Raw genomic sequence first — 127,347 nt, 5'->3', positions numbered from 1 at the left:
AGCAATTTGATGCGAAATAAAACTCTCGCTTTCTGCAACTTTTGTCTCGCCTCACCTCGTCTTCATTTTAACGAGCAGCCTAGCGCCATAAAAACTGCAGAGCGCTCCACGTTGCAGGCAGCGGCCATAAAATCTACACATAAACTAGAGCGATTGTCAGCTTGTCAGTAGCTGCCTTGGAGAAAAAAAAAACACAGATACTAATAAAAAAAGCTACAAAAATCCTTGTTGACAAGAGCGCTGGCTAGAGCTTATAGTAGGTCATTAAATATGCAAATTTACACATTTTTTTTGTTTAGCATTTTCAATTAGCAGCAAGCGCATGTTGAGGAAACTACTTAAGTGCAATTTTATGTGTTTTTAATATACACTTGAGTTTTGGGTGGTCGATAGCCAACGATAGGTGCGATTGCCTCAATGCGTTCAGCAATCAATTTGCATTTTTATGAGGCTTGATAAGCAGCAGCAGCAGCAGCAGAGAGAGAGGGCACTGAAGCAATAAAATTTTAAACGTTGCTTTGTGGCATTTCGCATTTGGTTTTGCATGTGCTTTAAGCGCTTTTTAAGTATTTATGGGCCCATTTGTGGCAACGCTGTGAGCCTGCGACTGCCACAAAAAGATGATTTTATGTTGCAAATAAATTTAAATGTTTTGCGCAGCTTAAGCGCCTGTTAGGCGTTGACTAGCAAAAATTGGGCAACAAGTTGGCAAAAAGAAGAAGAAAAAACACTTGGCACACATATAGCAAAAGACAAAGCCAAGTTAACAAACGATAAATGCGACTGCCGCTCCCAGAGAGCTGTAACGTCAAAGAGAAAGCACAAAGGGCTGTGTGTGTGCGAGTGGGCGTGGGGTAAGTTCAAAGCAAAAGGCGGCAACGCCTGCGGGCTGCATCTAAATTGAAAATATATGCCAAAAAGAAAAGCGGAAACGGAAACGTTGCAGCGTATTTGATTTGCCAGCCAAAAGAAAGTGGAGTGCGTATGCTCAAGTGCACTTTGGCCTTGGCCACACCAAAAAAAATATATATATATACATACAGTATATATATATTTGTATTTGTATTTGTCTGTCTTTTCTTGAAGTAGCCGGACAGCCCGTAGTCGATGCTTGGCTTTGATATGCCGCTTGCTTTATTAAAATTTCATTGTTGGCCTGTACAGAAGTCCCTTTGGGGACATTGTTATAAATTTCTATTGCCTTTGCACAGTGAAAAATGTGAAAAATGCGCCATGTAAATTATTTCTGCGTGCTGAACTGAACTGAACTGAAGTGAGCCGAGGCCGGAGACGAAGCTGAGCTCAGCTGAACGCTTTTTTCGTTTCGTTTTCTTTTTTATTGTGCATGATAAATTTTTATTGTAATTGGCTGTTGATTTATGGCCCAAAGAAGAAACGACTTTTGATAACTAGCCTTAGATAAGTGTAGCGCAGCTACATCGCCATCGCCAGTAGCTGCTATACATAGATACCGCTTTCAATTTGCCATTAGAGGCGTGGCACAATGTTGGCCTGGCTTCGCTAATTAGACTGTAACTGTATGCGGAATCTGTGGCAGAATCTGTTTCAAGCGTCGTTAGGCCAAAGAATCAAATGCTGGGGCATAAAAACTAATCGCCATATTACTGAAAATCATCTGTGCATTGGTGCGTAACCAGCTGCCACGCCCACACCGCCTCAAAGCCACCCAAGCATTTTAGCTCGCACTCTCTCTCTCTTGAGTTTTTTCTATGCTCGTTTCATGGCTCTAACATGGCAAAACCAACGCGCATTTGCTGTTAGAGATGCCCAACAGCAGTACAAACACCATAAAAGTTTATGTGGCAACCAGCTGAGGCGGCAGGCAGCACTCGAACTCAAGATGCGTCAAGTGGCAGATATTGTAATGCTTTTGTGAAAGATTTCATGGTAATTTCACCGAGTTATAACAATTTACAAATTATGCAATCCCAATTTATTGCCTAGCATAGTTCTAAAGCGACGTCTCCTGGCAGGCGTTGCTAACAAAGCAAAATCACGGCACGCTTTCAACTCGCACCATGCCACACACACACAACACACACACACACTCAGGTGGCTTTGACGTGCATAACATTTGACTTCAGGCCAGGCAACGTCCATGTTCGTAGCTGCGTTCCCAGCGATCAGCTCTGGATAAAGCTCAAAGTACTCCAGGCTGAGATGCTTGTCTTGGTTAGTAAAGAGCATAAAATTTCTATAAACTCAGTGTGTGGCAGCAAAATGTGCAACATTAACTAATTGTAAGATATGCAAATTTTTTATTGCGCTATTTTTATGAAAATCCATTGATTTAGATTTGATTCCAAATATGCTGTATTTTTATATTTAGGGAAATTGGAAATCAAACGACTGGAAATCAAAAAATTCAAATTTAAATAAATCATTTCAAATCAATACTTATGACTCCCCTGTTAAATAATATAACATCCATTTAACTAATGATGCCAAAAAATAACTTAAAAACAATAACAATAATAATGTGCCGCATGCTAATTATCAAAAGTATTGCCAAGCGACACAAAGTGTTGTGCAATAAAATAAAACAAAGCTCTGTAATTAGAGCGACGCGGTTTAACTCTCAATTATTAGTAACGAAAAATATTCACTAGGCATAGCTTAAATAATTTTAAACTATTCGTATAACTTGCGTTCTCCATCTGCTACTACAGTATGCAAAAAATATTTAATTTTTAAAATGTCAAAGTGTATAAAAACAACAACAATCTGCTCCAAAGTAATTTCCAACTGACTCTAAAATTTTAGCCTATTTATATTGTATGCAAATTAAAAGTGAATCATTGCTTAAACGCTCTGCCAAGTACACAAATAATTTGGCCAATCGTTGCTTAAGTTTGCCTCAATTCAGGCTGACAAGTTTTCCAAGTGCATGCAGGCATATCCCATTTGTTACGCTACTCTTGTAAAACTCCAATAATACAGCCATAAAATGGCCAACTAAAACAAGTCAGAGGAGTCCCAACTTCAACTTCAACTCCAACTCCAAGTACTTTAGTTTGGCATAAATCTCAAGCGCAGCGCAAAACTTTTGGAGCTGCCCACAAATCTGCGCGCGTCGGCAAATTGGCAACGAAAACAAGTGTATGAGTGGCTTATATTATAGCTTTAATTAAGGCCAACTTGTGATTGCCTGACCACCCACAAATATACGCCGGTTAACAGGTGCAAATACGCCAGAAACTTTTGACCAGCCAACAAGCCCCAAAAACCAAACCAAACCAAACTAACAAACCAAGCCAACTCCCAATGGCCAGAGAGCGAACAAGCAGCAGCAGCAGCGCATTTTTATTTAATTTAGACTCAGTGGCATGAGCCAGGTTGCGACTTTCATGTTGTAATTTCCACAAATTTACGAGTTTGCTTAGCACGCAGCACCCCAAGGGGGCGTGGTGGGGGGTGGTGGGAGTGGGTGGATAGAGCAAAGGGCAGTGTGGTTTGGCTAGTAAAAGCGGCACAGCTGTAGGATTTACGGCCTGGTTAGCTTTAGGGTTTCAGGTCGTGTTTTCTGTTCTGTTGTCAGCGCCTCGTTTTATTGGCAACATCCTTTGCGCCTGCTGTAAATGAGCCACGCCCCACATATTTAGACTAGGTACAACAACTATGCGGCAATTTCGCTTGCAGTTTATGACCAGGCCAACAATAACAGCCCAAAACCGTCTACAACTCGTGCAGCTGTTAGCTAATGCAAGCCAGTCTATAATTTCAAATGTGGGTGCGCACCCAAACTAACGCTTAGAAAAGTTGATCAAAATTATAACTGCTACCGACAAACATTTTGGTATTGGGGCAGACCCGCCACTGCCACTCGCACTCGCTCTCGCACTCGCAGTCGCACTTTTGCTACAATTAGAGCATACTCATGGCCATAAAGTTGTAGAACTCATGGGCGCAACGGCACGCAGTTGAAGTTTACTGCCAGTTGCTATCTGCCAGGACCAACTTTCGTAGCTCGCTCGTTTCATTAGCTGGGATTTGTGAGCATAGCAGACTTTATGGCGCACACACTCACATGGACATAAAAGCTAAGTGAAGGCAATTGCTCCACAGACCCACACCCAGATCGAGTGGGGAAAAAATTGCGTCCAGCTTGCGTATGCATAAATGAAACTTAAGTGACTCATTTAATACGCATTCAAGTCTTCATATTATTACAAAGTCATCTCGTTACCACAATTATCATGTGGCAGGCTGCTGCTGTTCCGCATCGAGCGCGCAGTTGCACAAACAATTGTAATTGCCAGGCTTGTTGCATTATTGAATTCGGTGGGGCGATTTGGCGAGCCAGGCGCAAATGAGCTTCCGTTTTTTTTTTTTTAAATTACCAACTTTTTGTACGGTGAGAAGCTGTAGCTGCATGGCAAGTGGGCGTGCCTAACAAGCGCGCCAAAAGCAACTTGTTAATAATTAAATGCACGTAAGCATGGACGGACGGGCGGACGGACGGACGGATGGACGGACAGCATGCAAATGGGAGGCTGCGGCGGCCACATGAAATGCAATCGACACTCGCTCTAATGAGCTAACAGTCGAAACAATGAGCCCGCACCACATGCCACATGCTGCTGTTGCTACTGTTGCTTCTGTTGCTGCCACAAAACGGTGCACTGAACCTAGCGCCAGCGCTGCTCCAGCTCCATATAAAAGCCATCAAGCTGCCAGCCCGCCTCAGCAGTACAAAAAGTGAACGCGTTTTGAAACGGTGCAGCTTATAACGCTTTGCAGAGCTTTAACAGTTCAGCGGCAACAACAAATGAAACAAGTGAGTGCGAATCAAGTATTAAGTGTAATTGTTCTGAAGTGCTGTATAAAGAGAAAAGTCTTTAGAGAAAGATAAGAATGAACATCAGCTCATAAAACAATCAATATGCAATCTAGAATTGAAATTAAAAATCAAATCACATTTAAAATATAAAGTTCCCCCAAACAAATTACAATTGAAATGAACTCACTAATCAGATAAGAACGAATCAACGAATCTTCAAAATAATTGCCAGATTTATATCTTTCATCACTTTTGCACCAGCTCAGCACCAGTTCGAAAACAACTACTTGAACTTGAGCTTGAAGCTTACAACAATTTAAATTCTAACTAAGGAATCTTACACCTGAAACTTAAACCTTTGCTATTAAGTAAACCCATCTGCAGCTTTTACAAGTCTAACTAAACTTTGAACTTTCCCATACTCCATCTTTCTTTCTCTTTTTCGCTTTTATTGCTGCTCAAGTTACACACGCCAAGTTTGAGCATCAGCAATTTGCTGGCGCTGCTTCTATTGACGGCCAGTGTGCTGCAGGCGCGTCGCACCAACAGCCGGCGGCTCGTCATACATGTGCCCGTCAAGGTGAAGACGCATCATCACACGCACACCGTCTACAAGGTGCTCCATGGCTCTCCCGCTGGTGGCGTCAAGCAGACGATATACAAGCTGATTGGATTTAGCGGCGAGGGCGGCGGCCACATGAGCGGGCATGGCACTGGTCATGGCCATAGCAGTCACTATGGAATGGGAATGGGCATGGGGCATGGCGAGCTTAAATATGAGGACCGGCATGATTGCGAGAGCGGCAAGCTGATGCCGCCGCCGCCGAGGGACTTGTTCTACAATCACTATGCGCGCCACGACCAGACGCAGGCGGAGGAGCTGGGCGTGACAGGTGACTCCTATGCAGAGGAGCAAGATGATTTCATTGATGTGCGGGATGCTTGGTTGTGAATAAAGAGCAAGAGCGAGAGCGAGTCGTGTGAAAGAGAAATCGTTGTCGATTAATTATAAAATTCCAGCAAAAGTCGCTGCATTTGCATGCGGCTCAAAGTAATTACAAAATTGTTGAAGCCATGTTGTCTACAGCCAAAATGCCAGGCATACAAAAGAAGCAAACACAGATATACACACACACACACACAGATAAAAACTTTGGCAGCCATGAGGTTGTCTTGTAGTGAAACAGCAGCAACATTTCTGCTTTGCTTTGTTTGCCAGCTGCCGAATTCGCATTTTACATTTGTATAATGAGTGAGACGTGGGTCGGGGGGAGGAAACTGCGGTCAATCGCGCACTTGAAAAATATTTGCATTGCACTTGAAGTTGCAACTTTGAAGTTGGCAGCTCTCAGCTCGCAGACAATTAAAAGTAACAAGGCAGCATTTGGATTTGCATGCGCTTCAGTTTAAGCCAAAGTTGTTTAAGCCACTAATTATGTAATCCATCTTCATTTGTTAAAGTGCCGCCGCAGTGGCAGTCATAAGTTAGATGGATGGCAGTTGCATTGGCTACTGTATGCCCCAAAACCACGGGTGTCCACTGGCGCCAGCTGCAACAAGCAGGCATGTGGCAGTGGCATGCGCGCTAAGCCGCCTAAGCTGTGCGGCACGTGGCAGAGACCACAGCGACTGCTTGTTGTCCATCAAGTGCGCATTGTTATTAAAATTCGTTAAGCTGGGGCACACACATATTTGCCTGCCGTCTGGTTTGCCTCACTGCGCCCCATGCCACAAATTTGCAAGCTGCATGGTTTGCATTGAGTTGAGTTGGAGTTAGCTAAAACCCAATTTGTGTCGCTGTTGTATTGAATATCCTGCCTGTTGTTTGCCCTTTGACTTCAGCGAACAGAGCAGAGCAGAGCAGCCTGCGGTCTAAATAAATCTATTGATTTTGGAACCAAATAGCTTTTGTGTGCAAATGCCTGGTCTAGGCAAATTTGCTTTTGTATGTAGGAGAGGAGGGGAGCACAGGTTGAATGCCTGCAACTGCTGCACATAAGACGCTTAAAATACAGATTAGAGCTTCAATTTGATTGCCCAAACTTTGGTTTTTGCTTTAAAAATTTAAATTGCTTGTCTTCATACCGTTTTTACTTGAGCCAGCGCGTAGTAAGCCAAAAAAGCGACGAGAGCCAGTGGACGCTGCTGCTGCAAGAGAGATACAAACACAGCAAGAGTGAGAGAGCAAGTTGAGCAAAAAATATACTTATAAGTAGAAACTTTTATGTTGGCAAACTTTGCTGTAAAGGTGCGAGCCACTTACAGCCGCAATTTACACGTGTCGTATACGCAACCTGCTGGCTGTAGCAGCAAGGCATAATTTCGACTAAGTGACAACCAAATCAACTAGAGGGAAAACCAAGGCAAAGTTTTCTACAGCAGTCCGACAGGCAGGCTCTCTGGCTTTGCTGGCTCTAATTTGAACACCATTAATTTGCTGGGCAAAAGTGGCAAGCAAAGCGACTAAGCGTAAGTGAGAGAGAGTGAGTGAGAGAGAGAGGGAATTTTAAATTAAATGGACGCAAGGCTTCTATTGAATTGAGTGGATCGAGTGCGTTCTGGGCACAGAAAAAAGCCAAAGCAAACGGAAACGGAAGCATATTACTCTGCTTGCTGCTCATGCTCGTGTTCATGTTGTTGCCAGTACGTGTAGCCATAACAATTTTTGCCACCCAAAAAAATGCTTGCAACCAGACGTGGGTGTGTGTGTGTGTGTATATGCCTGCAATCAAAGAGAGCACGCGCTGTCAAAGAGCCTGGCTGCTAAAGTTGTGGCAAAGTTTTTGATTTCATGATAAATTTATGGGCTTCTTCCGTAGCTCCTTTGGGTAATAAACTTTTTGCACACAAAACGTCAGAAAAAAAACAGTAAAAAATAATATACAAGTTGTAGAAGGCCGTAGCCTAAAACTTGCTTAAGCCTTTAACATGGCTGTGATTGCTTTAAGCATTGCGTATACGCAACGTCGTTGTGGTCAATCAATAAGTCTTGAGAAAAATTGCTTGTGCATCAAATCAATTAAATATTAAATCAACGTTATAGCAAATAGCAATTTCCCTTACCCTTACAACATGAAGTGGAATGCAAACAACTTTATGAGCTGCAGCTACCGTAATCCGGGCAATTATGAAGCTGCCGACAGAGTCATTGGGTTGCAAGCATTATTTCAATATTGTTCGAAGAGTGCATGAAATGAACCAATAAGCGAGCTGGACCCAGATAAAATAAGCACACAGCGTTGCAGATTGTGTGTGTGTGTGTGCGGCAGGCAGAGAGATAGAAAACGTGCTGTGGCATGCACATGAAAATTTATATGTGTTTAAGGATTTCAGCAGGTGCACAAGAGACCTGCATGTGTGTGTGTGTGTGTGTATGTGTGTGTTTGAGTATGGTTGGCTGGCTAGCAAAAAGACTAATTATGTATTCATTAAAATGGCAAATGCCAACATGAATTATCCACCCCCGTGTGGGTGAAAGTGCCCGAGGGCGCAAAAAGAAAACATAAATTCAGCTTCAAATGCAAAAGCAAATAGGTAACGCAGCTAACATGGGATCTGCTGCTGCTGCCTGCCTGCCCCATTCATTTGGACATCATAAATGCAAACATGCTATAAGTTCATTTATGCGCAGAGTTTGTGTATAAGCTACTGCAGCATTTAGCATAATTGAAATATAAAACAAGCGGCAAAGTTTTAGATTTTGGCCACTGATTAACAGACATTCACAGACTGTGACTCCAAATTCTGCTTAAAGTAACAAAAATAAATACGAAGAGAGGAAAAATAGAGGAGATCAATGTTTTTAAATCCTTTTACTAAATCTAATAAAGCTGCACTTTAAAGAACTAAGGCCTGAGACATGAAAAATTGTAAGCTAGTCAAATCGAAATCGAATTGTGTCGAAAGCAGAACCCTGAATTAAATTGTTTTAATAAAATAGTTTGCTTTGCTCTGTTATTATTGTAAGTAAAGCTCTTTGCAAAGTCTTGCTTCATAATTAAAATAGACCTTCAGATACCCAAGATAATAGCTTAGCTCTTTGTACATGCAAAAAAAATTCTTGGGTGGAACTGGCTGAGAAAACTAAATAAAAAGAGCTGACTAAAGAATCCTCGCCTAAATCAATTCTGTTGTTAAAATATATGTAATTATTTGATTTACAAAATAATAAAATAAATTAGTTCTAGGAATAATTATTATTTATTAAAAGTACAACTCGTCTAGTTGCTAAGAAGGCTACATAGACCCAGTTTAAATATCAATTAATACAAATATTCATTGATATGCATAACTATTGTGTTATATATAGGAGTTCCTATATATTCCTGTAAATTGTCAAAACTAATGTCTTGTTTTTCAGTCAACTATATGATCAATAAACAATGTTGCACAAATTTATTCGTTAGCAATTAGTGTGATCGATTGAGAATAAAAAAAAATTGTCAAAGCCTTAAAAAGTCGTCAACTTAGTTTGCTCTGGATATGGAAAAGCTCAAAAAATCATAGAAGTTGTCTTTAAAAGAGAAACCGCAACAATTTCATATGTGAAAACATGATTTTTAATATTTGCAGCTTAAAATTAAATTGAATTGATGAAACTTTCAATTAGCGAATGCGCCAAAGACGGACTTAAAGAAGCGATAGATGGGCTTGGGTATTTCCACAGCAAAGAGCACGTTGCTGTCTTCATCCGATTGCGAGGAGCGTTGAGTCTGCTGCTGAACTGAGGGATGCACAAAGTGCAGACTTCTGTAAATGGCATCGAAGGGTATGCGCGGCTTCTGGCCATTTGCTTGCTGTGGATAGATAATTGGTTGCAACAGCAGCTGAGAGTTTTCCAAAGACTCGCTGATGCGAGGACCATCCTTATGCACGTGGTCAGTGCTAGCAGAGCCGCTGCCCTCCGCTTGGATTTCAGTGTCTGGAGCTGGCGTTTTGATATGCAGATAAATGTGACCAACGAGTATAAGCGATTGAGGCTTCTGCTCCTGCTGAGCCGCTGCACTGCGCTGCTCGGGAACATAGAACTCATAGTTGGAGTCATATTTCTGGCCAGAGCCATCATATTTCTGGCTACTGCCGCCGCCGCTACTATAACTGGGCTTGCCATGGTATTGAGCAGTAGGATCCGAGCTATGCCAGCTTACGGGCTTGAAGAACGGAAAATGCGCATGAGCGGGCTTGGCATAATAGTTGGCCGAGTCGCTGCTGTTATAGCCAGAATAGCTGAATGGCTTGAAGAGGAAGGGATGCGGCTGCTTGAAGAACTGCTCAAAGTCCGACTGATTGTAGCCAGGATAGGAGCCATAGTAGTCATGGGAGCCATGCTTGTGATCATGATAGGGCGCAGAAGCATTGACGGGCGCATAGTCAGTGCTCACGGGCTTCCAGAAGGGTATGGGCAGCAGCGGAAAGGGAAAGTAGCCCTGCTCGGCGCCCCAGCCGCTGTCATTGCCGGATGGAAAGCCAAAGAAAGGCGGCAGCGGCAGAAACGGCTTCATAGATTCATAGTGATGCTCATGGGTATGGACAACTTGGTCGCTGTCGTTTTTTGGCAGTTTGATCTCATTTTCACTGACGTAGAACTCCCCAGGATGTTGCTGCTGCTGCTGTGAGTATTTATCATGCACCCGGGGCTCGGCCTCGACTGGCTTCACTTTGTTATCGCTGCCCTCTGGCTTGGCGATAGGCTGCTTGAACTGCACAGCGTGTGGCAGCTCCACAGGTTGCTTCGGCACTTGCAGTGGCGCCTTGGCTACTTTGGACAGCTCCTGAGTAGACTCTACCTTGACTACTGCTGGCACAACGTTGGGCAACTCATAAGGCGACGCTACTTTGACTACTGCTGGCACAACTTTGGGTAGATTCTGAGGAGACTCTACTTTGTCTACTGTTGGTACAACTTTGACTACTTTTGGCGACTCTACCTTGACTACTGCTGGCACAACTTTGGGCAGATCCTGAGGCGACGCTACTTTCACTACTGCTGGCACAACTTTGGGCAACTCCTGGGGTACAAATTTGGGCGGCTCCTGAGGTGTCTCAACGGATGCAACTTGTGGCTTTACATCGACTAGCGCTGGCACAACATTGGGAAACACCTGGGGTACAAATTTGGGCGGCTCTTGAGGCGTCTCCACGGATGCAACTTGTGGCTTTACATCAACTCGCGCTGGCACAACTTTGAGCTGCTCTTGCTTGGTAGCTGTAGCAATCTGTGGCTTCTGCTTGACTAGCTCTGGCACAACCTTAGGCAGCTCTGACTGCTCATTGGACACCACATTGTTAGCAGCGACGTCTTCAGGCGGCTTCTGCTCCACATCCTTTATCACAGCCGCCTGACTGCTCAAAGCGAACAGCAAAAGCAACACAATACCTTGATAATGCTAAGGACACGACCGTTAGTAAGCGACTTGGAGCCAATCTGCAGCTGCTACTCACCATCTTGAGCAACCCAATTGCACTGTGTGCCAATGCAGCAGTTGCCCAACTATTTATACTGCAGCTTATCGGAACAAAATGCCAGGCCATTAGATCCACTATGCCAACTGATAAGCAGGCTACATCAATGTCATTGTGTTCCTTTATTTTGTGTTTAGTCTCATAATTCTTGTTTGGTTTTGTTGTGCACTTAAAAGGGCGCCAATGGCAGCCATATCGGAAAAAATAAAATTGCACTTAAGTTAGTAACGTGCGAGTGCCTTCTGGGCTACAATTGTAGTTGCTGTTGTTGTTTTTAACGTGCAACATGAAAATGCCATTGTTTGTAAGTGCAGCAAACGGAAAACGGAAATCTATGAATCGCACAACTGGAGGCAAGTGCAAAAGATTGTCAACGGCAATGCAGAACCAGAACAGAGCAGAACAGAACAGTTGCAATATTCATGGCAGCTTAATCTGTGGCAGCTCTATCGTTGCACACACACATACACAGATATGCACTTGACATGTCGTCAGGTGAGCGATGAGCAATGGCTGGTCATTGACTTGGGCTTGCAGCTCAGTAATTGAATGCCACATGGCTCTGCCTTCTGCAACTGACAGCAACATTTTTGAATAAATCTCAGTTGAAGCTTATAAACTTAAAGTAACTTCTAGCAGTTGAGGTTAGAGAAAATTGTTGAGCTGTTGAAATTGCAAGTGCCAGGCACTTGCTCAATTTTTCATGAGCCGCCCACACAATAACAACAAAATTAAGTAAAATATAGACACACCGCTCGCCGCATACACTCACCACAAAAATAAACAGCGAACAGTGAAAAGTCTAAAAAAATTGTTACAACGCTTTAAATTTATTAATTAAGCTTGGCAATTTGTAGCGCAGTGTAAACAATATGCAAGCTGCAACCCACACAAGCCAAACTGAGTTCAAATTAGCAACGTTCTCCTTGTCGTGGTCTTCTTTTTATACACTTTGATATTAAGCATGCAAAAGGGTATCATAGAGTTGAGCAGACATTTCTTGAATCGATTTAGAAATGTTCGTCTGCCAGTATGAGCAACAAGAACTCAAACACTTTAAGAGCAGATCGAGTTTATTTTGCAACTAACGATTTCGATCTGAATTGCCTGCGATCCTCAAGTAAAAGTGTATCAAAAAGTTGGCTACGTCGAACTTCAATGCCTGCTTATTTTCTTTGCGCTCTCATACACATCGTGGCCAGACAATAAGGCGAGCTGCGCGGCTCTTGACTCGCAACGAACGAATGTAAATAAATGTGGCTGCTGCCAAAGCGGGCAAAGAGCTCTGGCAGCTGCCAAGGCCCAAGGCCAAGGCAGCATCAGCATCTGCTGCAGCAGCCACGAAGAGATAAGCACAAAGCCCAGACTCAGACTCAGACTCAGAGCCAGTTTCAGGCGTACGTAGCACGGCAGTCGAGCTTCTTTTATTTGCTTGTATTTATTTTGTTTTTGGTTTTTTTTTTTTGGCTCTGGCTTTGGCTTTGGTTTTGGGCCGCACTCTTTCATTTTGGGTGTGTGCGCACAGCAGCGATAAGATCAATGTGCGAGCTGAGCTTGCAACATGCAGAATGTGGCATCTGCAGCAGGTGTTTTGCTTCACAGGCTGCGCAACACACAATATGGGTAACGAGCTGGCCCCGGCAACCTGACCAAGTTTATCGACGCATAATTCACACGGGCTACACCGCCACTGGCTGGAGATGATGATGCTGGTGCGGGTGGTTCAAGTCTGTTACAGCTGCCAGCAATTTGATTGACTCACTTGCCACTCAGCGAGCACAAATGGCACTCGCTACACACACACACCCACCCACCCACTCACACACACATGTATATATAGATATGAATGCCTGATGCAGTGCATGCAAATGCTGGCCAAATAGCCTGCAGTTGGGCATTTAAGCTAGTGCGCCATTCATGCCACAGGGCAAACATGCCCCGCACACAAAGCATCAGCATCGCATCACATCCGCATGCATATAGTATATAGTAGACAACCCTGTGGAGTTTTTGAAAGCATCAGCATCAAGATCCTGCCCCACACGTTTATGCTCATGTCATCATCGCTTTGAATTCAAAACATTTCAGACAAATTGGCGTCGCTTTCAGCAACGTGTGACAAAATGCAATGCAAACATAAAGCGACCTACCAACCATCCAACCAGTATCCCCCTCCCTACCCCTGGACACCCCCTTCAACTGCACAGACGGACAATGCAAGCGGACCATACACGTACTATGCCCTTGTTTAATTTATGCCAAAACGTTGCCCAGGCGACGTTGACGACGTCATTCGTTTAATGGCTGTGCAGCTTGGTTCGAGGTGTCACTTTATATGCAATAAATAAGATGCAGTCGCCAGCCAAAGAATCACACAAGCAGCAACCACAATAAGGAGAAGCGAAGAACCAGCGACAGCAGCAGCAGCAGTAGAAGAAGCAGGTTCATTGCTGTCAGCCTGTGGGAAAAATGTTAACGAGCCGAGTAGCCTCATATGGTTAGCTTTAGCTTAAATTTTGCTTACCATGGGCACAATACTTGGAATTTTCAATAAACTTGTAGTAAAGTTTATAAATTAGCGTATAGTTTATCTCTGAAAATATTTATAGAAATATTTACAGAAAACGCTTGCAATTCTGCTTGGAAAAATATTTGCTTTTATATTATTAACAACTTACAGATTATGCATAATTAACTAAACATAGTTAGACAGCATAGAATAATATTTAATAGTTGTTGTTGTTGTTGTTTGAAATAAAAACGTGAGCTTAGCGAAAGTTCAAGTTATTAATCTTTTAATTTACTTAGAAAGCTTAATAAGTAATAAAAATATTTAAGTGCAGCAAAATGTTCAACAATTGATCATATCGATAGCAATATTAACTCAAGTGTTATTAACTAAATAATGATTAAATAATCTTATCTTATCTTACTCATTTTCTTATTTTATGCGTCGAGTGTTGCTAGTCGATTATAAATTAAATAAATAAACAATTTACTACACAAGTTTTATTCTTAAAGGTATAAGAAGCAAAAGTTATTATTTAAAAAATACAAATAAAGACAAGAATATAGAAATTTCCTTTGAATGAGACACAAGCTCACATTTCATTTGCCACAAATTTTAGGCAGTTTGATATAAATTTAACTCGTTAGGAGAACCCACCGCAATGTCTAAGCTGTGGCTTGGTGACTTTTGATACGGAAAATTATTTGCAGCAATTGCACATTTTGTGGCCACAGTGCCACATCACAATGTGGGCATCATAAGAAGTAGAAGGTGGAAGATGTGCTTATGACACAGTCCCCAGCCCAGTAGCAGCCACTTTGGCTGGAGACGCCTCGCAGTTGAGGCGCCACAAACAGAACGCTATTCATGTGACAAGAATGTGACCCATTTTTGTTGTAATTTTTGCTTACAATTTTTTGCTGTTGTTATGTTGTTGCTGCTATTGCTGTTGTTGCTGCTGCTGTTGCTGTTGTGCACAGCTTCCAGCTGCAACTGCTGTTTGTTTGGTTAAATGTTTGCCTGTATAAGGCAGCGACAGCTATATAAATATGTGAGCAGCTTTTTAACACCTCGCACGCCTCATGCATGCCACATAGATGAATACGTGCAACGCTCTCAAGTGGCCCCAGAGCATTCAACGGCTCAGACAACGACAATGACACTAGTGCCCGGTCTCGCACTTAGTCCCGTGTCCGAGTTTCAGTGCCGCTCTCATTGTTGTTTCAGTCTCAACGGGGCACGTGTTTCACGTGCAGCATGCAGCATCAGCATCAGCATGGCAAATCATTTTTCAATAGGCCAGAGCCAGTGCTTTGTAAATATGAAATCTAGTTGAGCGTTGAGAGAACGCGGCCGCATTCATTTTTCAATAACTCGAACGCTCTTCAGCAGCTGCTGGCCACTCGCCACTCGCATTTTTTATAGGTAGCTATACCTATATAATATATATACTACTACTATATAAACCAGGCGCACCATTTTCAATTAAGCGAAATTAAAAATTTATTACGAGCCATGGCCAAACGAAAACAAAGCCAACTTGCGGTAGAGAGTGAGAGAGAGTGTGGGACTGGGTATGGGAGTTGGAGTGGGAGTGCGAGTGTGGCAGGCTGGCAGTAAAAAAAAAAAAAAGAAATTGCGAACAAATAGAGAACTTGGGGTAAAAGAGATGTTTATATTTTCATTAAAAATAAAAGTAAGAAACCAATGGTATGGGAGCAAGTGCGTCGGTGGATGATTGGGCTACGGCATTGGGTGGTCCGCTGGCTTTTCCTTCCAGCCCTTTCATTTTATTTACGTTGAAGTTTTAATCATTGAAGTGACATTGACAGTCTGACAGACGCGCGGCTAAAGCAAAAGCAACAGTATAAAATTGCCAAAGGGGCATGCCACATACAGTTTGAAGTTGCTTTGCAGCCGAAGAGGTTGAAGGTGGGAGTGACGTGCTTTTCATATTGTGCCACAGGCAAGTGAAAATATTTATGAGGCTTAAGTGATTATTGAATTTAATATGTGGCGCCCAAGCTGTAAACTTTTCGGCACATAATAAAACAAAACATTATTAATCATGCAAGCTTTTTATGAATGATGTGGCTTGAATAAGATTTTAAATATTTATGAGTGCATAATTTAGTTCAAAAGTGAAATGGGGCTTATGTTTGCTAAGCTCAGCTTTTGTAGATTATTATCAGCTGATTAATTATTTAATTTTACGAGTGTTAAGTTACTGGCACTAGGTCTTAATTGAAGCCATCATTAATCATCTCTAAGCACACACACAGCAAAAATATTTGTGTGCTGTGAAATTTCACTGGAACTAGTTTAAGTAATTAAATGAAATTAAACCAACCTTTTCAGCAGCAGCTCAACACTTTGGAGTCTGCTTCAGTGGCTGTTACAGTTGCGCTTGTAATTCAATTAACATATGCACACGTACCAAAAATATATGCAAAGTTGCCGCGACTTTGTGTAAGTTTTGTTCAATTAAAACTTTTGACAACAAGCCGCGAACAAGCACAAAATGTAAAAAACAAGCTAAGCACACACACTCACACTCACAGTCACAGTCACACGTACACGTTTATTTTTGCCATAAATTTGAATTAATTTGATTTACTTGCAGGCGGCATAACTTCAGACTCTGGCTAAAATTTGGACGAGTATATTTTAAGTAAATACAATTTTCCGTCGCACTAATAACACATTTCCGTTTAGTGAGCTACAATGGCGGCTGCAATGACTTCCGACTTACACACACACCCACACTCACGCTCACACACACACACGTGTACAATAAAACGTTGTGTGTGTGTGTCTTTAACTCCACGCTGCTGCTGTTGTTATTGTTGTTGCTATTGTTGTTGCTGTGGCTGTTTCATTTCCAGCTTCAACTTTTGTATTTTATTTGATTTTATTTTGCTTTCGTTTTTTTATTATTATTATTATTTTATGCCTTTTGTGCTTATGGCAGAGTAAACAAAAGTCGCAGTTCAACGTACGCCGCAGGGGAAGCTACGCCGGAGATCAGCCGGCAAACTGACAATAGCAGCAGCTCTCGAATAACTCAAAGCGTAAAAAACTTTAGCTCATGTTTGGCTGGAGCAGGCGAACGAGCGATGCGAGCGCGCGTTGCGAACCTACGGCAAACGATAACAAACGCAGACTGAAGCAAGCAAATTTTTTTGCAAACTGTTGAAAAATCGCAAGGAAAATGTAATGAAAACACACCAGCAACAACGACAGCAACAGCCGCAACGGCAGCAACATAGCAAAAATGAATACAAGCACAAGCAACACACACGACGCCAGCAACACACGAAGTTGCTGTCGAGCCGAAGCTTCTCCAGCAGCAGCAGCATCCAAATGTTGCCAATGGGGAATGTTGCTGCATGCCAGAAACGTGCGCATGAGAAAATGTTGCTGAGTGTGCTGTTGCTGCTGTTGTTGTTGTTGTGGTCGCTGAGATGTTGTTATGTTTTTGTTGCAAGCACAATTGCTGCTTACTGCCTTGCTTGTTTCTCTTTTTTTGTTTCGTTTAGGCGGGAAAATATGTGTGCCGCTGTTGTTTGCTGTTGTTGTCGGTGTACGCTGGGATTGTTGCTTATTGTAAAGAGCGTGTCGCTACAAGCAAAGCTGCATGTAGCAGTGATTATTTTGTCAATTGCAGTGACACAAAGGCATCTATCTATCCATCTATCTATCTCTCTATACAATGCTTACAGCTGCTTTGGCTTCGGCTTTGACTCTGGCTTTGGCTTTGGCTTGGCGAGCGTGTACGCCCTGACTCTAATGCCATGGCCATTATTATGCTGTTCTGTCTTTGCTGTGTCTTTCGGCGCTTCAACTTGTTGGCTTTAGAGAGACAAAGCGAGGTTAAGTAGTTGCAAATGGCATGCAGCAACAAGAACGCAGTGTCTGTCTCTGTGTCTCTCGCTGTCTGCAATTAAATTGTAACAAAATATTGCAAATAATGTTGTTATTCAACTATTGTTTGTTTGCTTATCAGCTGCTGTTTATTCACGCTCAACTGATTAGCTGTTAAGCGGCTTTTTCTGGCCAACAGTTTGCAATTATAACGCACAAATTAAATTTACAGCCCACGCATTTTGCATTAAAGCAATTACACTTGCTTTAAATTGAATTGAATTGCGCAGGCAAATTAAATGTAACGCCCACCAATCAACCGCAGTTGCAAATTATACGTACTGCGGCAAACTAAAAATTCTTTTGTCAGCCATTCAATAAAATGTCATAAATATTTAAACCAGACCACAAAACGCGCTCCCAGCACGGACTAAAATTAGCGAAATTTATTTGAAGTGCGCTGCCAACTGCCAACTTGAACCCGCAGCAATGCTGGTAATTAGGCTCGCGAGCAACACAGCAGCGAAAAAAAACTACAAGAAAATGCCAGCGAGTACACAACAAATTAAAATGGCATTTCAAAACGTATAAAGTAAGTACATATATATATATATATACATTGCGTGGGCGTGGCAGGCAAAAGCAATGCGTTTAAGCAATAAGTGTTGCCAAGCGCAAGAGAAGACGTAAGAAGTTTAAGCGTAAAGTGGAAGCGGCTTTAAGCTGCTTGCGTCTAAAAAGCAGCTTGCGCTTGTTGTTGTTGTTGTCGTTGTGGCAGCAGTAGCAATGACACTGACTGCAAGTTGCAAAGTTAGGAGATTGCAACAGTTCTGAAGAGCCTCAAGCTAGCGAAAGTTTTCAAAACTCTTCAGGCGTAGATTTTATTTATTTATTTAGTGTCAACTTTGAGCAGTCGACGGTAAAATAAAAATGTTACATATATTTAAATTATTCAAGCAAACGTATTTTAAATTATTTTAATGAAATTATTACTTAGACCCAACGTACTTTGCAAGCATCAAGAGGTGAGGGCAAGAGAAAAAGGAAAATAAGCACAATGTGCTTAAAATTAATTTTCCTTATTGTTTTCCTGGCATTTTAAGCGAATGTCATTGGCGGCCCAAAAGTATGCAATAAAATTTTGCAGCTTTGCCACGCCCTATGTCTCCCAACTTCCCCACAACGCCACGCACCAAACAAAACACTGCGTAAAACGACAGCAACAACAACAACTTAAGGCTTACAGCAAGCACACAACAAATTTCTTTATAATTCACAAAGGAAATGCCAAGCTCAAGGAGTAAAGCAAACACACAGACGCTCGCACGCACTGGCTGCTGCTGCTGCTGCTGTAAATGTCTGTGTATATGTATATGTATATGTAGCCCAAGTATGACACAAACATGTGTACGTTCAGCTGGTGCTGGAAGGCTACAAAAGGATTACGAGCCAAGACGACAAGCCCGAAAGCAAAAGGCGCTGCCAGCAGTACGTGCGTTACTAATACGCAACGTTGTACACATACATCATGTGAAGCATGCAGCAGCGGCAGCCACATCAGCAAAAAGGCGGCGACAACAAACGCTCTAACTGCCGCTGAGCGACCTTGATTGCGTTTGCAGTCGACTGACTTGGCGAGAAACGCATAAAATGTATTTAACACACAATTTATGTCTGCACGAGGCGAAGAAGCGTTCAAAATTTCCAACAGGCCACAAGGCACCAGCAGCAGCAGCAGAACCAGCGCTAGACTGCCTGGGCACGTTTACACAGGTTTATTTTATTAGCAACAGCAGCAGCAGCAGCGTCAGCAGCAGGACTAGGGTCCTTTTGCTGACTGCCTTTGTCTGCTAGGGCCACCATTCGGCATTTGTTCTAGACAGGAAATTGGCCCGCGGGGCCATCAAGCAAAAATCATATGTTTTATACATGCCAAAACTTTTGCCCCCAGCCAAACTAAGCGAAGCAGCGCGCACAACTTTGTATGAGAAAGTTTAATAGACTTGACTTTAATATGCTTCGCTTTTTTGTCTGTGTGCAAAAGTTTTTATTTTGATTTTATGTGCAAGCATTATGCATCAATATAATATTATTTTTTATTGTTACAAATGCTTTAAAGCGAACTTAAACTGTTTTATGGCTCTGGCTCTCTGAGGCTGTGAAGCTGCTAAAATATTTAAAGCAAACAAAAGCCAAACTCATTTAAAAGTTGACAGCAACTACAGCTCAAATGCTGTGCTGCTTCACATGTGACATTTTCCCAGCAGCTAAAAAGAAATGTATATAATAGCATAGAAAACTTTTAATTTTCCGCAAATGCTAGCCAGAGACCCTTTTCTTAACAAGAACTTTTCATTTTTAATTAAATGGCAACCACAAGCGCGCACTCACTCACTCTCTCGCTCGTCTCACTCTGTTAGTGTGCAAGAAACAGGAAACTTGTCTGTGTGGCAAGACACTCACAATGAAGCTCAATTAGTTAAAGCTCAGCCAGCGCTTTGGCTCAATCAAAGCAGCCCAAAAATTGTTTGCCTTTTTTTTTTTGGGAATTTCGAACTGAAATCGTGCATTATTATTTGTTGTTTGTTGCTGTTGCTTATCAGCTGCGCCTGTTTGCCCCAAAGTCAGTTGCACAGCAGTCAGAGCGGTTTGTATTGAATGCTGCCCAGGCAGCTTGCAGCCTATGCCACACTGTTGCACTGGGAAGCGGCGTAGGGGGCAATTGCAGTCACGCATCTCACGATTGCGCTATTATATTCTCACCTTATGATGACTGACTGCGCGAGGCTTGAACTTGCAGCAGCGCAGGCAATTGAAAAGCCGCAAACAATAATTGCAGCACCAGAAACAAAACAAAAACCACAACAATGCAAGCTCATCCTGTTTTGCATGCTTTTCTTTTCTTTTTTTTGTTTTTTGTTTAAGAATTTTTGTCTGCTGCATGCATTAGGCAAATTGAAGGCAATTCTGGGCAAGCTCATCGATTGATTGACTCGGGCTTTTAAATATGCGCAGTCGCGCTTAACTGTAACTATGTTAAGTTTGCTAGCTCTTCATAACTGTAGCCCACGCGAGTTCACGGGTTCAGCTGGCAGCACTTGTGTGTCATCCGACCGAACGTCCTCCCGCCCGTCATGTTGCAATGTTGCTTACTTGTGCCCCTTAGGTATATTTTACTTCTCTTTTTTTTTTGTAGCAACAGGACTACAACACCCACACTCTGCTGCTGCTGCTGCTGCAACGTTTCGTTGAGTGAAGCACCTTCATTAACATACCAGGCAGCAAAGGGGGCGGGGGGGCAACAACAAGCTGCCCTGTGGGTAAGAAATTTCAGCTGCGCTGGCTTTGGAATTTGCTGTAATCCGATACAATTTAGCGGCTTAAAGCTTCTGCCTGCTTGACGCTCAAGTTTCTCATCAGCATTTTGCGCTAGCTGCTGCTGCTACTCCAACCCAAGCAGATGCGCAGATCCGCAGCCAGGCACGCGCTTCTTTCTTTTCATACGCCTTCGCCTTTGTTTCGCCTTTCCACAGGGAGTGACTCGAAACAGACGAGCAGACACCCTGAAAACTGTAAGTATTGGTGATTAAACGCCACTTCAAAGGCATTTACATAAATAAACGCGCACAGTTTTGCCAAACAAGGTCAAAGTTCTAATGCCGACAGCAATCAGCATGCCACATAGAGAACTTTATTCAACTAATTGCGTAGCAAAATCAAAGAGTTTTCCATAAAATATTACAAATGCTTGGTATCTCTGTAAGCTTTGCTACAAACAGCAAGAGCGCAATTCAAATTGGGCACGGCCAACTACAAGATACTCTTTAACTAGCGCCCTACAACTGCCTATGTAAAATAATTAAGTTTCCGATCCGCATCGGTGCAGAGCACAGCTTCAGTGCTGAGTTAAAAAAAAGTATTGATTAATTAAATATTGTGGGAGTGAATGGGTTTTTTTCGATTTGCAGTCGAGGGGGCAGCATATTACATTTTTTTTAGAATACAGCAATCTATTTTAAGAAGTAGGAGTATCTACATACCAAATTTTGGAGTCATAGGCTCTTCAAGCCTTTAAGTTCTTGTTGCTCATACATACTGACGGACGCACGGACAGTATTCAATCGACTCTAGATGATCAATTATCTATATTATTTAAATGAGGTTCTGCACACCTCCGGCTACCTGTTACATACATCTTTCACAACTTCAGCATGCCCCCTTCAATTTTTTTATAAAAATGTCAAAGTGTATAGTATGAAAAGGAAAACACAACTGGGGATGAAGTTAGACATGCATATTGCCAACGTTGGCATCTAAACAATTTTTGCTTACAACTCAAGCGCTGGAAAGGATTATGTAATATGCATGCAATCTACGTTTGCATGTCTGTGTGTGTGTGTGTGTGTGTGTTTGTGAGTGTGGCAGGACTTTCATTGCTGTTGTGCGCGCGTTGTTTGGTAATTGTTTTTGCATTCTGCTCAACACGTATTGCTGCTAGTTTGAAGCAGCCAAGCCAGTTGGCCATTTAGCTGCAAATGTTACAGGTTGCATAAGCTCGTAAGTGCATGCATAATTATGTTGCAACTGCGCTGGGGCAAGGTCGCTGATGCGTTATGCCATACAGGCACACACACACCGGCTTGTTAGCCAAATTGACTTCAGCCAGCTTCGCACTTGCCCGCATTTATTTTCCACTTTTTCCACTCGACGATCCATTAAATTGTTGCAGTCAGAATTTAGCAAACATTTTATGGCATTTAAACTGTCGTTCACTCTCTCTCTCTCTCTTTTTTTCGCTAAGGCAACTAACTCTCGCTCTGTCTGTCCTGCACTTTGCTTTTGCTACTTTGTGTTTGCTGCTGCTGCTGCCGGACATCAAAATCTGCAATATAAATAATTTATCTAAATGTCCCAACCAATCTACAAAGGGCTAACAATGCCTTTCAACTTGAGTTCGTATGTCAAATGTGCAAACAATTTGCTCGAAAATTATTTACAAACGACTTTGCAACAAGCTCAAGTTGAAATATTCATGTAAACATGTAAAATATGCCAAGTATTTACTGTACTTTCATGGCCTATTTCAATAATCATTTGCATTTGGCCTATAAAATGTTGGTCTAAGAGTTCAAAGTTGTCTTCTCTGTTTGCTAAACAATAAATACTGAAATGTATGCAATAATAAGTAAATATAGAAGAAAATATAACAATCTTTTCATAGTTTTAAAAAATCGATATTTTCGGTATATTTTTTCACTTTGAAATGAAGTTTACTTCTAGTTCGACCTTGATGACATTATAGCCTTGAAGTTATAGCCTCAAATATATATTAATTAATATAATAGACAAATATTTTCTCCTACATATTAAGCTCTTAGCTGTATGAAGCGCTTTGATTCGAATTTTATTAAGATTGGTATAAAATTTGCATATGGGACCGCTGAGATAAGCATGAATATATTACTGCATATAATTGACTGCATGTTTCAGAACTTTCTAAAATATTTTAACAAATTCTAGTTGCTTTTGAGCTTTTGACAAACTCATGGAAATCAATTCAAAACAGTTCAAAATTAAGCTATTAAGCTTTAAACTCGAGCACACAACTTAATTTTATAAAATACACTCAAGCGTCTACTTTGATTTCATATATTTAGCTTAGCTCTTCAAGTAATTCTATACTTCGCTTACATAACTTTGTTCCAAGCCTTGGGCACGTATTATTTTTCATAATTTCCGCAGTATTTAAGCGGAGTCCTTGCTGCCGACAACACCTGCCACAATCAGAGTTCATTGTCAGCCAAAACACTCAACTGAAGTACGAACGCTTTGTTACTTCCTCATATTGTTCAAGTAAATAAAATCAATACATCAGAAATTGCCAGGCGCTTATCGTATAGGGCTTCCTATGTTAAACTCAAAGTAACGCTGTCATTTTTGCAATTCAATTACAAAGAAGAAAAGAATTTTAGCAAAGCAGGAAAGCAGCAGAGGAGCACAACAGCTTTAGCTGTAGCACGTGCTGTGCGGCATTGGGGGAGACGCTGGTCTGGAGCTGACGCTGAAGCTGAAGCTCGTGCTAAGCAGCCTGCTTGACGGACGGGCCTTGTTACCTTCACCTTGGCTGCAATTAATTCTGGTAACATAATCTACACTTTACAGGTTTATATGACACTAAATCAGTGTGGCGGCACCAGCAGCAGCAGCAGCTTGACACATGAGGCAGGCAGCCGCTTGTTGGCCTAAATTGCGGCAGGTATGCGCATGTGTGTGTGGGGTTGGTTGTTGGGGCGTGTTTTGCTGATTTGCAAGCAGCCAAATTATGGGTGGGCTGACTGACAAAGAAATTGCGCTGGATTTAATTAGCACAGTTTAAAGTTGAAGCTAAAAATGTTGCTGCAGCAGAAATATCAGAGAATGGAATGTTCCGCGCATATTTGCACGCCAGCTGATAATTATCGCCGCAAAATTCGGTCAGAGGTTGAACGAGGCAAAGGTTCCCAGCCATATCTGCATGCCGGCGTTTGTTTTTGTGCAGCCCTAAGCACCTGATATGCAACAGAAAAAAGAGAGAAAGAGATTGCGCTTAGCTCGGGGGCACGCGCAGGTGGAGCCTTGCTGCAAGATCAATTTTTTTTTCTTATGTATGCTTCTTTTTTTTCGTTTTGTGCACATTGCACGCACATTCATTGGCCATTTCATTTTCACTTGTGAAACGCATTGAAACGTGCCCAGCAGGTATGCCAGACGCATTACTTGGGCGGTGATTTTTCACAGTGATTTGTTGATTACGTGACTTTATTTGCGAATGCTTAAATAGTTTACAGTGGTTAACGCTTAACAAGGTGACTGCAAAATTTTACAAAATTTATTTGAATAAGTTTAATATTTTACTAATTTTATATCTAAATAAATTTACTATATTTTTTAAAATATTTTGTTTTTATTTTATCTAAAATTATTTACATAGTTATATTTTAATTGATATTATAGAGAGTAAGCAATGTTTTGCTTTGATCTACTTTTCACACGTTTTCGGCCCACTGTGCCTGCTTATATTTTTTGGCTTTTATTGCAAGTGCAACAATTCGCTTAACTTTTCGACATGTTGCGCTTGTGATGAAGATTAAGTAGAAAATAATTACAACGCTTGAGTTTGGGCCTGGGTTTGGGTACGGAGCGATCGCTTTGTGATACGCTTGGCACCGATCCCGCTACGGGTCGTGTATAATTACATAAATGGCTATGTCAGTGCGGTGACAGGTCAGCGTCAACGGCACTGGACTCTGACTCGGGCTATGCGGCGACTCGCCCGACTGGCCCCTCGCTACTCCCTCGCGCATTGCCGGCGCAGCGATCAAGTCGATCATCAATCGTGCGAACTTTCCAGAGCCAATGCTGGGTCACGCCCACTTGCCGTCGAGGCGGTCCCCCTCCCAGGAAACCAAAAACAAAACCAAAAACGAAACACGTTATTTCTGTGTATATCACTGAGACAGAGGCATAAGGCACAGAGCCGCCTCGCTTAAGCTTAAGCATAAGCCTGTTCTCAGGCTGCAACATAAATCGCAAAAATAAAAGGGCTAAATCAGCGAGCGTAAACACATATACCAAACTACGTAGCCCCATAAGGGGGGCTGGCTGGGTATATGGCTTATATAGCTGCTCGAACTGCAGAGAGATATGCCAATATGCCCCTTTACGAAACGCCATAAATTTTAAAGCAATTTTCTCTTGGCCGTGCATAATTTATGGGAAAATATTAAGCCTGCCCCAAATAGCTGCCGCTGCCACTGCCACTGCCGCTGCAGCCAAAGCACTCAACTACTCAACTGCAACTAGTTGCATAGATTGAAAAGAATAGCGCCCAAAACTATGCCAAATAGAGTAATTAAATTAAAGTGTCATGATATACGTGAAAACTCTCCCAGCCGAAGCCGAAGCACAACAATTTCAACTGAGCCTGAATTATTACGCTCCAGACTCCAAATGCTGCACTGCGTCGTCTGCCCGTGTCTCTGTCCCCGTCCCTGTCTGTGTGTATTTGTGTGTGTTGCAACAGGTCACGATTATCTGCATACGCAGGGCCGCCAATAATTTCTGAAATTGGCGCACTTAAGCTAAATCCAGACACAGGTTTGGGGGGCATAATTTGAAAGTTATTTTGTTGCCTTGGCCAATATGTAGAGGTACGTAAAAATTATTGAGCAATATGCTGATCTGTAAAATCATAAATAAAAATATTTGTACTTAGCCTCAACTAACTGCGGGGCCATCCCATTGGACCGACCCGGACCTCTCCTCTTTTGGCATTTCGATAACTTTTATGTTATTAGGTGAGAGAGTTGGTTCCAGGCCAAATCGCACACGGCTGCAAACTGCTGGTTGTTGTTGTTGCCAAGATCTTTATGGATTGAACAAAAGCGCTTGTTGCCCGGGGCCAGGCGATTGATAAAGTCTTTTTATTTACAAGCTGATAATGATGGTGTAGGCGCAACGTTTTGGCATTGCGACGGTTTTCATGTTATTTATGCGCAATTTGTGGCCAAGTTTAGAGGCTGCATGCCAGTCCAGAGTCTTTATTCAAATAGCTGAACACACACTAAAACTAAATATTTTGTAACGCTGATAGGCAAAAGCCGAAAAATCAAAATGGTAAAGGTCATAAAAATGTCACAACAAAACGCTGAACTCATTATTAAAACGCATATCGAAGGGAGCGCACAGTGCGGCTGCAACAAGTTGCAGCATAAAACATGCAACTTGATGACGATCCAGCGCATAGCGCATAGCAAAGACTCAAGACACGAACTAATAACAAGCCAGGCAGGCACAAATGGAACGTAAAGTGTCAACGGCAAGACAAGCCCAAAATAACCCAAACAAATGATGAGCACAAGAGAAAGAGTGAGAGACCAGGTCTAAGACGCTCTCATAGCTAAGCCGATTATATGACGATGACTGCTCGGCGTGGTTGGGGTAGACTATAAAAATGTCTACGGCAGGCGATCTGCTAGAATCGTGTTAAGTGTGCTCGCTGCTGGCTCAAAAGGCTGCGGGAGGGGGGGCCTAGGTAGGCAAGGGGTTAAAACGGTGTCGATGTCACGGCTGCCGTTGCCATTGCCAGTGCTGCCGCTGCTGTTGTTGTTGCCGCTGCTGATGAGTGTCATTAACATCAAATTACCACAAGTCCGAGGCATGCTGACCAAAATGAAGAATACCCAGCGTAGCGTAAGAGTAAGAGAAGCGTATTTAAAAGAAAAGGAATCGCGACAGTTAGTTGAAAAGTTATGGCAGAGAAATGAAACGAAAACCACAACAAGCGAAGCGCGCTTGCCACAGCTTGTGGCATGCCACGCAGTGTGGTCTCACTTGCAGCAATTGAGTTAAACTGAAAATGACATGTGTTTCTTATAAATTCCTCTACAAAAGAAGCAGCAACATATTTATGCTTTCGCTTACAGTAATTCCTCTAAATCTCTGGCACGTTTCAACAGCTTGATCTTGAGATTTTTGGAACGATTAAACGATCAGATATGCATAGTTATGTTAAACACGTCAATCTGATTCATAAATCTTTTAGCAAAGCAGCGCCCATAACAAAGCGAACTGGAACTCAAATACTTATAAACAATATTTACATAAGGAACATTATTCATTATGCTCGTTGAACGGCCGCTTCACTCATTTGTCTGCTCAGCCAATAGGTGATAAAATTTGATAGTAATTTATTGCACACGCCAGGGACCCAGCAGTGAGCTTAGGCACGTTTATGGAGCAAAAGTACGACCTGGCATATGTCGTATGCCTGGCCTGGAATGGCATCACAAAATGAAATCAATAAACCAGTCAATAAAAACAGAAACAGAAACCGAAACCGAAACAATTTTAAGATGCAAATTATGCAAATGAGCGAACAGCTTTAAAAATAAAAAACAAAAACAAAAATCGAGAAAATAAATGAATTTTTTGTTTCTTAAACCAAAAAGCATTTTTCAAGTCTTTCACAATTATCAAGTTTTTTTTTTGTCATGCATAGTTTATAAATAACTTAGCGCCGCGTGGGCGTCCACAAAAAAGGGGCGTGTTGATCAAAAACTTACGTCTGCGCTGGCTCAAAGTTGATGCGGCTGAGGATGCTGTAGCGGCAACAGCGGCATCCGCCGCTGGCGTCTCAAGGCCTTTGCTCCGCCGCAGACGCTTCCAAAATAACATTTTACACCGGCGTTGATTGATAAGACAAGCGAACAAAAACAAACAACAGCACTGATTGGTTTAGTATTTATGTTTGAATGCGGGTGTTGTTGCAAAATCTTGTCAACAATTGGACACACAGACAGACAGACAGACAGACACCCACATACACAAAGGCATTAATTAAAACTCGCGATTTGCATAAAGTAACAATTAGTCAAAAGTTTTGAATCTTGACAGCCTCTGGGCAGGCAGAGCAGAGCGACGCATGCGCTACAGTGCGGCACGTGCCACGCGCACTTGCAACTGACTGACAGCCGCTGCAGTTGGCAAGCGAAACTTTTGCGTTCACTTAGATTTAGTTTCCGCTATAAGCTCGGCAGACTTCCGTTAAGCGGTTTTGAAGCGGCCCGGGCACTTCTGCGCCTCACGACGGTTAATTAACGAATAAAAGTCGCTTTTTTGTGAGCAGGGCTTAAACGCGCGACGACGGCGGCGGCGGCGGCGGTGGCGCTGCTACAAATATGCTGGACAAAAATAAAAACTGAGTAAGAAAAAAAAAGAAAATATGTTACACCGTACGTTAACGACGACGACGACGCTGCTGCTGGCGTTGGCGTTGGCAGCGACCCAGCAGCAGGCCCAACGCACATTGGGGCCAGTGGAAGCATAAAACAGGTGTGTAAAAGGTAATATGAATGAACGTAAAACGCTTGAAAGACAACACTAATATATATGTATGTACATACCTATGCATGTATGTTGTTTTGTTTGGGTGTGTGTGAACATGCTCGAGTTATGCTAGTAGCAGTTAAACTTTACGATATTTGAAGGTGTGGACAATTAGATGATCATAAAATGCGCACAATTAAATAAATAGTGCTTTTAGCATAGATTGAACAGCGATAAAATTTTTAGTGCAGCTGCAGAATATTACGCTTTCTTTGCATACAAATAACATTAAACATTTCAAGTTAATAGCTTAAGCATTGAGCACTGCCAATCAAATTCAAAGGCTTGGCTGTTTAAGCTCTCTCTCTCGCTCTCTTTTGCTCAATTGCAGTTTTAAGCGCTGTGCGCAGCGGCGCTGCTGACGTTGACGCTTGCTGCCCTCAAGTCTGCCATATATTATAGCTGCTGCTGTTGTTGTTGTAGTCCGAAAAAAAAAACTGTAACAAGTGTTCGCATTTCTCTCTGGCATGCTCTTTCGCCCGTGTAAAAGTTCATCATATTGCACGCAAAGCAACTTGCAAGCCATTTATTTCTTTTCTTCTTCTTGCTGCTTGCTTGTTTTTGTTAATTTTGTTTTTTGTTGTTATTTTTTGCTTGCACATTTATTGCTTTACGCTTGATGCGTTTATATCGCTTTGCAAAACTTTTATGTTTCGCTGCTGCTGGCAGCTGACCAACATGCAATGTGCTTTTGGCCCCTTGTCTGTCTATTTGACATATTGCACTAGGCTCTGCTTGCTGCTGCTGCTGACGCTGACGCTAACGTCGCGCGTCGCCGCAGCAGTTGTTCATTAAGCGAATCAGCGTAGCGAAGCATAAAAGCAAATTAACATAAGACAACTTCTTTTTCAACTTCTATTTTCTATACGTTTTGGCGGAATTAAAGACCCTTTCTATTGCCTTCCATGCATGTGCCACAACTAAATTACATTGGTGTATGTGTGTGTGTGTGTGAATCTAATTGGTGTACAAATTTTAAAATTCAACTACATACAAGTAACTTCTTTTGACAGGTCAAAGCACCGACTTTGTTACTGCATACAGCCGACGGAAGTTTTTTTTCCATTTACAATGGAAAACTTAAACTTAAATTTATTCAATTTTATGCAATTCGCGTAGTGTATGTTTATATTTTCTAATCAACAAATTTGAAGCTTGTGCTATATAAATTTATATTTATAAATATAAATATATAAGCAATAAATATTATTATAATATTATGCAATAGTAAAAGTGTTAATTTATTCATTTAATTTGGGCTATGGACATATGTACATATATATAATATTAAATATTATGCAATAGTAAAAGTGTTAATTTATTTATTTAATAGGGGCTAGGGATATTCGGCCGTAAGAGAAATGTTTACAAAAAAAATATATTTAAAAAATTATTAAGCTACAAGTTCCTGAAAAAATGTATTTAAGCTAAACATCATTACACTAAGTTACGCAATATTATACCATAGAATCATTTATAAATTATGCTAGAAATAATTTTTTGATTTCAAATTTTATTTTAAATCTAATTTCCCAATTTTTGGCTATTAAGAGTATTCAGGGTTCGACTGGATGGAATCTCGCTGCAGCCGTTGCGCTTGCGTGGTTTATAGCTGCTATGATTATGAATATTTATGTGTGCAGTAGCGCAACAATAACAATGGCAACAATAACAATAACAATAACAATGTGGTATACTGCCGTATGGCAACAGAGCTGTGGTGATTATGGCAACCAGCAAACGCACACGTTGCCATGCCTGTCAGCAATTCCATAATTTGATTGCATTTTTGCAGCAATTAAGAGTCAAGCATGAGCCGGCCAATGATTAAGGATTATCGTGCAGCGGACTTCGAGAAGCTTAGCCAGCGGATCCGCCAGCATCCGCTGATGAGGACAACCACAGCGGAGGAGCTGCAAACGCTGCGCACGGCGGAGTATCGCAATAAGTGTGTGATGCGAGCCTCGCTAGATGACATTGCATTGGGTGTGCGTAGACACTTGGCTAGCAGCCTATGAGCTGGCTTGGCTTAACTGCTTTTGTCTTTGCAGATAAATCTCTACAAGCTGCAGCTGGGAGTTGAGCAGCAGTTGCCCAAGCCAAAGGCAGAGCCCGTTGTGAGTTTTGGCAGCGCTAAGCGCAAGTCTGCCAAGCACATGGCCACGCCTTTCATTAAGGTGTTGCTACGCAAAACGCCCATTGAAGTGCTGCTGGAGCGGCACAGCATGACAGTGCTGGCGGATACGGAGGAGGGCAAACAGGTGCTGGCGGATAATGAGCGCTACGAGCTGCTGCTGGCGGGCACGGATAAGTCACGACGCACTGTGGAGTCGGAAACCCAAACACAGACTGCCTTGAAGAAGTCACGCTTGGTCAACACCGAGCGCCTGTCCATAGACCACGTAGGCTGCTATGTGTCCAATTTCGAAATGTTTGACACGTACCAGGACCTAGAGGCATCCACCAAGAGCGTGCAGGTGCAGGGCGAGCGCAAAATGGAGGTTACCACCTACAAAGTGGGCGGCGTGGATCAGTTCATAGCCATCAATAGCCTGCCCAGCTTCAAGCTAGCCCTAATGCTAACCATGCGCATACTGGCCAGCAATGTCTATGAGCCGCAGCAGCGACGCTATCGCAACATGTCGCCGCCCGATCCATTGGCGGAGGATGTTAAATTCAAGTACCGCTTGCGTTTGCTTTGGCGTCTAAGTGCGCCCTCAGCGCTGCCCACGGCTCATCAGGCTGTAACCGCCGTAAGCTTCTGTCCCTGCAATGGCGACATTATGGCCGTGTCCTATGGCGTTTATACTTATAGGCAGTTAGCCAGTCTCCCACGCGCTGGCCACGTCTATGTATGGAACATCAAGAATCCTGTTAATCCGGAACGCTGCTATGACTATACGGTGCCCGTGGTTACGGTGCAATTCTCGCCAACTGCGCCCCAGCTGTTGGCCATTGGTCTGCACAACGGCAACATTGAGATACGCGACATCTCACAGCCAGAGCAGCCGCCCTTGGCCATTTCTCAGCGCAACAGTTCGCCGCACTTTGAGCCTGTGACCGCTATCAAGTGGTTGCAACGCAGCCATGGCAGTGAAGCCTTCTTGGCCAGCTCACAGGCGGGCGCCATTACCAAGTACAGACTGATTAATAGTCCCTATCTGCTGGGCTTTGAGCATCAGCGTCTGCAGCGCGCCGAGGCCGAGCTGGAGGGCATTGAGCTGCAGCGATCTGCACAGCCGACGCCACTGCTGGCCAATCGTCATCCACAGTGCTTGGAGCTGCTGCTGGATCCGTTGCAGGCGGATATGTATTATGTGCTCACGGACGAAGGCACGCTCTACAAATGCTCCACCAACTATCCGCAGCATCATCTAGAGTTGCGTCAGGTGCATGAGACAGCCGCTGTCTGCATGGAATTCTCGCCTTGGTCACCCAAGCTATATCTGACCTGTGGCAGCGATTGGTAAGTAAAACGAGACCTTAACTACACGCTCTGTACTTAACTCCATCTGGCCAGGTGCATTCACATCTGGATGACGGGCCTGTCGCTGCCACTCATCACGCTTCGTCATCATCTGGCGCCCGTGCACTGCGCCCGCTGGAGTCGCACGCACTCTACTATTTTGGTCTCCCTTACCCACAGCACTGTGGACATTTGGGATTTGCGAAACAGCACGCTCAAGCCTGTCTCCTCGACCACCATTGATGCTAAGATTAGCTACACCACCTTTCGGTATGATGAATGGTAATTAAATTCAAAAGTTTTTCACTTTGTTTCTTGCAGTTTTACGCATTGTGGCCGTTGCCTGGCTGTGGGCAATGAGGCGGGTCATTTGCTCATGTTATCCTTTGAGGACATGCCTTTCTCCCCACACTTTCAATACAGACAGCTGAAACGTGCGCTCTTTAAGGCTCTGGCACTCTATCCAGAGCTGAGTGAACAGGTAAAGAGTGTGGGGTATTTTGGTTATCCGGGTGGTGACAATAAAATAACACCACAATAAAATTTTGAAAATTTGGTAAATGCAACCAACTGGATACCAAGTTTCTTTGCACTTTAACTTTTGTTAATCTTTTTCTTTTGGTAATCCTAACAATATGGAAACGAAAACAATATAATTTTATAAAATATAAAAATAAATGTTGCTCGGATTAACGGTAAGTTCCCATGAGTAATGTGCATCTTGTGCATCTTTAAGACTAAACTTTTAATTATCATAATATTTGTTTAGAAAACTAAACATGAGCACTATTATTATTAAAAAAATCTTATTAATTAATATAATAAACAGGCAATTTCCACTAAGCATTAAACTGCTTGGAATGAAAAACATCTTGTTCCCACATGTTAGTGTAATACATTAAGAATTAATACCAGATATATTAATATATAAAGAGTCATAATTTTAATATTTATTTTTTATTTTATTTTAATCAAATGTATTATTGACTTACCTTATAGCATTTGATATGTCGTATATAATAACTATGTAATCTGAATAAAAAAAATTACAATAATGTATTCAATAAGAGAAAAATGATAAATATTTTATTAAGCTTCATACTCATTCTAATGTTAAACTTCTACTTCCTTTAGCGCTACTTCTGCAAAGAAACTTAAGTACTTAAATGGAAAATTCCAGCTTAGTAGCTTATAAAACGGTTTTATTTATTTAGGTCGCCTTTATCATTTAATGAATTTGCATTTTACCTACCTCACCTTGAGTATATCAGACCCACCAAGTTCAAGCCGTTACCACCAGACGAGGCCTGTGGTTTTGGCTGGCGACAATTCCGTCGCATTTGTTGGTTGAGCTGTTAGTTACAATTGCAACGTTAAACATGCCTCAGCTACTGCGTCAGCAATTGCTTTTGCCTGCCTCGCCAACAGTTACGCTGCATGATCCACGCACACACCTGCGTCGCCTGCCGCCCGCATATAGTACTGCCCAGACGCCTTACAATCGGGACAAGGATTTTGCACCTCAGCTGCGGTATCAGCTGGAGCTGCCACTGCCCAGCAAACTGAAGCTGCGGCCCTGCAAGGTCATCTTTGTGGGGGACTGCGCTGTGGGCAAGACGGCCATTGTGAATCGGTGAGCAAATTCTGACTCCAAAGATGTTTAGCTTACTAACTACGCGTTTTGTTTACTAAGCTTTTGTTATGACAAATTTCAAAATAATTACAAGGCCACCATAGGCGTAGATTTTGAGTTAGAGAACTTTAATATATTGGGACATCACTTTGGCTTGGAAATGTAAGTTGCACTTCATTATAAAATGTTAAGGGTAAATACAAAAATACATACTAAGACTATATGAACTGCAGGTGGGACACAGCTGGCCAGGAGCGCTTCAAGTGCATAGCGGGCGCCTATTATCGCAACGCCAGCGGTATGTTACCAAACATATGAATATGTGGACTATCAATATTGTATTTCATCTATTGTTGTAGTAATTGTAGTTACATATGACATGTCGAAGCGTGATACTCTTGAATCAGCTAAAAAATGGTTAATAAGTGCACTCAACTATAATACAACAAATGCACCAGTTATTTTTCTAGTGGGCACAAAAGCAGATCTCTTGGTAAGTACAAGTTCGCATTATCAACATATATTAATTATAAACATTCTAGACCAAAGAAGAATTTATGCGCATGGAGCGTTTAGCAGGCGTTACAGCCGCCGAATTACAGGCTGAATATTGGTCGGTATCAGCACGTTCCGGATATAAAATAAACGAGTTTTTTCAACGTTTAGCTGCATTGGCTTTCGAAGCCGCCGTGCAACAGCAATTGGACGTAATTAAAAGTAGATCTACAGATCAAGCACAGACCGCACAAAAATCTGAAAAGTCGCAAACCTTTGGTAAATACAAAACGCTAATTTTAACTTAACTTACAATTAACATGGCTGCATCTCTTTAACAGATTTACGTAATTATCTGAGCAGTCATTTTGGCCGACAAAAAAGTGGTTGTAGCTGTTAATTAGCGCTTCACATGTTAATTTAATTTTGTTATAAATAAACGCTACTTATTTTATAATTCAAATAAAACAGAGTTTCGAAGTATCTTAAAATACCGTAGCGCTGCCACACTTATAGAAAATTTTAGTTTTTTGTGGCGGCACGTTCGCTAGCGTTGCCACTTGTCAAGAGGTCTGGCCGCACTCTTGTCACAATCGACTTCCGCTGAATTGTCAAATGCCCCTTGGTTTTCCTTTTCATTTCTTTTTCTCGTAGAAATGCCACCTAAAAAGCCAACCGAGAAATCCGGTAAGGATTTTTCATATAAAAATGCATTAAATAATTGTGATTTTGTCGCCAAAAGCAAGACTAAACCAAGCGCCATGCAGAAATATACGATTAATTGTGAAATGACAAGTTTTTAATGAAAAAATAACTAAAATGTTGTCGCCATGTTTGCGCCACGTGCGGTGTGGGCTGCTTATCGCTACTAAAAACAATGGAAACTATTTTTCTAAGTTGTTTGCCTAAATATTCAATGTTTTTCATGCGTGAAACAATTAAAATTGAACTTTATATTCAAAAAGCTACTGTGTTGACTGTTTGGTGCTGTAGTTTTGCTTATTCGTGCTTAACCCAACTTTTATGTACCAATGTGTGTTTACATGTATTGATGGTGTGGTGTTTTATGATTTACAGCAAAGCCTGGCGACAAGAAGCCAGAGGCGAAGAAGCCTGCCGCAGCCGCCCCAGCTGCTGCTGCTGCCAAGAAGGAGGCTCCAGCTGCTGCCAAGCCAGCCGCTGCTGCACCCAAGAAGGCAGCTGCTGCTCCCGCTAAGAAGCCTGCTGCCGCTGCTGCTGCTAAGAAGCCAGCTGCTGCTGCTGCCAAGAAGCCCGCAGCTGTGAAGAAGACCGCAACCAAGGCTAAGCCAAAGGCCAAGGATGCCAAGAAGAAGGTTGCCGCTGGCAAGAAGCCCCAGTCCGTGCTCTCCAAGCTGTCGGCTAAGGCTCGCGCTGCTGCCAAGGGCAAGAAGCCTGTCCTGAAGACTGGTGCCAAGCTTACCAAGGGTACCGCTAAGGCCAAGGCTGTTGCCTTGTTGAACGCCAAGAAAGTTCAAACCAAGGTACGCATGTGCCAAATCTTTTGCACGTTGAAAACCACTAAAGTCAAATTTATTTTGTATATCTAAACAGATCATCAAGGGCGCTTTCGGTACACGCACCCGCAAGATCCGCACCAACGTGCACTTCCGTCGTCCCACGACACTGAAGCTGCCACGTAATCCTAAATTCCCAAGGAAGTCGGTGCCCACCAGGAACCGCATGGATGCGTATAACATCATCAAATACCCGCTCACCACGGAAGCAGCCATGAAGAAGATCGAGGACAACAACACCCTGGTCTTCCTCACACACCTGCGCGCCAACAAGAACCATGTGCGTGCCGCGGTGCGTAAGCTCTACGACATCAAGGTGGCCAAGGTGAACATTCTGATCAGACCCGATGGTCAGAAGAAGGCTTATGTGCGCCTGGCGCGTGACTACGATGCTCTAGATATCGCCAACAAGATCGGCATCATATAAACATGCATAGTGGAAACGAACATCGCGTTTTACATTTAAACAATAGAATTTTTCTATAAATATTAACTAAGCTGACACGATAGAGCGAGGATGAACGTTTCAATGTTGTCTGGGTATAATAAAAAAAACCACACAAAATCAAAAAAGTAGTTTTGTTGTGGGTTTGGTATTTCTTTCTTTTCAGATTCTCAATGCAGCTGAGAAAATTCGCATTTTTTAAAAAGGTAAGCATAATCGATAAAACACTAAGCCACTTTCTAATAAATATTTTATTTCTTTACAGCAGGATAATCATGATAAAATCTATTGACTTGCCCTATTAAGGTGTGTATATATTTATATTTACAATCTAATATATAATCTGATGATATATTGAGTAGGAATCTCATTGAGCTTCAGTCATGCGTTGCTATGAAATTATTTTTGTCTCTAACTGAATTTTAAAGTTTTAATAATTGGATTTAAATATTTTCTTAAACAAAACTAATGGGAAACTTTTTCTACTTTAGTTCCAGCTTGCAGACAAGAATGCTATGGTGTCTATAAGGTGTGTATAACTATATTTTAAATTGTGAGCTCTATTTTGATGATGATATTATCGAGTAGGAATCTCATTGAGCTTCAGTCATGCGTTGCTTTGAAATTAACTTAAACTCTCCTGATTTGCAAATTTATTCCAAGCTTAATTGTAATTTAGTAACTTAAAAAACAATGCTAATTCTATAATTCTTTTTATTTCAGAAGCTGCATTCGCTTGGATTCATACTTGTAAATTAAAGTTGTTGAAGCTCATCTTATAAATAAAAAATAACTATTTTTACAATAAACGTATTTTGACTTTTTATTTGCTAGGTATTTAGTATCTGCGAAATTGTTTTCTAAATTTATCATAATGATAATCATCTGTTGCACGTTTGACTCCATTCGGATTTGTGTGAGCATGTGCAGCTTTGTTGTTGCTCTCTTGCTCCTCACGTCTTTTTCTCCGCTTGTCGCTGTTATCTTCAATGTTAACTGCAAGATTAAGACATTTGAATAATCACTTTGAAATATTTGGTTTGTAAGATTACATCGATTATGCTGCATAAAATTGACAGCCATGTTTGTAGGCACAAACTGCGAGGGTCCATCCTTTTTGTTCTTGGCGTCTTGCAATAACTTTTGCTTGGCATCTTCTGTTGCCTCAATGTTTCGTATTTTGGCATGTATGCCTAGATCCACTTCGGGTATTCCGTTCAGCATTTGGTTCGACAACATTTCCTCGGATCTGTGCGATGACGATTGTCGCAAGTGATCGGGCAGTGCGTAGAGCGCCGCATCTTCGGGTGTTAGATACTTGTGTGCGTCACCTTCGTCATTGTCTGTCGTCTTATCATCAGCGCCGCATCCTTTCCGCTTCTGCAGCTCTTGCTCAATGTACTTCATCATTTCCTCATCTTCATCTCGTTTGTTGGTCTCAGCTGAAAACTGTGTGCCAATGCCCACGTCGTAGGCATCTTCGACCTCTTTAATTTTTCCAGATTTCAATGATTGCATATTAACCAAGCCGCCTGATTTCACATTGAATGGATCTTTAATGGCCAGCTCCTCTTCTGGTCCTACTTTCTTGCCAAGAGCAAGTCCCACAAGACTCACGCCATTGGGACGCTGTCGCAAACGTTGACGCTCCTTTATCTCTTCCAGAGTGGGCCTGTCGAAAGCATTAACTTATTATTAATACAAAATATTTACGAATATGTACTTACTGTTCTTCCTTGTCCTCGTCGTCGGAATTCTTACGCTGTCGTAGGTTTTTACGAGAGGATTTTTTAAAAACTACTTTTGCAGGTGCATCTGTAATAGAGCTTGCGTCCTTAGATGACATTTTTCTTATATTTTATTTAGTTTGTTTACAACGTTTATAAAAAAAACATCGATGTTGATAATGTGTTGAAAAACGATGATTATTCGTTATTGAAAATTTGGCAACACTGAAAATTAAATTAACATTTGAGTCGAACTCCAACCATTGAGACATCGGATCTCTCGCTCTAACTGGTATTGCCGCACTGTTCGAAATATACTGGATAATATGTGCTAAGAGATAAGAAATATGGCGAATATGGCAGCACTGAAAATTGCACAAATTTACCAACGCTGATTCGGAATGCATACAAATTTTGTGTAAACGTTTAAGTACGGTAAATATAGCAATTTGGTGACAAGGAGGTGCTGAGTATGTATAACGGGATTGGTCTGACGACCCCTCGCGGGTCGGGTACCAACGGACACGTGCAGCGGAATTGGGCATTTGTTAGGCCGGGCAAAAAAGACAAGGACTATCGTGCCGAAGATGACACCAAAAAACTGGACGCTCAGCTTAATCGGCCGCCCAACAAGGAGATTTTAGACCACGACCGCAAGCGCAAGATTGAAGTAAAGTGCATTGAATTTGAGGAAATATTGGAAAAACAGGGGTAAGCATAAACTAACCACGTTAACAAAAAACTAGAAGCAATTTGAAACAAAAAATTTGGCACCCCATGGGGCATATCCAGCTGCCGTGACCTCTGCATGTAATGCAATATTGATGTTATATAAGAGTAGACGGCAAATTTGGCCAATGCATTGCACTCCAGTGTGTCACTATTTATGAGGCCCTTATGGTGCTCTTTCTCTGTTTACGTTTGGCGCCTGGTAACTGAGAGCGAACGCACGCACACGCGCTCAGTAGCTCAAGCAGTAGCAACAACCACCAACCCTGCAAACACTACTACTGTTACACCACCCCCTGGTAGTGTCACCCCCACACGCAAAGCTTGCTGCTCATATGAGCTCTCTTCCGGTGCCCATGGACAGTAGCAGCTCAGAGCAGCCTGTGCCTGGCCTGCCTGCGATTGGTGGTGAAAAACTGCATTTCAGTTGTAGAGATTATTTCAGTAGAACACATCCGTGTGTAATAACAAGACGCATACTTTTTTTTAAAGCAACCACAGCTTATAAAACAAATATATATATTATAAATTATTATAAAAATAGTTTAATTAATTGTGTACAACGCTAAATCGTGGGGCTATGAAGTTTTGAATAAAAATTCAAGCTAAAGTGTTTATATACAAGGTACTACATTTAGCAGCTATTGCTATAAATAAATACTCTATCATATAATTACCAAAGAACAACTAAATGTTTAATAAATTATTGCTTTACTATTCTACAACAGACGGACCCCGGAGGAGATCAAAGCGCAAGTAGACTCGTATCGTCAAAAATTGATGGGCCAGGGTAAAACTGATGTGGCAAAGGATGAATTTGGACGAGTAGCGTGAGTAACAACAATAAATGTAATGTTAGTTAACAGTCTAGTGGATTTAACTTATGTAATATAAACAAAAACTGTGTATGGCACACTTGACAAATCAATAAACACTTGAACCAAGCGCTCTGGCGGCCCAGTCTGTGTGTCAAATCTCAGCCAGCTGTCAACGGCTCTGGCACAGCAGCCCAGAGCCAACATGCGCCGCTCGACTGCGCACACCATCGAACCACCGCCTCCACTGCACCAATCAAAACCGTCGAGTTGTAGAGAAAAGGCTGCTGCAGAGATTGTTTTTCAGTCACAACGAGTCTTCCAAAGTCGACGCTTGGTAAAACGCGCTCAGAAAGCATAGCAAAAAGCATAAAGATATTAAATTATAAATAAACAACAATTTAAAGTAAACAATTAAATTGATACTTCAACAAAAGCTGCTGGCAATGAGAAGATGAAAAGGAGGAAAGCATAAAGTGCTACAGAAACCACAATGGGTAGCCACAGCCCCCCTCGGGCACCTGGAAAAATCGATAAATGACACATATGAAAAACAGTGGAAGATGCATGCAGGAAAATGCAATCAATACGCTAAGAAGCCGCTCAAGTGTTTAAGGCTAACAGAAAAATGAAAAACATAAAGTGCCGCTAGCTATGGGGAGGCTTAAGGCCATTGTTGCCGCTGGTGATGGTGGGTGGTGGCTAACAAACCGGCCACCCCTAAGCGGATCTCATTGCATGGATTAACGGTTGCTATTGTGTGTGTTTTATACAACAAAGTGGAAATAATGTAGCATTAAGCTCTAATTGAAAGAAAAAATGCAAGAGACAAAGTAACTTGAACTACAATAACTGTGAGCAACAAATCACTAAATAAGTCTTCCAAACTTAGCAAGTAATTAGTCATTAGTTTTAGTCGGTAATCGAAGTCGGTACGCGCGTGTTTATATATTGCAAACAACGGAGTGTCTACTAAGTAATGTCATAAGCTAATAAAAACAAAAATAAAAATCCAACGTCTTCCAAATAAAGTTCGTTAACAAATATATAAACATTAATCAAATAAGGAATATATATTTACATACAAAATACTTCGAATATTTATATAACTTACAAAACGTTCATACATAAAATCAACTGTCTTCCTGCTAAAAAAAAAATTGAAAATAAAATAGATTTTATAAAAATAAATCCACTGTCTTCCTGTGCAAATTGTGGTAACATAAAAAAACAATTAATTTATAAAAAACAAAACATTTTTAAAGCATATATACAAAGTAAAATCCACTGTCTTCCCTTAAATAACTGTGGAGTTAATAATAAGCTATAATTTATAAATAATATATGTAACATAAACATAAATAAGTGACAGTTGTTCCACACTTGGCCAAGCAATTCAACCCCAACAAACTCTCCAAACGCACCAGCCATGCTCTCTTCAGAAATCTACACAAACACAACCACAGCGACAGCCACAGCAATGGCAACGGCAACAGCCACCTCCACCACCACCACGCTACATGTGGTTAAGGCAAAGAAGCGGCGTAAGCGCCGCAAACGCGCAGGACACGCAAACATATGCCCCGCCTATGGCAAGGACCTTGTCGGCAATAGCTCCAATTGTATGGCTGCCACAGCTGCTGCTGTTGCCGCAACTGCTGCCACTACAATAAGCGGCAGTGGTAGGAAATGCAAGTCCCAGTACTTTCAGCACGACAATCGTAATTATATAGCCAACTACGAGAGCTTCCATTTTACGGCACAAACGTCAACGGCTGCGGCACTTAACTATGCGGCTGTGGCCAAGAAGTTTAAACCATTGCGGCCGGTGTTGGCAAGCGGCGCCAAGAAAACCAGGCGCACAGCATTAATGCGTAAGACGAATAACGAATGCGCCTGCGTGTGCCAGGAAGCGACTATGACGCAATGCCCGCAGGAGGCAGCGCCCAGGCAGCAAACAGCTGATGCCAGCCAAAGGGAGCTGACAGCTATGACGGCTGACAAGCGAAAAAGGAAAATCAATATAAACGACAAGGCACTGCCGGCACTATTAGAGCTACTCAAGCAATCATCAAGCACGTGGCTGGAAAAGCTGCTGCTTGGCGCTGGCAGTGCGGCTATGGCGAGGTAGCCTTTAGCTTAAGTTTTTAAATTTAAATTATTATATTATATATTCTGATTATATTTACTTATATATTATCTTTTTGCTTGCAGTGCGCGCGATACACATCAAAAAGCCGAAGCTCAACTGCAGAAGAACGCAAAGTTGCGAGAAGCTTTCAACATATCGGAGTTCTTTGTGGAGGGCAGCAGTTTCGATAGCGATCGCAAGGCCAAGGAGGATTTGCTCAAAAGCGTCGCTTTACAAAAGGAACTGGACGCTCAGCGTGAAAGCCTGGCAGCAGCCGCTGCAGGCAAGGACAAGGAGACAGGCAAACGTTATGCGCTATTGCGCACACCCTCGCGAGAGCGAGATGTGGCCAAAGGTGCTGACAAGCCGGATGCTGTGGCTCATAGCGATGAAGAGCGCAAGTCCGATAAAAAGAAGAAAAAGAAGCGCACCAGGGAAAGGTAAAAAAGAAAATAAATAAATTCAAAGTTGTCATTAATTAAAGTTGCTCTCTTTGCAGTTCCGCCAGTCCTGAACGCAAAAAGGACAAGAAGAAAAAATCAAAGAAACACAAGAAAGATAGGTAAGCTCATCATATCTACTCAAAGATACTGCGTATTGTCTTAAAAAAAATCTTTAGCTCTGTGTTTACTAGTTTCTTATTAACTCTTTGAAATTTTTTATTTCTGGCTTAAAAAATCATTAAATTTTTATTTCTTGTGTAGTAAACTTTACTTTTGTTTGGTGTAGTCAATGTGAATGCCAAAGAATAAAAAAAAGAACAAAACAAAAAATCAATTTTGTATTTAACAAACAAACTGCTTAATATTACTTTTGTGTTTTTCGTCTCTACTCCTTCTTTTTAACATTGCATTTTGAAACTGAAACCACAACAGGGACTCATATGAGAAAAGAAAGTAAAAATATGCGAAAAGTTATGTACAAATGAACAACACTTAGTTTATAAATGAGCTTTAAATTATGAAACCAACAAAAAAGCAAAATAACAACAACTAATTATATACTAAACGAAAATGAATTGTTTCAAATACATTCTCAAAGCAAAAGTATTGTTGTAATATACTTGTACTTCTAACACACAATTGCCTAAAAAAGCATTGTTTTATTTTTCAAATTGAACCTAGAGTTCAGTGGGCTAACTGTTTTTTTGACACACACTACTCACATATCGTTTTATCCATTCACATTGCCCCTGTACTATTGCCAGCGGTAAGTAAAAATTCGATTATATTTATCATGATACAAAATTGTCGTCTTGTCTTCAATGTCCATTGACACTAGAACCAAAAAAACGTCAACAAAAACACACACGCATAACATAAACATACACACATACACACAAATAAACACACACACACGCAAACACATTAAGACAGTCTCTCTGTTAAGGTACCAACTGTGTTCGCAACAATTAAAAGCAAATTACTTTCTCATCTTTCTTTCTATTATTATTGTTACCTACTACTATTATTAAGACAATGCAATTTTGAGCAGTTTTCGATGAAGGTAAAGCACTAAACCACAAGTTAATCAACCTATTACTTAAACCATGCCTTATTGTTGCTGCCACGGAGACTCATACTACTACTACTACTACTACTACTGCAAAACATAAATTATCTAATGTTATAACATCAACACAATGCTGCATAGTTCGAATGCCCCATTTGATTTGGCCTTGTACAGTTATTAATGGTTATATTTATGCATTTTATGCATTCTACTTGCAGTAAATCGAAATCGAAGAAATCTCGCAAGCGCAAGTACAGCGGCAGCGACAGCGGCGATAGCGACAAGGACAGCGATGATGATGATGCCAGCAGCGATGCGGAGCGTGAAACGAAGAGTGCACGCAAGAAAGCCAAAAAGGATAAGGTAATGCACCTGCATAAGCCCTAGGCATTAGCTGAAGTAACCCGCGTCTAACCCGCGTTAAACCAAAACCAGAAACTTTGTTGAGTTCAAAAAGTGGCCCGAGCACAGTTGGCTCCAAAGTGTCATGGCCTCTTAATATGCATATGTATAACTCTTATATATACCTTTTAATGAACTCTAATCCACTTTTAACGCTGTCTCCAACTATTTCTTTATATCTATATGTATAATCGTACATTACTCTCAGCCCATACTGTGTAACTTCATCCGATGATTCTCTGTTTTAATTAACACTAATCTATATAACTGTCTCTATATGTATACAATATATATACCCGATATGATGATATAACTCGAAATTGAATTGTTGATTTTTTTGTTGTCACCAAATATTAAACATACGTCATTTCTTCTCTTGCTTATTTATTTCTTTTTTCCACCCAAATGAAAATATCTATAAAGAACAAAATACATTTACTAATAACTATCAACCAGTTCTGAATATACAAATTAATAAAAATATATAGTCATATATATTTATTGAAAAAAAAAAGCAAATACAAATTCACCCCACAAATATTGTAAAAGGTAAAAAGACTGCAAACGCATTCACAATGTAGTTTTAATAAATTAATTTTGATTTTGTTTTCATTTCTTTGTTTGTTATAGCTAACTATTAACTATTGTTGACAACAATCGAAGCGGGCTATGCACGAGGACTTTGACTTATGCATAGCCTTTAATCGTTGTCTTTTGTACATTGGATCTTTTAAGTTGACACGTAGTTTTGCTTTTCAAAATGAACATCACAATTAAAACTATTTTCAAACAATTTATAAGTAATTTGAAACGAAACGAAAAAGAAAATTTACAATTTTTGTTTATAAAAACCCTTGGCGCTTCATTGATATAGGATAGCTTTCAATGGCTCTCTTGTAGTTTTGTAAGTACTTTCATTTTGAACTGTTTCTTTAAGATAACACATAATTACATACTCAAAGTAACTAAAGTCACAATAAAACAACAACTACAACTATTGTTCTAAGTCTATGAACTCTCTCAACTAAGCCACGCTTGTTTACAGCAAAAGAGAACCAAGCTGAGAAACTTCATCAAAGTTACATATTGACATACATCATGCCAAAGTCTCAATGAATTATGTGTGTTTATAACGATAATAACAACTGAATATATTGCTAAATCTTAAATTGTAATTGTTCTCATTGCACATTTATTAATAATTATGTCATTTTTATTATACAGAAAAAACGCAATAAAAAGCTTAAGAAGAAGCTTCGCACACGCGCCAGCTCAACGGACTCGGCGCGTTCAAAGTAAGAATTATTAATAAACAATCGATATGGATCCACTCTTAACACCATACATTTTTTATAGCTCTCCTGCACGCAAGGACAAAAAGTCATCGAAGACTGACAAAGCGGCTGAGACCAATGATAAGCGAGGTCGTTCGCCAGAGCGACGCAAGGAGACCAAATCACATCGCAATGATTCTTCGACGGACAGTCGCAAGGAGAAGCGACAGCGCAGCGTCAGTGGCAGCCGACGCCGCAAATCAGCTCCCACACGTACACCACCGCGTCGTGAAACAGAGAAAACTAGAGAACGATCCAAAGAGCGCCAGCGTTCAAAGGAGCGACGCAGACAACGTTCACGCTCCAAGCAGCGGCAGCGTTCCAACGATAGGCAGCGTCCACAGTCCAAGGAACGCCAGAAACCCAAAGAACGTGCACGTGAAAGGCAGCGCTCTAAGGAAAGGCAACGCTCTAGAGACAAACAACGTTCCAAGGAACGACTGCGCTCCAAGGAAAGACTACGCTCAAAGGAAAGACTGCGCTCTAAGGACAAACAACGCTCGAAAGAACGCGTGCGTTCCAAGGAGCGACAACGTTCGCGCGATAGGCAGCGCTCTAAGGAGCGTCAGCAGCAAAGTCGTCGTCGCGATCAACGCTCAGCTTCGCGGGACAAACGCAAATCTGTGCGTTCTCGTTCACGCTCGCCGCACAAGCGTAAAGCTGCCTCGCCAGCCAACAGACGTAGTCGTTCCGTTGAGAAGAAGTCCGCAACTGCAGCGCCTGCTTTTAATCCTTTTAAGGCAGCCGAAGACACTGTCAATGACATACTGAGCACCAAGTCGGTTATTGTAGAGCTTGAGCAGACGAAACGCAAGCGTTCCGGCTCCAGCTCCAGTTCGTCCTCTGGCAGCAGCTCCAGTGGTGGCTCCAGCCAAAGCGAAGCAGGCACGCCAACGCCCAGAAAGGAGCGCCAACGCAGTCAAACACCCGAACAAGTCAAACGCGAACGTCGCAGTCCGCGCAAGAGCAGCGTAGTGATGCATGAACGCTCAGGGACGCCACCCAAGTCCAAAGTTAAGAAAGAAAAATATAATACACCGAGTCCGCGTGTCAGCGTGCGCCGCTCGGGCAGCTCCCATTCATCAGAGCTGCGCTATTCACCAGCTGAACGGCATCCGGAGCGCTACCAAGACATTGTAACAGACAAGAAGCGGCAGCAGTCCAAAGCGCGAGAGCAGATTGCGCAAAAGCCAACGCCTGTGGTGCGACTGCGTGCGCAGAGCGATGATTGCAGCGATGCTGAGCCTAGCGCTGCTGCTGCCTTGGACCAATTTCAGCAGAGCAACCGTGAGCAAGAAGAATTGCAGGAACTGCGCATGCTGGAACAGCTGAAGTCGGGCATTGCGGCTAAGGCAAAGCAGAAAATCAAAACTATGGAGAAGAATGGTGATGCCAAGGATGCCGAGGGTAGCGAAGTAAGTGGCGATACTCTGGTGCTGGCGACCAAACGTAATTCGCTAAATGATTTTCTTGTTGCTAACAATGTAACCGCTTTAATTAATAACCCACTGACAACGCCAACAACAAGTGCAATAACAACAACAGCAGCAGCAACAACAACACCGCCACCTGTGACGGCGCTTACGCAGGCTGCAGCTGAGGCAAACAAAAGGGACGCGCATACGCCACCCATTTGCAAGGTGCCCCAAGTGGCTGCAAATGGGGACGCCAAGAGTCCAACAGTGCCCCCGGCTGCAGCGACAGCTGTAGCACCAACAGTTACAGCAACTGCAACAAGCATAACAACAACAACAACAACAGCAACAACTAAATACCATCAGAGGCAACAACATATGCATATGCCACATACAAAGCGTGTCTTTCACAATCGCACGCTGAATAACAATCCCAACAGTAGACATCATACTAACAATATTAACAACAATCATAACAATCATAGCAATCATAACAATGCATGTGGTGCACCCGGTGGTGGTGGTGCTGGTGGTGGTGGTCCTCCTCATACAAATTCCAACGCGTTGCCCTTTCTTGCCGGCACGCCGGGCACATATAATCGCACGACAAATCGCCTCAATCATGGTCCGCTGCTGACGGCCACGCATTACAACATTTGCAAAAATCAGCAAAGCAACAACAGCGCGATTAATGGCTTGACGCCGTTGCTAAATCGAAGGGATCAGCAGCAGCATTTAGCGCGTAGTTTAAGCATGTACAATTCTAGTCTTTATGGTCATGGGCCACAGCATGCGCTGCTGTCCGCTGGCGGCGGCGGCGGTGGCGCTGCTGCCAGTAGCCATCATATGCATCATGCCCGCCAGGGGCTCTTGTCACTTGCTGGCACTAGTGGCTCCAATGCTGCAGCAGCAGCTGCTGCGGCGGGTCTGGCACTGCTGGGTCATCCGGCCGGTGGCATTAGTTTCAATGCAGCTGCAGCGGCGGCGGCCGTAGCGGCCAATAGTATTAGCTATCATCATCATCAGACACAGAAACCCAAAATTCTTATAAAACCGTTCAAAATTCACGATCCACAGCCTTTAGTTGCGGCACTAGCAGACAGCACGCTGGTGGATGCCATTGTCTCCAAGGTATCAACGGCCACGGTGGCAGCGGCTGAGAGCGCAGCACGACGTAGTCGCAGTCGTTCGCGACGCAGCAGTCACAGTCGTAGCAAGCGGCGCACGAGCAGCGGTCATCATCATCGTCGCTCCAGCAGCCGTTCCAGATCGTAGGTCACAATCATTAAAAGTGTCGAGTCAATCATATTAATTAATTCACATTTTCCAGACGCTACAGTTCTGGCAGCAGTCGCAGCGGTTCGGGCAGCTCTAGATCACGCTCTGGCTCACATTCATCACGCTCTAGCTGCTCATCGCGCAGCAGCTCCGCTAGCTCCTCGGGCAGTGGCTCGGCCTCATCACAATCTGGTTCACGTTCACCCTCCATACCGCGTCGACGTGGCTCGCCCAGCTTTTTGGACAGGCGTCGCATCACTAGGTAGTTGACGCTTCAACAAAACAACTTTATTTAAATAATTATTTTTTTATACCATTTTACTTAATTTTTAATATGTTTTGTAAATTTTTATTTATGCATATTTTTTGTAGCCGTCGCTCGCCAAGAAGCTCACGACGTTAGCTGGTCCTCCTCATTTCCACACCTGATTTTCTTTGCTTAACTTAAAAATAATTTTATATTTTTTACAGCCAACTCAGGAATTACATTTTATCCTTTGTAGCTTCATTGATTATAATTATTGTAAAATTTAGTCACAGCACAATTATTTATATTTGTGCGCAGAATAAACTATGCGAATTTCAATTTTTTATTATTATTTAAAGGATTTAGTTATTGATTTTGGTTGCTTAGACAATTTTCTTATTTTGGTAAGTTTTTCTTTATTTTTGTATTTAAAATCAAACGTTAATATTTTTACTAAATGAAACCTTTTTTGTATTTTTATAGCGCGCGCAAGCGTCCCATACCTTATCATCATAAGAGCGGCGACGGCGTTAATAATGGCGATGCTGATGACCTTGGTGACAATGACGTCTCCAGCTGCTGCTCCAGCTGCTTTAGTCGTGCCAGCTCTCCTGGCACGCCCACCGCAGGTACACCGTTGCACAGTAGCCCCTCGGCTATGGCTTTTTGAGTGTTAAGCGCGTCGCTGCGCAAAATGCGCGGCGAAATCTAGTCAGACATGCAAATAGTCCTATAAATATGAGCCATATGCTTTGCTTTAGTCTCAACTTTGGTACCAATGTTCTTCTCTAGGCCTTTCTCTTTGAATTTAGTAGCTAAATCACGACCACAATAATATATGTACTCCACTCAGTAATTAGTTTTTAAGCTGCGTTTTTAAATAAATATTATTTGTTGCCATTTCAAGTGCACTGTTCGTTTTATTGTTTGAACTTTATACATTACTATTGTACTTAAAACACTAGAACAAGTGGAACGTTTTTTGGAAACCTTTGAAACGTGGCGTAGATAAAGCGTAATCTTAGCTAAGTAGTTTGTGATAAGACAAAATAGCATACAATATACAAAGAATATTGTTAGGATTATGGAATGTCTATTTGGATTTTTCAGCTGCCATCTTTTCTTGCAAACGGCGACGCTTCTGTGCAATCTTAATTACCCAAATAAACGAAATAATGGCCGTGAATAAGGAACGGAACATGGGCGGCACATAAGCCATGTTCAGGTAGACAAACACGGACAGGTATTTCCAATTGGCTTTAAGCACAGGCCAATACAATTTTTCCACATTCTTGACAGCTGTTGCATGTGAATTGCCCTGCAATAAAAGTATATAAATAAGTTGACCTTCTAGTTAATGCAATTCTACAACAATACACACCTCAAACAGGGATAAGAAGTACAGAGATAACGCCTGGTATATAGGTGCATAAACTAAACGCTCTGATAAAAACAAAAAGAACTTTCTGAACTTCATATCCTGGCTGAACAGGCGCTCCACGGTCTGATAGAAATAATGTGGCACAGAGCCGCCAAAGATAAGTCCGAACAATCCGTATGCAAATACGCTTTGTTGATTCAGTCTCTTGGCACCTGCCATGCGTTGAGATGTAACATTTGCCGTAGTGGCCAGAAAACAGCTGTAATAGTAGCGCAAAGCCGGTAGAAAAATATTATGCTGGGTATGCTTTGGGCACTTACGCCGTAAGTGACTTTGTGCGCACAGGATGGTTGAATAGCTGCTCCAGATAGCTGCCGAAGAGCGAGTACAGTGGCTTGGAAAGAGACATGTTGTAGTTTCTGCAGGAAAAATTGAAAATTTCATACTGGTTTTTTAGTTCAAAGTACAAAGTACGAATGGTGCAACTGATAGCAACAATAGCTTTCCACTAACCTGCGAGTTAAATACAAACACAAAACAAAATTTGTTATCTATCTATCTATGCAAATATTTTAATCTTAGTATTGACCAGTTGGACACGCATCCACAGGTACCGACGCGATTGCTAAATAAAATAATTGTTTGTTTATTTACAAGTAGAGCGGAGCAACTTAACTATAGCGAGTATTTGAATGTAACGAGAAGCAATCCACTATCATCCATGTGTTGATTATAAAAAAAACGGCAACCCTAGCAGTTCTATTGTCAAATTAATTTCAGCTGGTCAATATTTGTGTGTTTCTGTGGAGTTTTACTAACTAAACAATTCAATTCATTGTTAATACGCAAAGATGGAGTTTCCACCTTGTCCGGCCTCTTTGAAATGTATTCAACACTTTTTAAAATTGGCACAAGAGCATGACAATCGCGATGTTGTTATCTCGTACTGGGCCAGACTCTAGTAAGTGTTTACAATATGGAAATAAACTGTTTTTATAAAATAAACAATTCATTTCCGGCATGTAGTGCACTGCAAGTTGGTCTCAAGGCATCCACACAGAGCGCCGAGGATACTAAACTCTTGTTGGGTAAGAAAAATACCTCACCTATATACTATAGATATGTAAATCTATGACTCATGCACCTAATTGTTTGTTTTTGCGATTTTCTCAGCTATAATGGACTGGCTGGAGCAAATGAAGAAAACACATGCCGATAATGAAGCATTAACAAACGATATCGCTGCTCAGGCTCATATTGAGAATTATGCTCTAAAGTTGTTTTTATATGCCGACAAGCAAGATCGTGAGGAGAACTTTGGCAAGTAAGTGCAAATCCTTTGTGACTTTTTTGACATATTGTACAACTGCGCCATTTTAGGAATGTGGTTAAGGCCTACTACTCCAGCGGTGTCTTGTATGATATATTGCTCACTTTTGGCGAGCTGAGTGAGGAGGCTTTGCACAATCGCAAGTACGCCAAATACAAGGCAGCATATATACACAATTGCTTAAAGAATGGCGAAACACCCATACCCGGTCCTTTTCCCGATGACGAAGAAGTTGAGGGCACTGATGACAATGAAGCCAGCGGAAGTAATGGATCTGCTGCCGCTCCTCCTACTCCACCATCTGTGGACTCGGCAGCTCCAAAAGAGCCAGAGGAAACGCAGCCAACTTTGCCGCCAACACCTTCGCCACCAGCTCCACATATTACACCGCCCACAGCCGAGGAAGTGCTGAACAATCCAAACAAACTACCAAGTCCACCAGTTGAGGAGGAAAAGCCAGGCGGCTTTGAGCCTTATGTGCCCAATGCGCAGCCAAATGCAGCCGCCTATCAGCCCATCATACCAGTTGCTGGCGTTCACATTACCCCAGATCAAATGATCACAGCCCAAAAGTATTGCAAATATGCTGGCAGCGCTCTCAACTATGATGATGTCAAGACGGCCATTGAAAATTTGCAAAAAGCCCTAAAGTTGCTCAGCACAGGCTCTGAATAAATATTATGATTACTATAACGCACCTATTTTGACCAGATATAATACTATATTTAATCTCAAATGTTGCTGGCCGCTAAACAATTGAAATTTCGCTTATTAAACCCACATTGATAAACCAAAACACGACTGACGTTGAGGCATTGCTTAAACAATTTATATGATTATGATTCAAATTTATTAAAATTGTTGCTAAAAAGTCATGGGCGTTTACAGCATAGTGCCGTGTGTGTGTGTATTTTGCAGGATTTATATTTAAATGTTGAATCAAAATGGTCATTGTGTTTTTAACTATATTTCTGTTCATTTTTTGTATGTAATATATAGTTTATTATGAAGTACGCACATATGTAGTCTGCTATTTGGCACCAAATTGAAAACATTAATTTCGATTTCGCTAATAGGTTTAAATTAGTTTATAATATTTGTATTCACTGCTAATTTCGAAATTTAACTAATTGTGCTAAAACAAAGCAGTTTACAAGTGCAACGAGTATGAGTTGGTTTGTTTAATGTAATTGTAATCAATGTCTAATCCTGTTTGAGTCCATTTGCTTGTGACGCATTGACAGCTGCCAAATCGGCAGCCTCCTTGCGGCTTGTTTGATACCAGACCACCAGACGGCCGCCCAGCATAAAGGTGAACACCAGCGCGGGTCCAGAGCGCTCAAAGGGATCACTAACCATCCAGTGTTGATAGATGCCCAACAGCATAAGAAGCAGCAGCGTTACGTTGGCCACATTTTTGACTTTGTCTGTGATTAAAATTGTAGTTGATTTAATTCTTACTAAATAAATACAAATTTATACTACTTACGATAGGGTATCAGAGCCATGGCCAATCCGCAAACAATCTCCAATATGCCCACAGTGCGTCGATACCATTTCGAAGGTATTTTCACCCCAAAAACAGCGGTCAAGGGAAATACCTTGGCATATTTAACGTACTCTGTGCGCTGCAATTGAAAATAGCTCAATCGGAATTAGTTTCCCATAGTATCTTTTATATCCCTTAAGACTAAACGCGCCCAGCGTAAGGCAATGCAAGTTTATTTATTTTTAAAGAAAAACTAATTTGTTTGTCATATACATATAGATATATTTATTTGTGTTTGTTTGGCATTCGCGTGTATCTCTTATACGAAGGTAATTATAAATGCTATGAAATTGCATCAGCGCGTGTGCATTTATTTATTTTAAATCCGAAATACCTTACCAAATAAAAAAAAATCAAAAACTGATTTTGCAATACATACTAATGGAGGGTAAACAATATATATGTATGCATTATATACTATATTTATTTATAAAACTGTTTATACGAACAAATTAGAAGTGAAAGCGAAATGTTTTGCCTTTTTTTTAGAATTTGTCGATCGCGTGGGGGGAACTCTTAACATTTTAAGCATTTTTGCAAAATTTTTGAAAGTAAAAGCGACAAATTACAACCTAACTTCCGTATTTTTGCTTTTATAAACATATTTATGTACATATGCACATATTTTTAATGTCTTAACGCAACCGCCAAGTGTTTAGATAATAACATTTTTCTGTACGATATTGCGTGTATATTTAAAAAAAATTCATTGCGTTTTGAAAATAAAACTTTTTGAATTTTCAAGGCCAGCGGCCTGGCACTGATGAGGTCGAGTTCAATGCGTGCAACCAAACGGAATGGTTAAATATAAATCATAATTACAAATTACTAATAATATACAAAGTAATTCCTTGCAACGCACACAGAAACGCAAAACCGCAAAATATGTAAGTAAGAATTTGTGGGTTTGTGCAAAGAATGATATTGAAAAAGTCTGAATCATAAATATTTATATTTATGCAAATTATAAAATTAAATGTTTATACGTGCATATGTACATATTGTGTTTTTATGCTCAAAGACAACAATGTCATATTATTAATGGACCATTCTGCTATAATATTCTGTTTATAATTAAATATTATACTGAATATATTATTCATCCTTAGGACATTTGACATAATTTAATTTACTTTTCAGGAAGTTCAACCCACCCTAGCAATAAAAACAAAACATAGTGGAGGGAGTAAAAACGAAAACGAGCTAGCGGTATAGCAAGGTAAACAATGCTCGAGCATGAGCATCGATTTTTCGCTTACCAGGTCCTTGTATAGATCCTTGCTAATGTGTGGCGTTAGTTTAAGTGTGCCCACAAATATAAAAAAGAGTCCCAGCAAAACGGACAAACTCTTCAGCACAATCGTATTGGAAGCTGGCATTTTGTTGAATCAGTCTACAAATCCTGAGGTTTTAACAACTTGTATATCGATTTTTTTTTTCACTTAGCACGCAAAGCTCTCAATTTTAAAAGGCTCTGGCTAACAATCTTTATTTCTTATATATTTATTGCAATGTGCACATCGTTTAAACAAATACTAATTCAAATATGTAAAATTCACAAATGGCAGCAATTTGGGACGCGAGCAGCACGCTCTTTCGTAGCTAGGCCGGCGGCTTGGGGGGCGTAGCCTCTTTGGGATTGGTACTCATACAGCACCCTACACAACACCGGTCGCTAATTTTAGCGCTCGTCGCAGCTCTTTTCTTGCCGCAATACGAAAAACAACAAATTATAGAATTTTTCTGAATGTTTGGCAAATCGCTTTGTAGAATGTATATTTTATGAATTTTTTTTTGTGCTTTTCGTTGTTATGCTTTTTATTTCCACGTCTAACGGGCCACAGCGCGCACTCGCGTTCGAAAGCAGACTGAGAGAATCGAGCCCGTCGACGAGTTGTAAAAGTTTTTTGGGCAGCATCCCAATGGTGAGTGCCAGAAAATCAATATGTTTTCCCATAAGCCCGAGTACTATCCAGCTCGTGAATGCCGAGATCAAGAGAGCAAGAGAGATGCGATGCGATTTTTCAATTAAGTGCTGAGCGGGCGGTAAAACTATGGGGTGGTGGTTGCAAGTTGACATAATTAAGGGCAAAGACCCCTACTAACAACCCTTGTGCAACAGGGCTACAAAACTAATAGTTTTCAATTCTTTTTTATTTTGCTATAAAAAAAATTACAAAAACTTAAAACTAGTTTCACCAAGCCATCGGTGCACCACCAAGTGGAGGCGCTCCTGGTCCGCCTCCACGTTGCATGCGCTGTTTATAGCTCTCGATTTGCTCGCACAGCTGTGCATCCTCCTGCAAGGCGCGTAATTCGTCATATTCCAAACAAGCTATGCCATCCAGCCGTTCCAAATCTAGCCAGCCACGAAAACGCACACAAACCCCATTCATTATGAAATTAGATCGCAAATGAACTTTGCCGCGCTCTTTCTCAAAATCACACTCCTGTTCCTGAGCGAATGGATTTAAATTTGCATTGAAATAAAGCTGCAAATTTGTGCCGGAAGCCACGAAGCAGATCTCTGCATATCCCTTGCGGCAGTCACCCACAAATCGCATGCGTCGTTCGTCTATACCTCTTTCCCTGTAGCCAGTGTAACGCACCTCGGTTTCCCGGCACAAGCGTCGAAACAGTTCATCACCGTCAAATTTAGACTTCTGATCGGGCACCACACGTGGCATTTTGAATATAAATCGCGGCTTAGGTTGTTCATACAGCGGCATATATTCGTAGGAAGCGGCGGCATCTCCTAAGTTTGGATGATGATGCATGTTCCAAGAATTGAAAAATAACCATACGGCTCGGCATGCAAAAATAAACTATTTAGTTTTGCAATCGATTGTCGCTATATATGCCTCAAATAAGGCTTATACCTGGGTTTTATGGCTGAAATATGAACAAAGGTACAAAGGCTTTCGTTGCAGTTATGGAAATTGCCTATGCTGACTACCTGTGACCAGGTGTTCAATTTTCAAAACATGTCGGATTTTCCAATACTCAGTATTTAAATAAGAACGTTAGCTATCGATTGACATGAATTTCGATAGGTTAATTGCAATACACTGCCATCCACAAGGTAATTTCAACACAAAACGTAAATAAGTAAACAATGTCTAAAATATTTACACCCACGAATCAAATAAGGCTTACAAATGTAGCAATTGTAAGACTCAAAAAGGCGGGCAAGCGTTTCGAGATTGCCTGTTATAAAAACAAGGTATTATCCTGGCGAAACAACAGGTGAGTCATAAGCACGTGTCCTAGCAACAAGAAGATAAAGTTGTGTACTTTAGCGAGAAGGATATTGATGAGGTGCTACAAACACATACGATTTTCACCAATGTGTCCAAGGGACAGGCAGCCAAGAAAGATGAACTCCAGAAAGCATTCGGTGCTAAAGACGAAACAGAGATCTGCAAGGAAATCCTTAGCAAAGGCGAACTGCAAGTTTCGGAGAAAGAGCGCCAAAGCGTACTGGACTCACAGCTAAATAGCATAGTGAACAGCGTAGCTGCACTCTGTGTAAATCCAGAAACTCGTCGCCCATACTCGGCATCCATAATAGAAAAATCTCTCAAGGATGCACATTTCAACGTAAAGATGAACAAGAATACAAAACAAAACACGTTGGAAGCAATTAAAATGCTGCGCGAACATATGCCCATAGAACGTTCCCGCATGAAACTGCGTGTAAGCTTTGCTGGCAAAGAAGGCGGTGGCAAGCTAAAGGAATCGGTCATCAAACTTGCAAACAGCGTTGAGCATGAGGAATGGGATGAAGCAACGCTGCATTTGACATTGCTCATAGATCCCGGACAGTATCGCGTCATAGATGAGCTGGTGCGCAATGAAACCAAGGGAAAGGGTCTGCTGGAGCTGCTCGAACTCAAGGAAGTTGTAGAAAGCGATGACATTTTTTAGATATGGATTAAATCCAATATAGTAAAACTTTTCTTTACATATATTATAACTGATTAAATAATTGAATAAAATTGTGTATACAGAGTGTTAACCCCATATGAAGTGCCTTCATTTGCGCTTCTTCAGATTCTCAAAGCGACGTGACAGCTCATCAAAGTCAATCTCATCGTCATTGGGTTTACCGCCGCCGGGCACATCTGGCAAATCGTTGGGAACATTGGGCAGTGCTGGCAAATCCATTGGGGGCGGTGCACTGGGCTGTTCTGCTGGACCAGCTGGTGGCAACTTTGAACGGGGTTGTGGTTTTGGTTTATTGGCATTCTGAAGAGATAGCAATATATTAGTTGAATTAGTTGAAACTTATAGTTAGCTGTTTGCGTCGTTGGTCAAGTGCACATGGCTGACCTGCAAGTTTACAGGATTAATCGAGGAGTAACGTGGCGGCGGATCATTGAGCGGTTTTGGGCGCTGTTAGGCAAAATAAAAATTCCAAATAAAATTGATAAAATAATAACATAAGTAAACAAAAAGCGGGAAGCGTAATGAAGGTGAAACGACGACTTTGACTTAAAGGCTTTTCTACACTTACACACACATTGTGACGTCACAAAAGAAACAAGAGGTGGCAGTGGGAGAGGGATAAACGAAAAGCAAGTTAGTTTTAAGCACACGCCAGACATACTACAGTAGACACGCGTTATTGAAAGAGTAACGAATATCTACTGTACTTGGACGTAAACCTACCAATATGTTCTCGTCCGGACTACCAGAGCCATCAGGTTGCTCAGAGTTTTCATTAGTCTCGTGCTGCAATTGCCCAATCATGCAAAGCTCATGCTTAAACCTTAACAAACAACAAATACAAACTTACATTTATAAAGTTGGTGTTCAAATCCTTTTCTTCGGCGCACTTGTTCTGTGGCGCAGCTGAATGCGGCTGATTGGGTGGTATATTGTAGGCGAAAGGTGGAGGGGCCTGTGCCGAGCATGATGCAGCTGCTCCGCCACCACCACCACCGCCAAATGGTGGATAATTAAATGGTTTGCTAATGGGTGGGGCTGGCATATCTGGCAACTGCGGCATGGCCGGATATCCAATAAAGCCCATTTGCGGCGGAGCTGACGCGCCGCCAGCGCTGAGATTATTCCGATCTGACAAATCAATCAGGTGTGGTTGCGGATCGGTCTTCGCCTCCTCCTGCATAACCTGTGGATCAGGCTCATACTCAATATTGTAGTTCTTGGCAATGGCAATCAAATAGTTTTCCACCAGCAACTTAGGTGGCGCTTGCAGTGTCAGCTTATGCATGAGCTTCTCCGAGACATAATGCTCGCCTGTGGCAGTGCGGGAGTGCTCCGCAAATTCTGGTCCATACTTATGAATAAAGATGTCTGAAATGACTTTGAGCTCAGCCACATCGCTCTGCAGACGTGGACACACCCACACTAGACTGGACACTGGCTCGGCTATGCCAGCGTCCAACTCCTTCATTTGCTGAATGAGACCAAAGCGTGCCAGCAAGAGATCGCAATACATTTCGACAATTTCCATGGCTTCCACCAGATAATCTTCGCTGTAAGTTGTTTAAATTTGTAATGAACATTTACAATTACTTCTTGCTCTGTCTTACCGTATGATGTGCTCCACTCTGATGCGTGCACGCTCTATTTTGCCTGTCGCCAGATAATCAGCAATCTCCTTCCGAGACTTTTGTGTTATCTCTGATTTCTTCTTTTCGAGCAACTTCAGACGATTTTGCGCCAGGCGCAAATTTGTCTTGAGCTTGTTATAGTTGGGGCCACTGGAGAACATCCTGTCAGCTGTCTGCTTATTATGGTGTGTGCTTTTTCTATGGACTTATCACTTTTGATGATTCACTTGTTGGAAAAACAAACTGCGTCTGACGTCACGATAGACAATTGGCATAGCCCTGCCAACTTGTTTAATTTGTCTGACACTAATTTTCACCGCGCCACTTTGCATTCTGCTGTGTCTTCCTCTTGCTCTTTAAAATAATTCGCAAGAGCTGCGCGCTCCTTTCGGGCAGCACAAAACATCATTCAAATTGTCGTTTAATTGCGGTTTTATTTATTAAATTACGTTTGCATTGCAACAAGTTAACTTCGTTGATCATGGGGTTTATGGAGGCAAATGTGTCGCCTACGCGAATTAATAGAAAAAATGTGAAAATTAACAAAACTCCAGTGATAAGTGGCTTGCATGCATTTAGTGGTACCACAAAATTAACTCAACGCACTACATGCCAAATAGAGGTACCACTCTATATTAGAAGGAAACGCGTAAGAGATAGACTGTCGATAAAAGTGAGCAACAAAACGCAGCGTTGAAAAATGTTTGTAAACAGCTGCTGGCTTAAACAGCCAACAGATGGCGTGTAGGAAAATGCAGGTCGCTCGCCGGCGTTGCCAGCTCAAATTAAACGCCATATTTGATTCTGCCTCGTCGCTGTAGTTTTTGGTGTTAAAGAAAGCGAATTTTCATGCTAACGCGAGCATAATTAAATGCTACTCAATGTTGCAAAGCTAAATTAATCTAGAAAATCCAATGATTTGATGTGATAGTGCCAATGTGTGTGTTTTGAAACGTAATAGCGCAAGGCGTGAGCAACAACAATTGGCCCTGGGGCCCAGGCCCAAGAAAGGTAAAACAAAACGACATGGAAAATTGCGCTGCTGCTTAACGGCGCATGTGACGTCACAGACAAACACACGCGTACAAAATGCGTAAAAAATAAACTAAAACGTGATTTATTTCCCTTGCAGTGTGCACAGAGCATGGCACAATATATAGTGCCAATAGAAGATATGGAAATGAAACCCGTCTACTCAGATCTGCAAGTAGTCCCGCAAGACGAAGTGGGAGTAAGTGCACATAACAACAATAATGCCAAGCGTTACAACAGTTTATTAACTAATGGTTTTAATTGTGTGGCGAAACAGGCGCTTGTATTGCAGGACGATCAACAGTTGGTGTTTAATGATCAGCAGCAAGTTGTCTATCAAACTGCCGCCCCCGCTCAGTATCAGCCGCAGCCGACGACGACAGCAAATCACTATATTATAGGCACTGAGCTGCAGCAACAGCAGGATGTCCAACAACAGCAGCAGCAGCAACAACAACAACAGCAGCAGCAGCAGCAGCAGCAAGTGGTAATGCATCATCAGCATCAACAAGTGCATTATCAGCAGCAGCAACAACAACAACAGCAGCAGCAGCAAGAAGTGCAACAACATCAGCAATTGCACTTAGAGCAGCAGCAGCCTCAATATGTGCAACAGCCACAGACTACCATACAGCATACTCAACAAATTTATTATACATCTGATCAGGTGCTGCAACCCAATACAATTGTGCAGCATGCTTCCATGCAACAATTGCAGCAACAGCAGCAACAAAAGAAGCAGCAAGTACTGCAACAGCAACAGTATCAGCAACAGCATACCACGTATCAGCAGCAAACAACATCCTTGGTGCAGGCGAGTCCACAGCAACAGCAACAACTGCTGCAAAGTCCACAGCATCAGCAACAAACACTACAAATTCAGACAACACCCGCACAACAGCAGCAACCACAACAGCATCAACAAATTATATATCGGATGGCAACCACACAACAGCAACAACAGCGACAAATAAGTGTAAGTACCGTTACTATATAACCTAACCTAGACTTGTACAAATTGTCCTACAGTCAACCAGTTTATTAAAGGACTGACACGTGTGAGTTCTGTATTTCAATATTTGGTTAAATAAGCCGTTGTACGCAACTTAAAATAAAAAGTATATTATAAAAGAATATATTATAAAAAGAAAACAATGAATTTACCGAGCTCAAATTATATTATCATAGCAAGCCTTGAAGAGAATTTTTTTTTTTAATAGGCTCACAGGCTCACAAAGTTCTGGCTCATGCTTAAACTCATTATGTGAACATTTATCCAATATATAATAATGAACGAACCATTTTGTTTATAGATGCTAAACAGCACACACGTGATAGTACAGCAACCTACTGGACAAGTGTTAATTCAAGCGCCCCAGCATCAGGAGCTGATTATGCGACAGGCGACTGCCATACCGCAGCAGAGCATTAATATATATAACAATCAAGTGGTATACACTACAGGCGCAAATCTCAACAGCAGGCAACAGCAACAACCTTCAGCACGTGCAGCAGACAGTGCACGTACAACAGCAGCAACAACAACAGCAGCAGCAACAGTTACAACTGCAAGCACAGACAGCTCACTTGGTTCAGACGCGTGTTGTTCCACAACAAACCGGCAACGTTGTGTACCAACAAGTGCAAATGCAAAAGGCGCCTCTGCAGCAGCAACAGCAGACACCGCCACAGCAACAATCACAAGTTCAGTTGCATCAGCCACAGATTGTAACCACAGCAGCAGGCACTCAGCTGGTTCGTGCTCCATTTCGTGGGAAGGCAACGCGTGGAGGTGCTGTCATTGCCAGACATCCAGGCACTGCAGTCATAACGCGTCCCGCATTAACACCCACCATTGTGCGTCAGGTGCGTCCTCGTGGCGGCTTGCAAACGGTAACGGGCGGTATTGTGCGCAGTGTACGTCCACACGGCGTTCGTCCGACGCGGTCGCAACTACTGGTGCAGACCAGCGGTGCCGGCGAAGGTCAAACAATGCAGATAGTGACACAACCACAAATGGCCAAGCAGATAACCATTACAAATCTTGGTCAGCCTGTAGCAGCAGCACCAGGTCAGCAGCTGCAGCAACGACAAGTCTTTCGTCATGTGATTAGCGATGCTACCGGCAATCCGCCACAGCAGCATCAGCAAATGATAGTAATGCGTCAACAGCCCATGCGTTTCCGCCAAGCGGTGCCCGTGCAGGCGCCTGCAGCAACAGCTGTAGTGACGCCCAGCGGTAGTGGTGCCATGGGTGATCTGGAGGATCGCATACAGGCAGCGGTAGTGAAAAAGGAGCAACAACAAAAGCCTGTCATCGGTCAAATACCGATGCAGTTGGCTACAGCTGGAGGAACTACACTGACCACATATTACCAAACGGGCGCAACAGCAAACAGCAGCAGCGAAGAGGAGCAACAACAACAACAGGCAGGAGTTCGCACTGCCAGCGGTCCCAGCATGACGCTAGCAGAGTACAAGAAACGTCAAACGCTAACAAGCTCACCAGCGCCTGGCACGCTTAGCGGTCTGCCCGTCATGCGACAAACTACAACTGGTACTATGGTGCGTCCTGTACCCAAACTAACGCATACAGTGGCCACCCAACAACAACAACCACAGCAGCAGCAGCAGCTGGAGCAATCCCCAGTGCAGCAGACTCCCCAAAATACTGGTACAACGCGCATTTTGCAACCGCAACAGCGTGTGCTGACAGCAGCTGCAGTGCCACCGGCACAGTCCGTGCGCCAGATCCTGCATAACAACTATGAGATACACTCGCAACAGGTGCTTAATAATCGCTCGGGCCAGCCCATTGCGGATCGTGATAAGAACAGCGCCAAGATGTTGGTTATACTAGCATCCGGCGAACAACGACTGATTACATTTACATTACCGCGGGAGTCCTGCACCGTACAGGATCTGCTGGAGCAGGTTAGCGTGCCGTTCGACAACTCAACACCCATACAGTGTGTGGAGCATCGTGGTGCCAATGTAGACTTTGTGGTAACCGTTGGCTTCTCTGTGAATGAATCTGCCAGCGAGCTCATCTCGCGTGCTGAGGAGAGTCTGCAAATAAATCGACAGCAGGAGAATGCGGCGGCCGCGGCAGCGGCGACCACAACAGCTGCTGCTGTTAGCACCACCAGCAATGCGCCCGCCTTTAACAATCAACAAGCAACAGATCAAGCCAAGCGAGATGCTGCTGCCACTACAGCTACATCCACCGATGGACCTAAGCTCATCGATGGCTTCTATGCTGTTTGTCAGCAATGTGGCTTTACAGGTATGGATCATGCCAAATGTGAGCGCTGTAAGCGCGTGTTCGTTGAGCCACCCAAGCGGAAATCCTACATAACCAAGCCACTGGCTGGCATCGTAAATGCTGCTGCTGGCACGGGAGACGCAATTACTGTAGCAGAAAAGAAGCGAGAAATAGCGCGTCTAAGCAAACCAGGCACTTCTAGTTTTGGTACAGGGGCTACCGTGCGAGGGCGTGGCATAGCCATTAGAGGCGCTCGCACCCGCACTGCACGACGCATGCCGGATGTAGATCCGGTTGTTCTACTGAGCAGCGAAGATGAAAACGAGCAGGATGATGCCAATTCCGATGCAGTAAGTGTCGTTAGTAGCTCAAATTTGCTTTGTTCTTTATTAACTGTGCCATTTTTTTTTTCAGGTGCCTGCAACTAATTCAAAAGGTAATTCTAATGGTAATGCCAACCAGTTGCCCGCCGCCTTTGCCTCAGATCCTACACTGCCAGAGATTGATGAGGAGGCACTTTACAAAGGTGAGTGTAATAAATTATAATTTTAATCGATTGTAATTGACGTTGTGCAACACTATGTGTGTATACATGCCGTGACACTAAAAAATTGGTGCTGGCAACGCTGTGTTTAAGTTTTGCGTCGCAAGAGGGCGTTTTAGCTTAGCACGCCATTTTTCGCAGAGGACAATTCTTAGTATAATAAACCTCTATTCTTGCGTGTGCATGCAATTAGGTTTTGTTTTTTAACTTGTTTAATGTTTTAATTGCACTGACATAACAATGGACGATGGTGGTAAGCTAAGTGCGACTCAACTATGCGTAGAGAAAAAAATGAGACTCAAGGCGACCAGCAAGTCCATACACACATGTGCTGGAGTTTGTGGCAACAAAAAAATGAAAAGTTCAAACTTTATGAATAATTTAATTAAATAATTGCAGACTTTGTACGTGGCGATGTGATGGATTTGTCCGATATACCCGATGGAGAATCATTTAACACGGAACTCAAATGCAAATGCATGCGGCTGATGCCATATCGTTTTCAAGTCATTGAGCCTGTAAGTTGAAAGTGTTAACATCTTTTGTTGCCATTTCTAATGTCCAACAATAAAATTATAGATAAACTTCACCACAAAGGGCATACGGATAACAGGCGTTTTGCAGGACAAGGATAAAAAGTTTGTGCTACACATTTACAAGCGCGAGGTGATCAAAATTATTGCGCATTTTGGCAGCGCTGAGCACGCGCAGCCGTTGGTAACACTCTATCTGCTGAAGAAATGCGCACAATATGTTAAATCGCGACTTGAGCTGCCCGACGATCCTCCTAATGAATGTAAGCACCTAGAACTTACTAATCATTACGCTTCTAAACTAATGCTCTTTATTTAATAGTGTGTGATTTTATTCGACAAGGCTTTCCAGAACGTCGCTTAATCTTGCTATTCGATACGCTCAACTTAAGCGCACGCGAGACTATCAAGTCCATGTTTGACTCTGTGGATGAAATCTCCGCACGGGACGCAGTTGAAATTATTGATCGCATAACGGAATTGGATCGCAAGGCACAGGTGTCATCACGACAGCTACGTGCCGATGAGCAAGTTAGCTTACTTATGTATCCGCCCAAAGGCACTGGAGGTCTATGCATTCGCATGGAGGATTATGTATGCCTCACCAAGGAATCATATCTGAATGACATTATTATCGACTTTTATTTGCTATGGCTGCGTAACACACTCATACCCGAGGCGCTACGCGAACGCACACATATATTTAGCACCTTCTTTTACAAGCGTTTAACAACGCTGACGCGACCAACAGACGTCAAACAGACGGCGGCACAGAAGCGACATGCGCGCGTTCAAAAGTGGACCAAACTTGTGGATATATTTGATAAGGATTTTATAATAGTGCCCATTAATGAGCAATCGCATTGGTTCCTAGCAATAATTTGTTTCCCAAGCCTGAAGGGTCCTGTTACTTTTGATACAAATCAGCCCGTGGAACCGCAACAGCTAAAACGGCCACGTGGTAAAAAGGTCTCGCTGCAAATTGGAAACACAACCATAACGCCGTTGTCCAAACGCGACTCGAATGCTTTGCCAAGCTTGCCCACCGAGGTTTGTCGCATTGGTGATGACGAGAGTGAGCGCGATGAGGCTGAAGGTGAAGAGAGTGACATGGCCTCAGAGGACAGTGAGAACTCGAACCCACCTATAATCAAAGAAGCAAACACAACAGCCTCCACACAGACGCCGGCGCCAGCGCCACCATCAACGCCGAGTGCTGGACCCGCACGCGTCTCGCATGATGATGTGCCGCCTGTTAAGCAACCGTTAATTTTAATCTTCGACTCACTAGCGGGTGCTTCGCGAAGCCGAGTGGTGGCTACGTTGCGGGATTATTTAACTTGTGAATACAGAGTCAAGAAACCGGATGCGCAGGCGCACGTTTTCAATAAGGATAATATGCCGGGTCATTGCGTCAAAGTACCGCAGCAGAATAATTTTACCGACTGTGGTCTCTACTTGCTGCAGTATGTGGAGCAGTTCTTCAAGGATCCCATCAAGGATTATAGGCTACCCATTAAGCAGCTTACCAATTGGTTTGATCTCTTAACGGTCACTAAGAAGCGTGAAGACATTGGCCAACTCATACAACAGCTGATGGATGAGGGCAATACACAACCGCCGCGCCTAATTTTACCTGTCATTGAGTTCCCGACGCTAAATGGCCAGTTAGTCGAGTATCCCGAGGAAACCGAAAGCGCTGAGTTTGAGGAAGAAGATGGACATGATGATGACCATACAAGTGATGCGGTAAGTTAGTCTGTTAACTGTTTCATATGACATATTTTTCAAAGTTTCCCGATTTTCTTTACAGCACGATGACAGTGTCAGCAATGAAATGGAAGTAGATCCATCGCCTGAGGATACACAACCAACGAGTACGAAGACATCTTCGCCGACTGTAACCACAACAACAGCTAGCACCACAGTGCTGAGCACACAGCGTAGATTTGTCCTAAAGCGTCGCCTGCAAAATGGATCCATCTCAAGTCCTAGCGCCATTAGCGCAAACGGTAGCGAAAGCAACAATAGCAATCAATTGGTGCCACAGATAACCAACAGCTGCCCATCGACTGCTTTAATAACAAGCCGTGTGGCCAGCGTTGGCAATAATAGTCTGAAAATACGCAAAATCGAGCCGTAGCATATGAGCCTAGTTTCGGTTCAAGAAATGCCTCCTTTGCGAATGCGAAAATTGTAAATATTTAATTAATCTTATATATATTGATAATTAAAACAATAAATTCTTAAATAATTAAAAGAAAACTTTTAATTAAAATAAAACAAGCTAGCTTGATATTTATGTGATGTGCTGTGGATGGAGCCAGCTTTCTATTTCTAATGCTTTTGCACCACCCTCATCAAAGAACCAGTTTGTTGCTGTCATGTAGGCTAGAACGGCCGCCATGTATACGCGCATACATGGTGAGACTTCCACAGCCATTGATGTCCAAATATCAAGGGAAGCCACTGAGTAACAAATTATATTTATAGCTACGATTTTAGCTGAGCTCGGCTTGAGAAAATAACTTGCATTCACTAAATGATTAATACATGAGCTGAAAAAGAAAGGCCTCTACATTGAAATATTTTGCCATGTATTTTTGGAATTACATGGAACGCTACATGGAAACACACACACACGTGTACATATACATATACACTCGTATGTACACGCATACGTCATGTATTGTTCGGCCTAAGAAGTAAGGTTATGTTTGCAGTAAAAAGTTGGAAGAGGGTGAGGGCAGGGACGCATTCACTATGTTACAATAACAGCGCTTGGTAGTTTAACAGCGAAACTATTACAAGAGAGAGAAAGAGAGAAAATGCAGCATACCAAAACCAAATGTGCGCATTAACGAATAAATAACGTAACATTTATTCTCTGCTAAAAAACCGAGACGCATCATATATTTCACTACCACGCTTGTTTATGTATCACAATATTAATAAATAAATATTTTGAAATAGTAAAACATGCTTACAGAATTGTTCCACAACCAACTAACTTTTTATAACCATCGAAATTTTGATAAGTACCACGAATTACGGTCCAATGTAATAGGGAGCATATAATTTTCGTGTAAATAACGTTGATCTTTCTTTTTGTAATTCCTAATTTTTAAATTAATTATAGTTTTATATCGAAAAACAATTCCAATTAATCGATAGGTGTATTTAACTATTATTGAAAGTCACAGCTGTGATGTGCTACCACCTCTAATACGAGCAATAACATTTTTACGAACGTTAACATCGCATAACATAAAATGTAATGTAATGTTAACAGTACTACAAAATATTTCTCCTCGGTCAGTATTTATTGAATAAATATTAGTTATGTGAACAAATGAAGAAAATTAAGTGAAAAACAAACCAATACAAGCAGCAACGGACAAGCTGCTAAAGGTTAAAATAATTATAAACTACGCATTTGTTGTATTCGCAAACGCAAACTTACGGCAAAGGAAAGCGAAAATGAAAAAAAATATATACACACAGGCAGCGCTGCTGCAGTGTTATTCGGTTAGGAAGTGGGGGAGACGGGGCATCTAGCAAAGAAATCAACACTGCTGTGAAAAAATGCTGCGCAACACTGGATGCATAAACAGTGAGCCAAAATACTGTTGGCGCACAACTTTTTTGTGTAATTAATAACAAAATAATTATTTTGAGTGCATATATACAAGTTTGTGATTGTGCTGTGGTGTAAAACAGAATGTATAGCAATGTATTGATGGAAATTTTAAACATATGGCAATTATTAGAATTGGTTTGCTTGCAAGATTTTTTTGACTCACTGTAGTTGCTTGTATGTATACTTGTGGGCCGTCTGTTTTGATTTTCTCTTCTTAAAATTAAGCGCGCGAAAAGGGGTGCTCGTACGCTTTCTTTCTCTCCCCCAGAGGTGTGTATCGCAATGTATTCCGCGCGCTCGCCAGTGATAAGCGATAAGCCTGCCTTGTTTGCGTATCCAAATTAATTCGTCAATAACAACATACTCATGTATGCGCGCAGACACACACAAATACACACATGTTGCACATGTTTTTCGTTGCCTTTTTGCTTGCGCGCCATTTAGATTGATTTTCGTTTTCTGTAATTTGAGACTAATTTGTGTGTGTGCTTGGTTTGTCTTTTATATACCTTCGTACACAGTTGGGAATGACCCTGTCAAGCAACTGCAAACAAAACAGTGAATAAAGTAACTAAAGAGCGTCCGAAACGCCAACGCCCAAAGGAATTGTTACTTAAAAAAAAATTGTAGAAAGCAGAGTTTCCAATACGCAAGCATACATAAATGGTTTCTACTTTCTTAGGTGAGTGCATGCATAACTGCCGGTCTAGTGTTATTTACTCAATCATCGCTCTCTTTATCCCTCTCTCTCTCTCTCTCTCTCTCTGCATTTGCGCCATATGGTACAGATATACAATCATGGTGGGAGATACCGTGTATTTCGCATTTCTGTTCATTGTTTAGTTCTGCATTAAATTTGCCCGATATTGACATAGAGGTAATTATTAATAAAAACTTGTTATGCCCATGTCCACTTAAAAAAATAATGTTGTTTTGCTCGGCAGGATCTTGAATCGGCGCTGCTATCCGATGGTACCAGCGAGGAGGATCAGGTTGCCTTAGTGCCCGAGTTAATTGTCCGACTGCTGACAGGCTGCGATGCGCTACAGTCAGTAGCCAAGGAGATCACACACAGTAACTATCAGATGTTCTTGCGTCGTTTTCTGCGACAACAGTGCCGGGAACATCATACAGAGAATCATTTTGATACAGACATAGACTTTCAATCATTGCCGGTGCGAAAGCGTCTGCAAATTCTGTACGATCTGTGCCATTTTCGTCTGGACTCTGTCGATGTACAGGTCATACTCAGCAATCTAGCAGCGGATAGTTTACGTGTCGAGCCACTGGGCTACGATTCTAAAAATTCCGGCTATTGGTACTTTTACGGTACACGTCTCTATCGCGAAGACACCATCACAGCAGCTGCTTCGGGTTCAGCCAAGGCAGCAGCGGCAGTGGCCAGTGGCCTAGGCGCCATTGGTAAAACAAATATTGGCAGTAACGGGACCATCTGGCAGGTGATTTGCTTTTCAGAAGAGGATTGGCAGCATCTAGCGGCTAAGTTTAAGAAGTCCACGGATGCTAAGGAACTCGCACTATTTAAAATACTTGATGACAACTTTCTGCCCAAGTTACCTCAGTTGTTTAGAGAGCGTGAGCGTCTAAGACGTAGAAAGTAAGCAAAGGCAAATTTCTAAACATAATAAAACTCTAATTAAATGTTTTTGTTGTTTTTTCAGGCTTATACAGGTGCGAAATTCTAGCCGCTTGCGTCATCTGACCGAATTGAAGGAATTGAAGGAACGGGAGCGCCAGAAGCGTGAGCGTGAGCTCGAACTCGACCGTGAGCGTGAACGTGAACTTGAGCGGGAACGCGAACGCGAAAAGCGCCGTGCGCGTCAATTCGCAAGGCACTTCCAATATCCACCAACATCAACCACATCATCATCACAACAACGTTTACGCAGAGGGTTAGCACGTCCAGTACTCTAAGTGCCCCGCAAGGAGCAGGCCAACGATCATCTCACAGTCATGCCACATTGAGACACAAGCACACATTCATATTCAATGAAATATATACAGTTAAAAACACACCGACAATCGTACACGCACATTTTTAAAAGCATATTGTTTTCACAACCCTCTGTTTGAGTATTTTTGTTTAATTTCAATTACTTTTGGTTTTTTAAACAAAATTTGCTTAAAATTTGTGTTGGATTGATTGACATTAAATCGTAAACAATTTTAAATTAAATCAAATCGAATCACATCATCATCGACGCTTGGCAGACACCCAATAAGGCAAACTGAGGCAGCTAAGACCCGACAGGACCTTGAGGAGCTCAGCACTTAATTTGAATTTTGCCCATAATTTAGTTTTTGTGTGCAACGAATTGGTTGGATTTCGTTTTCAAAAAAACTGACACACTGAACAATTATGTAAGCATGCTTTTTAATATTCTATTCTATGCTAAATCTATGATTTTTTTTAATTTAATTTATTTTTATTATTATTCATTTGTGGCATTAATAAGGCGTATTCATAAAATAATAAACTGTTCATTAATACACAATACTTCATAAACATGAGTCGCGATCAATTCAGAGCTGATCAACTGAACAATATATAAATTTATTTTAATTAATTAGTTATTTAACTATTTAATGATGTGTATTGCTTAAACTATATCAATTGTTTATATTTCATTCTGCTTACAGCTCGCAGTCGACATCAACAGCTAGCGGTATTTCCACTTATGCAAGCTCTGTCAGACCTACAACAACAACTAATTCGAGCGAATTTCTGTGCCACAGGGAAACCTTTTGTCTCACGCCCGACGAAGAAGATGAGCAGCTATCAACAGAGCAGCAAGAAGCAGAACAGCAGCCGCAGCAGCTATTACAAGAAGATCACGAGCAACAACAGCAACAAGAACAATTAGTTGCTGAATCAGCAGCTTCTGAAAAAGTTGAAGAGCAGCCAGAAGAAATATCGCCATCCGCAGCGGAACTCAAAAGCAAAAGTCATCATCACCATCATCATCATAAAAAGAAAAAATCAGGCAGAAAGCAAAAGAAACGTTCCCGCGTGCATCGAGATCGGGAACGACATCATCGGAGACGACATAAGCATGCGTCTGAGGCAGACGAAGACGCTAATAATAACAAACAAAACAATAACGACAGCAATAGCACTAGCAGCAGCGCAGGCGTTGTCAACAACAAGCGACGTCAAAATCGCCAGCAACAACACCAACAACAACAGCAACAGCGAACAGCAGCAGCAGAGCAGCAACAGCAGCAGCAGCAAGACACGCCTATTTCATTAAGCCCCGAAGACAAGGAGAACTTTTGCCGTCAGCTGCAATTACTAGATGCCAATTCGGCGGCAATAGCTGTTGCCACAAGCATTGCAGATCTTAGCCTGCCCTCGCCTGAGGCACATGAGGGTGAGGAGCATCTGCAGCCACCAGTGCGCAGAACAGCAAGAGCCGCAGTGGTCCAAAAGCGCAAGCAAGCGCAGATGGCGCCAGCAGCGAATGTGAAGCTGCCAGGCAGGCAAACAAACAATTCGCTTAGCTCACTGACTGGCAACATATTCATACCAGCGGGTGGTGCCGCTGCCGCCACACAGCAACAGCAGCAACAGAGCAGCTCCTCCTCAGCGGCAACAACCGTACGCTCCAAGAAGCAGAGGGCCACGCTGGGCAGCTCGAGCGCAAGCAGCAAAGCGGAACGCAGCAGCAGCAAAGCAGAGCCTGCAAAGAGCAACAAAAAATCAACAACAGCTACAACACCTTCCTCGGCGGCATCCACGACATCCTCGTCCAGTAAGGCGGAGCGACAAAGTGGCGCCTTCTCTGACAAAAGTGCTGATGAGTAAGTGTTTCAATACGGGTTACGGATTCTGTTGTTGCTTTTGTTATTTCATACTAACTCTTATATATGTTTAACACTGTTTACTGATTCACTATAGTTGAAGTTGAATATTATTTCAAAAATGCATGCTTACATAAATTTCGAAACATTTTCTTGTGCTTAACCAACATATATTCATCAAAACCTGTATATAATATATATCAATTAATTAACATATTATTATCCATTTGTTATTGTAAATTTTTGTACCTACAACCAAAACAACCGACAACAACATTTTGACTGTTCATCAAACAAATCCACAAAAATAACCAACCAAACTGTAGCCATGTAAATAGTAGCAACCGTAGCAAGACCATCACCAACAACAACAACAACAGAAGCGCTCACATCAACAACAATAATAACCACAATAAGCACGCTGCAGCAACAGCTACAACAACAGCCGCGACAGCATCGTCCCACGGAGTTCATAGCAACAGCAATAACAGCAACTCCCATCATAACCACACACCCCAAAACCACAAACACCAACCACCCACAACTAATCATAGTCATAATAGTAATAGTAACAAGCATAAAACAAAATCGCACCATTCCACAACAACAACAACAGCAACACCGTCACCAGCAAACTTATGCACCAACAACAACAATTCCACAACACCCACATTACAACCCATTTTAAGCTTAACAAACACAAAATCAAACTCAAGTAACTCAACGTACAACTCCTCAAATCATGCGAATATTCTTAGCTTTACCGAAACGGAGGAAGTGCTACAAATCGGCATGCATAAGGTGCTCGTGTACGTTAAGAATCATCGGGATGCATGGCCCTTTATGGATCCCGTTGAGGAGGAGGACATTGCGCCACGCTATTATTCCATTATACGCAGGTTCGTTTGCCTCAAATAAATGTATATAGTTATTATTATTACAATTTGCAAATGCTATTGTAGGCCCATGGATTTGCTTAAAATGGAGGACAAGCTGGACAGTGGAGAGTATCAGAAGTTTAGTGAATTTCGCAACGACTTTCGCTTAATTGTAAACAACTGTCGACTATACAATGGGCACAATAACGGTATATTATTGCATACATTAGTTTTATAAAATTTAATTACTTATATTTTGTGCGCAGAGTATACGGAAATGGTTAACAATCTGCAGTATGCCTTTGAAAGAGCAACAAAGAAGTATTTTGAAAATCTCTCCGATGACGAAGACGATGATCCGAATTTAAGTTACCCCGCAGCAGACTCTAAAATGAATGTGTTTCGCGAGAAGTATTTTAATAAAAAGGCGAGGGATGAAGAGAGAGATGCCTTAAGCGCTGTAGTCGCCTTAAAACGGCGTCAAAACAGCCTCGCAGACGAAGAGCTGGACGACAGCGACTCTGAAGCTTCACAGCATGTGCAAAAAGGCAAGCGCAAAGAGAAAGATAAGCGGCGTAAAAAGAAAACTAAAAGCAAAGCAAACAGAAACGAAGACTTGGATACGGATGAGGAGGATTTTGAGCGGAAAACAACACCGCCTGCAGCACCTGCGTTGCTTCCATCGTCAGCAACAAGCAAAACGAGTAAAATCAGCAAAGCAAGCAAAGACGCTGATAAGGAGAAGGATAAACAGTTAACAGCTACTGGCAAGCGCGGACGAAAGCTTAAAACTGAAAAGCCCACACCTGCTGTCAAATCCAACAAAGCTCAGCAGCTAAAGACCAAAAAGTTGGATAAGAAAACCTCGGAACCAGGGTCGGAGCTTAGTGAATCTTTAAGCAGCGATGAGTCCGACGATGAAGACGAGCTGGCGTTGGCGAAAGTTAAGTCGCTGGTAAAGCCCACAGCACGCACCATTGCTGCCCAAAAAAAGAAAATGGTGCCGGCAGAGTCCAAGGTGAAAGCACCAACACCTGTCAAGCAGCGTCCAGCAAAGAGTAAGAAGGTGGGACGTCCGCGCGCGAAAACGGAACGCAAGTCGGTAGATGTCGATGCGGAAAGCTCATTTTCAGAAACGGAGGTGAAAAAGCAATTAAAACCCATTGCAACAGCAGCATTAGTGGACTCTGCTTCAGATATGGAGGAGGATGTAACGTTGCGTAAACTAAACGGCGATGACGACGACGATGATGATGATCGCTCCAGATCTCGTAGCATGTCACCGTTTAAGGTTGATCTCCACAAAAAATACTCGAAAAGTGCACTTAATGATGATCTCTCCGAGCTGCTGACTACCGTCAAGAAGGTGAACAGCGCCGAGACCACAAAGCTCAGTGCTCGCCATGAGCACTCTGATGCTGACTCTGAAGCGGATTTCAAGTCCTTGCCCAGCAGCAGCTCCGATGAGCTAGTAAAACCTCCAACGTCTCATACAAAGAAACGTGGGAAGCAACCAGAGGCACCAGCGGTCAAAAAGGACAAAGAGAAGGACAAGAAGCGCAGTCATGACAAAGAAAAAGACAAAGACAAGGAGAAGGGAAAGGAAAAAGACAAAGGAAAGGAAAAGGACACGGGGAAGGAAAAGGATAAGGATAAGGACAACGAAAAGGACAAGGAAAAGTTGCTCAGTGCAAATTCCAAGAATAGCACTGTTGGGCCCGATGCTCCTGACGTTCCTGATGTACCTGATGTTCCTGGTCTCCCTGCTCTATCGGAACTTGCAATGCTTATCCCCTTCATGGACAAATATGATGTCATCAAGTTTCGACGCGCTCTTGCGGCCCAAGGCAACTCCAGCGCCACAGCTTCGTTGGCGCCCTCCGAGGACTCCAAGTCAGCGAGCACCAAGAACGCAGGTAATTTGAAAAAGAAGCGCGAAAAGACACCAGAGCCACCGCCCGCAGAGCAAAAACGTGGACGCCAGAGTAAAGAGCAGAAGCGCAGTAAGGATACGAGTGCAGAAAAACCAGCCAAACCGGAAAAGTCAGCCAAGGTTGAAAAAACCGCCAAGGTGGAAAAGTCAGTCAAGCTGGACAAGCCTGCCAAGGTGGAAAAGTCTGCCAAAGTGGAAAAGTCTGTCAAGGTGGAAAAGTCTACCAAAGTGGAAAAGTCTGCCAAAGTGGAAAAGTCCGGCAAAGAAGAAAAGTCAGTCAAGGTGGAAAAATCAGCCAAGGTGGACAAGCCTAGCAAATTGGTCGAGAAGCCTGCAGAGAAATCAAAGAAAGTGGAAGCACCAAAATCTGTCGAGAAACCACCGCGAATATTGACACCGCCACCAACGCCACTGCCAGCGCCGATATCCAAAGCAAACGCTGGCAGCAAGGATACGTCGAGCAAGTCAAGCAATAGCAAAGAAGCCACACTCAAGGCCAACAATAAAAAACGTGCTGACAAGCAAATGCCGCCACCGCCTAAGCCCGCCGATAAGCCCAGCGATAGAAGCACGGGCAACAAGAAACTGACTGGCAAAAAGGCGGCAATGGCTGCACAAAAAGCTGGTCAAAACGCACCCAACAACAATACCAACATGGAAGCATTGGATGTGGAAACGGAGCAGACGTTAAAAGATATAAATCGCTGGCTGGAGCACACCCCACGCTTTCCAGAGTTCAGCTCGGCCAGCAATTCGCCCTCGCGCTATAATTTGTTGGATGATTTTGATTCGAAAATGGATGGATCGGACTTTAGGCGACCCGTACCGCTGGCAGCGCCGAAGGCGGAACTAGTGCCTACCAAGCTGGCGGACGCACTCAACGAGCTGGTCAGCGATGGCAAGCCCAGCGGCAATAAGTTGGAAACGGATGCGCCACCCACGGCAAGCAGCGTTAGCAGCAGCTGTGGCACACCGCCCCATTCCATGCACTCGAGCAACTCCATTGGCAGCACCTTCGCAACAGCTGCCAGTTCTAGTTCCGCCAGCTCCAATATAGCCTTGCAGCCAGCGCCATCCACGCCACCAGTGTTAACTCCAACGCTTGCTCCGCTGCCTGTAAAATCTAAGGAGCCGGGCACCACACAGTTGTTGCTTAATCCTCCACCACCGCCGCATATCAAACAGCAGATGGCAAAGGAGGCGAAACGCAAGTCGCTTAAGGAGAAACTGGCGGCCAATGCGCAGGCGCAGCAGGCCAAGACCAAGGCGAATGTAATGCGCACCATTGAGCGACTGCAGCCGGGCAAGGCCAAGGGAAATCTGCTGCATAATGTGGGCAAGACCGAAGAAACCGAAGCGGCGCTCTGTCCCGTGGCCATCAAGACCAAGGAACTTAAAAATGCGCTTATTACGGAGACTTGCGAGGGCGCGCCCAAGCTAAGCCTGGGCACGGTCATCAAGACGCAAGACTTTGCGCTGGGTAAAACGCTGGAAGAGCTAGCAGGCAAAAAGTTGTCAGAGGAGACAGACGACAATGCCAACGAAGACAGCAATAGCAATGCAGATGAGCCCGCGACTGCCTTCACGCCCACCAAAGACACAAAATCGAAGCCTTTTGAGGCATTGTTGGAGCTAAGCAAACCCAGCAAGAGCAGCGAAGCCAGCGCAGCAGCCTCTGAGGCCAAGGAGAAACCAAATCTAAGCGCCTGGCTAAAAGCATTTGGTGGTCCTAAAGTGAGCAAAAAGTCCGAAGATGAGGAAAAGCAAGTGCCGCTGCCAACCTTTGGTATTCAGGAAGATGCGCGCGTAGCGCCACCCGCGCACTCACCCGCTACCGGTGACAACTTCTCCTTGCCCGCTGTGATGCGTACGCGAAAGCCCAGCACGGGCAGCACAAACTCGGAGCGCAGCTCCTTCAGTCAGGATCCTGATTCGCCGCGCATTGCTATTGATGAACGCTATGGCAACTATGCGGCTGGCTCGTATACTTCGCCACTGGGTGCCTCGCCTATTGGCGCCTCACCCATCATGGTATCGCCTAAGCCCAACGACGACATGGGCAAGCCCGCCTCGCCGTATACGCTGAATGGCGCTATCAAGGTAGGATTTTATCAGGACACCACCACCAAGAGCAGTCCGGACAAGAGCTGCAGTCCGCGCGAAATGAACTCGCCCTACCCGCAATACTCGCAGCATATTTACTCCTCGCAATCGTCGCCAAATGTTTCCACGCCCGAGCTGAGCGGCACCTCGCCCTATGGCGGTGGCAATAGCTACAATCCCTCTGGCTCTGAGGCATCCAAGACACCCGTTTACTCCTCTACCTCGCCGTTGCCCATTTACGACCAGTACAAGCAGCCGCGCTCCCAAGAATCCGATTACAACTCCTCCATGAGCCCGAGCACACCCAATCCGCATTCTCCCTATCAGCAGCCACAGAGCTCCCCCTACACCACGCCACACTCCACTCATCCCTCACCCTATCACGGTCAATCGCCGTACCATCAGCAGCAGCTCTCGCCCTACCATCAAGCGGCACAGCAGCAACAGCAACAACAATCTCAGCAGCCAATGCACAGTCCGGCTGCAAGTCAGCAACAGGCGTTGAGTCCCATGCCCAGCAGTGTAGACTCACCCGCATCCTCGGCAGCCACGCAGCCCCCAACACCGTTGGCGCAGTCGCCTGCAGAGCAGCAACATTCGCCCTACCAGCAGCCCGTGCTGTCGCCGTATCAGCAGCAGCCGCAGCCACAGACACAGCAGCAACAGACGCCGTCAGTAGTGCCGACAGTTGCACAAGCAGCAACACCGGTGGTGCCGGCAACAGGTAAGCGTTACAACTTAAGTCAAATTAAATTTCAATATTAAATAACATAATTTATGATTGCAGCAGCAATGAGTACCAATACTTATGCGCCCACTCACGACAGCTATCAGCAGCAGCAACAGCAGCAACGTGCGCTTTACAATCCAGCTACGCTTATCAATCCGTTGCCACCAGCAGTTGTGTCGCCAGCAGTTGCGACTGTAGCCAAACCTAATAGTCAGGAATGGAATATAAATCAAAGTCTGTTGCCGCTTGGCAGCAATCAGCCAATGCCGCAACAGCAGCAGCAGCAGCAACAACAACAACCGCAGCAGCCGCTGCAACAACAACAACAGCATCAGCAGCAGCAACAACAGCAACATCAGCAGCATCATTATCCAGGCAAGCCCAAGTATCCAACTTATGCGCAATATCAGTCAACAAATGCAGCAGCGAGTGCTGCAGCTGCTGCTGATGCAGTAGACAACCAACAGCAGGCACAGCAGCAGCAGCAGCAGCAACCAAAAATATTGCCCCCCAGCTATGGCAGCGACATGGCAACATTTATGCAACATCAAATGCAGCAGCCGCCCAAGACTGATACATTAATTAATCCGCTAAAGCGTCCCAGCGAAGAGCTGGGCATGGACTATAGCGGCGCTGCTGTTAACAAGCAAGCTAAGCTTGATGGTAATTTGCCACAGCAGCAGCAGCAGCAGCAAACATCGCCACAACAGCAGCAACCATCGCCCCAACAACAGCAGCAAACGCAGGCTCAAACACTTATTAACAAGCAACAGCAAATGTTTAATAGCTTTTTGGGCTCCATGGCATTTGGCAAACAGCTGGGCAACATAGCGCCAGACAAAGCCTTTGAGATGTACAATCGTGCAGCTGCCATGGGCTTTCCCAAAGATTTTGCCAAGGACAATAGCGCGTGCAATATGCAAACGCAACAACAACAGGCCGCCGCCAGCAAGCCGCAAAGCAATCAACAGCCACAGCAGCAAGCACAGCCACATCTTACACAACTGCAACCGCCACATAGTGCAAACTATCAGCAACAGCAGCAGCCGCCGCCGCAGCATCAGCAACAACAACAACAACCAAAGATGCCGCTACAACAACAACAACAGCAGCAGCAGCAGCAGCAGCAGCAACAACAGCAGGCAGCAGTGCACAAAACGCTTAATTATGGCAGCAATAATAATCTACAGCAGCCACAAGTAGCGCAGCAACAACAACAGCAGCAACACCAACAGCAGCAGCAGCCACAGCAAGCGCCACACAACGCCTATCAAGCGCAGCTCAATCACAACTACACTCCTGCCGCACAGCAGCAGCAGCAGCAACAACAACAGCCACAAGCTGAAAAAACAACAGCCGCAGCAGCAGCAGCAGCAGCAGCAGCAGCAGTTGTGCCGGCCAGCAGCGACAACAGCAACATGTTGCATCTATCCTCCAGTGCAGCGCATCAGCATCACCTGAGTCAGACGCACCACTTGGCAGCCTACAACAAATCGACGCCGCCACCGCCCCAAACCTACAACAATCCGCTAATGCATTCGCTGACCGAGTCGCTGCTGGGCTATCGAGGCAGCTACTTTGACAAGACTATGCCGCCAGCAGCGCACATGTATAGCGTCTCCAGTGCAGCGAATGCAGCCAGTGTGTATGGCAATCCAGCCCAACAGCTGCCTGGCAACTATGTGCCTGGCGGCAGCAATGCTACGGCCCAGCAACAGCAGCAGCAACAAGTGACAGCGCAGCAGCAACCACAACAACAACAATCAGCTGTGCCAGCCGCGCCAGCAGAAGCTAAGGCGCCTGCCAAGCGTGGACGCAAAAAGAAAGCCTCCACCATAGCAGCGGAGGCAGCTGCTGCAGCTGCCAAGCAACAGCAACAACAACAACATCATCAACAGCAGCAAGCTGCAGCACAGCAGCAGCAGCAGCAGCATCAACAACAGCAGCAACAAACTCAGCAGCAGCAACAGCAGTCCATGCCACAGTACAATATGCCACAAATGCCTTCAGTTGCGGCTGCTGCCGCAAGCTCAGCAGCGCATCAATTGCAAGCACATGCACAGGTGCTGCATCAAGGCTTCCAATTGTATGCTGGACTCAAGTCTGGCGGCGTCTCATCTCCATCCGCTGGCACAGCACCAACAGCAACTACCTCCGCAGTGGGCACAACGGGCAGCAATCAAGCGGTCGCCGATGCTGCTGCCATTTCGCTGAAGACTTCAACCGGCGGCATGGTGCCGGGCAGTGCCTTCAACTTTGCACCCACGCCCAGTGCACTTGGCTTGTACGGCGATCAATCAGCGGCGAGCAGCTACTTGGATCAGTTCCGTGACGCACCAAATCCATACTATATGCCGCCAGCGCCGGCACACAGTGGGGCCACAGCAAATGCCGCAGGCAATGCAGCGGATAAGTCGCAAAATCCGCTCAACGCAGCAGCGGGCTCATATCAGTTCTTGGCAGCTGCACATCCACGTGCGGCAGCTGCAGCAGCGGCGTATCCATTTGCCACCTCGCAGTTGGATGCCAACTCGCAGCTGTATCAGCAGTATCTGCGTCGCGATGATTTCCATGCGCGTATGATTTTCAATCAGAGTCTGTTGGGTGGCTCTGCTGCAGCTGCTGCCGCTGCCGGCTATGGTCAGCCGCCGCCACCGCCGTCTGCGTATCGACCCTCGGCCTTGGGCATGCCCAAGCCGTACGATATTAACAGGCAGTCATGGTTTTAGCAGTACGCCAGTGCCGCCAACGTGGACCTGCAAGGAGATGATCTAAATGCGACGTCTACGGCGGCGGCGAGGGCGACGACGGTGGCGGTGGCGGCCAATGGTGTGTCAGTTGGCGCGGTGGCAGCAACAGCAGCTAGCGCCAATACCATGCACCACATGTAGAAAGAGGAAGAGGCAGAGGGAGAGAGCGAGAGCGATTGGTTTCAAATCAAGTTTTCAGCGTATGCTAAGGCCAACTGGGTCTTCTCGTTTTAAGTTTCTTTTGGCACTGATATTACCTACACACATACAGGCTAGACTCGAATTCTAGTTTAAGAGATAAGCAATTCTTATGTGCGCACCCAATTCAAATCGATTTTAGCGCCTTACCGTTGTGCAATGCTTTTCGACTACAGCCCAGGACCTTGGCACAACATACATTAATTTTGTAGCTTTTAGTCGTGCTTACTTTAAGTATTTGTTTATGGCAGTCTATTGTGTGAAGAAGGACATAACTGTAATTTAATTTAGAACAAGATACAAAGTTTTGAAATTATTCAAAGAATTCGTTTCAACAACTTCAGACTATAATTAAACGTTAGTTTCTGAATTTAACTAAGTGTAATTTGTAAACTAGTTATCATATATATATATATATATATGACAACAGAAAATTAGTACAGAATACTATATGCTACAATTACTATTATTATTATTATTCTTATAAGTTATATTATAAATACGCAGCGGGTAATTTGTTAACATATTTATTAATCTAAACGCAAATGAATTTTATTTGCAAAACAATTTTTAGTTTTGTAATAAGCCAAAATATTGTAAAAATTTTTGTTAAATATGCTAAGTTAACAGTACGGTCTAAACTTAATCCAAAGTAAATTAAATATACAATTACACACACACATACATGCATACATACAGCCCACATGTGCAACATTCCGCCATGAATCAGCAGCCTTTGCCCCCAGAACCAATAACGCTGTACATACAAATAAAGCGTAGAAACTTAAATTTTTTACCAACATACTCACACACACACACACACACACATATATATATATATACATGCAGACACAAAGTGTAGCTTTAAATTCTGTAAAATTTTATAGAAATTTCAATGCAAAATATTTTATGCAACAAAAATGCAAATGCAAAGAGTGTCTTAGTCGCTATTAACATAAAGAAACAGAGATGCATAAAGCAAATGGAACAGCGCCCTTAATATATATATATATATATATATACATACATACAAAGCAAATACTTGATACGTATATTTAAAAATAATATTAAATAAATAAATATATATATTTAGTAAAAGCAAGAAATGCATAATAAAGCTAATGAATGGAATTAATTAAGTTGTTAACGCTTATGTTTTGCAAAATTAAATTTTAAATTTGATAACGTTTAACATAGTTTATATACATATAAATATATATATTTAATTATAATTAACAAAAATCTGGTACCTAGAGCATAAAGAGCAGCAACAAACATATTTAAAGAACCACAAGCTAAATATTATATTAATAACAATTATAAAATTTTATATATGTATGTAAATTCTAGTGCAGCGTGTGCACAGTAAATACAACTAAAAGCAACAGTAACAACAACAACAACAACACAGACACATACATGTATGTAAGCAAAGTAAATTACAATAAAGAATTATATTACATATTGTACAATGAGTGAACATTAATTTCGTCGAGTGCGCCAGCCCCTCAACAATTATTATGCAATTTAAGCGCCGCACGCGTTCATTTGCATACAATCGCACAATCGTCAGGCGGTCACACAGCCCGAAGGCACTGGCCTGCCCTTCACCATGCAACATGCAGCCAGTTAGCCAGTTAGTAGCTACTACCCCTTCGACAAACGTGCCAGACTGGCTGACACTTGCCTCGCACAGCAACAGCAACAGCAATAGCTACAGCTACAGCAATTAAGAATTACTTACTATACTAGTATGGACTGCAATTGCACAGCTTTAATTATTGGAGAGCTGTGGCTTTCGCTTGGCTGCAAACAAAAGACTTGAACAACGAACTTGTCTTGTCGCTCGATCTCTAAGCATTTAAAGAATCTTTGGGCATGGACTGCATTCAAAGTTTATTAACTTGTTGTTTCTTCGTCAAAGGTCAACAGATTCAATGCTACTGCCGCCGAGTCGTAATTTTATCGCTGCATGAATAAAAATAAATATATAAATAAATGCCTAACAATTGTTCGACTGTTCATGAGCTAAAAAAAAACTATTTACAATTTATCTATTGTATTGATTAAGTATTTCATGTTTAATTAACATGTAAAATATTTGCACATATTATTAACAATGCTTTTCAACTCAGCATGAAGCTTTCCCGCCCTATTCTTCAGCAATTTACAGTGGGGCATGACGCATGGGTAATCTACTTATTATGTATGTATATATTATAAACAAGAACGTTCCACGTTGATTAATGATCAGCATGTCAGTTGCCGGCCGAGAGAGGAGACAGGAGTTAAACTTTTGATTATTGCTTATAGTTGTTCATCCGGTTCATGCGATTGAATTGTACAATGCGCATGTTAATTAGTTTATTCACCAGCAACAAATTTCTTTAAATATTGTTAATCGGTGCGATTGCCAAATTATATACATGCATACTTATATTTTATGTAAGACAACAATTCAAACAAACCGGTAACAATTAATTGAAATCTGACAAAAATTATTGCAAAATACGCGCAATAAAAAATATTTTCATTTTAAATTGAAAATTGCATAATATTTTTTGTCAGCAGAATTGGCTTGCACTTTGTTTTATTTTTAACATTTCATTGAGCCAACAAGTTCAAATATTTGTGCTGCGATTTGTAATGCGATTTGTATAAGAATCTCAAATATGTTAATTGCTGCTAAATCAAAATTAATACGATTTAAATATTTTGTATTTTTAACAAGAGGCCTGGGGTACTGGGTGCTTACAGTCACGCAGCAATTTTCACGTGTAAACTCAAAGTCGGACTGCATTCTAAAATAGCCTCCGGTTAAGATTTATGCATTGCAAGCGTTGCAAAATTTATGAGCTCAAGCCTAGATATATCTAACAATAATCAAACAATATAAAGTCTATATATAAACACATCTATATATATAAACAATAATGATAATGAATGAGAAATCAGAACCCACTGCAACCCAAGACTGTGCGTCGTCGTTACGTTGCTGACCAAAAAGGTCATGCATTTAATAAACTCGTTGTTGTTGTTGTTGCTAAGCAACAAATACAATTGCAATTGCAATTACAATTACAATTACAATGTAGTTAACAGCAATATTTTTAGTGTTTGCCACACTGCAATTGTTAAATATTTTATGACGGTTTATTAACTATGATATTGAGCTCAATTAAGAAAAGCGTTTTACAAACTGTTAAGACAATGTATAATGTATAAATAATACTTTGGAGTATAAAAGTTAGTAATACGATTTAGATAATTATAAAATTTAATTCAATGTTTTCAATTTGCTTTATATTTCAGACATCGGTTTATTAGGTTATTTCTGGACTTTTAATAACTTAGATGTTTAACAATTTAGTTTATTTTTCCTTTTTAATATTGAAATATGATATTGCTTCTTTAAAAAAAATAAAGTCCTTTGAATCACTATTAAGTTAGTTACTTAAGTTTGTCTTGAGCTTTATAAATTCGCTACATAATTATTACTTATAGTATTTATATTGAGTTAATTATGAAAAGAACGTAAAAGTCTTATACAAATATTGTTTGAAATTTTTTAAAATATTATTTTAAAATTATGTTTGTAGTTTTTGTTGCTTGTAAATGGCAAAAATTAAAAATATATGATTAACTAATTGTCAGAGCCTTTTATAGTGACTTATGCCATGCAGATATTAAATATAATTTTTCACGATTATTTAATCCCCTTCTAGTAATTTCAGGCCATTAAAAGTTTTAATTACAATTTAAGTGCAATTGTATAATGCAATTGGTTAATGCTAGTTAGTTTTTAGCTAGATTCGTAGCTTGGAGAGCATCTCCTAGTCGAAATGTGCGTTTTACGATTACTTAATTATTGTATTACATTTGTAATGAGCACGTTAGCTTAGACTTTTATCGATTTCGTGTGCAGTTAGCTATGGCATAAATCAAGGAAAATGTGTGCATGACATGCCAACAAGTTGTTGTATCATTGTTGTTGCTTTTGTTGTTGTTGTTGCCTCAATTTGCACGATAATTTTGCATGCACTGAATCAGAATCAGAACTTGTGTACTTTTACTTTCTAAATTTAAATTAAACGCTCTTGTAATAGCTTATGTGTGTGCGTGTGTGTGTGTCTGTATGCGTGTGTCGCTAATTTACAAGAATTTCTTTAGTCAACTGCGGCACTTCCGTTTGTGAATCAGTTGAGCAGTTGCGTGTACTGCCTGCTGTTAACAAATTGAAATTTGAATGCGCGCTTAAAAATATCGCGAGCGCTCTCATTTTGCTCCCTTGAAGCTGCCGCAGTGCTGTTGCTGTGCTGCTGCTGTTGCCGTTTGGCGGTGCATTGAACTTCTGTTTGGAAATTGTACGACGGCCTTAGTTGTCAATATGTTTTTGTGGTTTTGCATGGTCTTAAAATGATAGAGGGTGTGGTTTGAACTTGAAGCCGCTTGATTGAGCTACAACTTAATTTGCTCGGCTCCAGCTTCATCTTCAGCAACTTATTACGCATTTGATTAATGTAAATGCTGTGATTATATCATTGGAGCTGCTGGGCTTGTGTCACGTAGACCAACTAATGGCTCTAGGGCTGTTACAAGCAGCTTATCACATTTGCCAAGCAGCGAGCTTTAGTTCCGACATAAACGTAAGACTTAAGCAACAAACTTGACTTCCTGCATACGGAGCGCGCTCTCATTGCTCAGTGCTCAAGTTCAATGGAATTTTGGAATGTTTTGAGCTGCACGCGCACATATCTGTCAACGTTCACTAATTATATGTGTAGTATATACTAAATATTTAGTCAGCCTGTGCTGCTTTACATTACACATTGCAACAATAAGTATGCGCTTAATGAGCGATCGCAATTGACACTCGACGCTAATTAGCCATCACATTTCACCCTAGCTGGTATGCTTAGCTTAAGCCATGTGCTAAGTAGTCAGTTAGTTAGTTAGTTGCTCGCCAGCTGGGCAGCTAATGAAACTGTTTGCTAATTTTATGAGCAGCTGTGCTGTAAAATTCTAATTTATTTTAATTTGCGCACACAGTAGCCAGCGCTGCCCACAAATATGTTTAGAACTAATCTAATGTTTGATATATATATATATACTTATATACCTTGTATTTATCGGCCTGGTCTTAGAAAGTGCTACTGCTTGACCTTCATTCGCATTGACTAAGCGCCGTAATTGAAGGCGGCCTGTGTCGTAATTAAAAACATTGGTCACGCAACTTTAATTTTTTATATTCTTTTTTTATTTATATTAAAAAAACATTTTAAGAGTTCTTACAGCATTTAGCATACATGTACATGTATGTGTGTGTGTATGTGTTTGTCGAGTTTAAAGCAAATGCGCAAATCGCTTTTTGGCTCGCCTTGACAGCGGCTAAAGACAACAAGAGGTTGACAGTCAAACAATTTACATAAGCATTATGCCCAGTAGCTTATCAAACAAATTACACACATAAAATTCTATAAGAACTGGGTGCTAAGTGAAGCGTGCTAAATACGCTATAAATCTCTATAAAATAACACACAAACCAGTTTGAGCGCTTTGTAACAGAAAATCCAAAACAAAAATTTGTTTGCGCTGACCTGTTAAATTTCAAAAGATAGTTCAGAACGTTTCCTAGGAAATATTTTAAAGAGACTTATGCAAATCTGCAAAAAAATAAACCCAACACCCGATCAAAACTTATGCGTAGATAACCGCAGCATTTCCGCCCAATTAGCACGCAACAAATAAACAAAAACAGAGCACACATCAATTAGAACGTGCGCAAAAAATTCCCATGTAAGTGGGAAAATTTAAACTTGATCTCTGTTGCAGCAACAGCGCAGGCTGACTCAGTGCGTCTGCTGACGCAGGTGCGTGCTGGGGAAACACCAGACTTAGCTGCTCCCGAAGACCAGCCGCCAACATCTATTAATATTCTGGTTTTTTATTTTGGCCACAATCTGCAATCAGGTGCCAAAGACGTCAACATAACTGCAGCATGGGGGAATTTTTGACACTTAACAAGCAGCCAATCCAAAAATGTGATTTACATGCCCCAGGCCAGAGCATCAGACACTTGTATGCGTCAGATACAGTTTAACACTTGTGCACTGTGGGCTGTGGACAGTGGACAGTGGGCTGGAGTAGCTTTTTGTTTTTGCATGACAACAGCTGCCAGCCCTGTCAAAGGCAGGCTCTATTGATTTTTTAAACAGGTGGCACAACGCCTACGCCCACCACCAGCACCACTCTAGCTAATCGGGTCAAGAGTAAAAATGCTAAGGACACGTCACACACACGCACACACACACACAAACACACACATGCTGGTGCTTTAATTGGCCAAATTGCTGCTGTTAATTAAAAAATGTATAGCTTTAAATTTAAACTTTCTTTGTTGTAGTTGGTCGCTGTAAACTGGTTCAGTTTGTTCGTTATTGTTTGCTGTGCTTTGTTTAACAACGAGCTGATAATAATAAAATTATTTGTATACTGTGATCTTTTTGGGGGCTCGTTCATGTTAATTTTGTTGGGTGATTAAGCTGCCAATAATGCCACGCCCTAAAATCGCGCTTAAGTAAGGCAAAGTGATAAAAAGATTTCTTTCCAAATATACGACATGGTGATTATTAATTATCAGCGTTAAAATATTTAACAGCAGCGGAAAGCTTTAGCCAAACTTCAGCAGCTGTAAAATGCCGCTTTGGTGACTAGACAAACCACACACATGACATGGATATGCAAATGTTGCGCTTGAGCTTAAAGTTGTTGTTTACTAAAACAAGCGAAGCGACATTGATTCGATCAGGTCACATGGCACAGTTAATTCGTTATTCTATAGAAACCCCCGCCTAAAGTTAGTCAGCGCAGTAGCGTGCGCTACTTGCGTATTAAAGTCAATCAATGTAATTAGCAAAATGTTTGCAGACCGTCAAACCAAGAGTAAGTCCCCCGTTGCAAATTGTGCCAAATATTTTAAGATTATTCATCAGCATGTGTTTTGGTTTGGCGCACGTGCGCTTGATAAAGTCCAAACCAAAACATTAACAATTTAAATTCACGCGGCTATTTAGCATATTTGACATAAACAATGTTATTGGTTAAATGTGCGACACACAACAAATCCAAAATCGTCATCAACTTGCTGTGGCTTTGGCTGTGATTCAGTCTCAAAACGAGTTCGCTTAGAAAGCAGTTGACCAGCGTGGGGAACATGGCACGTGATTTAACAATTAATATATCACTAGCCTGTGGCTTCCCCCTGAACAGCTCATCGGGTTCGAGTGAGCGTTTTGGGAAAGCAACAGCTTAATAATTGCCAGAGTGCAAAAAAAAAATGTAATAATATGATTGCCGTTTGTAATTAATGCACATAATTGTAAATAGAATGGAGAATAAAGTATGTTTAGAATTTTTTGCTGTAATTGTATTATTAATTGCGCTTAATTGAATTATGAATAATATTTAGTTGCATAGGAAGGCCCTTGCAGCAAAACTTTAGATTCTAGGAAATTGCGGAGTCAGATATCCCAAGGGCAAAAGAGCCAGATAGAAAGAGAGAGATAGCTCTATATAGTGTCCTTGTGCAATTTAATAAAAAACTTTAAATTTGCTTTGATTTCTAACGCAACGGAACTGCTTTCATCTTGTCAACTGCCCGTGATCGATCGTCGAAAACTTTATCTCTGGACTACGTGACTGAAAGACTTTTAACTGATACTTTTTTATTTCACATTTTTTATTGCCCACAATGAGCTGAACCGTAAAAAAGCAAAGCTTAAGCGAATAGTTTAATTATAGAATCTAATTTGTTTGAAACCCGAAAATTCTTTTTAGTTTTATTATCATGTTTTATTTGTGCTTGATGATTGATCATTACGTGCGCATATAAAACAAATTAAGTAAATCCGTCTTATGTAACAAAAGTCAAAAATTGCAAAAGACCGGAGCTATGCGCAACCTTCAAAGTAAGCCAAAAAAAACGAATAATAAAAGAGAAATCAATTCTCAAAGGAGTAATTTTAAAATTAAACAATTAAACAATGTACTTTGTATGGCTGTGTGTATGCCACACAACTTAGTTTGGTGTGTTTGATCATGAAACTTCAATAAAAACAAACCAACAAACAAACAAACTGGTTGATCAGTTAGCTTGCTCTCTATTGGGCTATTGGGGGTGTTGAATGGCAGGGGGAAGCGAGGGGATAGAAGCTGCGGCCAGTCAGCCGTTAAAGGTTCATGGTCAAGGACAAGGAAATCCCAGTGAATGGGGGTCTCTGCCTACGCCAAGTGAATCACGATTCAATTTAACTCAATGCCTCTATATTTGTTGCTATTCAAACCTTGGGCGTTGTCTTACATTTAATAACTTTAGAATGAGCTGAGCAAATGCTGCGCGTAATTAAATTTAAATATTTAACGCAAATCAAACAAAAACAAAAAGCAACAATTTTATTTTTTATAATTATGCAGCTGCCGCAAAGAACAATTGTAGAAAATAATGTCGGAAGAAAAGTTGCAAATATAAATAAGTAAACATATATATAAAATGTTAATGTATATATGCCACGAATTGCGAGCGGCACGTAGACACAAAACAAAGCGTTAAAAGATTTCAAGCCATGTTAGCTTAAATCATAATAATAATTTATATGAACAGGCGTTAAAAGTTTTATAACTGTAGCCGAGTTTAAAAATACATTTTTTGCTTCCTAAAATGCACAGAAAATCGGAAGTAAATGTTTAGTCAAGTGATTGTTACTTTTTGTATGCCAATTAGCAGGCGGCTAAACGTGAGAAGTTTGGCTTACAGACTGATAAGCTTTCATTTTGAACAATAAAAGGATTATTTTTAGCGAATAATATTTATATAACAGTGATTTACATACAAAAGTCTATAAATAAATATGATTTTTTGACACGTCAGAGTTAAATTTGAGTCAGAATCTTTAAGTGACATTTAATTAAAATCTAAAAAAAGCCTCCAATGAAAATTGGTTTATTTCCAGAGCAATGATGTTGAAAATTGTAACAGTTGGAAAATGTATAATTCTTAATACAAACAGTCTGCAAAGTCTTAGTTAGATCATAAATATTGACTTAAGATTTGCTTTGCAACAATAAGTAAATAATTGCAATATACTTAAAAATAATATGCAACGAAATTTTAGATAATTTTAATGAAATTAAGTTTATCTAAAACGTTTCCATGACTCGAGTTCAGAAAGTTGTGAATGAAAGCAAAACAAACAAATCAACAACAACCCTCAAAATAAGAATAATAAAAACTTTCCCAAAGCATTGCTCATCTAGACATTAATTATAATGACAGTCACTGCTGGACTGACTGACAGCTTATGTCATATGCTGAATTTAATAACTTAATCCAAGTCGATTGTTGCAATAGATATATGTATGTATGTATTTAGTATGTATTGAAAATTAGTTAGTAGCTCATTATTTAACAGCTTGTTAGTGGCAGCTGTTTATCTAGTTATCTCTAATTAGATCTGAAAATTCGCTGCAAGGATGACTAGATTTTTTTTTTATTATTTTGCGCTAGCAGTAATAGCAACAACAGCAATAGCGCAATAGCAACAGCAACAAGTGCATGGCTACGTATGTAGATCAATGGCAAATCGAGCATTTTGTGCGCTGAATTTGGTTAAATGCAATTTGCAGCTAACAAACTTTAACGAACACTAAATGTCATTCAAATTGCGGCAAGAGCAGCAGCCTAGCAATTTGGCCTCAGCCTCGCTGTTGCTGCTGCTGCTGCGGCTGTTGCTGCATTTGAAGCAGCAATCGATTGCATATGGAGCTCGTTATCAGCTTACAGGAATATGTAATAAGCTGACAGTTGTCAGCTGCAACGCTACCTATCATTTAATATATGCATATACATACTATATATAGTTTAATAAGTAAGTGGCTGAGATATTTGCCCAGATGTTAGTGCGTGCTTTGACGGCATTTAATTAATGGCTACTGGCTTAGTTAAATGTGTGCTATTTACGCATGCAAATTAGCTAAAATGAGCATTTATTATAATTGTGCAATATAATTGGTTGTAGGTTGGCACCTTCGAACCGCCAGCTGTCGCAGCTGTCAGCTCACTTCCTGTTTTGACTTTCTCTTTGATTTGCTAATTGCTTTCAGCTTCAGCTTCAGCTCTAGCTCTCTGGCATGTTATCCCTAACAAAAGTTCTTGGCATCCGCTAATGTATCCGCCAGATAGAAAATGTTTACAATACGAAAACAATTAAGCTGGAGCACTTAAGCTTTAGGCAGTCAAACACACGGCGCGTATGAGCAATATTTGATATTTCAAGCGGGGTTTTTATTTGTTATTTGTTATAGTTAAGCTTTTTATGGCTTGTTTAGGCTTTTCCAAAATGTTATGTACATATATTTTTGTTTATGGTTTTGGCTAGTTTGCGGCTGACGCGCACGCGCTTTTGGCTAACCCCAAGCAGCAACAACAACCGCAGCAGCAGCAATAACAACAACAATGCCAAGCGCCATTCTAGCTGTCGCACTTGAACTTGGTCGAGTCAGCCCCATGCCGACCCACTGCCAAGCAGCCAAGCACCAGCAGCAGCAGTAGCAGCAGCTTTAGTGAGAGGAAACCCCACGACAGCAGCAACAACAGCAAAAACAGCAACAGCAACAACAACAATTACGTAGCGTGTGCCAGCTGAGCGCTGAGAGTTTAACTACGTCACAGCCGCGTCATGCAAAAACCTGTCGCTGCGTTAGCGACTGCTCGACGTCGGTCTCGGTCTCGGTCTCGGCCGCCGCTCGTTTGACGTTCGCTTTGTTGGGTCTCTCGCCACTGGGGGTATTTAAGCGCTGGCAACTGAACCTGGACCATGCATTGATTCGCTATCATTCGCTCTAAAGACTTGTGCCAGCCTTCTGTGGTCAAGTAGTTTGCTGCTCTGCTTTGTTGTAATACAATTGTAGCTGAAAATAAATCTATCTAAAAGGATAACTCTCGAAAAGTAACGAGCTTTGAGTTTTCGAGTTAACACACAACGCGTGCAAGGATTAAATCGACGAAACCGATCCCAATCACAAATCCCGTGCTGTGCAAGAGAAAGAGAGTTCTTCTGTGCTTCAGCTTTCAAATTCTAGACGCAAGCAGTTCAGTTTAGGAGCGAATCCTCTTCAGGCAATTCAGCAGTGAAAGTGCGAAACATTTCGAGTGCTTTATTGCAAATCAAATAATATAACCAAAACCAAAAGCAAATAGTATACAAGTGTTAAACACTTTGCATAAATTTTTGTCACCTCAACAAACTAAAAACAAAAAAAACACAAAACAAAATGATGGCCGTTGCAGCTGCCCAAAAGAACCGCGAAATGTTCGCCATCAAGAAATCCTACAGTATTGAGGTGAGTTCAATAACTATAACTATAGCAATAACTACTTATTAGATATGAAGATGATAGATAGTAGGGCCCTAAATCGAGCACAATATTATACAACAAAGTAAATTTCAAATGCTTTATAAAAATGGCTTGCCCAATGGCGCTTTTTGCAACCTGTTCGCATCCCAGCAGAACAACAGCAACAACAGCAGCAGCAGCAGCAACAGTAAGAGTCAACAGCAATTTAAGCAGCTGTCAAAGCGACAAAGTTATTATTTAACAAATAAATCACTGTGCGACTTCATTTATGAAGTTGATGTGCAAGCAGCGACGCGACCCAGCGACAGAAGGAGAGAGCCTCGACCATTTACAGCAAGCCGAGAGCAAGAGACAAGAGTGAAAAGTGTTGCTCTGCCCGTTAAGGCTCTGCCCTTGTATACAGACGGTCTCATTGTTATCTGTGAGTATTTATGTTTTGTTTTTTGTTTTTATATTCTGTTTTCTATTTTCTCAGCGCTTAAAAGACCAAACCAATTTAGTTAAATAGAAATCAATAAACATGATTCAATGGCACGCATCTCTTTCATCATCCAAATTGAAGAGAAACTGCAACTGCCAATCAATTTATGACCGCTGCGTTGCAGCGCAGATAAGAATAGCCGCTTTCAACTCTAATCGCCAAGCTCACGAAAATCTGTTGACAAAATATCCAAACAAGCCATGACATGGCAGTTCCCAGTTCCAGCCGCAGACAAAAGGCTAGCTCTGATCATTGTCTAGCAGCAGCGTGTACATAATAATTTTATTGATGTTTCTACAACGCTTTCACGGCATACTTTTCATTGCATAAGTGCCAAACTGGCAAAGTGGCAAAGTGACAATGCCAGAGATTGCGCAACCGAAACGCCCACAGCGCTTCAGCCAATTTCCGACGCATATCCTGCACACACATCCTGCGCTTTGTAGCACTCATAGTTTTAAAACTTGCGCTTTCTTTTGCTCTTGCAGAATGGATATCCATCGCGTCGTCGCAGCCTGGTTGATGATGCGCGCTTCGAGAGTCTCGTGGTCAAGCAGAACAAACAAACCGTGCTCGAGGAGGCGCGCAACAAGGCTAACGGTAAGTCTCCATATATGCCAACAAACATCCCGCAACAGCTTGCTCTTAGTTTGTTTTGATCTTATTTTGATTAATTATTATTCCTAATTATTTTAAAACGCCTCGTTGGAGAATGACATCAGCAGCCAAGCGAGCATGATGTCGAGCCAAGAAGTTGAGCTGCAGAGAGCAGCCCACTCTGGAGTCCATTTGAAATGCAATTGGGAGTGGAGTGTGCGTGTTTTGTTTTGCTTTTATTAATTTTATTAGTTGAGCAAGCTGAAGCTGAAATCAGCGCTGAGCAGCCAGCCGAAGAAGGCGATGAGCCCATTAAGAATGGTAAGTGGGCGTGGCAACACACACACACACACAATCATACATACTTAAGCTTTGAAAAGACGTAGCGACATTGATTTAAGTGCCATAAGATGATAAAGTGCTCAGCACTCAGCAAATGTGCGACTCTATTGCGACTTTAAGCATGGCTGTGTGCGCCTAAAAGGCTACACCCACACACACGCACACACACACAAATACATATACATACATATATAGAGAAGCAGTCAACAGTTGGGTAAATGGCGCATTTCCTTTTTTCATTTTTTACGCTCGACTTAAGTCACAGTCACAATGGCAGCTACAATTGAAATGCGTTTGCATGGCAACCCTAAGTCAACGCCAGAGCCAGAGGGGGTAGGGGTGGGGGTGGGGTCTTGAGCACACGTAGCCCGCTTATGGTTTACGTGACAAGTAAATCCGCTTGCATTGCCACTGATTGCCAACTTTTCCACCTCTCTTTAATTTGTGCAGATTACGGTCTTACCGAGGACGAGATACTCTTGGCAAATGCCGCCTCCGAGTCAGCGGAAGCTGAGGCCGCTTTGCAGAGCGCCGCGTTGGTGGTGCGCCTCAAGGAGGGCATCTCCTCGCTGGGCCGCATACTCAAGGCCATCGAGACATTCCACGGCAGCGTGCAGCATGTGGAGTCGCGTCAATCGCGCATCCAGGGCGTCGATCACGATGTGCTCATCAAGCTGGACATGACTCGTGGCAATCTGCTGCAGCTCATCCGCTCGCTGCGCCAATCGGGCTCGTTCAGCAGCATGAATCTGATGGCTGAGAACAATGTGAGCGTGAAGGCTCCGTGGTTCCCCAAGCACGCCTCCGAGCTGGACAACTGCAACCATTTGATGACCAAGTATGAGCCCGATTTGGACATGAACCATCCCGGCTTTGCCGACAAGGTTTATCGCCAGCGTCGCAAGGAGATTGCCGAGATCGCTTTCGCCTTCAAGTATGGCGATCCAATTCCCCACATCAACTACACCGAGGTGGAGGTCAAGACCTGGCGCTCAGTCTTCAAGACCGTGCAGGATCTGGCACCCAAGCACGCCTGCGCCGAGTATCGCTCCACTTTCCAGAAGCTGCAGGACGAGCAGATCTTCGTCGATCATCGTCTGCCACAGCTGCAGGAAATGTCCGACTTTCTGCGCAAGAACACGGGCTTCACCCTGCGCCCAGCCGCTGGTCTGCTGACCGCTCGCGACTTTTTGGCCTCGCTGGCCTTCCGCATCTTCCAGAGCACACAGTATGTGCGTCACGTCAACTCACCATTCCACACACCCGAGCCGTAAGTACTGCCATAACATCAACTGTGCTAACATCAAAAGCTTTTTGTGCGCACTCTAATTGCATTTGCCAGCCATTTTGTGCTGTGGCGTTTCCGCCACCTCCTTCTTGGTGCGGGCTGTCCGGGCTGCCTTCCGCTTGGCAACTTTGATTGTGCGCCAAATTAGTTTAACTTTATGCCACGCACAACCCAACTAATTAGGCACAATATGAACAATGTCTAACGCTTTTCTTTTCTCTTTCTCTTTCTCCCCTGCTCCTGCAGTGATACCATTCATGAGCTGTTGGGTCCACATGCCACTGCTGGCCGATCCAAGCTTTGCACAGTTCTCACAGGAGATTGGTCTGGCCTCGCTGGGTGCCTCTGATGAAGAAATTGAAAAGCTATCCACGGTAAGCAGCTTCACTTTACACTTTACGATGAGTAATTGAATTGCATACTCATTTTGGCCTGGCCGGCACTTAACGCTGCCGTTGCCTAACGTTGGCCTTCTAGAGTCTCATGGCTTGTGGGCCAAGTGCATTATTAATTGTCATTGTCAATGCAGTCAATGCAGCAGTTGCTCATTAGGAATTTGTGCTTTGTTTCGTTTAGGTCTACTGGTTCACCGTTGAGTTCGGTCTGTGCAAGGAGCATGGCCAGGTGAAGGCCTATGGCGCTGGTCTGTTGAGTGCTTATGGCGAGCTGTTGCACGCCATTAGCGACAAGTGCGAGCATCGTTCGTTCGAGCCGGCGGTTACTGCTGTGCAGCCGTATCAGGATCAGGAATATCAGCCCATCTATTATGTGGCTGAGAGCTTCGATGACATGAAGGACAAGTTCCGTCGCTGGGTCAGCACCATGTCGCGTCCATTCGAGGTGCGCTTCAATCCACACACCGAGCGCGTCGAGATCTTGGACTCGGTGGACAAGCTGGAGACTTTGGTGCATCAGATGAATACAGAAATCTTGCACTTGACCAATGCTATTCAAAAGCTGCGACGCCCCTTCTAGAGCAATATACTCAAGCACAAACATATATCTATATATATTATTTATGCGAATGTCCCCAGCCCCGCTCCCCCGCACTCATCCTTATACGATACGCAGTTACAGGTGCAAAGGTCTCATTTCATATGAATATTAATTTTAAATTGACATACCACACGCATTCAACGTATCCTGTCAACAAATTTCAATTTTCCCATTTACATTTTAATTTGTAGCATTTTTTGAGTATTATTTTCTGAGTATTTATTTTTTTCCAATCACCCTGCCTACCCCACTCTCTCTCTCACGCAAAATTCCATGCCTATCACAAATATTGGACCAAAAACAAAGATGGAAAAACAAGTAAAGCAAAGCTCGTTAGACTTTAAGTGTGATGTGAAATAACCAAGAATCCAAATCACATATATACTTACACCTAAGTAGAGATGACATTGCATTGCAAATTGTTTTTGTTTATTTACTTAAGAATTTTGGTATTATTTCATTTGGTTTAAATAGTTACCTAAAATATGTTGTGAAGCACTTGAAGTGAATTTAGGAAGCGAGAACAAACAGGATTTTCTTACATTGTACAATAACTTAAAACGACAATATTACTATTGTGTACTATTACTTATTATTATTATTATTATTATGACTATTATGTATTGTACTGTAGGTATGTAGAGTTTAAAGTTTATTATGTTTATTTAAGTTTTGTGTATTAAATAAAATTTTACAAAAGCAATTCAAAAATAATTTAACCATCTTTTTATTTTATTTATTATTACTATTTTCTGTTGACAAATTTAACTAAAGTCTGATTCAGTTTAGGGAAATTAAACATGACATGCAAAGGGAATTTTTGGAATTTTAAAGAGATATATTTACTATTATACAACATTTTAAAAACATAACTAAATGCAAATATTCAAAAATGCTTAAAATACTTAGCTTTTGAACCTAAAATCTAAATGTTTGACAAAGTTTTAAGCGCATACTTAACCATTTTATGACGTATACGTAATCAATACGCACTTGCGAAAATTATGAAATTTACAATTTTATTGTCGTTGCTTGTTGCAAGTTTTTAAATCACAGTTAAGCATGTATACATGCATATTTATCGAGTTAAATATTTAAACTTTAATCTTTATAAAAATATTTTAGAGAGGCAGCAGCTGGTCCCCGCCAAATGCTAATTTTTATCGAGTTATGTGCTAAAGCTACTTAAAATATTTTTAAAGAGGCAGCAGCTAAACCACGCCAAATGCTAATTTGGATCGAGTTATATAATAATCACTTAGAACATATTTAAAGAGGTAGTATCTGGTCCCCGCCAAATTCTACTTTTACTCAATTAAACTATAAATATGAAAATTATGCAACAATTTGGGTTTTAAAATGTGTAAATTCTTAATACATACATATATATTATTAAAACAATAAAGTTGATTTCAAGCTCAATTGCAGCAGCAGTTAATTTGTTTAGGGACTTTTTCCAGCTAAAATGGGTGAGTAAATTGTTAAGAAGTGATTAAGTAACTTTAACTACTTGAAAGTAGCATTAAGTGCTATTTAAGCTATTTCGTGTGTTAAATTATTTTTAATTAGCACTTCAATTAGCTTTAATTACAGGCATGTGTATTATAATTAGCCACAAAATTCTATATAGAGAATTAGCTTAAAATTTTGATCAGCAGATACGCCAATACATGCATACAGACATATTTATGCCTGACCTACCTCAACATAAATATTATATAAAATTATTATATGTTAGCAGATTTATCATATTAAAAATTACAACAAATGCGATTGTTATTGTGATTTAATAATTGACCTGTGTGAATTGAAATCGAATGTGCTAATTGCAACAACAGCAACAGCAACAGTAATCGCAACAACAACAACAATGACAGCAGCGGCAGCTGATCAGCCGCGATCGGATGTAGGCGATAAATCGATGGTAACGCCCAATTAAAATATTGTTAACATTACGCTTGCAGTTGGCTTAGTTACAAAGTCTAAATATGCATGTATGTGCATATATAGTTTATAGTCTGTAGATCGTGAGCTGAAGCCATTTCATAGCTGCTAAATTTTATGGCATTTTTATTTTTATTTTTTTTTTGTATATAAATCTTAAGCCGCGCTTGGACATTTATCAAATTGCGGGCATGCTCGGTGTTCTGTTAGAGTTGCTTATGTTTGCATTTTAATTGTTTTGACTGATTTGGGTCAGACTTAAATGGCCGAAGCTACTTTGTACATATGTATGTGTGTATGTCTGTCTGTCTGTCGGTTCGTATAAATATTAGCACTTGATTTAATTGCGAATGGCAAAATGGACTACGTGCCGTCGCTGGGTTGAACAGCAATCGAGCCGATCAGTTATTTTAGCTGCTCTATGCCTGCGTACTTGCCTGGGTAGGCGTTAGCTGCCAAGGCCACTGAGCAAGTGGGTTAGGGTTGCAGGAAACGCTCTGGGACGAAGTTTGGCCAAACTGAAGTTTGTTGAACCGTGTGCGTCCACGTTAATTGCCGGAAGCCCGAATGCACTTTGCAATTAAACACTTTTCATTAATTGTTCAACATAAGCACAGTCAAAAATTCAAATAAAACACAATAGCAACAGCAACAGCAACAGTAGCAGCAGCAGTAGCAAGTAACAAGTTACTTCAATTTACGCGCAGCAAAGCAAAACACGTTTCATTTACAGCCAACATGCGCGATCGCTAAAGAACAAAAAACATTTCAAATTTGGCTAATTAAAGGCGCATAAAAGCCAAGGTTGGTCCGGCGTTGGCTTTGACAGTAGCCAAAAGAATTAACTAGAACATGTCTATGGCCATTTGGTATTTGGCTAATCGAATATCAAAGTCAATGACTTACAGCTTGCATGGCCAATTGCTTTTCAACATTTTTTGGGCCAATTATTTACAAGTTTAAGTTTTTTATGTCTTAAACTTGAGTATTGAACTTTTTCGAGTATGTGTGTGTGTGCGCGCGGGACTGTGGAGGATATATGTGTGTGTGTGTGTGTGTGTGTGTGTTGGGCGTAGCTGCTGCGGCAAACCGTTAGCCCGCTCTTGGTGCACTGCACCTTCATAGTTGCGTTCGGGGCGGCGCACCTGTTGCAAATTCTAATTTAAATGCTTGGCGTTATATTACTCTACATATGTAATTGCCTTGGCTAAAACGACTAAATAGAATAGCAACTGGTTCAATTTACATGCTGGACAGCAGCAGCTGCTTTGCCTAGGCTGTGGGAGAATCCAAACAAAACTAAAATAAAAAAAAGATAACTTTTCATGCCAACCTATTTTAAGCCTTTATCAATGCCTCCCAATGACCTTCCAGAACCTTTCTATGTCAGCTGATCCATAATTAAAAAAGTTATTACAACCAACAACTGGCTAATTGCAGCCGCAACTGCTGCCAGCTGCACAAGCTGCGGTAATCAGTGCAACAGCACAAGTCGACACCTGGCTTAGGTCCAGATGCTGGCGCATGTTAAGTGCCCAAGGGCTGTTCGCAATGTTTTACGGGAAGGCGGGGAACGGTTTGCGAATGGCCACTTTCAATCATAAATTAATATTAGAATTTTAAATGTGCGACTAATTAAAAATACTTGGCCGACCTGTGAGATTTCATGCCCAAGCTGTTGCCGCGGCCGTCGTTACACTCGTTGAACAATTACAAGAAAAAATGTGCATATAATTTCCCATTGATAGTTGCTAAGTACACAATTCAATTCACCTGTCTGCCGGCCAGACGCTCTGGCCAGCCTCTAAGGCTATGCCAGCTGGCGTGCTAATGGGGCGTATGAGTGTCGCGATGATTGCGCAATCTATGGAGCAGGGCGGCGCGGCAATATATTTGTGTAATAATCACTGCTGATTGATTCGCGCGTGCACCTAAATACATACCTACATACATACATATGTGGAGCATTTAACAATGTGTTTTTGTCAGTTAAATATTTTGGTTTTAGTTGAGCAAACACAAATGACACACGCCAAGATTTAGCAAAGCTCAAACGTCCACAACGTAGCTCTTGCTCCGGATGTTGGCAGAAAGTAGGTACATATATATGCATTGAGCAGTCACCAGCTTAAAGCGATTTCAATAGAGCTGTTAAAGTTAATAGTTTTAAGCCTCGCTTAGAGAGTCTTCAACCAGTCTCAACAATTTCTAGTTTTACGGTTAAGTTGGCTATGAAAGCGACAGAATATAAATTTAATTTATGATAGCTTAATAATAATATTAGCTTTTTGTTTAAAAAAAAGTTAGAAATTTTAATTCTTTCAATTCTATTTGGTGATTTATTTAAATTTTAAGTGTGTTTGAGACGAACTCCAACACGTTGCATCAACGGTTTTTGTCATGGCTTGTTGGTTAGTGTATTAGATATTGCAATTTGTAAAAACTGTATAGGTGTGCATCTTGGCTTTGTCCATATAAAAGGTTTATGAAACGGGTTTCTTTATGAAATTTACACTGAAATAAAGTTGATAAAAATGTTAAAAATTAATTGACCTGCTTCAATACGAATATAAAATTGAGATATTTTGATATCAAATAAGCTTAAACAAGTATTTGTAAAATGGACTTCGAATTTCTTCGAATTTTTATTTGAAATTCAACCACTGCAGCTGATATAACAAACACAGTTTAAGTAACAAAAGTTAAGTCAACATATTTTATTAAAATTATGAGCATTTAATTTATACACAATCTATGATTTACAAAATACTTGATGACAAAATGCTAAATAATTGTTTATTTAATTCAAACAACTTGCATTACACATAAATTAATTGCAGAGTATTTACAGTTGAGTGCTGGACTTTAAATACTACAAATTACTTTCTTTAAATTCTAACTATAAACACACTCGCCTTGCATACTAAGCTTCTTGGTTGAAATGTACATTTATTTACATTTGCATGTAAGCAACTGCGATTTCAGTCTTTTGGCAAATTACTGTCGCTCTTGCCTCTGCTATAGGGCCGGGCGCCGCCGAGCATGCGCTCCAGCAGACTCTGCTTTGACTTGCGTTTCGAGGCGAGCACCTCCTTGCAGAGCTCGTTGAACACCTCGGCCACCTGATCGACATGATCGGCGGCAGAGACTTCGCTGAACTTGCACTCAAAGTCTTTGGCCAGTATTTCGCCCTCGTCGCGACTAACTTGACGCAGATGCACCATGTCCACCTTGTTGGCACAGAGCTGCACAGGCGTGTCCGACTGTAGATCTGATTTGGCGCGACGTATATAGTTGAAGCTCTTGCGATCTGTGATGGAGTAGACAAGCAGCAAGCCATCTGCCCAGTTGATTAGCTCTGCGGCATTGGGAAACTCATCATCAGCCTGCCCAAAGTGTGTGTGGGAGGAAGGAAGAAAGGAAGGGGAAAGTAAATTAATTTGAATTTTTAATGCTCTTTGGTTTTTAATTACCTTGGGACATGTGTCCAGTATTTCGAACAGCACCGGCTCACCATCCACCATGGCCTCGTGCTTGTAGCGGTTCTCAGTCTGGTGATCGTACTCACCTATGTAACGCTTTGTCAAGAAACGCACAATTAGGGCTGCAAAGGGAGCAATTAAGGTGACATGAATTTAATTCTGGGCAGCTATCAGTCATGATCAGGTGTAAATCGTAGCAACGCCCTCTGGAAAGCAACCCCTAAATCAAACTGGGTCAGCACTTAAGCGAGCGTGAAGCAGAAGCTAAGCAACTCTCATATGACATAAAACACAGTGGGAAATGCAAAAGGCAGCAGCACAGGAAATGGCCCATGGGGCAGGTGAATAGGCGCCTGCCCGGGGTGAATAAACCCTAAGCACACACACACACTCACACACCTGAGCCTTAATATTGCGTGCTTGAAGCAAACAAAAAAAAAAAACACAAGTAAGCCTTTAAGGGGGAGCTCTGCTGGTCGCTGGTCATTTGCCATGCAAGTGCTTTGAACTCTGAGCAGCACAGCCTTAGGGCGGGCGCAAGGATAACAAACGCGAAACGTTTCGCGTCTTTTTATTTTAATGACAACACACACATTTAGTTAAAAACTAAAACAACAATTCTTAGTGCTTGGTTTTTTTTTATTTTTTTATATCACGAGGTCAGCTTCTTTTTTTCTTTTGGCGACTGGCGACTGGCAGCTTGTCTGCATGTTGGGCATTGATCGCGCTCGCGTCCACGCCAATTTAGCGTGTGGGCGTTTTAATTACCCAACACACACCACCCACCCAGCGCTCCCTCATCACCCCCAGGCCACATGCATTAAATATTTGCCAAGACTGTGGCTAAAATGACATTAAAAGATATGTAGCAACAAATATATCATAGATATCTGCTACTTATAAATTGACTCGATTCGTTTTTCGGCTGCGGCTGCGACTTCGGAGGCGCCACGCATATTTCACATGCCTTCCCCACACAAGCAAAACGTATTTGTGCTCTTAGCTATATAAACGGTCGTAAGTAAAGTACAAGCAAATAGTACGATAAGCTAACTAACTGATAGGAATGGCGTGCAAACTAAGTTAACTAGGCCAACAGCTGTAGTAGCCTACGCCACGTATTAACAATTAAATAAAACAGAATATTAAATGTGATGCCACAGCTACAACGTTTTTCCCACATTCTGTTTATTAGTGTAGCATATTTTATAGTCATATTTCATACGACGACCGCACTACGATTTGTTTTACAGTGGGTGGGTGGTGTAGGGTGGGGGGCTAAACATAAGCGCGCAGGTGTAAGCTAAAGTTGACAGGCCAACTGCAAGGCGAAATAAATAAACTGCGCACCCATTTGCTGTCTACAGAATGTAACAAATTCACATTGGACTTGCTTAGGTTTAGCGCATTGGTGGGGCGAGGGTGGGGGCGGAGGCGGAGGCGGAGGCTGTGCTGGCTGACAGGGCACATCAATTTGCGCGCTAAGTCGCCTGCAAGAGAAATATGCAACAGTCGTGCGCTGATCTACACGGAATCTGCCGAGCAGACTGCCAGTGCGTGTGCGTGTGCGTATCTGTGTGTGTGTGTGGGTGTGCCTATCATAAATTAGTGCATGGCCTGGCTGGGCGCTTGTCAAATCAAACGGTGAAAACGATTAAAACGGCAGGCAATGCCAAAGTATGGAATGCCACACAGATACAGACAAACACAAACACACACACATACACTCACATATGCATGTATGTGTGTTATATATGTATGGGCTGCCACTTTATAAACAAAACAAACAACCGTCTAAATATATACATACGATTCGGCGATTGCTCAACTAATTTGCTGTTGCTCAGCATAAGCATTTGGTAGTCTCTAGTCTTTGTAGCTTTGGCCCATTCTTATTGTTCTTTCGTTGTAGCCTGCTTACCACTCTTGCCCACACTGTTGCGCCCAATTACAGCTATTTTCAATTCAGTTAGTGTGGACTTTTTACGGCGTATGCCACGCGTCGTCATCTTTGCCCGATAGACCGTCTATATATCTTCGGCTTTAGCTATATATCCGTTTGAACGTTTGAAGATTTTCACGTTTAATTCTGCGGCGGCACCGTCTGTTCTGCTTATTTCAATGTCAAAACATGCGCTAAAAATGCGTTTAAAATTACAGCTCAGCTCGAACACTGCGCAGCCGTCAGATACTTTAATTTATTTTCCACTCTTTTTGTTGTTGTTGTTAGTTTTGCGTATGGGAAAACTAATGAGTTTCTGCGCGAACGCCACATGCAGCTGGTGTTATATATTTTATAAATTTTGTGTATATTTTTTGTCTTAGGCTCTGTGGCATTTTAATTATGATGTGAAACGCGCACTGCACTTTTCCATACAGACGTGTGCGTTGTTGCTCAGTTATTTATTTATTTAAAACCAACAATTTTCTTATATATTTTTGCGTATTTTTCAGCTGATCGCTGTCTGTCTGCTGCTGCCGCTGCTGCTAAGAAGTGTCTTTTGTTGTTTTTGTTTTGTTTTTGGCACTACCCGCCCGCATCTGCTTGCGATTTGTGCGGCCAACGAATTTGTACTAAAGCCAAATCTGTGCTACGTCCGGAGCGGATCGGAGCGCGCACGGCCAATACACAGAGCCGTCTGCTGTCTGCCAGCGAGCGAATGAGCATGCGAGCGCCAAAAACCAAAAATAGACCAACAGCGCATCCGAGCATCAGTTTGGTTCCATGCTAACAAACGGCTCGTCTCGCCAAAAGTCAAGCACGTGTGCCCAGCGCTGGGTTAAAGTTTAGCCGCATAGCTTACTAATCGAAATGGCTGATTGATACATTTGACTGCTGCACATTAAAGAAACGGAACGTTGGCTCATTTGGGGCCATCTCATAACTTAAAGTGGATACAACGCACACACAGCAGCAGCAGTGGTTGATGGGAGGTGGGAGCCGACGAATGTCAGCTCAAATTAATTTTTATTATGCCACTCGTGCCTGACTAAACAGCAGCTGCTTAGCCGTGGCAACTGTTTCGCTACCAAGAGTCATGCCGCTGTCTCCAACTAGCCGATCATGGCTAGCAGGCATTTACTGTAATTGCACTATAAATACTTATTCATTAGACTCACCCTTACCCTTACCCTTAGCCAAAGACAAAAACAAATAAACTTAGTTATGCATACTATTGTCAATAGTTTTAACTTCATTAGTTTAATTACGCATGGGCCATATCAATCATATGCTATGTACATATTGCAACACACAAATACATAGAAAACAGCCCTCAGTAGTCGTCGCATAACAAATGCACGTGTGTACATAAAATCATTTATGTGTAGCACTTGCTAAGGGTTGAAAAAGCCAGACAGACGTTGTGCTGCTCGGAAAATACATTTTGGGAAAAGCTGCACTTAAAGCAATGCCGACGGCAGCTGCAATTCAAACAACATTTAATAAATTCTATCAGCAAGTGATATGTGAGTCAATAAACAAAAATATAATTGTCGCAAGACAAGTCAAATTGAATGCATTTGTGTGTGGCAGGCTCATTTTCTTAGACGTTACTGTAGCAGCAGTTGTAAATTTCCTTGCATACTTTTAATGTAAGCACGAGCTTTGTGGCTGTCAACATGAAGTTGTAAGTGGATTAAAATAATGCATCCTTCTACAGTGAACACTGGGAAATTCACATTTTTAAATCTTAAATCAATAGCTTAAAGTCTTGTTCTCATTAAATAAATCACAATGCTAATACTTATTCATTTTGTTTTTATATACAAATTTAGCGAATACAACAACCAAATAAAATCAACATTTTTTATTCCAAGGAGATGACATATTATTGTTTTAATACACATATACTCTTGCATACCAAATGCAGTTCCCACGATGATTACATAAATAAAAATTTGAATTTATATTTCTAGTTACAGACTGTGCAGCTGCTCTAAAAATATTAGAAAATATTTAAATATAATAAATGCTGCATACTATGCAGACCTAAAACTCAGCTGAGAAGTTAAAAAAATGTCTGCAGGCTTTTAGGCACTCGCAAACATTTTTTTAGCTTATTTTATATATTTTCTTAGGCAATGCTGATTTTTAAATTTAAAAACAAATGTTACTATGCATAGCAAAAATAAAAAATATTTTTATTATAATAACATTTATGCTTTAAAAAATTGCTGCTTGCGGCAAATACATTTATTTCGTTATATTTTCGTAAATGATATGCTAAAACATTGCTCAGGTAGTCTAAATTATTTAACAAGTCATCCTACGCTAATTAATTAATGCAAATGAAACGCCTTTAAGTCACACTGCCACACAACAGTATGCGCACAGCCGGCAAAAAGTCAAACAGCTGCTTGCTGTGCTTCTGTCTGCTGCTGCTGCTGCTGCTGCTGTTGTTGGTGCTGTTGGTGTTGTTGGTGTACTGGGTTGCTGCTGAGTGCTGGTCTACTCGAGCGACGCGTTTAGTTTTCTTTCGAACGGCAAAGCGTTCACGCGTACGCGGCGCACGTTAAAAGTTGTGGTAAACGGGTATCGCCCACGAATAGAGGCAGTGGTAGTGCCGCCAAAAAACACACAGAAACCAAAAAAAAATATTTGAAAATATAAAATTAATTAAAATGCTTGAACTTCGGCTTGCGTTTATGCGGTTTTTACATGGCTCTCTTGCCATTTTTTGTTTGCTTGCTTGTATTTTATGACAAAATGTATTAAGCTTAAAAATATTTCTAAGCCAACTTCTAAACAATGATGTTGGCTTTTATTGGCTGCTGTGGCTTGTGTGGTAGTTGCTTGCCAGCCGTTGAATACAAATATATTCGTTTGATTTTGAAAACGAAAAATAAAATAAAAACAAGTTTATAAAAATAACGCATACAAATACGAAATAGCTGGCGACAGTTGTGCAGATATAGAAACAAGTGCGTGTGTTCCTCACTGCGTGTGTGTGTGTGACGTGATTTATAAATAAATACAAATATGTAATTGTTTATGCATTAACGAAAATTATAAGCTAATTAATACAATTATTATTAAGGCAAATTGCTTGGGAGCTGCTATTTATAAATAGCTAGTAAACAGTTTGGCTTTGATTGCCTTAGAAATTTCGCCCAGCAGTCATTGCCAAAGGTTATTCAACGCCAATTTAAAACTTATATATCGAGCAAATTAAAACGCCAGCGCTAAACTGTGATGTCATCTGTTTCTTTTTTATGCTTCTTGAGGCAATAACGAAACCAAAAGCAAACCTAATGTGTCTTGCTGTTTGGCAGCCAAAGACGAGAGACCGAGACCTCACTGCCTTACTGACATCAACAAGCGCTGAACTCGTTTTGGCTGAGGATGTGTCGAGGTTGTGCTGGGTAGCGGGGCTGGCGGGGGTGTATGGGCTATATAGCGCTTACCTCACTCGCACATGTTGCATGCGCTTGAAGGATAACAGTTACAGGCGCGCAGCAAAAATGAAACCAAGCTAACGCAAACATGAGCAATGAAATCATCAGCCACAAAAATCAATGAGTATATATACCTATATATACGTGTGTATGTATATGTGGCAGCAAATGGTTGCTGCTGCTGTTGCACATACACATTTTTGGGTGAGAATGCAATTTGCCTGGCGACAATTGGACGCACAGACTGGGCGGCGTCAGTTCTATATTCCCACAACTTTACGTCCATAAATATCCATTTGTGCATTATATAGTTTCATTTTATATTTTCCACAACGTGTGCACGCGTAATTTAATCAGCCGAGCGCGCTTAAATGAAACTCAATTGCCGCAAGGACTCGCAGAGTGTGTGACGCAAGGGGACACGTGGGAGTAACCTTGGTGACTGCCATGCACACAACCACAGAGGACACATTAAGCGCTGCGTGTGGCCAGCGCCTAATGGCAACTAAACAGAGGAGTAGGAGCAGGCAGCTGTAGATGAAGTCAGCTTGTAATTTTTATTGACGTTTTTATTTGCGAAACAATGTTGCTGTAACTTTGCATTTGTGCAACAAGATTTTGGGGAGTGGGCTTGAAAATACTAGAGGGTGTTTGACTTGAGAAAACAATTGCGAGCAGATAATTAGTATGTATAAAAATAATTGCCTATACTGATTGCTGTAGCGATTGCCCAAGAATTAAGAATGCTTACAATTGCCCAACATAAAAAACCAAAGAAATTCTTGCTAGGTATGTATGGGATTTGCTGTGATGCCACTAGGGTGCGGCAACCGAAATGCCGCTTACATATGTAGACAGCCACCCTTTGCTATAAGGTTCTACTGCGATAGAGGAAATTTGCTGTTAAAAACGCCATAATCAACATGAAAAAAGCTTTTATAATCTACAGGCACCGCAGCAGAAGACACGAATATTTTGCCGGTTCGGTAGTAGAAGCAACCCGGTGGCAAGGGTCAGAACACCCAGATGGCAAGAGAACCACCGTGAGAGCTTAAGACGCCCCAACAAGTAGTAACTTTTTAGCTAAGATATTTGTGTATTTGCCAATTGTTACACCCGCAATTCTTGATTTGAATTGTAGCAAATCTGTGCGCAGAAACAAGACAAACACTTTAAGCTTGAACGCGACAGCAGACAAGACGAATTCATGCAACAATGGCGAGAGCGGCGCTGCCAGACGACAGACAGGAGGACAAACGGAGGAGGGACGGATTTGAGGTTTTGTGGAGGTGCACAGTTGGCACAAGTTAGCCGCAGCGAATAAACGCTTAAGGTGGCTTAATATGAATTCGAAACAGTCAAGAATGTATACATGTTATTGAAGCGTTGGCGTTGTAGCGGCTACAGGTGTGGCATATCGAGTGAAGCATCCCATCACGAACACAACAAGCGTATACAGATCATGTTTTCTAGCATTGGACATTAAAAATTATGTCAGCTATACATGCTTATCCTCATATACTATTTCTGATTTCTATAGAGCGATACAGATTTTTTGTGTGCTTCGGTCGACACTATATGAACTCGTCCGTCCGCACATCTGTTGGGAATTTGAATATATATATATGTGTGTGTTTTTCTTATGCCATGTGGCCAATAAAGCGACCAAGCAGTCACAAAAATTCGGTTAAAGTAAATAAATAACGCAAAACTATGTGCAAAGGAAATCGCGTAATATAAATATAATATTTATACATGTAGGCATAATAAATTCCCGAAGTATCTTGATAAACATAAATAATTGCTTCAATTCAATTCCTTTGTTAATTGCAAAACTATTGAGTCGAACCATTAGAATTTTTTATCATTTGAATACACTTGACAATTAAATATAATCGAATGGTTGCGAATATTTTAATCAGTTAACTGAATTTTTGAATGTTCAAAATTAAATGTAGCTCTTGCCAAGCATTTTACTTTGTTAATAAATATCTGAAGTTCGTGGTAAAGAATTTTATACTACTTTGTAAAATTTTTAAACTGTTTGAATGCTTGCAATAAATCAAAAATAGGTCTAAGAGTGACAGCACAAGTGGCACTAATGGCTTTTTTCTTAAAGCATCAATTTCCGAATATTTTGGAATTATCCAAAACTATTGCCGCATTGAAGCGAAGTTTCTGATATGGCTCACGACTGAATAAACTGAAACTGAAAAATCCCAACTCTAGCATTTAGCCGTTAAATACATTCTTTGAGTAATAGTTTTTTATATTATTATTAGCTTTGGTAGTGCATAATTTTGCTTACATTCCTTGCTCAATACAAATTTCGTTTCGTATGTGTGTCACAGCCTCGTGCTGAAGAATTTGATGATTCAGCGCGCCAATGGGCGCTGCCGCTGCCGCCTGTGCAAAAAGAAAAAGATACAAAGTAGAATCTCATGCAGAGCGTCAACCACAGAGCTAGCTGACAGCCTGTTGGCTATAGATACATTATTTGTTTGTTTATTTTCGTAACTACTTTGAATGGCTCTTGTATACAGTAGCAATGTGTGTTTGGTTTATGACGCAGTGGTTTTGATTTTGGTGTCTGAGCCTGAAACTGGGTCGGCCAATTCAATGTCAAGCCATTGAGCATGTCCTAAAGTTCAAGGCGCCAACTCAAGCCAAACGCCAACGCATTTGGTATGGCCACAGATCTTGTGCATTGACAGCGCTCAGAGTTAAAGTCAGCTTAGAGTTCGTGGAAAAGCGATTTCCTGTTTATTTGCTATTGAGTGACAGTCAACGTCAAAGCTGAGTTGTAGCTACAAATGTATCTTTTTGTGTTCTCGTTGCGCATTTCAAGTTGAAGATCACAAGCGCGCACTTGGGGGCCCAGCCTGGACATGCGAATCGCGAGTTGCGAGTTGCGAATTGCGAATTGCAGTTGTCGCATGCACTTTTTGCTGCTTGGGAAATCAAGTTTTGTGAAAATGTTTGCAATGCGTGACTTGCCTAGCAGACAAGATTATTGGACTTGTGTACAGTTGGTCGTGTCAGCGCCATTTGTGCAACAGGGCCAATGGCAATATTGTTTTCTAGTCTTTATTTTCTTTTTGTTTTGGACTTTCAAGTTGCCCAATGTTGTCTGCAATGTCTCAATTGGCGGCGTTGCAGTAATTAACGCACTTGCCTAATTAGGCGGTCCCATTAGAAAAATAACATTTCAATTCTGCGCAGCTCACAGCAAAGTTTAATAAATTTGAAGGTTTTTATGTTTTTTTTTTTGGAATGTTTTCGTTGTGGGCCATTAGAAAGTTGCCGTTAGCTGCTGCAGTTTCGTCACGCTGCCAATTGCAAGGCAAATTAAGTGCAGCGAGTGGGTTGCATGCAAATTTTGTTCGTGCCTCAGAGTTATTTGAGTCAGCGCTGATATCATAATTGTGAGCTCATAGTTTGATTACCAAAAACAAATGTAAGAAAAATGTTTAAAAATATTTTGTCTTGTCACTCACCTTTTGCCTACCCCTGCCAACGAATGTATATGTAGTTGTTTAAAAGCTTTTTATTTTGTGTTATTTCGTTAATATAGCATCCAGCATTGCGTCAAATATGCGTCTCAGTCGAAAAGCAAAAAGAAATGATGTCATCGTTGCGTTTGCTCCACATATTTAGTTGCTATAGTCAGCCGGGGGTCACGACACCAACAAATTGAAGCTAAAATAAATTTTCGGACAGTTTTGATGGCGATTGCTACCGTCGCCGTTGGCAGCCAATAAAAATTTAATAAAAATATATATATTTCTTTTCATTTTGATATATATATTTTGCATTTGCTTTTTGGCTTAGCCAAGCTGCCGACAGCTGACAGCGTTTGTAAACAAAAGTGAGTGTGAATGCAACAAGTTGCATGCTGCAAGTTTAAAATACAAACAAAATTAAATTCAATTGCTGTTTATGCTAAATATTTATATTTCGGCTTTTTCACTGGTGGCTAGCCTAAAAATAAGCACAGTATATAGTTCAAGTTTTCTTTGACTTTTTTTTTTCGTATGTTTGTCTGTCGCTATTTTCGACAGTCACTAATTGGGCAACTGTTAAGAATTTTTGCTATAAACTAGCCTTTCCACACAAGTTGGCGCTTTTGGCTTTTTGGACCGATGACACCCCAGTGAATCTTTTTTGTTTTGTTGTCGTCGTTCGCGTGCTTTTGCTTCATAAATTGCTCAATCTTGGCTCCATTTTACATTTGCACATAAATTTCTGTGAGAAAATTTTATGAGCACGCGTCGGTATTTTTCGTTCGTTGTTTCCCCCCCAAGCAACATGCACTTGCCATGCCATGCGTTGCGTTTAGTGTTGCTTGACCCAATTTCCTTTGGTCGTTTCTAATTAATTAACCGGCAACAAACACGAGCCGCCCACCCATCACATCCCAGCCAAGCAACCACTATGCAGTTCAAATGTGAGGTGTTATAGCTTTGGGGGGTGCCACTGGCATTGCGTGCGTCTGCCCAGGGGCGTGCCACAGCTTGTTTATAATTCAACTAAATGCGTTTTTGAGTGCATTCAACATGCGCCTAAGTATTTTTTTATTTCCCACTGGAGCTTTGATGCTGCTGCTGCTGCTGCTGTTATTGTTGTTTACAATCTGCGGCATGTTGTCAACACGTTTTACTGCAACAGTCCAACTAACTTAAGTCATTTCTATATATAGCGTCTGTCCAATGCAAATGCCAATCAAACAATAAATTATTACACAATCTTTATATCATTCATAAAGCCTAACGGAAACGAGCTTCGTAAACTGGCCAAGGTTTGGCCTGGGCTCATTAGCTGCCAGCTAGGTAGGCGACACACACCTCAGCTCAGGGCAGCGGCTCATTCATCAACTTGAATCATTCATTCGTCGCTTGTGTGGGCCGACGCAGTTCAATGCAATTGTCATAAATGTATATAGCCCAGAAACAAAATAATGCTAAATAAACGTGCTGACAATGTAAACAAAGCAGCAGTCTCAATTAAACGTACAACTTGATGTGGCATGCCAAAAAGAAATGCAAACAAACTTACATGGGACACGTACTAACTTATTTGAAATTGTTTTGCGTAGTGTTTGAAATTGAGCTTGAGCTTGGTCTAACGGTATTTTTGGGACCAACGACGACGCCCATTTAAATGTCAAAGTTGCCGCCAAATGTCAGCGCAACAACAGAAGCGCAACAACAAAATCGTAAATCAAAGTACAATTACGCGTCGATTTTCTATTATACATAGATATAGTGTATATAAGTATATTGTTCAGTTAACATTGGGAATGAACATTCATTGCTTTTGTTTACTTTACGCTCGCGTGAATTTGAAATGAAAATTAAATTTGCCATATGCAAATCTAGCGTTAATTTGCGTTTATAAGCAACCGTGTGGATTCCAAGTGGATTCTATGTTATGCATATCAAGCTCAAGTCACAACTGAAAAGAAGTTGTGCGCACAGCGCTTATTGCAGCAAGACTGTGTTTGAAAGAGTGAGAAAGAGAGTGGGAGAGAGTATCATAACTAGCCAATACTCAAACCATCAAATTTGTGTTCAATCTGTTCTGAAACAATTCATAATTTTTGTATTGCCCTATTAAAATATATTTTAATTAACGGTGAAATTGTTTCTTTATATTTGTTGAGTTTCTTGTTCAGTTTCTGCTTAGTGTCCCGTTATTTTACCCGATTGTCTTTTAATTATTATACTACTTATATTTCTGATACTACAAACTATTCATTGCATGAAGCTGGCTCAGCTTTGACTCTTAATCTAGATCTAATAGTTTAATGGCTACGCGTCTGCTTTCTTTTAAATGAAATGCACATTTAATTTTTGAAATATTTGCGCTTAATTAGCTTAAAATACTTGTGGGCATTAAATAAATAAATACATAGCTAGTCACACCACGCTAAGCTTACAACGCTTGCTCTTCAGTGTTTAATTTCTCTTTGCCACCTACAGCGCAGGAGCTTTGAGTAAGACTGCACTAATTTCACTTTCAATTTATGGCTACTTAATAAAAAAACTAATGTCTGTTGTTAACTGCATGAACATTAAGTATATTGCTCTTTTTAGCTTTTGAACCACGTGCTTTTCACCCACTTTCATCTTCAACTTTGACTTAAGCGCACCTGTCCAGGCACAGCAGCCGCATTAATATAAATGGGCAGCTGACACAGTTTGAATTTATGCATATATAATGCAAATTGAAACCACTGTCAGCTACAGTGGGACGCAGTTCGTATGCTGCCATTCATAAGTTGAAGTGAATGCATGCGGCATATTTTTCCATTGATTGCCTTTGTCATGTTACGCATAATTAAACGCTGGCTGAGCTATGCGCCGCGCTGTCTGGTGGCCCGCCCGCCACCGAAAAAAAAAGAAATATTTAAATCAGCAGTTGACCCACAATGTGCAGAGCGCAAAGCAAGCAGAGTCAGTGATTGCCACTGCCCACAAGCAGAGGCGCTAAAGCAATGTTTGGCAACCGCCTCGCCTTGAGCAAACAGCCAAGCCAAATGCCAATAGAATTTACTTAGACAGCAAGCCATTGGGCCAAGTGGTCTATGTAGGCAACTTTGCAGGTCGTGTAGTCGCTTGCAATTAAGTTGTTTGCTTTCAAACCACTGTGCGCGACAATGGCGCTGTTGGATTTCTATGTCTTTTATATTGTTTTTGGTAATTAAATTTCTATTTTCGTCTGTTACGTTTGCTGCGCATAATTGCGAGCAGCGACCGCTTGCCGCATGCCACATAAAAAACGTCAACATGCGAGCAGCGCGGTTCTCACAGTGACTTCAAATCTAAATCCAGCGCCAGCGAAGCGGAAAACTTGCAAACACACTAACAAATCGAAAAGCGTGCGCGCAGGCGACAAAAGTTTCAATGACGTTAATGCATTGTGGCATTAAGTAAGCTTGGCTTTGCTTTGAAATATCTGCAAGCAATTGCCGAATGCCTTACAGTTCCCATGGGCTCTACAGGGGACGCCCGAATCCGTTGCTATAATTTTTAGCGCACGCAATGTGCGGTGAATGTGTCGCCATTTTGTTTTCACTTTAGGCGCCGGCACAGCACAAAGTTTACCTTAGGTCATAAATAAACGCCAGTATGTCATAGACGCTGCTCATGTGGAGCAGTCTAGGGTGTGTGAGCATTCACTATGCGTGTGTGTGTGTGTGTGTGTGTGTGAGTTTGGGTGTGCGTGTGTAATGCGTTGTCATTAAGCCGCTTCAGTTTGTAGCTGAGCTTTTTTTATTCGTGTTCGGGCCGTTGTTGTTGTTTTGTAACTAATTTAAATTTTGGACGCGCAGCCAGTTGCTGTTTATTGTTTTTGTTAGTGTTTGTAATTTATTTGTATTTGTTTAGCTTACGTCATGGCTTGTTAGTTAGTATGTTTGACCTCTTGCTGGTGTAAGCCTATGGCAGCTAATTCTTATCAGCTGGTGATTCATGTTTGTTTAGACTGTGCAGTACTCTGAAGACTGAAGGTCAAGCAGATTTGTATTATTGATTGGCTCGCGTCAGAGCGCAGCATTAACAGCACATAAATTTTTATGTAAATCAACTTGTCTTTAGCCTTGAGCTGACTTTGTTGGCTGTCTGTGCCCAATTAGTTGAGCAGCAGAGTGTATTTAGATAAATGATTTGTCTGCCTGCCTGGGCTGTAAACTATTTGGTGTGCACATCTGCTTACAATTGCCTGCCCAGGCTGCTGTTATCTTTGGGGGCGTAAGCATTTGCATTTGAAGGGGCTCTGCCCCAATGGGCAGCATATGGTGATGTAATTGCTGCGCTGACAACTTAAGCAACCGGTTTGCTCAAACAGCAACAAACAGCAAACCACAAACAGCTTAAGCAAAATCTTGTTTAAGATTCTGCGCAATTTGCATGTTTTGTTGTAAGTTGTAAGCAGTTGGTCTCTGTCTCACTTTCCATTTTCATTGCCAAAGTGCTCACTTAAGTCTTTGCAGACTCACAGACACACAGTAGGTGGCTGCAGTGCATCAAGCTGTGAATCCCGCTGCCAGTTACGCTGGCATTTAGTTATTATAATGCAATTTGCCTGTCAAGTGCAACGCACTGTCTAGTGGCTGCATTAAGCAGACAGCAGTGGCTGCGCCTACGCTCCCATTTCATTTCAGCGCTGCTAGCAACGCGTTGACAACAAAATACTTTACACTTTACACTTAACAAATGATTAAAGCGATAACATTGACAATTTCGTTGACAGTTAATTTAAATTTATGTCTAGGGCAGCGACAATGCGCATATATTATATATATTGTAATTGTTGCTATAAAAGTGATGCGCATCGCTATTTGTTACACACACACACACACAGGCAGACTTACATGTATTAGATGTGCTGTGCGTACTTGCGGCTGCTGTGGCCCATTGACACTTGTTTATTTTTGACACCCAGCCTGGCATTGTATGCACTCACACACATACGTACACACATTTACATATGTTTGTCTAATTATGTTTCAATAGCTGTAATCAATGTATTTGTTTTGTCATGGTGTGTGTTACACGTATTGCCTGCCTGGGGGCATCAACAACATTGCAACAACAACAACAACAATGTCTAAACGGTTCTCTGTTGACTTTTGCTGTTTGCTTTATTGACAGCATTGATTAGCATTGATAGGCCGGCCACAGCGAATTGTTGAATTGAATTTTGATTACCCTATGAACAGCGCCATTTGGCTATATATGAAGCACATACTGTTGTCATTCCGGCAGCAGAGGAAAACCTAATTAGTAATGCTAATTGTTGACGTATGGAAAAAAATGATTGAATTAATTGAAAATTTGTGCACATTACACGCAACATGTGGCAATGAATTCCTAATTTGTTAGCTTATGAATTCGCTTTTAATTTCAAACTAATAATTTTTTGAATATATTAGTTTAATTGATTTCTAAAGCAAAATTTATTTATTATAAAGAAATTTTATTTGGCTATAGAAATTTACAATTGGCTCTTAAAGCTAAATAAGTGAAATTTTTGCTTGTAAGTGTTTCCAACTATTATTTGTTGTAAGTTACAGTTAACATTCTATATACACTTAAATGTATATATTTATACAAAAGAGTTTTTCGCATAGAAAAAGTAAATCGTTAAAATAAACTTAAATACATATAATATTGCTTGGTAAAGTTAATTTATTGATAGAATGATTACTGTTTTTCAATAATATTTTTAGATTACTGGGTCTTATACTGTCGTTGGCGACTGAGTGTACTTGCTACTTTCAAATTAAAAATGATGCTCATTATTAAAAATCAGTTAAGCAGTTCTTTTTAAGAAGCTTTCACTAATTTCAGAGCATTTGCTGTTTGGGGTTTCCTCTCTTAAAAATATTCAACTTATTGTTGTTGCTACTAGTAGTTGCTGTGGTTGCCAGCGACATTAGCAGATTGTTTACACACACGTCGCAAGGTGCTGCGACAATTGTTGTTGTTGTTGCTGTTGCTGTTGCGTGTGGCTTGGCGCTTGATTTAATCGGCTGCAGCTTTGTTTTTGTTTGCTGTGTGTTTGATTGTTTGCTTTTGCAGCATCAGAGGAAACGCCAGACATTAGAGTACTACAGCAATCATCATTAATATAGCTGTGCACTTAATTAACTTTTGTCTCTATTTATTTGTTTGCAGAACATGTGCAACTGAGCAACAACAACGAAACGATAATTAGAGGAACAAACTGCAGCAACAATTGCGCCTACGCATAATTAATTAAGAATTGAATAAGCCAAGTTTACAAAATGGGTTTTAAGGGCGGTCACAGTCCGCGCATTAACAAGACGCTGATCTCCTTGAAGGTGGTCGTCTTCTTTGTCATCAGCGGTAAGTTGCAGCAAATCCTTCAATATATAAATATAAATTTATTAAACTATAACTGCTTGCAGGTTTGACGGCGTTGCATGTGTTGCATGCCACAAAGCCGCTGCTGCTGGGCTTGAACTTCTCCGAGTATCGCACCATCAGCATTGTAGCGCCATTAGTGTCCATTTTGGGTCCATTGATTGCTGGCCCCTGGGCCGATCGTCTGGCAGCCAAGAATCCCAATGGCTTCGGACGCACACTTCGCATATTGACGGCAGTTTTTCTGCTGCTGGCCGCCTTGATCTACGCCTGTCTGTTCGCAGTGCCCGAGGTGGAACGCAAGCCGGCGCATTTGCAGAATGTGAGCTTCAGCTGTGATGCCAATGGCGCTTCTATATTCCAGCAGCAGTGCAGCGAGAACGGCACGTGCCACAGCTGGGAGCAGAAGGTGGGACGTGTTAATCTGACACGCTGCACCTACATGTGTCTGAACCCCAATAATCCCGAGGAAATGCATAGCAACGGGCCGCGCGAGACGCCAACTCTGCCGCCCTTTACGGGCCAGAGCTCCGAGTACTCTGACTATGACGACGAAGCGGGCAGTGCCACAACGGAAACCACGCGCAGCAGACGACATACTGAGGAAGCAAATAGTGCGGGCGTGGAGCAGCTCAGCGCCGAGGTGAAGCGTTCGCGGCGTCAGACCAAGGGAATTATACCGGTGAGAGATTTTGTGCCGCCGCCGCATCTGTGCCTGACTCAGCGCAACGAGCAGGGACAGCCGCTGGTTAAAAGCTGCCATGTGTTCACCACGGATACGCCCAACATTGTGCTAGATGCAGTCATGGGCGCCGAGATGAACCTCACGAAGAATAACGATACCCAAGGCTGGTGTCAATATCCCTTGGGTGAGTGTTGCAAAGCTGCTGCTGACAAAGCTAAACAAATCTTAAGCCACAATTCTATGCTCTTTTCAGAGGGCATACAGTGCAGCATACCTGACCAGCAGATTACTCTTATGCGCCGGCAAATCCACGGCTGCATTCCCATTGTTAGCTGCCTCATAGCGCATCCTTATGACGGCAAGGACAGCGTGCTGGCTGACACCGAGTGCGTGAAGGTGAGTTCCTCTAAATTGTGTGTGGATTGCTCAGTCACTCACTCTCCCATTCTTCGCAGGTCAACGGTAATGTGGGCGACACTCTGCTGGGTTATTGGCTGATACGCCTGCTGGGCGACATTTTCCCCATGGCCGCGCTGACGCTGCTCAACACCGCCATTGTGATTGCTGTGCGTGAAACTTCGGAGGGACGCGGCGAGGTGTGCCGCCAGTATGTGTGGGGCGCCATTGGCTATGTCGTGCTCTTCTCCGCCGCTGGACTTGCTGTTCATGCAGCAGCAGCCCAATCAGGATGCCGCCTTCGCTGCGCTCATTGTCCTGCTTGTGTGCTTTGTCCTGGGCGCCATTGTGCTGCTGTGCGCCACACAAATGCCGCTGAGTCCGCCTGAATGGTGGTGGCATACCAAGACGGGCATGCTAGTGGTGCCCATGTCGGCTATACGTCGTTATAGTCCCGAGATTGTGGTGCTCACACTGGTGTCCATACTCTTTGGCCTGTTCTGGAGCAGCATACACAGCTATCTGTACTGGACGTTCAGCGATGCCAATGCCATTTGCTTTGCGGGCTTGCTGCTGGTGCTGCTGCTGTTCTTCAATGTGGACAAGTTTATCGAATACTGCGGACACTCGAACATCTTCATCGCCGGGCCTTGAGTGACGCCCAGTTGCACTGGCTGACCATCGTGATGGAAACTATTGAGCCGGCACTGATTGGACTCATTTGGATTACAATTATTTTGTACATGCGTCATGCTATGCCGCGCAAGCTGACGGCCACAGGCCAAGCGCTAGCAGTGCTCTCGTTCTTTGGTCTAGGTGCGTATACATTTGCTAACTTAACTGCCTGCAACTTGTGTTAATTTTCTTGTTCCATAGGCAAAGGATTTGGCGCTATGATTGGCCTGGCTCGCGACGAGAAGCTGCCCAAGCTGGCCGACTGGCAGTGCTGCTTTGAATGGCTCGCCATTCTGGCCTGCATCATTGCGCTCATCTACTTCACCATTTACAATCTGATTTTGGCGCCACGTTGCACTGCCAAGCCGCAGCATGTGGAGGAGCTTATCTCAGGCTCCGCCTCGCAGAACTTTGGCAACACGGCGAACGGCAATGGCACTAGCAATGGAAATGGAACCGGCGCAGGAGTGGGCACTAGCGCTGGTGCCTCACTCAATGGCAATGGCACTGGCAACGGCAGTTACTCGCCGCTGCGTGTTTACCACAATGAAAGGGGGAAGAAGGGACAATTTAGATACTAAACTCAACTGTGAGCTGGAGAGGAGAACGAGAGAGAGAGAGGCAGTCATGTCCAATCACTTGGATTGATATTTTTTAGATATTACTTGTGTACATCAGGCACACACACACACACACACACACACACTCAGCTCTCCTGCCCTAATGACCCCGCCCCGCCCAACTGAAGGGTCACACTGCTAATAGTTTGTAATGCGTATTTTTGCTAAGTGTATACACTGAGAACAAAACAAATACCTTTTTTGTATCCCTACGAATATATAGAGTTTCTTTTATTTGTTATTTAATGCAAACTAAGCGAGTTTCTAATTTTAGTAAATGTCTGCATCAAATATAAATCAAATGGAAGCCACTTTCCGCATGCAACTGCCCCAACAATAATTAAAGAGCATGCTAACTACCCTAAACTGTTGTTGCTTCTCTATTTATGAGTTTTCATAATGAAGGCATCAATTTTTAATAAACATTTTGCGTGATTTTACTAAGCATAAACCTACAAACATAAATGTAATAATAATAAAAACAGAAAATGTAATTATACAACAAATAAAAATAAACTTATTATTAAAAGTAATTAACTCTTTTGAATTTCAAATTGCACAAATGTACATTTTAAATTATTAAAGTTGAAGCACTTAATTTTATTTCTAAATATGTATAAGTTGAATATTCTACATTAAGCATTCGCGCTTATCTGTAGGCGAGCGCCATCTATTGTCAACTTTGCAGAGCTTTCAAATGGTTTCAAGAAGAGCTGAAAAGTATCGATGTTTTCAACAGCTGTATCGATGTTTTCTTATTTAAAATTTTTATTTACGTTGAATAATGTTCTATAAATCAAATTAAAATGTCGCTTTGTTAACTGACATAAATTCAAATGATAAAATAAGAATTCAAATTCTGATATTTTTCTGTTCTGTTCTGTTCTGACAAGTTTATGTCCACGTCATTAGCATTTGACCAGCTCTTTTTCTCATTGACCAGGAGCACTGTCTTGGTAACCATACAGAGGTATCGGGGTCAATATACTGATGTCTAAAACACTTAGGCTGGGCACCAAAAAGTCAAAATATTGAAGTGATATTTGATTGTCAAGTAAATAAGCCTAAAACTAAAGTAGGTTGAATACTTTTGCCAATAAATTCTTTTGTTACTCTCTTTTTTTTAAGGCACTGGCAAAGCAATAATTATCAGATATTTAAATAATTTTATGGTTAGTAAAATTATAAATGTAAATAACAACATTAAAAACTTGTTTCGATGTTGCTTTCAGCTCAACGTGTTGCAGCTTTAGTTGGCTCAAAGCTTTTAATTCAAAAAGTTGCAAGCTTTTGGTTGGCGCGCCATTGAAAAAGCTGCACATTAGAATTTATGGACCCACAACATTTAATATAAGCTGCTGCTTAATTATTTGCAGTTTTCTCGCACGATTTGCAATTTATGAACCCCAATGAATTGCATTTGCTCAGCGTATGACGCAGCGTAAATATTTAGCTAGCACTTGGATGGCCAATATGCTCTGAATTGTCTACTGGGACACTGGTAGGGGAGCAGCGGGTCGAGACATTTGTGGCTGAGGCGGGGCTTGCTTGAATGGTCACTTGACCCGAAAAAAAAATAAATAATATTCGCCTGCTAATAGACAAAAACTTAAGCACAGCAGCTCAGCATTGTCACTCTAAGACGCGCGTTAAATGTAAGTAAAAAAAATCACACACACGCACACACACACATATACATGCATATACAGACAATGACACTGTCTATTTACTTCTGCGCACATATTTAGTTGCATAAAAGGAGTAATAAGTGCGGATTTTATGATGTGACGCGACACAAAGACTGCGAGCTTGGCTAAGGGAGCATGAGAGAGAGAGAGAGAGAGAGGGAGAGCGCCCCTAGCACTTAAACTGCTGGCGTGCTGCTGGCCTTTGACATTGCACACACTCACACACACACTTGAGCTATAAGTACGCTCTTTATGTGCAAGTGTGTGTGTGTGTGTGCGTCGAAGTGACAATAAGCCACTTAAGGCAGCGCGCACTTCATTAGTTGCCTTTATTGATATTTTCACAGCAGCTCAGCTATGACTGACGCACACTCATGTCTCTGTGTGTGTGCGTGTGTGTGTGCGTGTTTGAGCTATTAAAGGTTAAACCATCGACTTGTTAGTATCTGCGCTTGATGTTTCAATAAAAATGATGCCCCGCACACACTTAAGCTTTATTTTTTTTGCCCTTTTCTTCATTGTTGATTGCTACACATGGCGTATGCGCAATAAGCTGCACTTGCATTTGCCATTTAATATTAATAATATGTAATGCAGCTTAATGCCAGCGCACCACACGTCGTATGCGTAATAAACTTGCAGCCTGCTTGTGAGTCGAAAGTCTTGGCAATTAGGCAGCAGCAGCAGGAGCAGCAGTAGCAGCAGTTGAAAACTTGGCCTGGAGCTGCCACTGTGGCAGACAGCAGAATTATTGTCACTTGGCACCTAGCAAGGATAACAACAAGCGTCGTCGAGCTGCAAGTCGAAGAGCTGCTGCTGCTGCTGCATTTTGCCAGCGCTTTGCCCCTATGAAAAATTGCTGTCATTTGCACAGCATAAAAATAGGAATATGCTGGTGTTAGTAGGGTTTGGGTTAAAAGACCCACATAGACGGCTTGCTAACCATAAGTTAACGGAAATCCACACAACCACATGGCCTCAGCATGGCAGGCGACAGCAGCAGCAGCAACCAGGCTACGAAGCAGATATATATATATATATATATATATATGTTGGTTGAGGCTGCAAAGCACTTGTGAAAAATAACTTTGCGCATCGTTGGATTTGGTGTGCAATTCTCTTCCTCCCACACACTCTGTCTCTTTTGCTGGCATTGCCGCTTGCTGCGCTTACTTTTAATTTTGTTTGTAAAGAAAACTCATTTTCATCATTTTGAAGTTGCGACTGCGCTTGTCTTTTGTAAGACTGAAAAACAACAAAAAACAAAAAAGATAAAGCAACGCAAACAAGCAGCGTGAAAAAAAGCACAAATTTTCAACTCAAACTTGCGCTTGATGTAATTATTTTGATCATTTGCATGGCAGCCAGACACAGACACAGACAACGACAACGACGACGACACATGCAAGCGCAAATGCCAATGACTTTATTTTGTCGCCTGTCGCCAACTTAAAGCGCAACATAGCGCTTTAAAAACAAACAGCACGTGTATGTAACTTGCAACCTGTAAGCTCTTTGCTGCTGCCACATCAACATCATCTGCGGCAGTATTATTGTTGTCAGTGTTTTGTGCAACTTGTGGCAATTTATAAGCTCGTTGGCTGCTTTCACGTGCAACACAACATGCATCGCAGTTGACTGCGCTATCATTACTGGCATGCATCACTCAGGACGAGTGCACCAAATAAAATTTTACATGAATTCTATTTGATTTTCAATGCTAACTTATGAATGGCATGCGCTTTGACAAAAAGAATTTTATTTTTATTCACTTGTTGCTTTTAAAAAGCACAGAACACTTTGAGTTTTCTAATCTTAGTCAGCTGTGGATCAGACTCGCCATGCGTATTGTTTTCAAATAAGTATATGCCACACTCTGTTAAGATTCTCATGTGATTGCCTTTACTCTTATAAGTACTGCAAAAGCATTCGACGCTTCGTTTTCAAGGTAAAACATCAATTATTCGAGCTTCTCATTTTATGTTTATTGAATTTCAATTTAATTTCGTTATATTATTAAGAATATGAATGAAGCTTTCTTTAAAGTAAGCTTAACCATACAGTGATATACTTCATAAATCCATTGATTTTTGCTTAAAAGTTTTGTTCACACTGGAAGACTTCAGGGAAATTTGATTTAAAATAGGAAATCACAGGACCGGCCTAAAGTTGCAAGAACGACATGCACACATAAATTTGTAATGCAACGTCCTAGCTGCTGCCCTGAGATAGATTAAACGTTCCAATATTTTGTGATATGTGTATGTTGGGTCTTGGTTGGCAGTTGGGGCTAAATTGGCATTGTTGTTATTGTTCGTTGTAATTTTTAATCTTTATTTATAGTGATAAATAAAGTAGTGTCTTTAATTATTTATTTATCACTAGAGTATAACGAGTTTCCGCACGTCTTGCTTCGTCAAATGCAGACCGGAAAAGCGACAAGTTGTATCGTTCAACAGCTGAAACCAAATTCACGTTATTTAGCGGTCATTTACTGACATTCGGTGACCATTCATCCTTTTCTATCACTGGTGGCTTACTCTACTAGGGCTTACACATCGGATCTTATACCAACTGTCTAACTGAACCCGCGAATTTCAAATACAATATTCTTTTACAACAATCCCGACATGTATTTAAAAATTTCTTCAAAAAGAGTTGGCAGTTTACTTACGATCCACATAACTCTATATCGAAATTGTCAATGAGTTAAAGCTATTTCATCATAGTTTCGAAATCAAGCCAACAGCACGCAATTTACAGAAAAAAAATATTGTTTAAACGCAACCAAAAACTACAAAATACAATATACATATAAACTAATAGTGAAACAACACAATACTTTGCATAAACTATAAAAACAAGCAAAACACTGAGTGAACAGAACAGTTCACAATAAATAATTAGTACCCAGTCAGAAGAGCTTTGGTGTTAATAACTGACCAAACATAGTTTAGTTCAAGCATTGTGCAAATTGTATTTGTTTTTTGAAGCTTAATGCATGTATTAGTGACTGACGCTCACTAGAAGTTCGCCGTAGCACTTTGCAAAATTTGCCAAATGCGTTGCAAATGTGGCGTGTATAAGTTTAATACTCTTCATCTAGTAGGCGCGGCTTCCAAGGTAGAACCGGTGGCGAAGGCCTGCGGCTATCTTTCTGCCAATAAATGAGACTCGATGGAGCTGTTCCTGAAGTCCGAACGTGTTATATTGTCGTATTGTTAATGTTGCTTGTTTTATTGAATGTGTCACGATCGGCTACACTTCTTCAACTGATCTAAATTAACTTAGACTAACTTACATTACCATTAGTCCACGCTCAAGCTTCTTCTATTTATTCTTCTTCTCTTTCTACCAACACAGCATCAAACTTTAGAGTCGTAGTGTCATGAGTATCACCTACGAACTCTAACCGAGTCTTACATGAAATTCATTTCACCCAAAACATCAGTAAGTGGCTTGTATACATATATGCACATACATTTACTTGTGTCGAAATGGAGATGCCACTCTTGCTTTGATCAATCCAGCGGGGAGTATTCAGTTCTCGACGTTGGATTAGTAGTTCTCTCTTGGATATTTTTGGTTATTAATTTTGATATTATTTTTGATTATATTTACTCAATTCATTTTTATTTTTAAGTTGTTCTTCATATTGATATTGAAATATAGCTGCTCAACGTCTGCAGGCCTGTCGACCACGCGGACTAAATGTTTTGTAAGTACGGCCTAGCCGGTTAATATTTGTGTAAGTTTAATATGTATGTTTATGAATCTGCTTAAAAATTGCAAATCACTTTGCTATAATTTTAGTTTAATTTCGTTGATTTCGTTTACAATCAAATAACAATAATGAATCTTAATTAAATATGTTATAATGGGCACTTGATTATTCGTTTTTAAATTATGGGTAAAGGCATAAAACTTACAAGCCTTTACAAGGAGGGAATGTGAAGATGGCGACAACAACACCTAGTCGTCCCTTATTGTTATTTTGCACTATTTACTTTTCATACCTTTACAATTTCAAAGAAAATTGATGTTATCTTATATCACGATTTAATTCAATTAGTCTTGGCGTATTAGATGTGTCAGAGACTTGTCTACGTCCATCTCAAAAAATCTTTTCCTAGCATATCAGTTTGACAAAACAATTCAGTTCGAGATAGGCTTATTTATGTTTATTAAACTGAGATAAATTGTATTAGCACTGCCCTTAGCTTGGATTATTACATGATCACTGCAGCTCTCTCTCTCCCTCTCTCTCTCTCTCTATCTCTGTCTCTCCATTTTAGATCTTAGAAGCGCTTGAGAGCCACTTTGTTGTACTTATGATAAACTTTGCTTGTTGGAGTTGCTATTTCTCATTTCATTGTGTAAATGAATAATTTTTTTGTAGCACAGTCCATTTGCTGTTTGCTGGCAATTTATTCATTTGAAAAGTTGTCTCAGCTGAGGCGTGACTCGCTGGCCACAAATGAAAAAGATTTGTAAATTTCCGTTAAGGTACATTGCTTGGTGGCTATTAATATTAAATAAATGGATTTCTTTTTGGCAAATAATTGAGACGACTATATAACTCAAATTTAATTCTAGACTAGCACATATGTTAGCCTGCCTGCGCTTTTGTTGTTGCTTTGTGCTGTTTACCAAGGCTATGCGCCATTGAATAGCTTTTGCCTGCCTGCCTGCCTTTTATTTTCTATTTGTATGCAACATTTACTTGGGACGAGCGTTTTTCATTAGTCAGCGCGCCCGCTGCTTGAAAAAAAAAACGTCGGAAGTCCTTTGTTTTTAGGCGTAAAACTTTGCTAATTACTGTGAAAATTTTCACAACGTGCAAGTGGAAGTAAAATTTTGACGCTCGTTTTATTTTTTCGTAGCTGCTTGTTTTTGTTGCAAATAAGCAGCGAAGGACGACAAATTTATACAAGAGACACCCGTATGAGCCCTCAGGCAAGTAAACTCCTTTATATGTTGGGTGTGGGTATTCAATTTAAGGTGTTGACTTTTTAATTGTATGTGAGGAGCAGTCGGTGGGAATGCGTTCGGGCTGACGCTGGCTGGCCTTAATTTGATGTCGGTTTATGCAATTAATGAGCTGGGTGCAAGGCTCGCTCGCATCCTTTTGTTTCGGCCATGACCATAATGCATGCAATTAACACTTTTGCATATATGGCGAAAATACCAGGCCCAGCCTCGGTGCGCTGGCATTCATTAGATTGATCGATATATGCAGCGCTTTTGTCTCTTTATGCATATTACATTTTTAATTGGCCATATTGCAAACTATTGTCCATTGGCCATTGCGAAATTAAAGCTGTTGAACTTAATGCTCTGGCCTTAAGCCTTAACATGCACATATCAGAGACTGTAAATAATGATTATATATTTTTTGTAATAAAAAACCACCTCTTTAAGTATTGAGCTTAAAAAATGAATTAAACCAAAATCATTCCTCTTGTAGAATCCATTAGCTCTCCACCATTTATTAATTGAATAAAACTTAAAATAACACAACGTCTATTTGTTGGATTCTTGTTCAAGATTTGATAAGCACTCAAAAATATTTTAAAGCAAAAACAAATAATAAACTCAATATCATTATCAATGATATCTATATTTTTTAATATGGATTTAATATAAATATTATAGCATATTCCTTTTAAGATTATGCACTGAGTTGAATGCAGATATGAACCCAAATGTTTATTATTTCTAATTATTTGTTTATATAAACAACTTCAATTAAATTCTTATTTAATACTCAGCTAATTTAATGAAAATTAAAATTAATCGGGATATAGTTTTTATAATCAAACCTATTATTATAATATTATAATAACGATTTCTAATGATTATTTTAAAGTTAAGTTGTGAAGCTTTGGCGAGAACTTGAAAGCTTTTTCATTTAACTTGCAACTTAAGTTTTGTTAAATAAGTTTGCTGCTGCTTTAAGTTGAATTACAAGTTGCTCATACGCCGCATTGTGCGTGGTCAGCAGCAGACTTCTCTGCTGCTACCTCTACTTCTTATTATTGGCTGTTTGACTCAAGCCACATTCAGTGCGCAGAGCTGAAGCGAAGTTTTTTCGCTTGCCCGTGCAGTTTTCAACGTCAAAGGATAAGGCATTGGCTGGTGGGCGTGGTCTGTCGTACGCCTCTTGCATTCAAAAGCGCACAAATCGCATTTTCTTGAGGGAAAATGTTGCTTCATTTGTTCAGCGCACGCGGCAAAATTGTATAGAAAGCCCGGTTTTGAAAGGATTTTTGTGTGCGTAGGTAGCAGCAACTGCAACTGCTATTGCGCTGCTGCTGCTGCTGCTCGGTAAATTGCATGTGCAAAATTAAATAAAAGCGCAAAGCCATAAATGCAATTTAGCTGCCAGCTGCCGGCTGCCTTTGAGCATTGATAAACTAGACATCAATTGATTTTGCGGCGCTTATTTAGCTGTAATGCAGCTTAAAGTAATTTAATATTATTGCTGCTGCACTCCCTTCCCCTCCCCACGCAGCACCCACTCGGAACTAGTTGTTGTTGAAATAGTTGCAATGTTGCATAAAATTATGCGAACTACTCATTGCGCATTGCTGAGCGTCGAGTTCCGAGTGCTGAGTGCTGAGTGCATTGCTGACTTTTAACGTTAAGCTACTTATCGGGCCACTCGAAACTTCCGCAAAAATGGCCGCCACTCACGTGTAATTGCACATAAATGTTAATAATAATACTACACAGACCAATCAGCCTGCTCACAATAACAACAGCACACAAAGTTGAGCTGACCAATTGCAAAAAACGAGCAGTCATTGCTGCTTGCTCAGTACTCAGTACTAATACATACAGACGTACATATATATACATATAGGTTTACGTATAGCGGTTGCATTTATTTATAAATCATTTCGATTGTCGGATTTTATTTGCAGTTGGACGAGCGTTGAGCGTTGGAGTTTTCTATGCCAATAAGCAGCTTACCGGAAGTTGTAATGCTGTAAATTTAGATTTCCGGCCGCAGAGTCAGGCACAGACACGGACACAGACACGGACTCAGATATAGTCAGCCGAGCTGTGGCAACAACATAAAAACTTTTGCCACATTTTCATTGAATTGCATTGCAGCTGCAGGCAACTTTACCACGTTATTTGTGTAAGGTAAGCAAAAAGTTTATTCCGTTTTTGTTTTGTTTTTTTTTTTTTTTGCAGTTTGGCAAAACCGCAACTCAAGCGAAACCTGTGACCAATTTACAAAAGTCGCCATACACAAATACAGAATTCTTTTGGCAGCGCTTGCAGCTTAGTCTGGGCCTGCTTTATAATTGGCCTGATTGTGTCCAAAAGCTGAGTGCGCTAAGCGTCATTAATCACGTTCTAATGTCGCTGATATATAGTCAGGCGGGCAGTCGGGCTAGCCAGTCGGGCCACACAAATCTGTCAGGCACACTAATGACCTATGCTTTACACATGTAGTTGCATGTATTTGGGGCCTATACACACCACATACACATGCAAAGGTTTTGGCCAGCGCCCACTACAAAGTCTGCTTGCGCTGCAACATGTTTCATCTTTCTCTAGTTACATTGCAGCCCATTCATATATACAGACACATACACATGCACATATATACTTACAGTTACAGTTGCACGTAGCTGGCAGTTGCTGCTTGTGTTTTTTATCGATAAACTGCAATCAATTTTTACAAATGGGATTATTTTCCAGCTACTGCCTGTGCTCTCCGACTACGAATCGTAATTTGTTTTTTGCCTCATGCATTTGTTATTGTTCTTTGCCAGTGCCCGTGCCAGTGCCAGCGCTAGTGCAGTCAAAGTCTTAGTGAAGTCACCGCATTATCTTATATCTACACGCCCACAGACATGCTACCTGCGCACGCCTGTCCCTCCCCCACTCCCCCACGCGCTCTCCCTCTCGCAATGCAAAGCAGCATTCGATAGAGATTTATGCTTGTTGGTAGTTTTGCTCATAAAAATGCATTTTTATTGCTTTTCGGTTCGGTTTTGGTGCGCCTTTATACAAATTCTTTTTCTGCTCCTTTTTTTTTTTGCTCTCACTGCATGCAGTGCTCGACTCGACTTGTGCCCCTGTGGCTTTGAATATTGAGTTAGGTTCTGCTTTTGCCACGGCCAAAAAGGTAACCTGCAATAATTTTGTTCTTGCTTTTGTCGCCGTCGCCTCGTGTCGCCTCGTAAAAACTGTAATCAGCAAAATAAATAGCGCCATAAAATAAGTTTCTATCTTTTATTGCCAGCCGCATAAAAATTAAGCATAAGCACAACACCAAAACAACAACAAGAATAACAGCAAATGAAAATTGAGTTGCTTAGCTTTTATGCTGCACGCCGTATAATTTGCCTCTAATGGCCGTTCAGCTTAATGGCTTTTTAATACTTATTTGCCTTAATTTTTTTTGCGCTCGCTTCTTAGCCAAAGTCTGTCAATGAATGGC

The 127,347-nt window shown here is 41.7% G+C and overlaps 18 protein-coding genes and 2 non-coding genes across 35 annotated transcripts; 13 read left to right on the top strand and 7 right to left on the bottom strand.

Moving 5' to 3' along the window:
* Positions 1-9,402: 9,402 nt before the first annotated feature.
* Positions 9,403-27,851, bottom strand: LOC108598174. The gene is made up of 2 exons (XM_017984790.2): positions 27,740-27,851; positions 9,403-11,177 (listed from the first exon to the last, which is right to left on the bottom strand). The coding sequence occupies exons 1-2, from the start codon at positions 27,849-27,851 to the stop codon at positions 9,403-9,405; spliced, it is 1,887 nt and encodes a 628-aa protein (XP_017840279.2).
* Positions 27,852-30,373: 2,522 nt separating this feature from the next.
* Positions 30,374-32,569, top strand: LOC108599453 (WD repeat-containing protein 78). The gene is made up of 4 exons (XM_017986286.2): positions 30,374-30,550; positions 30,614-32,028; positions 32,083-32,298; positions 32,350-32,569. The coding sequence occupies exons 1-4, from the start codon at positions 30,374-30,376 to the stop codon at positions 32,567-32,569; spliced, it is 2,028 nt and encodes a 675-aa protein (XP_017841775.2).
* Positions 32,570-33,407: 838 nt separating this feature from the next.
* LOC108598173 (ras-related protein Rab-34) lies at positions 33,408-34,464 on the top strand. The gene is made up of 5 exons (XM_017984788.2): positions 33,408-33,661; positions 33,722-33,823; positions 33,895-33,959; positions 34,021-34,154; positions 34,204-34,464. Exons 1-5 carry the CDS (start codon positions 33,408-33,410, stop codon positions 34,462-34,464), a joined length of 816 nt encoding a protein of 271 aa, XP_017840277.2.
* Positions 34,465-34,739: 275 nt separating this feature from the next.
* LOC108600966 (60S ribosomal protein L23a) lies at positions 34,740-36,264 on the top strand. The gene is made up of 3 exons (XM_017988822.2): positions 34,740-34,843; positions 35,234-35,658; positions 35,729-36,264. Exons 1-3 carry the CDS (start codon positions 34,813-34,815, stop codon positions 36,116-36,118), a joined length of 846 nt encoding a protein of 281 aa, XP_017844311.1. The 5' UTR covers positions 34,740-34,812; the 3' UTR covers positions 36,119-36,264.
* Positions 36,265-36,468: 204 nt separating this feature from the next.
* LOC117134812 lies at positions 36,469-36,565 on the top strand. Its single transcript, XR_004458859.1, has one exon. It is a non-coding gene; the product is annotated as a small nucleolar RNA Me28S-Am2634 (small nucleolar RNA).
* Positions 36,566-36,693: 128 nt separating this feature from the next.
* On the top strand, positions 36,694-36,790 carry LOC117134813. The gene has a single exon (XR_004458860.1). It is a non-coding gene; the product is annotated as a small nucleolar RNA Me28S-Am2634 (small nucleolar RNA).
* A 161-nt stretch (positions 36,791-36,951) lies between these two features.
* LOC108598172 (telomere length and silencing protein 1 homolog) lies at positions 36,952-38,032 on the bottom strand. The gene is made up of 3 exons (XM_033293664.1): positions 37,864-38,032; positions 37,189-37,808; positions 36,952-37,132 (listed from the first exon to the last, which is right to left on the bottom strand). The coding sequence occupies exons 1-3, from the start codon at positions 37,980-37,982 to the stop codon at positions 36,975-36,977; spliced, it is 897 nt and encodes a 298-aa protein (XP_033149555.1). The 5' UTR covers positions 37,983-38,032; the 3' UTR covers positions 36,952-36,974.
* A 191-nt stretch (positions 38,033-38,223) lies between these two features.
* On the top strand, positions 38,224-48,626 carry LOC108599858 (serine/arginine repetitive matrix protein 2). Of its 11 annotated transcripts, none has more exons than XM_033293799.1 (10): positions 38,224-38,574; positions 39,321-39,422; positions 40,800-41,534; positions 41,622-41,978; positions 42,038-42,100; positions 43,269-43,413; positions 44,677-44,747; positions 44,809-47,472; positions 47,532-47,741; positions 48,210-48,626. In XM_033293799.1, exons 1-10 carry the CDS (start codon positions 38,336-38,338, stop codon positions 48,394-48,396), a joined length of 4,773 nt encoding a protein of 1,590 aa, XP_033149690.1. In that variant the 5' UTR covers positions 38,224-38,335; the 3' UTR covers positions 48,397-48,626. The 11 variants fall into 11 exon arrangements, with proteins under 11 accessions (XP_033149690.1, XP_033149686.1, XP_033149687.1 ...); XM_033293795.1 differs by lacking the exon at positions 40,800-41,534 and adding an exon at positions 44,327-44,356 and having other exon boundaries at positions 38,227-38,574; XM_017986997.2 differs by lacking the exon at positions 40,800-41,534 and having other exon boundaries at positions 38,230-38,574; positions 44,809-46,201; positions 47,279-47,472.
* On the bottom strand, positions 48,627-49,762 carry LOC108599860 (peroxisomal membrane protein 2). Its single transcript, XM_017987001.2, has 4 exons — positions 49,621-49,762; positions 49,428-49,526; positions 49,108-49,366; positions 48,627-49,044 (listed from the first exon to the last, which is right to left on the bottom strand). Exons 2-4 carry the CDS (start codon positions 49,514-49,516, stop codon positions 48,820-48,822), a joined length of 573 nt encoding a protein of 190 aa, XP_017842490.1. The 5' UTR covers positions 49,517-49,526; positions 49,621-49,762; the 3' UTR covers positions 48,627-48,819.
* Positions 49,763-49,865: 103 nt separating this feature from the next.
* Positions 49,866-51,254, top strand: LOC108599859 (vacuolar protein sorting-associated protein VTA1 homolog). The gene is made up of 4 exons (XM_017987000.2): positions 49,866-50,068; positions 50,134-50,195; positions 50,281-50,431; positions 50,488-51,254. The coding sequence occupies exons 1-4, from the start codon at positions 49,959-49,961 to the stop codon at positions 51,110-51,112; spliced, it is 948 nt and encodes a 315-aa protein (XP_017842489.1). The 5' UTR covers positions 49,866-49,958; the 3' UTR covers positions 51,113-51,254.
* An 8-nt stretch (positions 51,255-51,262) lies between these two features.
* On the bottom strand, positions 51,263-53,860 carry LOC108599861 (transmembrane protein 35A). Its single transcript, XM_017987002.2, has 3 exons — positions 53,246-53,860; positions 51,927-52,065; positions 51,263-51,864 (listed from the first exon to the last, which is right to left on the bottom strand). Exons 1-3 carry the CDS (start codon positions 53,363-53,365, stop codon positions 51,641-51,643), a joined length of 483 nt encoding a protein of 160 aa, XP_017842491.2. The 5' UTR covers positions 53,366-53,860; the 3' UTR covers positions 51,263-51,640.
* Positions 53,861-54,181: 321 nt separating this feature from the next.
* LOC108598171 (protein brother) lies at positions 54,182-54,770 on the bottom strand. The gene has a single exon (XM_017984786.1). The coding sequence runs from the start codon at positions 54,761-54,763 to the stop codon at positions 54,182-54,184; it is 582 nt and encodes a 193-aa protein (XP_017840275.1). The 5' UTR covers positions 54,764-54,770.
* A 300-nt stretch (positions 54,771-55,070) lies between these two features.
* On the top strand, positions 55,071-55,989 carry LOC108601077 (ribosome maturation protein SBDS). The gene is made up of 2 exons (XM_017988977.2): positions 55,071-55,232; positions 55,286-55,989. The coding sequence occupies exons 1-2, from the start codon at positions 55,102-55,104 to the stop codon at positions 55,911-55,913; spliced, it is 759 nt and encodes a 252-aa protein (XP_017844466.1). The 5' UTR covers positions 55,071-55,101; the 3' UTR covers positions 55,914-55,989.
* Positions 55,934-57,837, bottom strand: LOC108601076 (IST1 homolog). Of its 6 annotated transcripts, XM_017988970.2 has the most exons (5): positions 57,545-57,835; positions 56,785-57,487; positions 56,658-56,720; positions 56,319-56,381; positions 55,935-56,234 (listed from the first exon to the last, which is right to left on the bottom strand). In XM_017988970.2, the coding sequence occupies exons 1-5, from the start codon at positions 57,724-57,726 to the stop codon at positions 56,022-56,024; spliced, it is 1,224 nt and encodes a 407-aa protein (XP_017844459.2). In that variant the 5' UTR covers positions 57,727-57,835; the 3' UTR covers positions 55,935-56,021. The 6 variants fall into 6 exon arrangements, with proteins under 6 accessions (XP_017844462.2, XP_017844463.2, XP_017844459.2 ...); XM_017988973.2 differs by lacking the exon at positions 56,319-56,381 and having other exon boundaries at positions 55,934-56,234; positions 57,545-57,836; XM_017988974.2 differs by lacking the exon at positions 56,319-56,381 and having other exon boundaries at positions 55,934-56,198; positions 57,545-57,836.
* Positions 57,838-58,074: 237 nt separating this feature from the next.
* LOC108600637 lies at positions 58,075-65,130 on the top strand. The gene is given in 10 exon segments (XM_017988328.2): positions 58,075-58,576; positions 58,698-58,796; positions 58,875-59,573; positions 59,911-60,092; positions 60,094-62,212; positions 62,277-62,388; positions 62,806-62,924; positions 62,986-63,202; positions 63,262-64,688; positions 64,753-65,130. Coding segments are annotated over 9 exon segments (5,292 nt in total). The 5' UTR covers positions 58,075-58,576; positions 58,698-58,709; the 3' UTR covers positions 65,083-65,130.
* Positions 65,131-67,186: 2,056 nt separating this feature from the next.
* Positions 67,187-79,344, top strand: LOC108600176. The gene is made up of 9 exons (XM_033293871.1): positions 67,187-67,261; positions 67,368-67,456; positions 67,524-68,197; positions 68,262-68,492; positions 69,241-70,401; positions 70,728-71,300; positions 71,364-71,488; positions 71,546-76,039; positions 76,103-79,344. The coding sequence occupies exons 1-9, from the start codon at positions 67,243-67,245 to the stop codon at positions 78,772-78,774; spliced, it is 10,038 nt and encodes a 3,345-aa protein (XP_033149762.1). The 5' UTR covers positions 67,187-67,242; the 3' UTR covers positions 78,775-79,344.
* Positions 79,345-89,862: 10,518 nt separating this feature from the next.
* LOC117134796 (tyrosine 3-monooxygenase-like) lies at positions 89,863-91,726 on the top strand. Its single transcript, XM_033293702.1, has 3 exons — positions 89,863-90,390; positions 91,375-91,486; positions 91,584-91,726. The coding sequence occupies exons 1-3, from the start codon at positions 90,322-90,324 to the stop codon at positions 91,724-91,726; spliced, it is 324 nt and encodes a 107-aa protein (XP_033149593.1). The 5' UTR covers positions 89,863-90,321.
* Position 91,727: 1 nt separating this feature from the next.
* Positions 91,728-94,655, top strand: LOC108599866 (tyrosine 3-monooxygenase). Its single transcript, XM_033293505.1, is given in 5 exon segments — positions 91,728-91,804; positions 92,276-93,095; positions 93,360-93,384; positions 93,386-93,487; positions 93,690-94,655. Coding segments are annotated over 4 exon segments (1,116 nt in total). The 5' UTR covers positions 91,728-91,804; positions 92,276-92,505; the 3' UTR covers positions 94,089-94,655.
* A 4,198-nt stretch (positions 94,656-98,853) lies between these two features.
* On the bottom strand, positions 98,854-101,990 carry LOC108599868 (ras-related and estrogen-regulated growth inhibitor). Its single transcript, XM_017987018.2, has 3 exons — positions 101,457-101,990; positions 99,527-99,657; positions 98,854-99,439 (listed from the first exon to the last, which is right to left on the bottom strand). The coding sequence occupies exons 1-3, from the start codon at positions 101,542-101,544 to the stop codon at positions 99,035-99,037; spliced, it is 624 nt and encodes a 207-aa protein (XP_017842507.1). The 5' UTR covers positions 101,545-101,990; the 3' UTR covers positions 98,854-99,034.
* Positions 101,991-114,616: 12,626 nt separating this feature from the next.
* On the top strand, positions 114,617-117,679 carry LOC108597978. Its single transcript, XM_033293689.1, is given in 7 exon segments — positions 114,617-114,804; positions 114,867-115,691; positions 115,761-115,903; positions 115,963-116,154; positions 116,156-116,549; positions 116,552-116,719; positions 116,780-117,679. Coding segments are annotated over 7 exon segments (2,184 nt in total). The 5' UTR covers positions 114,617-114,722; the 3' UTR covers positions 117,160-117,679.
* Positions 117,680-127,347: the final 9,668 nt, after the last annotated feature.

The sequence above is a fragment of the Drosophila busckii genome, chromosome 3L (genome assembly GCF_011750605.1).
Source record: "Drosophila busckii strain San Diego stock center, stock number 13000-0081.31 chromosome 3L, ASM1175060v1, whole genome shotgun sequence".
Lineage (NCBI taxonomy): Eukaryota > Metazoa > Arthropoda > Insecta > Diptera > Drosophilidae > Drosophila > Drosophila busckii.
This window is presented reverse-complemented; position numbering and strand designations above follow the sequence as displayed.

What these genes read in the sequence shown, in the direction of transcription:
- LOC108601076 (XM_017988970.2), bottom strand. Translation starts at nt 57,726, where the DNA reads ATGTTCTCCAGTGGCCCCAACTATAACAAGCTCAAGACAAATTTGCGC. An exon ending in GTCCGGACGAGAACATATTG is followed by an intron (nt 56,382 to 56,657) that starts GTAGGTTTACGT and finishes TTTGCCTAACAG; the next exon opens with CGCCCAAAACCGCTCAATGA. An exon ending in TTAATCCTGTAAACTTGCAG is followed by an intron (nt 56,235 to 56,318) that starts GTCAGCCATGTG and finishes CTATCTCTTCAG; the next exon opens with AATGCCAATAAACCAAAACC.
- LOC108598171 (XM_017984786.1), bottom strand. Translation starts at nt 54,763, where the DNA reads ATGCATCATCATCCAAACTTAGGAGATGCCGCCGCTTCCTACGAATAT.
- LOC117134796 (XM_033293702.1), top strand. Translation starts at nt 90,322, where the DNA reads ATGATGGCCGTTGCAGCTGCCCAAAAGAACCGCGAAATGTTCGCCATC. An exon ending in AGAAATCCTACAGTATTGAG is followed by an intron (nt 90,391 to 91,374) that starts GTGAGTTCAATA and finishes TTGCTCTTGCAG; the next exon opens with AATGGATATCCATCGCGTCG. An exon ending in GGCGCGCAACAAGGCTAACG is followed by an intron (nt 91,487 to 91,583) that starts GTAAGTCTCCAT and finishes AATTATTTTAAA; the next exon opens with ACGCCTCGTTGGAGAATGAC.
- LOC108598174 (XM_017984790.2), bottom strand. Translation starts at nt 27,851, where the DNA reads ATGTTATTTTGGAAGCGTCTGCGGCGGAGCAAAGGCCTTGAGACGCCA. An exon ending in AACTTTGAGCCAGCGCAGAC is followed by an intron (nt 11,178 to 27,739) that starts GTAAGTTTTTGA and finishes AGCATTATCAAG; the next exon opens with GTATTGTGTTGCTTTTGCTG.
- LOC108599860 (XM_017987001.2), bottom strand. Translation starts at nt 49,516, where the DNA reads ATGTCTCTTTCCAAGCCACTGTACTCGCTCTTCGGCAGCTATCTGGAG. An exon ending in CGCACAAAGTCACTTACGGC is followed by an intron (nt 49,367 to 49,427) that starts GTAAGTGCCCAA and finishes CTACTATTACAG; the next exon opens with CTGTTTTCTGGCCACTACGG. An exon ending in ACTTCTTATCCCTGTTTGAG is followed by an intron (nt 49,045 to 49,107) that starts GTGTGTATTGTT and finishes CTTTTATTGCAG; the next exon opens with GGCAATTCACATGCAACAGC.
- LOC108598173 (XM_017984788.2), top strand. Translation starts at nt 33,408, where the DNA reads ATGCCTCAGCTACTGCGTCAGCAATTGCTTTTGCCTGCCTCGCCAACA. An exon ending in CATCACTTTGGCTTGGAAAT is followed by an intron (nt 33,824 to 33,894) that starts GTAAGTTGCACT and finishes TATGAACTGCAG; the next exon opens with GTGGGACACAGCTGGCCAGG. An exon ending in GCACAAAAGCAGATCTCTTG is followed by an intron (nt 34,155 to 34,203) that starts GTAAGTACAAGT and finishes TAAACATTCTAG; the next exon opens with ACCAAAGAAGAATTTATGCG.
- LOC108600966 (XM_017988822.2), top strand. Translation starts at nt 34,813, where the DNA reads ATGCCACCTAAAAAGCCAACCGAGAAATCCG. An exon ending in AAAGCCAACCGAGAAATCCG is followed by an intron (nt 34,844 to 35,233) that starts GTAAGGATTTTT and finishes TATGATTTACAG; the next exon opens with CAAAGCCTGGCGACAAGAAG. An exon ending in CCAAGAAAGTTCAAACCAAG is followed by an intron (nt 35,659 to 35,728) that starts GTACGCATGTGC and finishes ATATCTAAACAG; the next exon opens with ATCATCAAGGGCGCTTTCGG.
- LOC108599861 (XM_017987002.2), bottom strand. Translation starts at nt 53,365, where the DNA reads ATGCCAGCTTCCAATACGATTGTGCTGAAGAGTTTGTCCGTTTTGCTG. An exon ending in AGGATCTATACAAGGACCTG is followed by an intron (nt 52,066 to 53,245) that starts GTAAGCGAAAAA and finishes TTTCAATTGCAG; the next exon opens with CGCACAGAGTACGTTAAATA. An exon ending in CATGGCTCTGATACCCTATC is followed by an intron (nt 51,865 to 51,926) that starts GTAAGTAGTATA and finishes TTTTAATCACAG; the next exon opens with ACAAAGTCAAAAATGTGGCC.
- LOC108599858 (XM_033293799.1), top strand. Translation starts at nt 38,336, where the DNA reads ATGTATAACGGGATTGGTCTGACGACCCCTCGCGGGTCGGGTACCAAC. An exon ending in GGCAGTGCGGCTATGGCGAG is followed by an intron (nt 41,535 to 41,621) that starts GTAGCCTTTAGC and finishes TTTTGCTTGCAG; the next exon opens with TGCGCGCGATACACATCAAA. An exon ending in TCCAGCAGCCGTTCCAGATC is followed by an intron (nt 47,473 to 47,531) that starts GTAGGTCACAAT and finishes CACATTTTCCAG; the next exon opens with ACGCTACAGTTCTGGCAGCA.
- LOC108599868 (XM_017987018.2), bottom strand. Translation starts at nt 101,544, where the DNA reads ATGACGACGCGTGGCATACGCCGTAAAAAGTCCACACTAACTGAATTG. An exon ending in CAACAGTGTGGGCAAGAGTG is followed by an intron (nt 99,658 to 101,456) that starts GTAAGCAGGCTA and finishes CTCCCTTTGCAG; the next exon opens with CCCTAATTGTGCGTTTCTTG. An exon ending in TACTGGACACATGTCCCAAG is followed by an intron (nt 99,440 to 99,526) that starts GTAATTAAAAAC and finishes CACTTTGGGCAG; the next exon opens with GCTGATGATGAGTTTCCCAA.
- LOC108600176 (XM_033293871.1), top strand. An exon ending in TCTGACAAAAGTGCTGATGA is followed by an intron (nt 70,402 to 70,727) that starts GTAAGTGTTTCA and finishes ACCAAACTGTAG; the next exon opens with CCATGTAAATAGTAGCAACC. An exon ending in ACCGGTGGTGCCGGCAACAG is followed by an intron (nt 76,040 to 76,102) that starts GTAAGCGTTACA and finishes TTATGATTGCAG; the next exon opens with CAGCAATGAGTACCAATACT.
- LOC108598172 (XM_033293664.1), bottom strand. Translation starts at nt 37,982, where the DNA reads ATGTCATCTAAGGACGCAAGCTCTATTACAGATGCACCTGCAAAAGTA. An exon ending in GACGAGGACAAGGAAGAACA is followed by an intron (nt 37,809 to 37,863) that starts GTAAGTACATAT and finishes TGCTTTCGACAG; the next exon opens with GCCCACTCTGGAAGAGATAA. An exon ending in TTTTATGCAGCATAATCGAT is followed by an intron (nt 37,133 to 37,188) that starts GTAATCTTACAA and finishes TTAATCTTGCAG; the next exon opens with TTAACATTGAAGATAACAGC.
- LOC108599859 (XM_017987000.2), top strand. Translation starts at nt 49,959, where the DNA reads ATGGAGTTTCCACCTTGTCCGGCCTCTTTGAAATGTATTCAACACTTT. An exon ending in GGATACTAAACTCTTGTTGG is followed by an intron (nt 50,196 to 50,280) that starts GTAAGAAAAATA and finishes CGATTTTCTCAG; the next exon opens with CTATAATGGACTGGCTGGAG. An exon ending in CGTGAGGAGAACTTTGGCAA is followed by an intron (nt 50,432 to 50,487) that starts GTAAGTGCAAAT and finishes GCGCCATTTTAG; the next exon opens with GAATGTGGTTAAGGCCTACT.
- LOC108601077 (XM_017988977.2), top strand. Translation starts at nt 55,102, where the DNA reads ATGTCTAAAATATTTACACCCACGAATCAAATAAGGCTTACAAATGTA. An exon ending in TTATCCTGGCGAAACAACAG is followed by an intron (nt 55,233 to 55,285) that starts GTGAGTCATAAG and finishes TGTGTACTTTAG; the next exon opens with CGAGAAGGATATTGATGAGG.
- LOC108599453 (XM_017986286.2), top strand. Translation starts at nt 30,374, where the DNA reads ATGAGCCGGCCAATGATTAAGGATTATCGTGCAGCGGACTTCGAGAAG. An exon ending in TAGATGACATTGCATTGGGT is followed by an intron (nt 30,551 to 30,613) that starts GTGCGTAGACAC and finishes TTGTCTTTGCAG; the next exon opens with ATAAATCTCTACAAGCTGCA. An exon ending in CTGACCTGTGGCAGCGATTG is followed by an intron (nt 32,029 to 32,082) that starts GTAAGTAAAACG and finishes CCATCTGGCCAG; the next exon opens with GTGCATTCACATCTGGATGA.